Here is a 123,627-nt window from a genome sequence, read left to right as displayed (position 1 = left end):
ATCATGAGTGGTGTGGAGAGGGCCGATAAAGAAAAGTTATTTATTAGTTCCCTAAATAGAAGAACTAGAGGACACCAAATGATATTAATGGGTAGCAGATTTAAAACTAATAAAAGAAAGTTCTTCTTCACACAGCGTGTAGTCAACCTGTGGAACTCCTTGCCAGAGGAGGCTGTGAAGGCTAGGACTATAATAGAGTTTAAAGAGAAGCTAGATAATTTCATGGAGGTTAGGTCCATAAAAGGAGGTTAAGTCCCCCTATTAGCCAGGGGATAAAATGGTGCCTTGGCCTCTGTTTGTCAGAGGCTGGAGAGGGATGGCAGGAGACAAATTGCTTGATCACTGTCTTCGGTCCACCCTCTCTGGGTCACCTGGTGCTGGCCACTGTCAGCAGACAGGATACTGAGCTAGATGGACCTTTGGTCTGACCCAGTACGGCTGTTCTTATGTTCTTATGTAGCTTGAATGCGTGCATGAACCTGAATTTGTCCAGTTATGGTGGAAACTTCAAAGAAATGTACAAAAAGATACAGCAGCAGAACTCCCATTAAAGTCTATGAATATGATGTTTAATTTATGCTATTATTAATCCTTATGTCAATTATTAATAATATTAAGTTGTGTATCTTTAGTCATGCAAATGGGCATTCTTATACTGGCTCTTTGTCGACCACTTGTCCTGAATTTTGATGTAGTTTGGCTCTTAAGACTGCCAGCCTCTCATCTAGAGTCTGTCTTGCTTTTTCTTCTCCTCATCTGCTATGCCTTTCTTTTCTCCAATCCCTGCTTATTCTTTCCCTCAACCTTTCTCCCTTCATTAGCTCTGTTGCTGTTCTATTTCTTCTTGCCCTTTCTTGTTTGTATTTAAGCATGTTGCTTTGTTAGATACAATAGGATTATTCAGAAAGCACTGGTTATGTTAAGTGTTGATTTGCCTTAGGAGGAAGAAGCAGATATTCATCACAAAAAAATGTAAAAAACTAAAGCACTCACATTAATGCCCAGATACTTTTACATATGGGCTGCTTCTAGACTGGCATGATTTTCCGCAAATGCTTTTAACGGAAAAGTTTTTCCGTTAAAAGCATTTGCGGAAAAGAGCATCTAGATTGGCAGAGACGCTTTTCCACAAAAGCACTTTTTGCAGAAAAGCGTCCGTGCCAATCTAGACGCGGTTTTGCGCAAGAAAGCCCTGATCGCCATTTTCGCCATTGGGGCTTTTTTGCGCAAAACAGTTTTCAGCTGTCTACACTGGCCCTTTTGCGCAAAAGCATTTCCAGAAAAGGGCTTTTGCCCGAACGGGAACGTCAAAACATTTGCGCAAGAAGCACTGATTTCGGACAGTAGAACGTCAGTGCTTTTGCGCAAATTCAAGCGGCCAGTGTAGACAGCTGGTAAGTTTTTCCACAAAAGCAATTGCTTTTGCAGAAAAACTTGCCAGTCTAGATTCAGCCATGCTGTATATGAGTAGTTTTCAACCTATGCTCCACAGATGCCTGGGAGTACACAAACTATGTCTAAGATTTCCAAAGACAGCACCTCCATTCAAAATTGCTTAAGGGTTTGTAAATGAAAAAAAGGTCGAAAACCGCTGCTGTATATCATGTCCTTGATTTTAAAGTTTAGACTTTATTATGGAACATTACAGCCTATGCACTGGAGCCTCTAGTTATTTTCTGGGGAGATTGTAGGCTACATATTTTAATTACTTAACAATTTTAAGTTTGATGGAGACTAATGAATGGGCTACAGAATGTTTAGTTTCCGACTGTTCCTTTCATATTTGGATTTTACACAGGCTGCAGATAACAGAACTGGAATCCGTAGATTACATTTTTTAAATACTTTTAACAGCAAGGATATTTCTAAATCATTTGATGTTCTAACTATGCAGGCAAGATGTCTAAACATTTTCTAATTAAAATTGTAATTAAAATATTAAAATGGATTTGAATTTTTACTTCTACCCAGAACACTATTTCTGGGCTGCTTTAATGAGTTTGCTATTGTTTGGTCATGACATAACACACTTCTAGAAATTATAGCTTGTTGCCTTTCAGCGACATCATTAAAATGCATTCCTGCCAGATAGATCTTCAGACATACATATTAATAAGACTTCTTAAGGATAATTTAGCAATGACTAATATATCACTGAACATAACTTTCCTAAAATAGGCAGAGGAAATAGTTTGAGAATAAAAGAATTTGTATATAATATTAAAAGTTAGAAATAACAATCATTTTTGAAGATTGGTTGTTCTAAATTATTACCCCTATGGACTCTATTTTACATGAGAAAGGCATGTAATAGTCTGTGCTATTGTTTTTAATTATTTAACAGAAGAAATGCTTGTGGAATTTTTTTAAACCACACTGGTGGCAATGTGAAGGATCTAGCTACAATCTTATCTAAATATATGAGATTATATCTCCCTCTACTGGCTGGTCCACATAGAATATAAAATCCTTCTACTGCCAGCGAATAGCTCAAAAGATAAAAACCTATGTCTAGGGATGTATGCAGGTAGTCGATTACCCGATAATTACCTTGACTACTTGCTCTGCCCCACCCCCTTTTCTGCCTTGGTATCAGAGGCAGCAAGGGGGGGGCAGTAGGAGCTGGTGCTGGGGGAGCTGGCTTAAAAGCAGCAGCTGGTGGTTGACTCTGGGATTACGTCTACACTGGCCCCTTCTCCGGAAGAGGCATGCTAGTTTACAACTTTGGAATAGGGAAATCCGCGGGGGATTTAAATATCCCCCGCGGGATTTAAATAAACATGGCCGCCGCTTTTTTTCCGGCTTGGGGAAAAGCCGGAAAAGAACGTCTAGACTGGCGCGATCCTCCGGAATAAAGCCCTTTTCCGGAGGATCTCTTATTCCTACTTCAAAGGACCTAAGGAGGGGGATTTTATTCTTATTCAAAGTAGGAATAAGAGATCCTCCGGAAAAGGGCTTTATTCCGGAGGATCGTGCCAGTCTAGACGCTCTTTTCCGGCATTTTCCCAAGCCGGAAAAAAAGCGGCGGCCATGTTTATTTAAATCCCGTGGGGGATATTTAAATCCCCCGCGGATTTCCCTATTCCAAAGTTGTAAATTAGCATGCCTCTTCCGGAGAAGGGGCCAGTGTAGACGTAGCCCCCGCGTGAGACTCTTGCAGGATGTGAGGAGACTTCGTGTGCTCCCTCCACCCCCAGGCCAGTCAGGACTTGGGATGAAGGGAGTGAATGAAGTCTCCTCCCGTCCTGCAAGGAGCGTGCACGCTTCTTCGCCCGCATACTTCTTGCAGAGCAGGAGGAGACTTTCCATGCTTCCCCCCTTTCCTCAGGCCCTGATTGGCCTGGGGTAGGGGAGCGCGAAGTCTCTCACTCCCTGTCCTCTGGCATGTGATGCTTAGTCAATTGCCAGAGTTGACTCTGCTGCGTGTTTCCCCGTCCTTAGGGCCTGATTGGCCTGGGGACGGAGGATCAGCAGAACCTCCATGGGCTGGACCAACCTTTTTGGCGGGCCGGATCAGGCCTCTGGAAGCCCTTTTGCTCACCCATGCTATAGACTTAAGTTCTATAGTACTTTAGTTGGTCCTGATATATTTGTGCATTTGCCTGTACTGATTACTATATCATAATTCACATGCAAAACTCACTTTTCATCCTTCAGTAACTAAGCCTTAGACTTCCTTTCTGAAAGACATGCTATTCCTATCAGTAAAATTCCAACATTGCATTTAAGTGCACTGGTATTGTTCTGTTTGAGGTTGGAGATTGTTGAGATTTAGTTTTGTGTTGTTATACTTTTTAGTATTGCTTTGTGTGAGGGCCTGCCTTATTTTGTAAAAATATATTTTGACCACTAGATGGGGTCAATGATGAAAATACAGTCCATTAATACTGATTACTTTTCTACGTGCCTAAGTTGTTGTTGGACTGGCATTACCCTGCTGAAAACTGAACACTGGCTTCAAGCCAAAGGATAAATAACTATATGTAAAAGATAATGCTACAGAGGCAAAGAGGAAGTGTTTAAGGGAATGTTTGTATGTTCTTGATAAAATTTGGTTATTAATTTACTGTTCCAAAAGGCAACCAGGTGTGAATGGCAACTATTTTAATTAAAAGCAAGTAGATTCTCATTGATTTATGATATTCCTTCAGTTGAAGTCTAGACTTTCTGTCTTTATTGTTGAATTAGCATAGAACATCCTTGCCTTAATGAATACTGAATGGAAGAAAAATATGTAGGAAAGGTGCAAAGTTTTTATTTGTTACCCTAGACCATTTATTTTTAAAATTTCTGTCTTTACTTTGAGTATTAAGAACAAATGGACCGTACTACGTAATTATGTGCAATTAACTGTGTCAGCACTGAGGAAGAAGTTTATACAGTTGCTCACTTTAACATGGATTTGAAATTTGCTTAGAGTTTAAAATGCTCCCAACATTACCATTTAATGAACAGTCAGACTGGTGAGTGGAATTTTTTCTCCATTTTATTTAGAAACTTTCTCATGTGCTTTGGATGCTAGGAGAAACCAGAACACACAGTTGGAATGCCATAACAAAGGAAGGAAAAGCCCCACTCTTAGTTTTGCTGCTTCTTATTTATATTTTGTTGTTAATACTCCCAAAGCCTTTCGTTTACATTCTGACAATAATGGCCTGGAAATTGTTTGTCTATATTAAAGTGGGGTTTTGTTTGTTTACCTAAAAGAGCTAAAAGGTTGATCCAAAACCACAGCATTTTGGGGGGCTTCTGTAATTTGAAATCAGGCTCAACCAATTCCAGACAAAAGTGACAAAAAATATTTGCTTTTGACCACCTAAATCCTGGAAATTCTGAGAAAGGAAGCTAAACTGCCTGAAGGTTTAAGATGTGCCAGGGAGCTGCATGAAGTGACTGCAATTGTTAAGAGATGCTAGAAATATTATTGTTGTAGATTTCAAACGATATGAGAGAACATAGGGAATTCACTGAATTGGCCTGAAGATATGAGAGTAGTTATGGGAAAAATTAAAAACCAGATCCTTAGCTGGTATAATTTGGTATAGTGTGATATTGAAGTCAATTAAGCTGTAGTGGTATATATCGTCAGAATTTGGTACCATATCACGCGTCTTAGCCCAGACTGGCTCTAGATTTTGTGGAGCCCTTTGTGAAATAAGTTGTGGGATATTAGGCCACATAAACAAACATACATATACACAGTCCTCTATGATCTGCATGGGCCATGAATTATTTATTTGTATTCATATTTTTTTACTGAATCTATCCTAGGCTCTAGGGCAGGGTTGCAAAACCTAAAGCTCACGGGCTGGATACAGACCATTGCTTAATTTCATCTGGCTCGCATCAAGTCTTGGCACACCCCTGCTTGGCTGGAGCCACATGTGCTGGCTTGGTCTACAGCAGGTGGGAAGCCCTGAGCCTTACTGCCTCTCCACCCTTCTACCTCCCAGGACTGGAGCTAAGAGTGCTGTGGGCAGGAAACCCTGAGCTTACACGTCCACCCACTTTGCCGTGGGCGGGAGCCATGAGCACCAGCTCACATAAGAATGGCCATGCTGGGCTAGACCAAAGGTGCATCTAACCCAGTATCCTGCCTGCCAACAGTGGCTGTGCCAAATGCCCCAGATGGAGTGAACACAACAGGTAGTCATCATGTGATCCCTCTCCTGTCATCCATTTCCAGACAAACAGAGGCTAGGAACATCATTCCTACTCATCCTGGTTAATAGCCATTAATGGACTTAACCTCCATGAATTTATCTAGCTCTTTTTTGAAGTCTCTTAAAGTCCTAGTCTTCACAACATCCTCTGGCAAGAAGTTCCACAGGTTGACTATGCGCTCTGTAAAGAAAAATTTCCTTTAGTTTGTTTTAAACCTGCTACCTATTAATTTCATTTGATAACCCCTAGTTCTTGTATTATGGGAACAAGTAAATAACTTTTCTTTCTTCTTCAAGTGATGTCCCCATGGGTGCTCCACTCTGGGTGCTGGTGTATCCTTGTGCTGGCAACTGGCAATTTTTCTGGCAGTACCCTGCTGCGCCACACGTGTGCTGTAGCACCTCCTCATGCCATTGGTGTTTGTTGGGCACGCGTGTGGTGCGGCTTCCGTTCTTTCTCTACTGTCCTTAGCAGCAGACGGCGCTCCCCTCAACTCGCCCCTTCCACATCTGAAACCACAAAAATATTTGATAAATCTCCTCAGTTCTTCTTCACTTTCAAGTTTGTGAACCTGTTCCTCAAAAAAAAAAAAAGGCCCGTTTGAAAAAAAAGAAGAAAAAACCATAGTTTTTTTACTGGGTTTGTCAACATGCCTTGTTCCCCAGGTTTTAAGCACTTGTGCAGAGAGGCCATGCTTGCTTCCAATGGTCATTTGTCATGCACAGAGTGCCTCGGTGAGGCACACATGATGCAGAAATGCTCGCGTTGTTTCAACCTGACTGTGAGAACTCGCCAAAACCACACCAACAGGCTAAAGACCTATCTTTATAAGAAGTCTCTCCAACCTGTGCAAGATGACTCACCACCCTGCTCCAAAAATGCAGCCAAACCAAGAGGTATGGACAGGGGTCATCCCTCTACCTCATCCGACAAGGCAAAGGCAAAAACCCAGGTTTCCCCGGTGAGATCACTGCCTCCAGAACCAAACTCATCTAGGGTGAGCATGGGTGACAAGCATGGCATTACCTAAGCACTCAGCGCTGCCCAAGAGAGCTCATTCTGAGTCTAAACAGAAATCATTGGCACCGTTGGCCCCACCTTCCACTTCGCCAACTAAACACCTCAAGTTAGTTCATAAGACAATGTGGGAGATGGCACCAGATACAGCACCAAAGAGATCCCATTCTGAGATGTCTCCACCCCATACACCGATTCCGACGCCACCCTCAGAACCATCTGTAGCACTCCCTGACTTGGCACCATCGTACAACTGCCCATGCTACCACATATCCTCACTTCCCTACTCTGGTGGACACAACCTCACAATATACTGCAAGGCATGTCCTTTCAACAGCCCATGCCCACAGTTACCATAATGACAGATTCATCTCTCATGGGGTAGGGGACCCACCTTGGGGCCCAGTCAGTGCAAGGCAAATGGTCCTACAATGAATAAACACTTTATATTAACTTGCTAGAGCACAGAGCTGTCTGTTATGCATGCTGCTATTTCCTACCATATATAGTGCACAGGATGATCAACATCATGATGGACAACACCATTTGCATGTATTACATCAATCGGCAAGTGGGAGCCTGGTCCAACTCCCTGGGCATAGAAACAGTGAAACCCTGGAATTGGTGCATTACATACCACGGCACCCCCATATCCTCAGACCTGCCAGGTATACTCAACGTGGCAATGGACAGCCTCAGCCGCAATTTCTTCCATCACAACGAGTGGGAACTAGACTCTTGAGCCTAAGAGAGGTATTCCACAAAAGGGGACAACCAGACATAGACCTGTTTGCAACCAGAACCAATTGGAAGTCCCATCTATACTATTTGAAAGCAGTACTTGGCAAAGACACTGTAAGAGATGCCTTTCTTCTAAAATGGGGCGCACCTCTTCTATACACGTTCCCACCACTCCCACTGATCCACAGAGTAATAACAAAGATCAGACTAGATCACGCACGAGTAATATTCATCACACGAGCATGGTCGAGACAAACATGGTTCCCATACTTGTATAGATTATTGGCAGCAGATCCCTACACCTTTCTCTGACAATGTGACCTCCTCACACAACCTCATAGCAAAACTCTCCATCCAGATCAAGAGAGATTTCATCTGAAGGCATAGCTCCTTCATGGATCCAGGATGCTGAAATTACCTGTTCAAAAAGAATGCAACAAATACTCATCAATAGTAGGAGGGAATCCCCCAGGAAAATGTACCTGTTCAAGTGGAGGAGGTTCTCTGAATGGGTGAAGCAGACTCACCAGAGACACCACCCGACGTCATTCCCAACCCCTTGATTCTAGACTACCTCTTAGTAGGCACCATTCATCTATGGCAGAAGCCCCTAGCTCTACCATCCTGCAGAAGGACAAAACCCCAAGCTCACTCCCCAAGTCGCTTAGGTGAGAAGGGGTGGGGGATGTGGAGGGCTCCCTAAGCAGCACTTGAACTGTAAAGGAGCCTCATGAAGCTCACGGAACTGCAGTTTGATCACTGCTGATATATTTCACTTTTCCAGCATACAAACCACTGGGAGGAAACCTTCAGCACATACTTCTCCATCTATAGATGGAACAATTAACAAAGCTTTTTTTCTTATAACAGCCCACTTAGTTATTGATAGTCCTCTTGGACTGGGTTCATAAGTCCAGAGCAAACATTTTTCAAGTTATAAAGTGAAACTTACATATTTCCTTACATCATGGATTACAAACATCACAAGTGAGATTAATGCATGCAGCAAGCATTTCATAGAGTTTAAACATGAATACATTCTTATACCTACTCTTTTGAACAAAACTAACATACATGTGGGCTGATTTGCATTCCAGCTCTGAATTTGTCAGTTCTTAGCTGATGCCTATGGCCTTGCCCAGATCTGTCCCTTGGTTTAACAGCATCATGGTGTTATTGAAAAGTGAGCCACTAGATGTGGGAGAGAATAAAATCTATTCCTTTATGCTTAAACAGTTTGCCATAACTAAGGGAGCAGGTGCAGAAGAGACCAGAATGTTTATCCTCGGCTAGCTAGACCTAGATCAAGAACAGGATTTCAGCAACTGACAGTGTCTGGAATCTTGTAGTTCATCTTTCCTGATGTGTTGTTGACATGATGTCTTAGAAGGCTTAGAAGGATCTGCCGACAAAGGGTTCTGGGGTCGGCAGATCCCCGTCTAGACTGCCGCGCTGTGCCGACAAACAGCTGATCGGCACAGGGTGGCGGCCATTTTTATTTAAATGAAGCAGCGATTATTTAAATCGCCGCTTCATTTCCCTTTGTCATCTTGCCTCATCTACATGGCTCTGTCAACTGAGCCATGTAGTCTAGACACATCTTAGTTGAAATAGAGAACTGAAAAAAGGGCATTCCTAAAAAGTGCTGTGTGACTCATCATGTAGCCAGAGTCTTTTCTGTCAGGAGCCCTGCCTTCCCCCTGGTATATTGTGAGCTACCAGAGCTTTGTTCAGAATTTGTCTACTGGATCTTGTATCTATCTGCTCCTATCACAAACGTCTTACAAAAAGCATGGATAATGAATGTGGGTATGGGGAGGGGAAAGTAATAATGTAAACATGGTGACTTCTGACTCAAAATATTAACTACCTCTGTGTACCTATTGTCACTTCTGCTCACTGAAAAAGAGTGTGTTTTGTAGTTTTTATTCCAGTGAGCCCTGCAGAGCTATGGGAAAGAGTTAGATTCTATTATGGTTCATGCATTGTCAATGGAATTGTTAACTAGGTTCTTTCGCAGAGCCAAATTTGGCACTGTCTACATAGCAGGAAGTCAAGGAAGAACATTCTTCCTTGGACTTCCCTTACTCCTTGTAAAATGAGAGTTACAGGAGTTGGAGTGAGAAGTCCTCCAGCTTGCAATTATTTCAAAATAATGGCTTGCAATGTAGACACGCTTTTTGTTATTCCGGAATAACGTCAGTTATTCCAAAATAACACTGTTGTGTCTTCAAACCCTCAGAGTATAGAATTCTGACGCCCCTGAGAGATGTAGCTGTAGTGAAGTAAATTCTGGACCTAGTGTAGACCTGGCCTGAGGGGGAATAAGTGCGGAGCACCATAATGCCGTTTTTACATAGTGGGTGCGTCTAGACTGGCAAGATTTTGTGCAAAAGCAGAAAAGCAGTTGCTTTTGCGCAAAAACTTGCCAGCTGTCTACACTGGCCGCTTGAATTTGCGCAAGAGCACCGACGTTCTAATGTAAGAATTCAGTGCTTCTTGCGCAAATACTTTGACGCTCCCTCTCTGGGATAAGCCCTCTTGCGCAAGAATACTTGTGCAAGAGGGCCAGTGTAGACGGGTACCTTAATTTTTTGCGCAAGAAAGCACGATGGCTAAAATGGCCATCGGAACTTTCTTGTGCAAAAGTGCATCTGTACTGGGCACGGATGCTTTTGCGCAAAAGCACTTTTTACACAAAAGCATCCGTGCCAATCTAGACGCTCTTTTGCGGAAATACTTTTAACGGAAAAACTTTTCTGTTAAAAGTATTTCCGCGAAATCATTCCAGTCTAGATGCAGCCAGTCAGTTTTCAGACTTGAATTGCATCTGAAAGGATGTTTCACAATTTTGTCACACAGAAGGTGCTCAAATAGCTGTGTCACTTTTTGTTCTAAGGGCCTGAGCCCAATGCCTGTTGAAATCATGACAAGTCTTTTAATAGATGTCATTGGGTGCTAGGTTGAACTCTAAATACATATTTTTCCAATAGTGTTTTATCCAAGGTGAAATGCTGATTTATTCTCTTCTTCTGTCAGTGTTTACTGATGAGTTGTGATTCTATAGTCTCAGACCATGTGGGAATGATTAGAGTCAAATGAACACAACATTGTGAAGTCATTTCCAGCTTGTAATCAGCAACAATGGATGTGGTTAGGCTATTTAAATAAACATATGGAGGAGAGGATGAATCATTAAGTAAATAAATACTTGATGCTTAGGAACTGCCATTTTATGTAATGCTGTTGGGCAGATGTGACAGATACATTTCTTTTACTAAGGGCTTCTCTACACTTAAAATACTAGAGAGGCACAGCTGAGTTGCTGTTGCTGTGCCATTTTAGCACTGAAGAATGGACACTACCTATGCCAATTAGCTGGCTTATCTTTTGTAAATACTTTGTGATGCTAGCTACAAAATTGCCATGCACCTGCCTGTCCTCTCTTTCAGGTGACACTGTAAATAAGAAGTGGGCAGCATTATATCCCGCAAATGTAAACATTCTTTTTTTATTTGCCTTAGCAATAGGCAGAATAAGAAGTAGGACCGAGAGGACTTGCAGGCTCTAAAGCAGGCCTGTTTCTCTCTTGCACCCCAATCCCTTACTCCAAGCTCCTCTCTGCACCTAACCTCCATCCCAGACCCTGCATCTCTTCCATTATTATCAACCACTTTCCAAAATCTTGGAGTGGTCCCCCCATAAAAAATTATTGCCCACCCCTGCTCTAAAGCTTTACATTGTTTTGGTTTTTTCAGTGCAAGTATGTAGCAAAATCTACATTTCCAAATTGCACTTTCATGATCAATTTCACAACAGTACTTGTATGAGGTAAACTGAAAAATGCTATTTCTTATATAATTTTTACAGTGCAAATATACAATTTGCAATTGTATATAAATGTAAGGAGTAGCAAAGCTTGTCTGATGAAAACCATTTAATGCAATCTTGGATCTCTGTATATAGCCTGGTAAAGCAGAAGTGTATTTGAGCCCTGGCATGTTTAGTTTTGACTTAGAGTGCAACATGGTTATTATGTGTCTATATTTAACCACAGTGTTTTTTGCATTGCTGTGGTTCTTCTTTCATATTGCTCACACACAACAGCGGAATACATAAAACAGGCTCATTACTAAAAGAAATTTAGTTTTGCAGCAAGGAAGCTGCTACCACCAGAACTGCCTGGCAGTTTTATAAAGTGGGATGCTCCTCTACCTTTGAATGCAGAGTTATCCAATAAAGGCATACACTGTGGTCCTCTGCAATTTCCCCTCTTTCACTTTCTCAGCTTCTAATCGCTCCCTTTTTGCTTCCCCCAACACAATGGAACTCTTTGGTCCTCTGCCAAAAAACATCCAGCTGGCTACCAGCTTGATGCTGCCAATCACTCCTCTGTGCCATTGATCTTCAGTGTTCATTGGAGATCTCTAAGAGATAGGTTAGTTTCTGGAAATGATAAAGGGGACCTTATCTGGGATCACACTTGTGCTAATAGATGGTGTTTATGAACAGATATGTCAGTGACCTACCCCTTCAGTGATTGAGAATAATCGGTCTCCCCTACAAGAAGTAGGAAGCCATCTTACACAATATCCCTTTGGTTGGGGGAGGAGGCAAGAGGATCCCAGCCTGAAAATCGTTTTTGTGGCATTAAAGTAGCATGAAAGGTATTTTAGACCTCATTCCAGGGTGTTTCCTGGTAGACCCCTGAATATCCTGCACCCGGTACTTATGTTTTTTCCCCCCTCGCTCCTTGATCAATTTGACACTAGTATTTCAGTGCTCTGCAAACAGGAAGGTGTTGGCCTCTGATTCCCAAGGATCCAAACTAACATAAATTGCAAAGAAATAAAAACATGACTCTAATGGAGTTTTCTTGTTCTCATTTCAGGACAAGAGCATCTTTGACCTTATGGCATCTAACTTCAAATCCATTCGTCTATTTGAGCTTTGGTCAGGGAATTATGTGGGTCCTCTCATTCCTTCTTCATTAAAACATGCCTCCCCAAATGTGCTGAAGGATGCGTCTGAGTTACTTATGTCTGTAGCACATTTTGCTGTGCTAATATCTTCCTCAGAAACAAATGACAAATATAGGTGAGAATGTAATGTAGGCATGAGTTTCTGTATATGACTTTGCTAGTGCTTGTAATCTTAATGGTTCACAGTCCACATAATGATTCCATATGTAAAATGTAAATGTGCATAAGGTTCCTTTTAACTAAGGTAGACCCTGGAATATCAAAATACTCAGTTGCTGCTTTTCAAACAATGATTTGAGGACCATATGTGACAGAGAAATTCTGCATAGGCTTCAAATAAGGACTAGGATGAATCTTCCAAAAATGGCAAAGAGGATGGCTGACTGTTGTCACCTGATCAAAATGGCATGTTAATATGTTAGTATCAGTCCAGCTCCCAGGAGTCAGGTCTCTGTGTTACTAAAATAATTCCCATTGCCACAGCTGCTACTAAATGTCACCTTTATGAAATTGGCCAACTCTCAGGTCTAAGGGTGACTAACCAAGAGATCAATGGAGAATCTAACCTTTAGAAGTAGTCCCCTCAGGTCCGATTCAAGTCACATAGTTGGAACAATCTAAATACATTAATGCTGCCAGTGCACTGATTGCATGTATTAGTTTTATAAATGACAAGTGCAGATCAGAATAAACAGTAATCTGAATTCAGCTCAGGTGGAGGTGAATTTTAAGGCTACCCCAGGGTCAAATTCATCCCAGAAAAAGATAGAGAAGCCTAAGAGTTATTGTAACATATGTCCAGCTCCTTATAGACCAAAGAATCTTTTCCAGTGACTGAGCATCACTGTGACACTGTGGCCCTACCCTGTTTTCCTAGGAAATATCTCCTGCACAAATAGTCAGATGGGGGAGAAGGAAAAGTGTATTAGTCATTAAAGCTGTTCTACAATACTTGGAGATTCCCCAGATCTTCCACCAGCTAGTTAAGACATCATTTTAGCTGCTTTTTAGGGGGTCCGAATGCTGCAAAGCAGTTGTAGCAAGACTGAGCAGCTTGTTAAGTGTTTAGTTTTATTTTGAAAATCATGTCCAAAACATAGCACCTGTGCATGTGTAATTTGGTTTTCTTGGCATTTTCTCCATAGACATGAGTTAATTAATCTCTTCCTAGATTCATAATCTGGGAAAAATCCTACCTAGAATTCCTCAGCACACCATTTCTTAGCATATTCAGAAATCTGCTTTCCAAAGCTACTGTCTATTATATAGACCACAGCATAATTATCTGCCTCCTTGTCAATCATCTGTCACTTAATGACAGTTTGAAGTGGCAGTGCTAGTCCCTGTTCATGGGCATGGACAAAATTGCAGAATTAGGGCATCCATGCAGATTTTGCTGTATCTTACAAACTTAATATTCTTTCCTACTTTTTAAAAAGTTTTTCCGTGAGTCTGAAAGCAGCCAAACATTGCCAGAAGAGTGTAATTTGTGGCATTCACCACAATGGGCCATATATTTTTGCAGCATAATTCTCAAACAGGGATCCTTCACATCCATGGAAATGGAGGTAAAATATTTAGTTTGATTTGCTGAAGAGAACTTGAATTTTGTGCCATTTTGAAATCCCTGAGAATTTTTATGTGGCAGAACAAAAGCAGGAAACTTGATCAGAAACCCAGCTCACTACTGCTGCCTTCCTAAAATCCCAGATGTGATCACTTGACCCAGAGTCTTCTGTTTGAACCCTGACTATACTTGATTGGATCCCTGACTCCCTTCACTCTCCAAAGAGCACTTTCCACCTAAGGGTATGTCTACACTACAGCACTAATTCGAACTAACTTAATTTGAATTAGTTAATTCAAACTAAGCTAATTCGAACTAGTGCATCTAGACCTAAAAACTAGTTCGAATTAGCATTTTGCTAATTTGAACTAGCATGTCCACATTGAGTGGACCCTGAACCAAAGTTAAGGCTGGCCAGAAGCAGTGCCAGCAGGGCATCAGGTTAGGACTTAGAGCATGGAGCTGCTGTCTCAGGCTAGCCGAGGGCTGTGCTTAAAGGGACCCGACCCCCACCCCAGACAGACAGTTCTCAGGGTTCCCCGCTTGCTTGTCTACCTCGATGAGGGACAGCAAAGCAGTCCTGGCTTGGAGTGCCCTGAGTGCCCACACTCGGCACATCACAGCACTCGGCCATCAGCCTGGCTGCACTTGCCGCAGGCTGCCATCCAGGGGGGTCAATCGGGGGGCTGCAGGAGAGTTTCCACCCCGAGGAGCCCGCAGAGCTACCCCAGTCCTCCTCATCAGGGGCTCATACCCCATTCCTCCCTCACATCCTTCCACTTACCCGTCCCTAGCCCCCCTTCCTGATGTACAAAATAAAGGACCCGTGTGGTCAAAAATAGAAACTCTATTTAACAAAACTTGGGGAGACTGGGAAAAGGAGGTGGGAGAGGGGAAGAGAGAGGGTGGGAGAGGAGAGGGGGAAACCTAGGAGGAGGGAGCTGGAAGGGGGAAGCCAGGGGAAGAAGGAGGAGGGGAAGTATCAAACTATGGTACGCCATATCTTCAGTCCTGTGTACAGATGTGATCTCCTCACCCCAGAAAAGATAGTTTGGCCTTGGAAAGGGTTCAGAAAAGGGCAACTAAAATGATCAGGGGTTTGGAACAGGTCCCATATGAAGAGAGGCTAAAGAGACTGGGAATTTTCAGCTTACAAAAGAGGAGACTGAGGGGGGATATGATAGAGGTCTATAAAAGCATGAGTGGTGTGGAGAGGGTGCATAAAGAAAAGTTCTTCATTAGTTCCTATAATAGAAGGACTAGAGGACACCAGATGAAATGAATGGGTAGCAGGCTTCAAACTAATAACAGAAAGTTCTTCTTCACAAAGCAAATAGTCAACCTGTGGAACTCCTTGCCGCAGGAGGCTGTGAAGGCTAGAACTATAACAGAGTTTAAAGAGAAGTTAGATAAAATCATGGAGATTAAGTCCATGGAGTGCTATTAGCCAGGGGGTAGAAATGGTGTCCCTGGCCTCTGTTTGTGGAAGGCTGGAGAGGGATGGCACGAGACAAATGGCTTGGTCATTGTCTTTGGTCCATTCCCTCCAGGGTACCTAGTGTGGGCCGCTGTTGGCAGACAGGCTACTGGGCTAGATGGACCTTTGGTCTGACCCAGTATGGCCGTTCTTATGTTCTAAGCTCAGGGCTCAGGGTCGGGGGTCTCACTGGACCACCTTGATTTTCATGCAAACCTGCTCCTGGGTGGCCAGGCTGGCAGCTATCCTGCCCTAGATGGCCACTTTCCTGTGCCTAGTGCGGAGGTCGTGGATGTTGGACGCCTCCCCCCAAACCTGGATGAGGTCCAAGATCTCCGCACTAGACCAGGCGGGCGCCCGCCTCTTGCAGCCCCGGGCAGTCTCCTGGGAGCCGCCAGCCTGATCCCGGGAAGAGGCGGAGGGCTGGGTGGCAGCGGGTGGCTGGCTCATGCCGTGCCAGGTGCAGGGTCTGCTGGCTGGGTGCTGGCAGGCTTGCACCTGGCACGGGCACCGTAGCCAGACCGTGCCCCTTTACGGGCTCCGGGGCCGGGAGGGGGGCAGACAAGTTTCCCTGGTTGTGCCCAGAGTGGCCACCAGGGCAAGCTGGGAAGGGCTAGCCTCCCACTAGTTCGAATTAAGTGGCTACACAGCCCTTAATTCGAATTACTTAATTCAAACTAGGCATTAGTCCTCGTAGAATGAGGTTTACCTAGTTTGAATTAAGCGCTCCGCTAGTTCGAATTAAGTTCGAACTAGCAGTTTGCATGTGTAGTGCCTATTAAAGTTAATTCGAACTAACGGCTGTTAGTTCGAATTAACTTTGTAGTGTAGACATACCCTAAGAATCCTCCTCTTTTTAATGAAATAATGTATGCAAATATATATGATAGTAATTAAATAAAGGTTTCTGGTCCTTAGACCTATAAAGTTTGCTTTGCATAACCAGATGTGTAAAGATGACTCAGGTAGCTAACTGATAACCACCCTTGCCTATGGGAATCCTCCAATGGTATATAGATGATATAGTTGAGCCTTGGTTAAATCATTTAACCTAGCTGCTGCAGTCTCCTCGTGTAAAACTGGGGTGTTATAGATCTAACTCATGTAACTTAAGAATTATTTGAGATTAATAAACTTTGAGATCTTTGAGTGATAGATACAGGGCACAGGAACGGTAGGCTGAGTCTTTGGTGCCTGATGTAGAAGACCAAAGTCAGCAGGCTGCAGTAGTTTGATGGAGGGCAGGTATAGGAGCAGTTGTGTGAGCAGGGTCCTGTTCCCTGAATAGGCTGCCAGAGACTGCTGCCCATCAATTAAGACAGGCAAGCACCTGGGACTCATCAAGAGCCAGCCTGCAGCCAGCTAGGGCCTGCTGGTCCTTTATAAACAGTTTCCTCTCAGGCATAAAGGAGAAGAAAAGGGACAGACTGTAGCGGAGGAGGAAGCACAGAGTGAGGCAAGCTATAAGGTGGCAAGAAGGAGAGGTTTTCTCCAAGATGCCAGGGTGAAGGTACTGTGGGAGTGGTTGGGGAAGAAGCCCAGAGAGAGACTGCTATTCTGTGGGGACAAGGGAGAGAGCCACACTAGTGGTTGCTACTTAGTGTCCTGGTCTGGAACCCAGAGTAAATGGGCAGGACCGGGTTCCCACCAACCCTTCCCATGCCCAGCGGGCTGCCACCAAGGAAAAGGAGACTTTTTGGACCACAAAGGAGTTTTCTCTCCAAGCTAGTGACTGACCTATGATGAAAATGGCTCATTAAGAGGGGAATTCCCTTGGCAGTGGGAGGGTTATTGCAACCCTCTGAAGCATCTTAAAAATCTGCCAGGAAGCACAGGACCCAGGGGGGTCCCCACCAGAGCTCTACCACAATTGGTCTCAGGTGTGGGATTCAGTCACAGCATGGTGGTTAACAAAAACAAAAAAATTGCATTGGGGAGTTGGTTTTGGATTCTCCTTTTCTCTTTCCTTTGGGTGTTTGCAGTTAATACAGAATAGTTTGTGAACACACTGAAGAGAAGGTATGGTAGTCACTCCACTATGCCTGTTATTCACCCTCTCGTTGGCTGGGGATTTGGAGTGCATCACAATGGAGGATTTGGTGAAGGCTTTAGTACAGGCCACAGGAGCCCACTCTGGTACAGGGGCTCGCTATGCAGGAGACCACCCAGCTGCAACAGGAGACAAACCAGCTACTCATGGACCAGGAAGCCTCAGATCCAGCCGTCCTCCGAGAGGTGATGGACCAGCTAACGGCACTCACCATCCATCCACTCTTGGTTGAGGGAACAAGAGCCCAAAGGGCCAAAGTTGCCTCCCTAAGAAGTTGCCGGGGGGATGACGTAGAGGCCCGTCTCCTGGCCTTCAAGCAAACTGCTCAGTGCGAGGCCTGGCTCAGTGTGAGGAACTGCAGGTTGGTATACTTGCCCCATTGCTGTGTGAGTAAGCCCAGAGGGCCTACTACAATTTACCAGCTGAGGACGCAACCAACTACCCCTGGCTTAATGAAGAGATCCTGGCCAGTGTGGGGATTACTACAGCGATCTCGGGCCAGAGGTACCACATGTGGAAGTACCAAGAGGGCAACCCCCCAAGGGCCCAACTGTTCAAGCTGATCTACCTCATTCAGTAAGGCTACAATCTAAAGTACATAGCCGAGAGGAGATCCTCAAGACCCTGATCATAGATCATTTTATGCGGAAGTTGCCCCGGACCTTCAGGCATGAGTAGACCAAAATGACCCGACCTCCTACAAGGAGGCAATCGTGTTAGTAGAGTGGGGGCTATCAGCAAAGGAGCTCACCAACCTCCCCTCTCCCCCCGGCAGTGAGGTAGAAGGATTTCAGGAAGGCTAATCCCTTGTACCCCCCCCCCCCCCTCCGGGCCAAAGGGGTAAATACTGGTGCTACGGATGCAGGGAACTGAGCCGCATAGTGGCCCAGTGCCCCAACCTTGAGGAATTAATGCATTGTAGTCTTGGGGACTGGAGCAACACATGCTCCCTGCTCAGCCTGGTGGGGGTTGTAGTGATCCCTCACAACTACACCAGGCCAGTGAGGGTAGATGGGATGGGGACCATGGCACTCATAGTCTCCAGGAGTGCAGTCATCTGATCTCCAGAAATCTAGTGAAACCCAGCCACCTAACAACAGGGGTATGTACTGGAGTCACCTACATCCATGGAACTGTTAATTATTACCCCAGTGCAATGGTGAAGGTGAAGATTCATGGGACTAGTAATAGGTGCAAGTTGGGGTAGTGCCCCCATCTCCTGTAGCCAGTGCTTATTAAGAGGAACTTTCTGGGAGGGACTTTCTGGGGTTCAGTGGCTTGATCCCCCTAAGGGGCAGGAACCAGGGGAGTCCCCTGAACCGAGGGGAACCAACACCGAAAGGTGCTCTCCCTTGGTGTTTGTAGAAATGGCCCAAGAACTGTTCCTCACCCCTGGGAGGGGTAAGAAAACGAGGAAGCAAAGAAGGGCAGCCACGGAGCACCCAAATTTTGCTGCAGGCCCAGACAGATGCCTGTGTAGACCAGGGCTGGGTAATAATTTTTAGGGGGGGTGTCAGTGCTGTTCCCCACTCTGGTACTCCAAGTGCAGAAGGTGGGAGCCCACAAAGACTTTAACTATACTTTGCCACTACAGGCACTGGTTACAAAAACTTCCTCCAGAATCACAAATACACAGATTGCAGGGTGGGGGGAGATAGCTGCCACCATCAAGTGATTCTTTTTATCCCTAAAACAGGGAGTGATCACTTGAATTTTCCCCTAGGGGTACCCCAAGTTCTTCTGCCATGAGAGAGCTTGAAAAAAGAAAAACAAGCTTCAGTCTCTGGTAGCTGACTCTCAGTCAGCATGCAGACACACACAGCATGCAGCATGCAGACAGACTTCCTGTACCTTCCAGGACACAAGAATCTAATCATCACCTTAAAAAGTGATTTTTATTACAAAACAAAAGATATAATTGATAAAGAATACTTGATTGCTAGATGTTACAGAGCAACTAAGGAAAACAAATTAAAACACAGAGGAAAATCTCTGGAAACAATGCTTAGATGGTAAATGGGGAGGGGAGGCATAGATTCACACAGAGAAGTTCAAACCAAACCACAAAATAAAGAAAATACCCTGATCACGGCTAGATTCGCTTTTCCCCTCTACTTACTCTCAATCTTTTGTTGGTTCAGTCCACTTCCATGCCCAGGATTCCTTGGAGGCATGGTAGTCCTGCCTGGATTTAAATCATTCTTCGTGTCTCAACTCCAGGTTTAACTCTCCCACACAAAAGAAGCAGGCAAGGAATCTTATACAATTCAAATTTTATCCTTCTATCTCGATTGGTTCGGCTGGTCCCCCCTGCCAACACCCTTGCTAGCTACCTGAGTTTAACCCCTTATCACTGGGTCCTGGTCAGTACTCCTATCCATAATGGGGGACCACTCCAAGAATTTGGAAAGTGGTTGAGGAATGCACTCTTCCATGATATTAATGCAGGAGGAGCGGGGTATGGGATGGAGGTTAGGTGCAGAAGGGAGCTTGGGGTAAGAGAGAGTTTGGGTGAAGGAGACATTTGTGGCCTGGGGCACTGGACTGAGGTACAGGGGGTTGGATTGTGACCTAGGACATAGAATTGGGGTACAGGAGGGGTGCTGGGGGTTGGGTTATGAGTTAGGGCAGGAGGGGACTGGGGCAGGGGATTGGGGTGCCAGATCTGGAAGACGTATGGGTGTAGGAGGGGGACAGAGGATTTGGGTATGTGGCCTGGGGGGGTAGGAGTGAAGAGAAGAGAGTTAGGGAAGGGAGGGGCTCAGGTGGCAGATGCAGGCTCTGGCCAGGAGACTTACCAGCCAGCAACCCATACCTGAATCCCCGCACCAGCATCCGCACCCCTTGTGCTTTACGCTGCATGTTATTGAAACCAGCTGGAAGCTGGCCAATGGGACTGTGCTGGGGGCAGGAGCAGCTCCTAAAGCTTTTCCCTTTCTCCCCAGGATCAGTTTTTAAAGTGAAACTGCTACACAGCTGCATTTCTGAGTGGCATGTGGCTGGGGCTCCCCGCAGCATCTGTGGGCTGAATCCAGCCCACAGGCCGTATTTTGGCCAAGCCTGGTGTAGACCAGTGCCCACAGGTTATGCTAGCGGAGGGCTCAGAGACTCAGGAGGGAGAAGACTCTGAGATGCCAGTAGTGGGAGACCTCGAGCCACTGGGGAACCTGGCGTGAGCACTGACCCCGATGTTGCAGAGTCAGCCCAAAGAAGTGGGGAGACCCTGTGGGGTTCAAGTTAACCTGCTCCGGGAGGGCAACCTTTCAGCAAGACCAGGTGGAGAACCCCAGATACACAAATGCCAGACAAGAAGTAGTTGAAATAGACAGGTTAGCAGGAAAGCTCCAGGAACCAGACCCCTACTTTATACAAAAGAAGGACCTCCTGTATCACATTGTATGCATGCAGGGGCAGGAGATACACCAGCTCTTGGCACTGCAAAGACACCAACAGGCCATTTTGGACCTTGCCCATAGTCACCTGTTCAGAGGGCATTTGGGGGTAGAGAAGACCCAAGCGTAAATCCTGTGTCTGTTCTTTTGGCCAGGGATACATGAGGCTGCCTAGCAGTACAGTGCCTCCTGTCCACAGTGTTAATTACATAACCCTCACCCCCACCTGAGGGCTCCCCTCATGCTGCTACTGATCACCATAGACTTAGTGAAGCACTAGAGAGGATGACCTGAGGCCACCAATATGTACTTGTCCTCGACTATGCCACCAGATGTAGCCAAAATGTGGTATTTTGATACTGGTTATAAGAATATAAGTACTACTATGGGGGTATCTCCCCTGCTCACTATGCCTGCCAACCCCCCCTCTTTCTGGGGGTAGACAGCCCTGGCTCTCCCCCCAGCCACCTGGGAGGACCTAGCCCCCCAGGCCAAGGCCCCAACTTTCTCCCCCACAGCTACTGGGAGCTGCAGGGACAAAGCCATGACAGCCCCAGTTCTCCCCCCTTTCCCCTGGCTGTGCCAACCCCGGCTCTCCTCCATGCTCCCTCGGGCACTGAGGAGAGCTAAGGCCGCACCAGGCCTGGCTTACTTCCCCCCAGCTGTTGGCGGGGAGGGAGGCCTTGCCAGGCCCCGAGCCACCAGGGAACAGGGAGGAAGGAAGCCACGATGCAACTGCCCCAGCTCCCCAGCACTGGGGAGGGGGGAAGGGAGGAGGCAGGCGGGATGCAGAGTGGTGTGATGACATCCCACAGGAAAAGTGTTTTGCCCCCAACTGAAACACTTCACTTTCCTGGTGCTCCAGTCCAGAGAGGGTGGTGAGGAGAGGACTGAGGTTCAAGGGCTCAAGCCAAATTAACTCTTCTGGGGTTCCAGGGTTAGTGGATTTTGTGGGCCTCCTTAGGCTCTGGGGTGGGGCCAAAAATGAGGGGTTCAGTGTGTGGGACAGGGTTGCTAGTGAGTAGAATAGGGATGGGAGTGCACAATCTGGCCAGGAGGTAGGGGGCAGGAGCAGTCTAGGGGCAAGGTGTCTGGCTGGGGTAAAGGAGGCAGGAGCGGGTTGGGGGTGGGGTCTTGTCAGGGAATTGACTGAGGGGCTGGGGGTACAGGGTCTGGGCATGAGGGGGTGGGAGTCATTTATTTGTCTTCGGGCCTCCTGCTGCTGCCAATAGGTGGAATCTGGCCAATGGGAGTGCAGGGAAAGGCTCCAGACAGTGCACTCGAAGGCTGCTGTTCCCCCAGCCAAGGAGGGGAGCGCTTCTTCCCCACACAGTGTGGCTCAGGGTTTTCTCTCCACCCCCACTCCCACCCTGAAGTGGGCAGCCAGCGCTAGTGCTCCCATTGTGCTGTGGAGGAGGGAGGATGAGGAGCTGCAGCACCAGGCAAAGGGGGCCCAGGCCATTGAGGTCAATGCTGTCGGGCACCTCCTCACCCGCCTTGCAGAAGCACCACTTGCAGCTGCCGCCCCACGCATGGCTGGGTGGGCGGAAGGGAGGGAGGCAATCTGGGGGTTGGACTTGGGTCTCACTGGAGCAGTAGTGGGACTGGTTAGAAAAGGAAATGTTTGACAGGCTTTACCTGGTCATCACTCCCCCCCCTCCCCCATGCCTGCAACCAGGGGTGTCAATCTGAGTCCATCTCCCAGACTTCAGCTTCCTTTCTCCCTCTGAAAACCGCAAGGGCGAGTCCACACAGATGGAAGAGCGTTTACACGCTGTCTGGTGAAGCAAGCACCCAGTACTGCCCCAGGCAAGAGCATATGGAGCAAGAGATAGGGACCGGCAACAAATACCTCTGGTGCAGTTACCGCCAACACGACTTGCAGGTGAAACATGGTACCAATAGTCACATGACATCAGTAAAAAGAAAAATCACACCCCCTCCAGACGCAGCAGCCCGGGGAGCTCCCACCTGGCCCAGGGTACACGTGATCCCAGGTAAGAAACCAGCTGCTATGGGATGCACCACTGGAGAGTGATGCTTTCCCTTGGCACTAAGGCTTTCTCCAGCTCCAGCGCATGGAGCTGGCAGTGGCAGGGCTGAGGTGGGAAGCTCAGATCATGGCAGCGATGCCTTCCCGGCTGTGTGCGGTGTTTAGGGATCGTGGCTGCAGGAACTTTCCCCTTGCCTTGAAGCAAGGCCGAGTATCACGGGCTGGGGGAGGAGTCTCCCCACTCCATCACCTGAGCCTCTCCTGCATCTGGCCCCCTCTGGGGTTGGAGATGCACTGGGGGTGCTCTGGGCTGGGGGGGAGGAGGGGCTGTGGCTGCCTCCCACTGGCAGCCAGTGGCCAGGCCCAGCTCTCTCCCCCCTGACTGGCTCTCTCCCCCCCAGATCCCACACACATGGCTTGCAGCTCCCCGGAGCACATGGGAGGGGGAAGGCCATGCGGCTGAGGGCAGAGTGAGGGGCTGTGGGACACAGAGTGATGCATGATATCACTCTGTCATCCCACAGGAAAAGTTTTTTTATGTATATAGAGATGTATAATTTGATGGCACCACATGCTTCTGTAATCACTTTCAGCAACTGAACAAAATAACCCAGTTCGATGCGTACCCCATTCTGTGCATATACGAACTAGTAGACCACCTTGGCAGTGCCCCACACTTGACCACTCTGGACCTGGCGAAGGACTATTGACAGACCCCCTAGCTGAAGACACCAAGGAGAAGATGGCGTTCTCCATCCCAGAGGGCCTATTTCAATATACAGTCCTGCCATTTGGCCTCCATGGGGCCCCAGTGATGTTCTAGTGCCTCATGGAGCTTCCCACCCAGCCATGCGTGGGGCTGCCGCTGCCCACATGTTAGGCATGCGACTGCCTACCTAGATGACATAATCATTCATACCCCAGACTGGGAGATCCACATCAAGAGGGTAAAGAGAGTCCTATAAACCTTTAGGCAAGCCGGCTTCACTGTGAACCCTGCCAAGTGCACCATGGGTTTTATGGAAGCCAAGTAACTTGGGTACATGGTGGAAAAAGAACAGGCACAAGCATTCCTAGGATTCATGAGATATTACAGACGATTCCTTCCCCACTTTGCTACACGAGACAGCCCACTAACAGACTTGGTAAAAGCTTGGAACCCTCCCCATGAGCTGCCACCAGGGAAAAGGGGGCTTTTTGGACTGCAGAGGGAAGGTCACAGTGAGCCTCTGAGGCATCTTAAAAATCCGCCAGGAAGCACAGGACCCAAGGGGGCCCCACCAGAGCTCTGCCCCATTGCCTACAGAGTTCTGAGAAGTCTGCAATGATTCTATATAGTTTTGTTCACACAATCCATTAGGAGTAGAAAATCACAATCTTTAAACAGAAAGTGCCTGCATATTAAAATCATTTTCATTTCTACTGACAAAGCCTCCCAAGGTAAATGTTTACAACTAAATGGAAACATAATGGAAAATTAATATACAGGTCACCAAGGTCCTTTTAACTGATGATATTTTTTGAAAGTTCTTGTAACAAATTTTACTGTCAGTTTAGACTGGAATAAGTAGCTTCACACTTGAATTGAATGTGTACTTGCAGTGTTGTGGCCATATTGATATTAGGGACAAAGTGGGTGATCTCTCTCTATATTACTATATATAAAACAACTTTTCCTGCAGGATGACAGAGTGACGTCACCCTACCCCCTAGCCTGAGCAGAGTCCCCAGAAAGTGAACCAGTGGCCATGGCTCAGGGTCCCCCAGGCCCATCCTTAGAGGTGCCCTGGACTCCCTGCTGGTCCTGACTCTCCTGCAGGGGGGCAGGAAGCAGTTGTAACAGCTTCTCACTGTGCTCCAGGGCCCTGACGCTGTGGGACCCAGCAGGGAACCTCCACCTGCCTCGGGCCAGGCGCTTGGGCCCCCACCTGCCTGGCATCCAGCCTTGTACCCTCCTCCTCCCCGCCGCAAGATTACAGTGCCAACGGCAGCTTCCTGCATGGGAGGAGAAAGCCTGGGGCTGGCTGCGGCCGGGAGGTGGGGTGGTGTGAGAGTCCGGTGGCCAGGGAGAGAGCCGGGCCTAGCGGGACCTGGACCTGGCTCCTTTCCTCAGTGGCTGGAGGGGGCCCAAGAGCTTGGGAAACAAGGGCCAGGGCAGCCTTTGGGGTGTGGGGAGAGCCAGACCTGCCCTGAGCCATTCCTGGCTTCCGGAGAGAGAGAGACAGGCCTGCCTCAGCCTGGCTCAACCTCTGCTCCGGCAACTGGAGGGAGAGCCAGGCCAGATATGGCCTCGACTTGGCCCAACCCAACCCTCTTTCCCCCTACCCCCTGGGTGGCCAGGGGAAGGGAGCTAGGCCTGCCTCTGCCCAACCTCCAGCAGCTAGCGGGGGGAGCTGGGGCTGGCCTGGCTTTGGGGAGGGGGCAGCTAGGGGAGAGAGCCGGGGCAGGCCAGAGCTTCCACGTCTCAGTCTCATCCTCCCCCGAACTGGGTGGGAGAGCCAGGGCTGCCTACCCCCAGATAGAGGGGCTTGGTGAGCATAGCAAACAGGGAGCACAGCCCTTTAGTTTTCTTTTATTGTACCAACATCTATCTGTTGGTGAAAAAGACAGGCTTTTGCAAAGAGCTCTTCTTCAAGTCTAGGCACTGGCGTACAGCTGGTTAACTCTTAAAGCTTTATCTGTTAATATGTGTAACACAATATTGGTGCAATATAAATTACAAATAAAAAGCTCTATGCAACTGGAGATACTGAGAAACTAATTTTATATCACACAGGCAAAAAATAAAATGCACAGGAGCTAAAAAAAACCCCACAGAATGCATTTTAAAAGATTTGAGGGAGATTGATTCTGAACAGATCCACCCTCTGTGGGTTATTTTTGATGTAAAGGTTTGCTGAATACTTGGATCATCTTCCTCTGATATAATGGTGGTGTAATGTAAGAAACTTTTATTCAAGGATTGCAAGCACCAGCTCTGCAGGGGACCTGTTCAATTGAATTGGAATGTGAAAAGTAGGAATCAAGGGACTGTTCAAAACAGCCGTTGAAACAGTGAAGGATAAAGCTCTCTCTTGAAGACACCAGGTAAGACATATGATAGATGTGTCAATTCGAAATCTCTTTTAACAAAGGTCACTTTTGGTTCCTATGAAGTTCTCACACATTTCTGTGTGTAAAGGAGTTCTCAGATATCACCCAATTTATCTGCTAAGGATAAGCTTCTTTCTTCAGTGTCTGACCTTCAGGACCATGATTTAATCACTCAAGACGTTAAGAGCAACTAGCACCAAGGGATCCAAACACCTTCTGGCTTTCAGGTGCCACCACAAGACAAATAATAATAAGAATGCAAACATTTATGCTGTAAGTTACTTGGAACTCAATGAGACGGTATCCTGGACTACTGATCAAGTGGCATTAAAGAGAAAGAAGGAAATTATCTTCATCATATAAGTTTTGTCCTTGTAATATCCAGAAATTAATTCAATCTTTTTAGAAATAGTAATAATTAAGGAGAGATAATTAATACCAAGAATTAGGCTGGGTGTGGTATATTGGTACGAGCATGGGAATGTAAGCTAGGAACTTGTGGATTCCAGTTCTGGCTCTGACACTGACCTACACTGAGGCTTGGATAAATCATTTAACCAGTAAACCTGGGGTGCTATAGTTTTAGCTCATGCATCTCAAGAATTATTTGAGATTAATTAACTTTGATATCTTTGGATGACAAGCACCACAGAAGTGCAAGGAATTATAATTAAGGTATGTATAAGCACAATTAATTTCTTTACATACCCAAACAACTTTTCCAATTTTAGTATTTATTGTTTTCAAAATATTCCTCAGCTGTCCTATTCTCCTATTCATTTGTATTGTTCTTTTTAAATTGCTTTTTCTTCTGTGACTGTCACTCTCTTGGTCTCAGACTACAAGAATTACATAATTTACATCTTCATTGTGTATAATGCTGAAACTCTCTCCTAATTCACACTCGGAATTTTTATACTAGAACCATGATTGCACTATAATACATCAAATATCAAGGAAGACAAATTATTTTTCTGAGCTGTAACTTATACTAAAGTACAGAATTAGTGACACTGTTGCTATGACCTAAACTTAATATATATTGTAGAGTTTGTGTATCTGTCTACCTGTCCATGAGTCCAACCATCTGTGAATCTATTTGTTCAAGAACTCCTCCTGAACTATAAGAGCTAGGACCACCAAATTCGGTATGCAGCTTCCTCTGATCCTAACTTGAAGCAAGGTCAGGGTTTGGTTGTTCCAGGAAAATGGGATGTGTTTAGAATTTGATTGTTTTCCATAACATGGAAAGGGAGGGGTCTGATAGGAAGGATAGTTATGCTCCACAATGACCATAGGGGGCAGTGAGCAGAGGAGACAGTTATATTGCACGGTGACCATGGAGGGGTCAGCATACCAGGAAGAGAGTGACCAGCTGGAGCTGGGGCTTTCCATATTGCTGGCCACTGGCCCAGGTAAATGGCTCCCCTATTCCCATTCCCCTTTCCCCTGTCCCTTGGCCACAGGGCAGGAGGGGGAGGGGGTGCCCTGTCCCCAAGCATTCCCTGACCTCCCAAAGCCACTGGCTGGCTGTGGGGACCGGGCAGCATAGACCTAGACCCTCTCCCCTCCCATAGGAGGAGCCACTGGGCAGCCCAGCCCCAACCCATCCCATTCCCCCCACAAGGAGCTGCCAGGGGGCCTGGGCAGCCTTGTTCCACCTATGCCGCTGCAAGGAGCTGCCCCACACCTCTCATCTCCCTGCCGTGATCCTGCCCCAGCCCCCTGCAAGGAGTTCCATACATACCTGCCAGCTCTTTTCCCGGACTCCTGCACCCCTCACCTCCACAGCCCCCTGTTCTGTGGGACCCAAGTAATGCTGGGTAAATCTTATAGTATCCATATATTTAAAAAAAACCCACAAAACACTGAGCTCAATTGTGAACTGCTTATTCAGACTGCTGAGCAGCTTCTTACACAACAAATGCCACTGACATCAATGGGATTACTCATGTATGTAACAACTCACCAGTGTGAATAAAAGGTTCAAATCTGGCCCATTTGCAGAAAAGGACCAAGACAAAGAGGCAAGCTGCCAGTAGGTCTGAGCAAATAAACCACAGTGAATGATACATCATCCAGTTATTTTAGTCTCTCTTTCTGTTTGCAGTGTATCTATGAGCAGATTGTGATTTTTCCAATTGAATGTATTGTTAGAAATTTATTCAGCACATTTTTTTTCTCTCTAAGATTTGATCACAGACAGTTTTCTGTTAAGTTTTTGTATTCCATATGCAAAATGCCAGCTGTGCTGCATAGTTGTGATTGGCCACATAAATCATAGTCTAGTTTGTGTTCTGCTGTTGGGTGAGCACACAAACTCTTCCGACACAAGTGCTTCTGTCCATGAATTTAAAGTTCAGTTTCTGTGAATATTTTATTGTGACTTTGATATTGGCTTTCTCCCAATATCTATTCCAGTAAAACTCGGTTGCTTGAATGTTCTTAGAAAATGTTCATAAATAGGGCATGAACATGGCATAAGTAAAGGCATTTCAAAATCAGAGTGAAAATTCTCAAAAAACATCTTTCAATATTCATCTCTCTCTAGCTAAGAGATTTCTGGCTTTGATGTTTTCTCCCATAAATTTCAGATAGGGGATTAGCTTCTGAAGCCATCTGCTGGTCTTCCACCCCCTTGTTTCTGGGAAAGCAAATTAGAGCAGCTTCAGGATCCCAGAACAAGACCTTTGTGGAGGAACTGGCCTGGAGGAATTCAGTGGTAGATGCTAAGATTTGTCAGCATCTACAGCCAGCTCTGTTAATCTATCTTTATTAAGAGCATGTGCAATCTTACTTTTTTTGGAGGATTGTAGGAATATGGGTAATCTTATTTTATATTCAATTTTTCTGTAAAAGCAGGGCTTGAATAAAGTATTAGAACTGTAAACAATGCAAATGTAATAAAAGAGATGCAGCATGAAATGTGTTTGCCTGTATCTTGCAGTTGGTTTGTGCTTTATGTTGTGTTCAGGCTTATACTCATTCATGCAGTCCCTAAATATTTTCTTTGTTCTGTTACTAAGTTCTCTTTTGGGCTCAGTTCTAGGAATATTAGAACTTGTTCTTGGTTTCCAAACCAGAACAGGGTTCCTCAAGGATTTCTCTCTTGCTTATTTTATTATTGTGTATATTTAAAATGACATTTAAGATGTGTTGTCACTTGACAACTACTTAAGTAATATTTTGCCACTGAAAGAGAGACATTTAATCATTCTTGGCTCAATTCTAAATTCCCCATTATTATTTTCTTACCATTTTTGTTCAGAGGTGAAGTGGAAACAGTGATGGCACAAAATCTTGGTATCTTCTAAAGGTTTGCGACAACCCAGAATGTCACATCCACAACCAAGAGGACAATTTTAGTTCTTCTGCTAGAATAATATAGACTCCTCCCACTTGGATTAAACAGATAATTTCAAATCTATGGCTAGAGAAATTCTAACTTTTCAGTAGAGGGCAGTGGTGATACCCTGTCCAGTATTTTACATGTTTCTGCTTAACTTGTTATTTCTTTCCAAATTCATTATGTTTAAACATTTTCAGGTGGCAACCATGTGGTCTTTGTAGTGTTCTTTGGCCCTTAAAACATGTTTTTTTCTTAAACTAAGATTGTGTTGCCTAAGCCATGTTTAAACTCCATTTGGCTCTTTCAACTTCAAACATAGCTTTAAACTTGGTTATAAATAATAAATGGGGCAGTGGATTTCTGCCTCCACATACCCAATTACTGCGGTTTTCAGAGGCAAGGACAGTGAATGGTGAGATTGCAGAGGTAAGGGTTCTGCATACCCTGTTCATTGCATCACAGTCAGTACTGCAGGCTAAGGTTATTTGCTCTCTATATCACTTCTCTTCAGGGGTTCAAAGAAATCAGCAGATCTCCCCATAAGAGCTAGGAATACCTAGCACAATGCATTCACGCACAGCAGGAAAGCTAGGGATTAATCAGAGGGGGAATGTTGTGAATTCCAGAGAGTTCTTTCTTTCTGTTGCACAGCTGGTGGCAGGGCATATTGCTACATGAAAGAAGCCCTGTCAGTATCAATCTTCATTACTAGTGCTGCTACATTCCAGAGAATGAATTGGCCTCATTTGATAACTTCAGTGCTGCTATTCCCCTCTGTTGGATTATACTCACAAAGAATCCAAATTCAAACACACTGAATTAGCAAATTATCAGTCAGGTTCTGGGAATTACCACATCCCAAACTCAGAAATATATCAGTTCCATATGAATCACAGCTTCATGGAAAGTAAAAATGATACAGAAAATTAGAGCATAAAGACAGCCCATCTTCGTGCCATTGCTGGGTTGTTTAAATTTTAAATTTACATCTTCCAAATGATGGGACTGCCAGCACTTCCCTTGGGACGCTTTTCCATAAGTGCGTCTTTCTATATTTTAAAATCAGACTTTTATTTAGACAATAAGATATAAGACAAAGCCATTAGGTGTGGCTTTTTAATATAATATATAGAGGCAACTTGGGAAATCAAGTAGTTTCCACAGGCTCATTTCTTAAAAATAGAGCAAGAGTCCAGTGCAGAGCCGGCCCAAGGTACAGGCCAATTGAGCTAACACTTGGGGTGCCCCATTGTAGGGGGCGCCGCGTGGGGCTTCTGGGCCGGGCAGGGGCGGCACTGTGCATGCTCTGCGCGCCCAGGGTGGCACCACGCATGTGCAGGCACCTGGGGGCAGGTCCACACATGCGCCGCGTGCCTGGAGGTGTGGGGACGCCGTGCACCTAGGGCTCGGGGTGCACGAATGGCTTGGGCCAGCCCTGGTCCAGTGGCACCTTAAGGACTAACAATTTTATTATGTTTATAAGCTTTTGTGAGTTGCAACTCAAGGTGCCATAGAACTCCTTGTTGTTTTTGCTGAAACAGACTAACATGACTGCCTTTGAAAATGGTAGGGGTTAATTTTTGCAATTCTTGTTGGAAAGCTCTGAAATAATCTAGGTCTTCCATTTTTCCTCACAGATTTTTTGCTATCTGTAGTGAGCCAGTTCTGCTGTCTGCATATATTGTGTGGTAATCATGTTTAGGAGCCCCTGGCACTACCTCATTGTGCCAGGTACTGCATGTATAATTTTCCACATAATGCTCAACAACTACACCAACAAAAAATAATGCTTATCATTATCGCTGCTGTTTCAGAAATATTGTTAGCAATGGAAATTAGACTGCGAGAAGCAATACCGCAGCAGACTCTCTTAATACCAATCATAGGCTCATGTTGGCACTATAACATAACTTCACTGAAGCTAATTTCTTCCAGGTTTTTCTGTCCTTTAGGACAAAAAGTTCAAGGACTAACCATTGCCTATCAATGACAGTGTAAAGGATACCCACAAATATAGTTGCTGTTGATTTATTTTTCACTGATGAAAAGCAGGTTAGCTTTCATGATAAAAAAGAATGAAGGCGTTTGTAAGGTTATCTCTTGATATGTATTGAAACCTTTTTTATAATTTTTTAAGCCCATACATAATTTTTCTTTTAAATATCAGTGAATTACAACTGTATTAAACATATATATCTAGATAATTTAGACTCAGATATTTACCTAGACTAGACAATCTAGATATATAAATATTTAACATGCCTATAAGTCTACGGCAAGTAAAGGCCAAATTCTGTAGCAGGGATATGTTAGTTGTATTTCAGATTTTTAAAACTGCTACACACTTTGCTGCTGATAATTATATAGCTAAGGCTTTGTCTACACGATGCAGCTTTTTAGCACATTACTAAAAAAAGGCACATTATTCATCAAGGAAGAGCAGGGGGCAGATCTTCCATGAGAATGTCAGGTAAAAAGAGGTCTGAGGCTATGTCTAGACTGCAGGCTTCTTTCAGAAGATTTTCTGGAAGTGATCTTCCAAAAAAACTTCTTCTGAAAGAGAGTGTCCATACTGTGAAAGCACATTGAAAAAGCAATCTGCTTTTTTGAAAGATAGCGTCCACACTGAATGGAGGTTATCTCTCATGTAAGCTATGATTATTACTATGGATGGAGTGGCCACCGGGGCACCTGTGCTTTTTCCTCTTTCCTCTTCTTTTGAAAGAACTCCCTCTTCCCTGTCCACACACGCCTTTTTCTGAAAAAGCACTTTTGGAAAAAGGCTTCTTCCTCGTAGAAAGAGGTTTACCAAAGTTGGAAAAACACCTCAGTTCTTTCGATTTTTTTCGAAAGCACGTGATTGCAGTGTGGACGTAAGTTAAATTTTTTTGGAAAAATGGCATTTTTCCAAAAAAACTCTGCAGTGTAGACATACCCTAAATTACCTCCTCACTCTTGTTTGAAGGAGAATCCATGGCGCAATATGGGTACCACTGGATCTCTTGCAAAATGCAGGACAATGTAGCACTTTAAAGACTAAGAAGATGGTTTATTAGATGATGAGCTTTCGTGGGCCAGACCCACTTCCTCAGATCAAATAGTGGAAGAAAATAGTCACAACCATATATACCAAAGGATACAATTAAAAAAATGAACACATATGAAAAGGACAAATTAATTGTATCCTTTGGTATATATGGTTGTGACTATTTTCTTCCACTATTTGATCTGAGGAAGTGGGTCTGGCCCACGAAAGCTCATCATCTAATAAACCATCTTCTTAGTCTTTAAAGTGCTACATTGTCCTGCATTTTGCTTCAGCTACCCCAGACTAACACGGCTACATTTCTATCACTGGATCTCTTGAGAGAGCAAGGTAGTAGGGCCTCAAAAATGGAAATCAGCTTACTCTGGTACTGAGACCAAGGCATCATGGATTACCTTAACACGAAGTGGTTCAGTGCTAGTCATTATGGTAAGAACCTCATAAATACCACTGTCTTCAGTGCTGATCACTTTCACTAAAGACAGCTCCTTGGAAGAAGCATAATTGATGGGTTTTTTGGCAGAGCTGTATGCAGTCTTTTTCTAAGTAGATTCCAAGCACCAACTGCTTTCACATCCAGTCACTGTTTGTGAGTCACCTTGTGTGCAATACATATAGATAAGCACTTGATGAAGGGTAAGTTGCTTATATTGCAGTAACTAGATTTCTGTAAGTTGTGTTATCTATATGTTTTCCATAATCTGATCTCCTTCCTTGCTGTTAGAGTGTTTTAACATCTGGATTCTGCAATGGCAAAGGAACTGATTTGTAGTTGGACCCGCACTGCACTTTCTACCCTTGGTAGAAACACCAAGATGCGTAGGGCACATGCACGACCCTAACAGTCACTGTTGGCCAAAGATTCCAATCTCAGGTGCACAAAGCACATGCTCACAAAGTGTACGTCTACACTACAGAGGAAGAACGAAGCTGCCACTATTGATCTTCCAGGGTTCGAATTAGCACTTTAGGGTATCGAATTAATTCGAATAAGACCAATTTGAAGTGAGAGGGGCACTCCAGTCGATGGCGGTAAGCCTGCTTTCATGAGAAGTAAGGGAAGTTGAAGGAAGAATGTTCTTCCTTCAACTTCCGGCAGTATAGAAAGTGCCAAAAGCTGAGTTAAACTACTTCGATTTCAGCTACACAATTAACATAGCTGAAATTGTGTATCTCAATTTGACTTTGTCCTGTAGTGTAGACATACCATAAGTGTATGGAAACATGTCTTGAAGAACTCCATTTACGGTAAGATAAGTAACTTTTCTCTTTAAAGTAATGACTACCAACCACAAACTTGTACAGGAACCCCTTTTTTCCTGCCATTTGTATTTTGCCCATTTGTATGTCACAAAATTAATCTTGGTTTAATTTGCTTTCTTTTCCTTTCAAAGATTATCTTTGCATTCCTGAAAGCCTTCGATAAGGTCAAGACCGGGACTAGGTAGATACAAGATCTGCCAATGTATTTCCATTTTCTTTTGTAAAACAGAATTGTTCTTCCATTATTGGGGTTTTTCAGAGTAGTTGTCTTACAGTACAGGTGATGTGTATAGCAGAACTGTGATATAAATGCCCACTATGACTTGATTTACACCATTTAATAGAGATGCATAGATCAAACTTTTAGAGGTGACTCGCTGAATCATTTAACTTACAGTGGCATTGGGGTGGGCAATTATTTTTGATGGGGGGCCACTCCAAGAATTTAGAATGTGCTTGAGGGACGGATTCTTCCATGATATTAATGGAGAAAATGAGGGTATGGGATGGAGGTTAGGTGCAGAAGGGAGCTTGGGGGAAGAGAGGAAGTTTGGTTGAAGGAGACAGTTGTTACCTGGGGCACTGGACTGAAGAGCAGGGGGTTGGATTGTGACCTAGGGCAGGGAATTGCGTGTACAGGAGTAAGTAAGCTACTCACCTTATTTCTTTCCAGGAACCATTGAGCTGGGGTAATAATTTGCTGCTGATCCAGGCCAGCAGTAAATGACTAACCCCCAAGAGCCAAAAGGACACAGGAGAAGAATTGTGATTCAGAAACATATCTCTGAGTCACACAATCTCCTGAGATCACTCCTTGCGTGGGGCATCTTATGTACCAGCTCTCAGCTGTATCTAAAACACAATCTAGTTTTTTATCATTGTGGAAAAATGAAGCTTAACCACCACCTACTATACCTGGAGTTAGTACAGTTTTTTTAGGAATAAAAGAAAAAAATATTGTTTTCCAAATTATTTACCATTGCCATTACTTCAAAGCTCAGCTGAACAGTTGGCCGTAACAATTGTTCACCACTTGGTTTGTTCCTATGTGGCTACAAGGGCTTGATAGGCCAAGAGTCCAGCATCAAAACAAATTTAATTCACTCATCTACCATTGCCACTGGTCATGCTTTTATAGATACATTTTCTCACAGTCTCAGAGGGGTAGCTGTGTTAGTTTATAACTTTAAAAACGAGAAGCCCTGTGGTTTCTAAACTACACCCCTTTGTCGGCAGAGGTATGTAAATTAGACATTTTGAAAGTGCAAATGCAGCAGGGATTTAAATATCCCACACTTCATTTGCATAATGGCAGCCACTGCTTTTTTTTTTAAAATGGGGCTTTTCGAAAAAACCCGGCAGTTTAGATGGGGCATTTTCAATAGAAATGCCCTGTCTAAACTGCAGGGTTTTTTTGTTTTTTTTTCGAAAAGCCCCGTTTCGAAAATAAAGCGGCGGCTGCCATTATGCAAATGAAGCATGGGATATTTAAATTGCCACTGCGTTTGCACTTTCAAAATGTCTAATTTACATCCCTCTGCCAACATACTTGCACAAGAAGGCCAGTGTAGACAGGCACCTTAATTTTTTGCTCAAGAAAGCCCGATGGCTAAAATGGCCATCGGAGCTTTCTTGCGCAAAAGCGCGTCTATACTGGGCACGGATGCTTTTGTGCAAAAGTATCCGTGCCAATCTAGACACTCTTTTGCAGAAATACTTTTAATGGAAAAACTTTTCCCTTAAATGTATTTCCGCAAAATCATTCTAGTCCAGACGCAGCCAAGTGTTAGAGAAAAGAAACTGCCCCCCCAGTAAAAAAGTTTGGCCAGGCCGCTCTTGCTATAGTGGGCTGCAGTACTCCTTGGGACAAACTGGCCGCACCCTTCCTGCATACCATTGCCTTTAGAAAAAGGGAAGGTGTGAAAAAGGGAAAATAGCCTCAGACTCTCCCACCCATCACCTTGGCCTGAGAACTGTGGGGTTTACCTGGTCTCATGAAACCTGCACAGTTTCGGCCCAACCCCTGGGACACAGACCCCCCCACTTGGTGACCATTGGGCCATATATGGTAACATGCAAGCACGGGAAAGAGATATGCAGATTTGGGGATAAATACCCATCGCACAGTTCGCTCTAGGAAGTCTTTGCAATACACGTACCACCGTGCGTGTGCCTTCTCGTATACTTCAAAGCGCTGCCGGCCTGATCAACCGACCAGCCACCTCCCCCGACTCTCGGGCGTAACCAAGGCCTTCGCAACCGAACCGATATCTGTGAAATGTTCCGTGTGCTGTGTAAGTCGGTATGTATGATTTGATTTTTTCCTGTTGTATAAGCTTAGTGTTATAGTTGTTTTGGGTAGTACATAGAGTTTGTAGTTATCACTGTTATTTAATTAGTGTAGCTGGATATTTTTAGACTAGAGACTATTCCCCTTGCCATTCCCATCCTTATATCTCTGACACGTTTAACTAGAAATCGTAGAATAAATATAATAAATACTGTAAATTCATTATTAACACGGTCTATTAAAAATCTTAGAATAAATACTATAAATTCATCACTGTCATAAATAAATATTTTTTATTTGATAAAACGGTCCACCTGGTTCTATCCTTCCCCCCTTGGGTATGTATCATCGGACCTGTGATTTTCACGACACCAAGGAGCATTAGTATAGGAGAGAGACTGAATTAGCAACAACCCAAATTCCTCCTTTCTTTATAGGCAATGATTTTCTTTGTATCCCTCAAAACACGTGGGACATTATTGTCCACTGCCCAGTATCTTTTAAGTGTAAAATGGTACCAGCTCAGAATGATAGTGTTTTACACCCATTTTGCACTGTTATAAACATCTATACAAGGTGCAGGATAATGGAGACTCAGCCCTTCATAACTGACAATAGTTCACACATCTCATCATCTTTCAAAACCAGACCAGAAATGTAAAACCTGCTGCTTGAATTGTTTGTGGGTAACTCGTTTTTTTAATGTTCCCGGTGGTGATAAAAGTAACTAACTATTGGCAAAATGCTCCTTGAGCCATAAGCTAAAATGCTGTCTTCTAGTTTGTGCTAAGCAATGTTTCTTCTCTTGCCCAAAACACATGAATATTTCAGCAACTGTCTCTTTAAGTACCCATTTCCAATACTGAATGCATAGCCATTACTCCTTTGTTCACTAGAATGACCCTCCTTTAACATGTCTAATTCACGTTTGGATAGATTCCTTACTTCCTTACTTCCGAGATCTGAAGTTTATAGACAAATACTATGAAAAATAAAGGACAAGATGTTCAGAATACAAAGTTACACATACAAATGACAGGTAGGTATTACACTACCTGATGAATATTTGCATATCAGCAGACAGTGTTCACTTTTTAAATCCTAGTTTATAATGAGGATTTTAAAGGTTTTAAGATCATGCCTATGGCTCAATTCTCTGACTAAAACTCAGGAGCAGCTTCTGAAAAGTGGTAAAGAATATCCAAGCTAAAAAAAATTACCATAATGAGGCTATTTCAAAAGCTAAACTGGTATTTTAAAATCTGAGTTCAGTGTTCTCTCTGTAATAATTATGTACATTTTTATAATACCTTTTAATTGAAGGTTACAAACAACTTATTAATGAAACCTAACAACTCTTGCTTGTGAGTTAAGAAAATATTGTCCCCATTTTAAGGATGGGTAAATTGTGGAACATAGAGGTCAAGTGACTTGGCAAACATTACCCATTGAGAAATCTAAGGCAAACTCCTGTTTCAAGGACTATTGCTAAAAGTTCACCATATATCTCAGGACAATAATTTCAGGGATCTACTGTTGTACAAAAAAAATCTATTTTTAAAAAAATGATTATTCCTGAGGACAGTGTTCATTACTATGACAGAATCAGATGCATGGCCTGAGAATTTGTCATTGTTTTTAAGATAGTATTGGGGAAGGGATGACCTTCTCTTCCCTCTTTTCCTTTGTCCTTGATCTCCCTCTTTTTAACTAAGGAGGACTGGATGCTGTACAGTAGTTATACATTTTAAGCCTGTCAAAATGTATTCTTCCTCATCTCTACAAGTATCAAATGTATACATATTTCTAGGGACCCAAAAGACTCCTCTGGTCTTGCAATTGGATCCACATAGGCAGCCCATACTACCAAGGTGACTCTGCATGGGTACAGGGGGCTGCTTGCATAGATCTGAATCCAGCCAGAGCCCTCAGTCATTAGTTCCAATTCAGCACCGGTTTGTACACTGAAAACTGTTACTGTTGGTCACCTATTTGATGGTATCCATTCCTGCCAGACAAGTATCCTCATCACAATTATTTACAGTGTAGAGAATGGCCAAAAACTGAATGAGATTTATCAGTAATCTTTAGGTTGCTGGAACAGAGTAGATACATACCTCCAGCCAATGCTGGGCATCAGTGGAATATGTTCTATAGAGCTTTCATGTGCATTAAAGCTAATTTTGCTGTGTTAGAAAAATGGCTGCATCAGGGAGATCCAAGCAAACTTCCTCACAGCTCATACAAGAAAGCACGTACAATACGACACATATGAAATGTATTAAAATCCATGTTAGAGCTGAAGGAAGTCATGTACCTGTAATAGACTGCTCTTACTGAACAAAATAAAAGCTCCTTGGAAGGCTTAGGAAATATAAATTGAGTTAAAAAATTTATGGTGGTTACCATGAATTTTAGAGGTTGTCATCATCATCCAACACACATGGTCTACTGAGGACTGTTGCACCAGCCAGAGCGACCAAGTCACACCAGGTATCATGTAATGGCATTCCTACTGCCCAGATTTAACATAAATCCACAAATCTCTGGGATGGCCCCATAGACAGTGACAGGACAAATAAGAGTATGGATCCATTGGTGTGATAGTGGAGATTTTAAGAGCATGGTGTGTTGTGGTGTTTTTGTCCCACCTTGGGGACATGATCAAAGAGTGAGCAACACTGCTTTTGAATATAATGAGCAATTGAAGGAAGGTCAGATCTCTGCAAGATGATATTTCTCATAACATTGAACCAGTTTTAAAGAAAAGATAAATATATTTTAAATGTCTGTCTTGGAGTTCGAGCAGAGGACTATATGCTTGGCAACTTGCCATTTAGCTGATGTATGTTTCACTTAACTACTTTATCTTCAATAAAATGAGGATAGTAACAATCAATTTTATGAAGTATGATGCGCTTTTTAGACAAGTTGTGTGAAGTATTTATTATTATTGAATTAAATGAAACCAGCATAAAGTCAGCAAAACAAGACAGATGGTCAATCAGAGTTAGTGCACTTTGTAGAAGGAGTTTGACTGCATAGGCACATAGTTGGGGCTCAAAGGGGAAACATTTACTACCTTTTTTCTTTCTATGTTCTTCCTATGTATTGCACAGTGTTTTATTTTAAAAGGAAAACAGAGCTTTTGAGTTCCCTGTCAAATAAATCGCTAGGATTAGAATACTAGGTACTCAGTGCAGCCCTTTTTTGTTTCATCTCTGCCAAACATGAAAATATAGTCATTACTGGCAAGAGGACGGTATGTCTAAAGAGAAATGTCCAAAGTACAGCTCATAATTATTACATCATCATAGGCTTGGCAGTAGCCCACTTTGGTTACTCCAACAGAGGTATCTCTTTTTAGGTATCTCTTTTTTATTCTTTCTATTCTAAGAATAAAAAAGCCTGTGGTTTGGGGTTTTTTTCAGATGATATTTTCAGAGCAATCTTAGAGAAGTTATATACATTTTCAATTAAAATGAATGGAAGCTGTGTCTAAATGCCCTTAAGTTGCTTTGACAATCTCAACCTTCTTCTTTTAAGCAATATCAAGGGTTATTGCCCCCCCAGTAATCTGTTAATCTCCCAGGGTCTCAAAACCTTAACATTCTATTGACTGATATATTTGTACATACAATCCTGGGTGCTCCCCAGTTACCATAAGCAGAATGGCCAAGCTGTATAACTTTACCTTGTAAAGCTTCAGAGGAGTATGAAGTGCCAAAACTGAAGCATACTTGTTGTTCGTTTTATCATCTAATGCTACAATACTATTCATGCTGGAACTCCTTGATGAAATCTATCTCTTTTGGCAAGCTGCCTCAGTCGTCTCACTTAACTAATGTACGTCATCGGCCTTTTCTGAAATTAGATTAAAGCTGCATCTTTGATGCAATAACTCTGAAGCATGCACCAGAATTCCGAGTGCATTTTCACTCACCTCTGGTGGGCTTTGAAAAACTATAGTTTGGTATAATTGTAGTGGCATCTACAAATTGAACTTTCAGTGCTACTCTGAAAAGGGGTTAGAACCATGGGAACAAATGTAATCTTGGTGTCCCAAAACAGCATCCTGTATATTATTTTAATACTAACATTACCCACAGCTACTAATAAAGACAATTTCCCTAGTTTGTTTTTGAAGGGGGAGTGCCGTGGTGGTGGGAGACCCATAAGGTTGTTAGCTGTGATGGATGTGTTAATTAGTTGCATGGAAGGAATGAAGCAGTGCTAAATTGAAGATTGATATTCATGTTGTGGGAGAAGATTGGACAAAAGTGCTTGGTTATTGGTGGTGGGTTTTGGTTCAAATGGACTTTGTGATCTGCCCGGGTGGTTCTGCATAGTCAGTAGGAGTTCTCTCCTCTTTATTATTTGTATTTCCTCACTTTCCCTATGTTGAGTTGCCCTTCTCCTATAGGTTAGTATATTAATGCTTGCAACTTATCACATATGTCCATTCATTGCCATGGCACTTGTCCAGTTCGATATTCTTTTCAAAACTTTCTAATATCTGGTGTTAGTTCATGTTTCTGTGATTGGCCAATGTCATTACAGACAAAATTGCATCTTACACTCTATTTCCATTTCCTCAAAACTTAGGGGATACCTTTGGACTGTTTATCTGTGCCAGAGTTCAGAGGCTCCATGCCTTATACTTACAGGTTATGAAGCCTATAGTCAGCCTTACTGAATATAATAAAGGCAAAATATAATGAAGGCAAAGCAGTGGTTATAATAAAGGCAAGTTACATGCATACCCTGCTGCAGCAACCCTGGCCCTTGATGACCATTTTATAGTGTCAAAGAAAGTTAAACAACGCTGAAACATGCTGGGGATATGGAGTATCCAGACAGCAGGGTTTCTAAGGGCTTGGGGCCCTGGATCTTGTGGTGAGAGAGAAGGCGGAAAGATAAAGAAAATAATATTAAATAAAGTACAAGGTCATTTCTTGCAGGGAATCACAGGAACCTATATTCTCACTGTGAAAGAACAGCATGTTTTCATCAGATTATGACCTCCATTTTGTTGTACAAGTATCTAAATTTGCCTGAGGGCAGCCTATTGTAATGCATTCCAGAGGACTGTCCTACCTGGGAAAGGTGTTTGACACTTCTTTGAAGGACTGTCATGCAGAATGTCATTCTTCTGGGAACAGCAAGAAGTTTTACAGTTGGGAATCCATACAAACAAATATAAAAGGATTTGTTTATAAAGCAAGAATTTTCCCAACTTCTGTGCACTAGGGATAGCAAGAACCACCCATTTCCTGTACTATGAGATAACTTCCCATGATATCAGTATTCAAGTATCAGCAACAAAAGTATGCTGAAGCTAATTACAACAGTATTTGGTACCATCCCTAACAATAGATTTAAACACCTGAACCTGTATATCACTTTTCACCCTTAGCACATATTTAATGCTGCAGTATGGAAACATAACTTATTGACTGGAGAGAGTAACTGTGTTTTTCTTAGTATCCACCATGTGTGAGGAGTATTCCAAATATAAAAGAACTCACATGAAAGCGCTAAAAAAATAGTGGATACACTATATGGCTGGAACATTCAAAAGAGCTTACAGCAGTCAGGTGGCTAATTTGTATAGAATTTCTGGAAATGGATACGTAACTCTCATAGTTTTCTTTGAACCACTCCCTCCCCCAGTTCAAGACTAATTCCAGACACAGTGACAGTCTCAGATAAGTGTTTAGAAGTAAACATTTGGTTATAGTTAGAGCTTTGTTTGGTCAACCTTTTGTATGCTCAGATTTTATATTATTTATACTCAAGACCAAGCCTGCCATTGGGAATGGGGAAAAGGGGGCAACTGCCCTGGGACCCGGTGCTGTAGGAGGCACTGAAGGACTGCTGGGGGGAGGCTGGAAACTCCACTTCCCCACCCCACATGTTCCTCTGCACTGCACTACTCTTTGTTGACAAAAGTGGGCATTTACCCCTTTGCTCTTGCCAAGAGTTGGGATAGCCAGAACAGGGTTTAAAAAAGAGACTGCCCCAACCAAAATGGCACGTATGGTCACCCTAACCAAAAAACTGCCATTGTTTTTTGTGTCTGCCATCAGTTTTTTAACTCTTCAGATCTATCTATTGCTAAGCTGTTTCTGGGTGATGTCTTCATTTGATCTCCATGTGTTTGTGTGAAAATAATGTGCCCCCCAGTACAAAGACTGCACAGGTCCTAGAGTTCAACACAATGCTCTCCGTTGTCAGCCTGTCCTGAGATGCCATGTCTGCTCATAATGCTTTCATAACCAGTATTATCCTCACCAACCTGAGCACTTACATCTCCCACAAGGAAACAATGTCACATTTATTGATCTTCCAAGGATGCCATCTTTCATAGAAATAGTCTGTTCATTGCTATTGTCTGTTGGTGGATACAAGACTGAACAACTGTGAGCTGTGGTGTTCATCACAAAGCAAGCAGTCAATATTCCTGACTATAGGTTCTCATTCCTTCAGAGCTTTAGCAGATTCCTTGCAAAATAACAAAGCTCGGACTTCCCAGAATTTATTATCCTATCTTCCAGAATATAAAACCTTCACACCCTTTGACAATAATTTGCCTTATCCATTCTACATCATTTCAATCAACCCAAGTATACTTAGGCCAAAGATTTTCATTTCTCATATATCTTGTGTCATTCTAGCTGTGCTTCAAAGCGATCTAACATTCCAACAACCAATTCTTGTCTTAATCTTAGCTGTGAAACTGTTTTGTTTCAGATGAAGAACTTCTTTGTGGCTTTGATTCTCCATCATCATAGCATCAGCTGGAATTGCTGTTACACCAGTACTATGTCCAGCAGATCATGGTTCTCCATAGTTGATGACTGTATTTGCAAATCTGTGACAGACATGGCTTGTTTCCATAACACAAAGCATTTTTTGCATGGACAGGTTGTTAACCTGGCACTCACCAAGACACTACAGAAGGCAATCCAATGCTAAGTGAATCTGAAGTTCCTTACTAAATTATTGGCTGATTTCCAGAATCACCCTTCTATTTTTTTCCATGTACCCTTGCTACCATAATGCTGTCTGAATAATCTGCATCAATACCATCTTGCCTAGTTCCAAGTTAATTATGAGCAATTTGCCAGTGCTGCGTCCTTAATGAGTGAATATGTTGGTTAGAAAACAGATTACTTTATTAAAGAAAACAGTACAAAGATGAGATTTAGCCATGATCCTGCAACTACATCTGAATGGGAGGACACATTCTTACATGAGGATGGAATATTTCTGTTAAGGAAAATAAAAGTATATGAAAAAATACCTCCGGTTAGACCAGCCAAAACAATAGTTCCTCCTACCTTGATTTTTACACCTATTTGTGAACATTCGTGGGCACAGCTCACTTTTTCAGATGAATGGAGTAAAGGGGGTTGTGCCCATGAAAGCTCATGATACTATCTACATTTTTGTTAGATTCTAAGGTGCTGCAGGACTATTGTTTTTAAAGATTTTTCAGTTATAGACTAACATGGCTACGCCTCTGAAACTTTGGGTCAAGAATTAATTAACCTAAACTGGCCACGCTCTATGTAGTTTACTGCAATCATTCCCCACAAGTCAGTCCTTCTGGACCCTTTTTTAGTCTGTTTCATTGTCTTTCTCAGAATTCTTTCTGACTTCTTGTGTTTCTGGTTTTGAGGTGTTTATTATGTGTATCATTGAATGACCAAAGGTCTCACTGTTCACACTCAGGCCTGGTCTACGCTACATGGGAAGGTCGATGTAAGATACACAACTCTAGCTACGTAAATTACATAGCTATAGTCGACATATCTTACATTGTGTTTTCGTGTCATCCACATGACGGCAGGTCAACAGGAGCAAACCAGTGTTCCTTTTGTTTTTTTCTGTCCATGTGTAGAATAACTATTGTTACATTCACTGAGGCATGTGCAGATGTGCACCACCAGTAGAAACTCATGCTACCAGCTGCTGCCCCTGTGGGTGCTCTGCTAATCAGCTAGGAGGCATAGGAATTTCTCCTGGGTGGCCACCCAAGCACTGAGCTTAGAGGGAATGGTGGACGAAGTGGTCTTTTCAGCTTCCCTTACTCCTCATGAGGAGTGGTAGTACTGACACGGATGGGGGTGCCTTTTGAGTTTGAGCTAGCAGGACTACACTATACACATTAATTCAAACCCAGGAAGATCGACCGTAGCAGCGTCAATCTTCTGTGCAGTGTGGATGTGCCCTCACATAGATATGATCCTTGTTCCAAAGAAAAGTGAATACAGGTGTTTGGGTTTTTTCCTGCCATATTGCGGTGCAAACACTTACCTAATTTTCCTATCATCTCTATTGTTCTCTTGTGCTATTGCTGCTTCCCAGCTATCTCCATTTCATGTATTTTCAGGATATTATTCTTATGGGTTGTTTGCATGTTTGCTCAGCTGGCTCCCATTGTGATATGTCTTGCCCGTATTCCTAGCTTTTCTGTTCCTTTTGTATTGTTTATGCTGTTATAGATGTTTTCAACACCTCCCAAACTAGTTTAATATGTGAATGGTAATGTTCTGTTTATTAATCTCAGAAATATCAAGATGTTAAAAAATCAGCGTTAAGCAGTGGTCCCAGTAGTACTCCATAAATAACTGTAAAGCAGAAATGCTGAAAACTACTGATGAGGGCAGGGGTGAAGAGAGTGAATTAATTCTAGATTGTGATGTGGCAACATGTGAGCAAACAAACTGTCACAGACCAGCTAGTAATAAGCCCTTTCTGTGGCACTGGTGAGACTGCAGCTAGACTGCTTCATTCAGTTCTGGGCACCTCCAAACTTTGTAATTTGGAGGCAATTCAAAGGACAGCAACAAAAATAATTAAGTGGCTGGAGGAATTGAACTAAGCCAAGGGAAAGTACTTTGGTTGAAGTAGCACTAATTGGAGTAAGAGACATGCATAGACTTGTAGCATGTGGAGTATCTCAACACCAAAGAGGGAGAGCCTTTATTGAATGGGGGTATTATTGGGAAGAAACTGAGTATCATGCAAAACGTCCTGCTATCTTCATCTTGCCCAGCAACTGTTTTGACTACTTTTGGACATTAAAGAACTTGTTTTGTGTACGTGTATGATCTTTGGTGCCCTGGCTAAATTTCAGCTTAATTCACATTATGACTCATCTAAAGTCTTCCTGCTGTATCAGATGGATCTAAAAGTCATTTGTGGTGTCAACGTTTGCTCTTAAAGGAAGTCTGCATTTCGCCCCAGGTGACTGTTTCAGCCATATATATTAAGTCCTTTACTTGCATTTCAGTGATGTGTTAAAAGCCCTGATCCACTGGGGCATCCTTTATTTACACTACATTGTGTTTTGAAACCCGCTTTGAAAGGTCCCAAGAGAGAACATAACATTATTAAAATAATGAATAATGCTTAGCACTGAAAGCACTTTTGTGTTTGTAATGCAAGATGAAAAAAGCCTGCGAGGCTAGTACACACCTCACCCTTAAATCTGCGCTGGGCAAGGACCTGGAGAACACGCTCCAAAGGACAATCCTTGTGTGGACTAACCCTTCCATCTCCAACTCCGATGTGTGTGTTACTGAAAACAAATACAACCAGCAACCCCTGAACGGGCAGCTCTGGCTCTTCGCACAGCTGAAGCGGCAAGCCGCTGCTGTATGAGACTGACACCAATATCTGCTGCTGCCGAATGGATCAGGCAGGGAGGGAAGGGGGAAGAGGAGGAGGTAGGTATCATGTGATTCGCTTTCCTGCTTCTTTAAAGCAGCCACATGCAGCCGAGCACCGGCCACAATCACAGCTCTGAGCAGAGGGGGAGCCAGATCCGGGCTTGCCTGGACAATCAGTGCTGAGTGGAGTCTGCCTCCTTCCCATCCTTGCAGCACTTTCAGAGCCTTAAGTTTTGCAGAGAGAGAGAGAAGGGGGACGGAAATCTGCAAAAATGGCTGGGGCAATTATAGAAAACATGAGCACCAAAAAGCTGTGCATTGTAGGAGGGATCTTGCTGATTTTCCAAGTCATCGCCTTTCTAGTGGGAGGTCTGATTGGTAAGTGTTAAAGGTGCAAACTTTCTCCTTCGCTTTGTCGTCTTGTTTAGCTACTTGTTACTGTATCACTGACTTGCTTCTATGATCTAATTAGTCCTGCTATTGTAGTTAAGAAAACACAGCTCCACGGGTCTCTTTGTGCACATTTCACTCTAGTGGCTACAAGAAAAGAAGGGGCAGAGAAAAGTTTTTTTTTTTTTTTTTTTTTTTTTTTTTTTTTTGGCCTACTTTCAGTGTCTGCTTAAAGAACGAGGAAGGGGGAGAAAATCTTAAGCATGGCGACTGATCGTGCATGGAAGTGTTGGGTTACAAAGTTTTGTTTTGTCCTCCTCCCCCCTTTACCTTCTGCCCATTTCTCTCTGTGAATCGACTGCAGGAGGAAATCTAATCTCCTCCAATAAAAAAAAAAATCAATGGGAGCTGCTCCAGCAGAGGAAAGGAACGTTTTTATTGTCTCTGATTTGCGGTGTTTTGTATTTGGATCAATGTCTACTTTATTCTTCAGCGATCTCTTCTTTTAGGCTGTATTTCAGACCGGGGAGGCGGGGGGAAGAGTTTGGAGGGAGGCGTTCCTAACATAATAGGGGAGTTGGAATGAGAGCTGGAACGAGACTTTTGGGTGGGCATGAATAATTCTGCTCCTGGCTTTGTGTTTTTAATGGTTTTCCCTCACCCATTCCCTTCGTCTCGCCCAGAAAGTGGGGAGAACCTCCTCTCTGATGCTTGAGACTGTTGTGGCTTATGGAAAGTTCTTCGGTTTATTGCTTATGGGCTTTTGAAACACTCCTTTCCCCAAATGTGTAATATTGTGATCACTGCCTTCACTTTACCTCCTCGATAATACCCTGCGGATCAGAGATGCTATCTTCGACAGTGCCTCCTCATTTTCAAATACTAGACTCGGGGAAGCTGCTGTGATAGGAACCCACCAGAAGTCCCATTAACTGATCTTGCACCCTTTGTTAGTGAAGCGTTGTAGCTGCAGCTTCCCAGAGCCTAGCCACTTTGCAACCAACATTTGCTTTCTGGTGGGAGCCAGCTGGTCCACGCTTTTCAGCAGCACCAAGCTTTCTCCCTGTGCAAACTCTCCTGGGTAAAACTTCAGAGCCACGGATTTGTTCTTATTTATTTTGCCTCGAGTGGGATAAGTGTATTGTTCTATTACAAAATCTTCATGGAAGAGCTAACATAACTTGTAATCTTCTCCCCAACTACTATATTTTATTCCCTGCCTATTGCCTACCTTATCTTGCCTATGATGCCTGATTTATTTTTTTTGGTGGGGGGGGGAAGGGGGAGGCAAGAGAGGAGAGGGAGGAGACCTGAGGGAGATCCAAGAGCTAGGGCAGTCCTGAAGATATGAATTACAAAGAAAGCAGTTTTGTTAGTGGCTTTACTGCCTCAAGTGTCAGTTCCTTGTACATCCCCTAGCATCCAGATACATATTATCTCTGGATGGTGGTGACAGCATCTGCTGATCAGACTTTGCCCCAAACAAGGTGAACCACTAAATCCCCTAAAATTCTTTCCACTTTGTCCCTTTCCATGAGGTGAAAATTATCCCACTAACTAGACAAGTATTTGTTCACAACAGATCTCTATGTAGGGCTATTCAGGACTCAGATAATCTTAAGTACCATCATTCTCACATCAAACAGACACAATTTGCTGATGGGTGATTGCTGTTGGATTTGTGACCAGCCATAATTAAAACCTAAAGTAAAAGATGGGATCATTTTAAGGGTGGCTATTACCCTACCCTGACTTTTACCACACCTTCTGAGTTGCTTTTATAGCCCATGAACCATGTACATCCCTATGAGCTGATCCATGTGTCCTGCTATGTAATAACGGCTTACGTTTCTAGGACAGTTGCATTTGAGAATTCTCAAGTGTCTTACGAACTTTACTTGCAGCTCTCCAAAAGGATTTTCTACAGCTTATGCAGAAGTGAGGCATAGAAGCTAATGGATTTGGACAAGGTCAATCACACAGGAAGTCCTGGAAAGGTGTGGGTATTACTTCAACGCTGTGTGCTTGAATCACAAAAGGGTAGCTTAGGGAAAGGGCTAAAGATCCACACTCACCTTTCAAATGCTCTGCCTTGGCTTAAGCACAAGTCACTGGGTTAAATGCCTCCACCATTAGGTGAAATTCTATGGCCCGCATCATGCAAGAAAGTCAGACTTGATGCTCCTAATGTTCTTGGATTTATTTATTTATTTTGGGTCTTAAAATATGTGAATATATGAATCCAATAGCATTCTTTTTTCAAGTTTATTCTAGTCGATTTGCTCAACTTTTATTAGAAAATATGATGACTGTACAGCAGCATTCCTCATTTGAGTTGTAAAGCAGGTTTGAGAAACAGAAGAGTGCTTTAAAGCTGAAATTACTTAGAATAGTGAAAAGTGAACTTGTTAGAATCCATGTACCATGATACTTGCAAGTCGTGGACACAGTTATTTCTTTGGAAAAAAAAATCCTGCTGAGATGAGATGGAGAAGAGGTGGTATTCAAAGATGGCAAACAAATCCTGCACAGTAGCCTTCTCATAAATGAGGATGCAGTGTACCAGGGACTGCTCTAAAAACAAAGCAACACCAATTCAAACTACCTCAGTGCAACAATATCTTCTGTGTATGGGTAAAAAACCCTAAGTATTTGTTAGTGAACTTTATAAAGGAAGCTACAAACATAATTGAAGTTGGACCACCTAAAACAATTTCTTATCTTTGTGGTGTTCTTTGGATATATACAAAGAGTTAAAAGGGTTCTCCTTCCTATTCTTCCAGTTCGGTCATTGACTGGGTAGCTTATGTTGATGAACTCAGTTTCTAATAGACTGTCAACAATTGCAAGTATGAGCAAATATTGTGTGTACTATTTTTTTTCTTTTAAGTATATTTGTATGTGTAAACAGGGCGTGGCCCTACAGATCTGGTATGTTGCTAATGTACTCATGATGCAAATTTATGATGGGCCACCTGAATTAAAATGTTACTTTAGTGTTCAGCAAAAATCTTCTCAGCTTTTCTTCCCCTCTCAGGCCACACTACTTTTCTTAGCAACAAATATGCTAATGAGACTCATTTGCATGTCACAATCTCATTTGCATATGTTCTGCCGATCCATTCTCGCACTGGGGTTTTTGCACAAAAACAAGCTATGTGGGCATTTTTGTGCAAAAACCCCTTTTTCTGCCCCCAAAAAGGAGGTATACCCATCTTGCAGAAAAAGAGGTTATACCTCCTTTTTTGGGGCAGAAAAAGGGGGATTTGCACAAAAACCACAGTACAAAAACGGATCGCCAGAAGATATGCAAATGAGATTGACTCATGCAAATGAGTCCCTTATTAGCATATTTTTTTGCCAAGAAAACTCATAGTGTAGATGTAGCCTCAGTGGCCCAATGTCTCTCAAGTTATGGTCTCTGGAGTGTCAGTGATTCACACAATCCTTCCACTTGGTTCAGAGAATGGAAATTCTCCCAGTGGAGTTTGGGCAAAAAATGGGTCCACAGCAGGATCTTTCTTACAAAATAGCTTGAGACTTAAAAAGAGGATCCACTGCCATAGATTAGTCAAACTACTCATGGCTGTGACAGGACTGGTAAATTCACACTGCAGAACCTTGGTCTTTCACATGAAATTACTGCAGTACTGGCAGGGATGGTAGCTGTAGATGCACCTGAAATGGTGACTTTGGTGTGCTTTGATTAAGCCTAGCATAGGAAAAAACTTTTATTTTTAGTCTGTCCGGGCCTCAGTATTCATAGTCCATTTTGGTCAATTTCACAGTTCTAGAATTTTAAAAATCATAAGGGTAATGACTTCAGCTACTTTAAATTTGAAATTTCACAGTGGTGTAAGTATATCTGTCCTGACTGAAAAGGGAGGGGTATGTGTGTGTTGGGGGGCAGGGGAGACTGCATACTTATTGTAGGGGGAATTGTAGAACTGCTACCCTTTGGCACTGCTGCTGGCATCCTTGCTGCCTTCAGAGTGGGGCAGTGACTGGTAGCAGCTGTTGGCCAGGAGCCCAGTTCTGAAGGCTGCCACCAACAACAGCCAAGAAATAAGGATGATGTGGCATGGTATTGCCACCCTTTCTTTTTCCTGCCAGCAGCAGCACAGCTGCTTTCAGAGCTGGGTGCTTGGCCACCAGCTGCAGGTCTCCGGTTGCCCAGCTCTGAAGTTGGTTTAGCAACTACAATGAAGTTGTATGTTCTGAGACTGTGTGGATCTTCTCAGTCTAGTTTTGGACACTAAATGGTATTGATACCTAAAATGTAAAAGGCATTCTGTTTAGGAAGCAGGTCTTGTATGGGTACTCACATGGAATCATATGTATGACTGAAGTAAGGAGTAACATCTCTATCAAGGCTTAATTCTTGCTGAAGTCAATGGGACCTTCTCCGGATCAGGGAAGAATAAATAGCCTGGAGAAGGGAGATTTTTAATTCTGTCATACCTATGGTATGAAATGTTGACTCCTGGCAATTTGAATCATTTGAAAACTGTACAAGCTGGTCTTCAGACTGGCAACATCTCCCATGGAGTTCTGCTAAGCTTTGTGCTAACAGTTGATTGATTTAGGTGTAGCTCTTTCTTCTAGTTATTGTGCACATAATTATAACTGATTGAAGAGCATGAAGACACCCTCCTGTAAATACGAAGACAGCTGTTTTACACGGTAGAAGTGCAGGTCAGGTGTGTAGTATGGCCAGTCAGTGTTAACAAACGGATATTTTGTGAAGACAATCAGCCACTAAGGTCAACAACGATGACCGAGTCTGAGGCTATGTCTAGACTATGGGGTTATTCTGGGATCCCAGAGGGATCCTGGAAAAACTCCGTCGTGTCCAGGGAACGCATCTACTCTTCTGCCAAAAAAAAAGAGCAGGCGTGCTCTTTCAGAAGCCCTGTCTTCTGAAGGGCACCTGTGAAAGAGGGTTTTTTTTCTGAAATTTGGTCCAATGTAGACAGGCCAAATTTCAGAAAAACCTCTTCCGAAAAAACTATTGGAAAAAGATACGCAAATTGCGGAGCACAATTTGTCTACTGTTTTCCAATAAAGCCCCATAGTGTAGACGTAGCCTGAGAAACTACTGTATGGAGGCTAGATTCCATAGTGTAGGAAGCTCTCCTAGTCTTTGGCCCCTTCCAGCCTTATTCTGACCAGCTTGTCCTACCTCCTGCATGGCGCAGGCGGCAAAACCTCACTCACCCGTTCCTGTAATGGACTCCTAACCTCTGGCTGAGTTATTGAAATCTTCAGACCACGATTTAAAAATTTCAAGTTAGAGAATCCATAATTTACACTAGTTTAAACCGGCAAGTGACCTGTGTCCCATGATGCAGAGGAAGGTCCTCCTCCCGGGTCTCTAACCCCTGCCTGCTGACACTGAGCTTACGCTGTCTGTTGGCACAGGTGCTGTTCACCGTTTGGGAGGGATGTGAGCAAGGTGATGGGGGCTAAACTGGCTGTAGGCAGTTCCAGGGTCTATATAAGCTACCACTTCCTCTTCCCATCTTTGCTCTGGTTTCTGCACAAGTGTAAGTCTGATCATATGTATTCTAGAAGGCGTTGAGCATTTTGAATGTTGTTGCTTCACAGAAGCTTTGCCCACCTCCCTTCGCCTTTTCAGATAGTCTGTGTCTACATTGGCATCCCTTTTCCGGAAAGGGGTGCCAATGAGACACTTCGGAATTGCAAATCCGCGGGGGATTTAAATATCCCCTGCGGCATTTGCATTTACATGGCTGCCGCTTTTCTCCGGCTCGGGGTTATGCCGGAGAAAAGCGCCAGTCTAGACGCGATTTTCTGGAAAATAAAGCCTTTTCCGGAAGATCCCTTATTCCTACTTTCAAGTAGGAATCCCCCGCGGATTTGCAATTCCGAAGTGTCTCATTAGCATCCCTTTTCCGGAAAGGGGTGCCAATGTAGACACAGCCATAAGGTGTTGTATCACCACTTTGTTGGTTACCTTCCCTTCCCATCCCAGCAGGTCGAGCAGACACTGGGTCTTTGAATAGTTACTAAAATTGGTCTCCTGAGAGTACTGTGTGCTCTACTGAACAGCCAATGCAGGATTGAAGAGTTTTGAAAAAATAACACAAACAACCAGTTTCCAAGCTCAAGCAATCTTCACCATAGTCAATTGGGAGAATTATTGACTGTCTCATGTGCACCTGGAGTGGAGGGGAAATTATATATGCAGTAAACTTCTTTTAACAACAACAAAAAATTACAATTTTTTCTGTTTTATGGAATCTGAGTGAATATTTTACAGGAAGTTGTATTTGTATGAGGTCTTAGATAACAAGGTGCTACAAAATATTTTATAAAGGTGCCTATCTTTTATGTACAGATAGAACATAGTTGCATCCCTAGAGAGTTCCGTTTGCATGGCAAGTGCAGTGGCAGCATATTATGCAGGCAGGCTCTAGAGCAGTGGTCCCTAACCATTGGAGGTTGCCGGGCGCCAGGGGGCGGGGCCCCCCAATGGCTGTGTGCCTGGGGGCGGGGCCGGCTCTGGCACCATGCATGCACCATGTGTCCAGGGCCAGGCCAGCCCCAAGCACTTGGCACACCGTTTTGGGGACCACTGCTCTAGAGCATATCTGTACATTGCCATATGATTGTGATAATTTGTGTTGATATGTAATAGGGATGTGAATGACTAGACGATTGTCCGATAAGCAAATGCTGATTGGATAGTCGAGTCGCCTAGTCACGTCTCCCCCTTGTTGCCTCTTAGAGGCAGCAAAGACAGGACAGGCAGGGAGAGAATGGGATACTTCAAAGTGGCAGTGCCACTTGCAGCCTGGGGCCAGCTGGGTGTCCCCAGGCTGCACACGGTATTTCAAAGCAGCGGCAATGCTACATGGAGCCCGGGAGCAATTGGGATTCCCCTGGTGACCCTGGGCTCTGTGCAGCGCTGCTGCATGGAGCTTGATTTGATTAGTCAATTACTTGAAATTTAACATCCCTAATATGTAATTTTTAACTCAGTACTCCTGCTTCATTGAGTCTGGATTGCTCTATTTTAAATATTTGTGTGAGGGAAATCTTCCTATTGGCCTGGCTCCTACGGTGACCATATTTTCTGCCATAACAAGCAGTGTATGTTACCCTGAGCCCCTTTAGCTATGTCCACCTGCATCCCTGGGGTAGTACTTCCAAGGTGGAGATGGGCACATGGCTGGAAGTAAAGGGTGCAGCTCAGAACAGAGAAAATATCATTTAATTGGTCACTTGTCTCACCTGGCAGGACTTCAAGTTCAAGAATTTTCACATTAGCTCCAGTACTTTCATGAAAATATCTTACTAAGATGATAGGAACAAACTTTTGATCTTTGTAGTTTGATGAATCAACCATAACAGTGAGACGTGAAGTTTTGCCTAATACCTGTTCCTTTTGAGTTTCTGGAACAAGCATGTTTTTCACAATTGGTTCACTTCTTGTTTGTGCTGCTGAAAATTTAGGTTCAAACAATGTAGAAATTAGCATAGTGGTACAATCTAAAGATCTGAAACTGTTACAGTATGATATGCAATTACTATTTCCTTTGCCACAAGCTCCATTTTAATAATAATCTTTTATAATAAAATTCTTCATTGAAGCACTGGAAGCTACAGAGCAGACAGCTAACTGATGTTTCTCTGGTTGAATATGTGCAGTGATATCAACTTCCCGCCATGAGCAACATTTATCTCACTACTACATTGGGTGCAAAATGTTGTATGGATTGTCATGTTTCTTTCAAAAAGGACATTCCTTTTGCAAAGCCTCAGTAAAAGCACACATTCTCTTCCTGCTCTTTGCATTAATTTTGACACTAAAATCAAATTTTACAATTACATTAGTGGGCTATGCCCCCTGCTCACTAAGTTCACTAGCCCCTCCGCCCTCCCACTGCTACACTTGCCATTTCCCCCCCCCCCCCCCTCCCCAATCCCCTGCCAAAACCCACCCTTCTCTTATGTTGTCCCCAGCTGAAACACTTCACTCCTCTGGTGCTCCAGCCCCATGGTGGGGGGGAGGACCGAGGTTCAAGGCATCAGGCCAGATTAACTTGTCTGGGGTTTCAGAGTTAGTGGATTTTGTGAGTCCCCCTAGTCTCTGGGGTGGGTCCAAAAATTAGGGGTTCAGTGTGCGGAACAGGGCTGCCAGCGAGTGGGATAGGGATAGTGGTGCAGAATCTGGGTGGAAAGTAGGGTACAGGAGCAAGCTGGGGGTAGGTGTCTGGCTAGGAGGGAGGGGGCAGGGGCAAAACTTGAGTTCAAAATATGTCTGTCTTGTTTTAAAAACAGGAGGTTAATGAGTGGGAGTAATGCTGTGGCTTGAAAGCTGGCCTATAACCTCTGATTTTGCAGGTGACTATTTTTATACAACAGAAATTGGGGCTTTCATTCCAGTATGCAAGAGAGAGTCTCCTGTGAAAACACCAGCTATCTAACTGCTTGCTTTCACTTAGTTGAGGAACAGCAAATTCTGAAAAGTCCGTGTGCTCCCGTCAAAACAGTTACTTGCAGACTTAACCAGTTAGATAATGTCATTGATATAAATCAGTGGTTCCCAAACTTTTTGGTATCATGCCCCCTTTTTGATTTTTGAGAAACTCTCATGCCCCCCCCCCCCTCCAATAGCAGCAAAACTTGGGGTGGGATTGACCGGGGGATTGACCGGGGGATTGACCGGGCTGGGTCACCTCGTCCCCCCCCCCCGTCCTCCCCAGAATTTCTTCACGGGCACGTCCCCCAGTTTGGGAACCCATGATATAAATAGTTGAGCAGTAATCAACAATTCCAGTTCATTAGCTAAGTGTCTCCTCCTTCTGTTACTTACTGGTGAGTTTCTAAGATTTCCTTTTCTTTTTACTCTGAACGTATTACATTTTTAGGACTAAACTGTTACTCCCTGGAGAACACTGTGCTTGTTTGTGTGGGTATGTGGCCAGACCCCAAAGTAAAATGGTTCTGAATTTCAGTACAAAACATTTTTATATTCCTAACTTTCTTCCGTTGTTGGACAGTCCAAAACGATGGACAAGTTGTGATGAATTGGCCCATGGTGTACTGTGGACACAAATACTGATAGACTCTTTTGTGTATTGAAAGATTCCTTCAGACTGCAATCTTGGCAGGGATTTTGGGAGCTGATGAGAAAACCGAAACGAAAGGTCTTGTCTATTTAGTTTAGGCCTACTCAATTATTCTTTTAAGAACTGTTACTGTAGTTGAATGGGCAAACATGCCAGAAATTGACAGTTCCCAGACACAAACTTCTGTGTTTGGGGGCAGGGATCGAGGAGTAGGCAGTAAGTTCTACAAGATAATATTTCATATCCTCTCCTAACTGTATCTTGAAAGATACAGTTAACCTGAAAGGGCTAGGTGACACATTCTGTGCTTCATAGCTTATGTAAAGTCAAAACAACTTGCATCGTTTCTCCTGGTTTAGTTGTCTGGTTTTAAGTGTAACAAACTCTAGTGAAGACAAAGCCAATAGACAGTTTTTAGAAGTTTGGCAGTAATGCTGTTTGTCTGCACTTTTGTGGAAAATACTTCTATCCCCTGCAAGTATGGTTTGTGTTGTGGACAGGAACAAAATCCTGCCAAAAATGAGTCTTTTACACTGTCACTTGCTCTGGCAAAACTTTTCTTTCAGAATATGTGTTTTTTTTTTTTTTTTTTTTTCTTTAGCACTAGTGAACAATAAAACGTTGCCATTCAGTTAGCAGTGTAGACAAAGTGGTAGTGATCTGCCTTTTTAAGTCTCTCTGTCTCTCTGTCTCTCTGTCTCTCTGTCTCTCTGTCTCTCTGTCTCTCTCTCTCTCTCTCTCTCTCTCTCTCACCGGATGTCTTTCCCTGACAAACAGCACTTGTCTTCTTGCAAGTCTCTCCTGTTAACCCAGGAATGCCTCTGAAGAGCGAAAGGCCTCCATGCATGCATTCCACTGTTGCCTGAACCAATGATAAGGAATGAGTAAAATACTCATGCTACTATGTGCAGGTCTGGGAGTACAGGCAGTACCCGGGTTACGTGGATCCGACTTGCATCTGATCCCTACTTACAAACGGGGTGAGGCAACCCCGCACTAGCTGCTTCCCCCCAGCAGACCAGGGAGATGCGGAGCGGCTTTTCTCAGCAGACACCTCAGCTTGAGAATAAAGGACTGAGGGAAGTGAGGTGTGGGAGAATAAAACTGAGCTCTGGAGAAATGTTTGGCTAGAGTTTCTCCTACAATATGTACCAGTTCCGACTTACATACAAATTCAACTTAAGAACAAACCTACAGACCCTATCTTGTACGTAACCCGCGGACTGCCTGTATCTGAAACCAGGTCTACACTACCCCTGGAAGGTCAGCTTAAGGTATGCAACTCCAGCTATATTAAATAGCTGGAGTCGATGTACCTTTAGGCAAGCTTGGTGCCATTTCCACAGTGGGAGACTGACAGGGAAAAACACTCCCATCAACTTCCATTACTCCTTGCAATAGCAAAGTGTACCGTAGGAATGTAATAGTGTAGTCGATTAACTGATGAGCAAAAGCTTATTGGTTAATGCTATAGTCTACACGCATTTTCGGTAAATTTTTTTAGCAGGCTGGCCAACAGCCCAGTTCAGTCCTGGCTCACGTCACGTCTGGAAACTCAGACCCTCCTTCCCCAGACGGGGGCTGCTGCCACAATGCATTGCTGCCCCTTTATCACAGGCAGGAGCACAGGGCAACAGGCAGCTGGTCCACAAGGGGAGCTGGCTTTTAAACTGGCTCCCCTTACAGACCAGATCCCGCCTGGCACCCCGCGTTGCTGCCTCTGATACAATGGCTGCTGGCTCTGCCCCCCGAGACGATAGAATAGTCGACTAACCAATAAGAATTCACGAGGATACTCGACTATTCAACTAACCAATATTTAACATCCCTAGTGTACTGGTGCCGACTGGAGTGTCCTCAGCATTCAATTTAGTAAGTCCTTACTAGACCTGCTAAATCAACCCCTGAAAGATGGACTGCCAGAGCACTGATCCTCCAGTAAGTGGAGAAGTGGCCTAAGCTATGCAGAGTTAATGTCTATATCCTTGTATTGGACCTTTCGAGGTATCCTGTAACATATGAGTGACTTTTCTAGAAATACAAATTGCCACTGAGAATCCTAGGAAACATTTATTGTCAAAACATCAATACTTATACTATAGCATGAGAAATATGGGTCACTGCTACTGTTACAGATCTCCATTTCCAGGGATGTAGATGTAGAAGGAAACACTTTGATTTGATCTGAAAACTGGCAAATGAGTGCTTGGCTGAAGATTCAGCTTGCTTTGTAGTACAGGAAACTTCTGATAATCCGGCACCTTTAGGACCCAGGGAGTGCCGGATTATCAGATATGCCGGACTATCGGAAGGGGAGGCTATGAGGGGCCTGGGGTGGGGTGGCGGGGATGCCATCCCAGACCCCTCATAGCCCCCCCTTCCGATAGTCCGGCTCTGCCCCCAGACGTCCCTGATTCAGCCGCTGCTGGTCAGTTTCAGCAGCGGCTGAATCTGGGATGTCTGCAGCAGAGCAGCTGGAGTGTTGCCGGGTTGGTCCGGTAGCGCCGACCCTTGGCGCTGCGAGACCAACCCGGCAGCCCCCCAGCTGCTCTGCCCCAGGTGTCCCCAAGTCAGCCGCTGCTGAAGCTGATCAGGGGCTGACTCCAGGAAACCCGAGGCAGAGCAGCTCTACCTCGGGCTTCCTGAAGTCAGCCGCTGGTCAGTTTTAGCAGCGGCTGAATCATGGAAGCCGGGGGCAGAGCAGCTCCAATGGTTCCGCTGCGTAGGAAAGATAGAAAGTATGGCAAGAGACCACCTTCGCTTAACAAGATCTTACATCCGTGGTCACCAACCCGTCGATCGCGATCAATGGGTCAATCGGGAAGCCCTGATCAGTCGATCGCAAGGCGTTTTGGACCCTCTCCCCACCCCAAGAAGCCCCACTACCTACCTCCAGCAACAAGGGAGGTAGTGCTAGCTTCCTCCAGGGTGGACCGAAGTCCAGCAGCTGCGTGCCACTTCCAGGGTTTGAGGAGGGGCACAGGCTGCTCCCTCTCCCCCAAACAGCCGGCGTCGTACCACAAAGCAGGTCTGTGGCACGCCGGGGACTCTCTGCACAGGATGAGGGGGAGGTAGGAGTCCCCAGAGGAGGCGCATGCTGGGGCTTCCCTCCTCCGCATTGGTGGGGGGGGGGGGTTAGGTCCTGAGAAGAGGCGCGCAACCAGACTTCCCTTCTCTAGGGGGAAGGAGTCCCCAGAGGAGGCACATGCTGGGGACTCCCTGTCCCCTGCAGCAGAACCCACTGGCACCTTGTCCCCTGACCCTTGTCCCCACTGTCACACTGTCCCCTGCCCCCCACTGGCACAGTGTCCTCTGCCTCAGCACCCACTAGCACTCTTCCCCAGTACCATGTCCTCTGCTCCCACCACCACAGTTGGGATGACATTAGTGAGGTTGGGGGAGAGGGGTTGGAGGAGTTATTTTTTGGCATCTCACTTGTGTGGCCCCAACTGACTTTTCTGTGGGTCAGTGACCCCTGACTCAAAACAGGTCTCTCACCCTTCTCATAAATAAAGACAATGCTGAAACTTGTGTTTCACATAGTATTTTATTTAAAAATGAAGCCTGGCCAACAAACCTCCAATTGGGGCCAAGCCCCCATCAGGCTGCAGCATCATAACACACCTGCACTCCCCTTTCCCCCAGACCTACATCTGAGCCTATCATACACTGGAACCCCCTATCTTGAGCCTCTCACATCCCCAAACTCCTGCAGCTCCACATCCTCAGTCTCCTGCCACAACGCTCCTGCACCATCACACACCTGTAAATCTGCACCATCACACACTGCCCATCTTACTCCCAACCTCACTGCCCAGAGCCCCTCACATACTCCAACCTAAACTCCTGCACCCTCACATCCACAAGAATGTGGCTTGCTCAGCACCCCAACCCCATCCTGGAGCCCTCTCCCCGAGCCAGCATCCCCTTCTCCACCTCCTCCTGCATCCAAATTCCCTCCAAGACCTTGCACTTCTCACCCCTTCCCACACCCAAATCCCTCATTCCCACCCCAAAGCCCACACATCCTGTCTCAACCCAGTGAGGGTACGGCTAGACTGCAGGAGTTTTTCCGGGATTCCAGAGGTATCCCAGAAAAACTCTTTTGTGTCCAGGGATGAGTTTGTTCTTCCACTTTTTTTTAGTGGAACAGCAAACATGATCTTTCTGTACCCTCTGTATTCCTTATTCCTCATGGAACAAGGGGGCTTCTGAAAGAACGGGTTTTTCTGACATTTGGCCCAGTCTAGACAGAATGGGGGGGGGGGGGGGGGAAGGGCCGTGTAGCCATACCCTGAGAGTGTATAAGGGCTGGGGATAGCAATTGATGGAGAGGAGGAGAACAGAGGGCGGGACTTCAAGGAGGGGGTTGGGTTTTGGGGGAAGGATGGGGTGGTAGATCTTGGCTTGTTCTGACATTTTAAAAGTGATCTTGGACATAAAAAGGTTGGAGACCACTGGCTTACATGATCTAAATAGCAAAAAGGAGTCATGTAAAAAGTAGAAACTAGGTCAAATTACAAAAGGATGAATATAAGCAAACACCACAAGAATGCAGGGGCAACATTAGAAAGGCAGAGGCACAAAATAAGCTCAATCTAGCTAGAGACAAAGGATAACAAGAAAACATCTGTGAATATTAGAAGCAAGAGGAAGACCAAGGACAGGGTAGGCCCATTGTTCAGTGAAGAGGGAGAAACAATAACAGAAAACTTGGAAATGGCAGAGGTGCTTAATGACTTATTTGTTTCAGTTTTTGCCTCTCTCCTCTGCCCTCTGGTGCCTGTCCCTCCCCCCCCCCACCCCCATGTATCTGCCCTTCTGCTTCACCCCCAGAATCCCTTGGCACCTGCACCTTCCCGTACCCCTGTACCTTCCTGGTGCCTCCCGCTTATCATTAGCAATTGCGATACGTCTAATTTACATCCCTTTTACAAAAAAGGGATGTAGTCTAGACGTAGCCTCTGACATGGAGAGCAGTTTGCGGGGTCTGGAGCTGGGGCTGCAGTGTTATTTTTATTACCAAGGTCTGGCCTCAGAAGTCCCCGCAGGCCCAGCCCCAGCTGCTGCACATGGCCCATTCTGGTTAGGTTACCCTGTCTAGAACATGCCTTGTGTGGCTGCTGCTTAACTCTAGCTGGAGCCAGGGCCACATGCAGGGACCTGGACCACAGTACTAAAAATAACACTGTGGGTGGCCTCTGCTCCAGTCCCAGCACCTGCTGAGCCTGAGTGCAGTTTGCCTCATAGCACCCCAGTTGGGCTCCACGTGGCTCCTGCCGCGGCTCCAAGGCAGCCCAGAGGAGGAGGAGGTGGTGCTGCTGGACCAGGACCCTGCACAGTAGAGGTGGTTCCGTGGTGAGGGGGAGAGGGAGGGGCTGGATGTCACTGGAAGCCGGCCTGGCTGCTTGCTGGCAAAGCTCCAGTGGAGCTGCCTACGTGCCCTGCTGGAGGAAGGAAGAGGAGGTTGCTATGCTGCATGGGGAGCAATGGTATTTCTGCAGCACCATTTCTTGGTTGCTTCTTCCTGCAAGCCAGTGTCCCCATCAAGTAATGAAATATCTGTCAGGGCTTTCCAGGACATTTTACTACTTGATGGGGCACCAGGACAGAGTATTTAAATTCAGGGCTGTCCTGGAAAAATCAGGACGTGTGGCCAGTGTACTGTTGGAAGAGGAGGAGAGGAGTTTCCTAGGCCCTACCACAATGTAAAAATAAGCAATGCCTTTCATACACATACAGGACATGGGGGGGGGGGGGGGTGGTCTCTTTTATACAGTAACTTTTGAATTATAGAAACTTTCCAGATAAGGTCTACTGTTTGGTAATTGAAAGGGAATTTTCACATAGTTTTGGGAAATGTTAACTGAATGAAAAAATTGCCCCCCTCTCCCACGGTTGTAGATGGCTTGTGAGCTTTAGACCCCCTGATTTTACACACACTCTGTCTCCTGCCTCCACCTCCCCACCCCCAGCTCCAGAAGTCTGGTCAATATAATAGGCATGTTTATGCCAATACCTTGGCTTTTTGAAGTGAGGTAAAAATGGTAAGTTTGATACTGCTGCAAATAACTGAAAAAACCACCAACAAATTTTTCAGAATACGAAAAGCTAGCGTGGTCCTGATAAATTAGCTTGTTTATTCCAATCCTGCTGCGGGTTAGTGTAATGATGCGGAAGTCTATTGTACATGCTCATTGGGTAGTGGTGGCTCTGCACAGAAGGGGGTAATTGAGTAGAAAAGCAGAATGTTGTTGGTGCTTGGGAGAATACCATGTGAGGTCACTAGGCTTCCAGCTTTAATCAGGATAGATACAATGCAATTGAGATTTTCTAAAGAGCTTGTTGATCGTGTGAGATCAAGGGTTAATAGTTAATTTGAAATGCAGTAGGTGCTTCAGAAAAGGTGAGGCTATTTATGATTATATATCCAGTGTCTCAACTCACAATCTGGGGCCATCAACAGCTGGAGCATTTTCTCAATGCAGTATGGGAGTCCTGGCAGCCAGGGGCATGCATGTCCATCCTGGCCCCCAAATCCAGTCCCTTCCCGCCACAGCCTTGCCCTCCCCCCCCCCCCTCCCATTGCACCCTATCCCCGCAAGGGTCACAGCCTCGGGGCTTACCCTTCATTCCACTTCCCCATAGCTCCCACTACTGTGGGGAGTGCAGGTGGGTTCCTGAACCCTGCTGCTGTCCCATGCTAGCCCCCATGGTAATCCTCGAGACTGCATCCCTTGGAAAGGAGTGCAAAGGGGGAAGGTAAAACCCTTCCCCTCCCCCCATTATGTCAAGGCTCCTGGGGCTGGGTGTTCTGGTTGTAAATGGCCTTGGGCCTGTGAGTTTTAGACCCCCTGATTTTATACCCTCACACGCTCTCTCTTGGTCTCTCGCTCTGACTCTCTCTCTGTCATTTCCCCCCTCCCTCTGCCCCTTGGTAGGATGGGAATAGACGTGACTGTTAAATTTTGGATTGAAATTAGGGGTGGTAAATTTAGATTAATTGGCTAATTGACTAGTCGACACAATTTGCATCGACTATTCGATTAGTCGATAAGGGCACCTCCGCGTTTTGAAGAGTCTCAAGCAGTCCCTGCTGACCCTGTGCTCCCCACAGCATTTCAAAATGGCAGCGCCACATGGAGCCTGGGATCAGCTGGAGACTGAGAGTCCTCAGCTGGGGACTCTGAGTCCTCATCTGACCCTGGGCTCCATGGGGCACTGCTGCTTTGAAATGCCACAGGAGCCTGACATCAGGCTTCACACGGTGTTCCAACCCCTCCTCTTTTTCCCCTTCCCATTGCTTCATCAGTGATTTAGATGATGGCATAGAGAGAACGCTTCGCAGATGACGCCAAGCTGGGAGGGGTTGCAACTGCTTTAGAGGATAGGGTCATAATTCAAAATGATCTGGACAAACTGTAGAACTGGTCTGAGGTAAATAGGATAAAGTTTAATAAGGACAAATGCAAATTGCTCCACTTAGGAAGGAAAAATTATTTTCACACATACAGAATGGGAAGCGACTGTCTAGGAAGGAGTATGGCTGAAAGGGATCTAGGGGTCATAGTGGACTGCAAGCTAAATATGAATCAGTGCGACACTGTTGCAAAAAAAGCAAACATGATTCTGAGATGCATTAACAGGAGTGTTGTGAGCAAGACATGAGAAGTCATTCTTCCGCTCTATTCTGCACTGAGTAGGCCTCAACTGGAGTATTGTGTCCAGTTCTGGGTACCACATTTCAAGAAAGATGCAAAGAAATTGGAGAGGGTCCAGAGAAGAGAAACAAGAATGATTAAAGGTCTAGAAAACATGAGCTATGAATGAAGACTGAAAGAACTGGGCTTGTTTACTTTGGAAAGGAGAAGACGGAGGGGATATGATAGCGGTTTTCGAGTCTCTAAAAGGGTGTTAAAAGAAAGAGGGAGAACAATTGTTCTCCTTGCCCTCTGATAATAGGAAAAGAAGTAATGGGCTTAAATTGCAGTAAGGGAGGTTTAGGAAAACTTCCTGTCAGGGTGATTAAACACTGGAGTAAATTGCCTAGGGAGGTTGTGGAATCTCTATCTCTGGAGATATTTAAGAGCAGGTTAGATAGACGACATCAGGCATGGTCTAGACCGTGCTTCGTCCTGCTATGAGGGCAGCAGACTGTACTCGATGACGTCTCAAGGTCTCTTCTAGTTCTAGTGTTCTATGATTTTATATCATGTCTGTAAACCACATAGTTCCTGTGAGTAAAACCAAAGTGGGTTTATTTGAGAGAGTAAAGATTTGAACAAGAAACGAGAGAGTAGTGGAAAAGCAAGTGATTGCGATACAATCCAAAATAAAACATTCTGAACCTGGGTCCATGCTTATCAATAATTCCCTTTCCTATCTATTAGATATCCTTACTCCAGAAGTTGGCAACCTTTCAGAAGTGGCGTGCCAAGATGTAACTTACTCATGGATCTGTGCGCCGAGGGGGTGGGGGCAAGGGCAGGTGCGGGCTGGGTATGGTAACCATATTTTCTGAACTAGCTCCCCCCTTGCATTCCTTTCCAAGGGATGCAGTCTTGAGGATTACCATGGGGGCTAGCATGGGACAGCAGCTAGAACAGTTTAAATTATTTAAAAGATTAAGCATTTAAAATGTCTCATGTTAGTTGATCAAACTTCATTTTAAATGAAGTAAAATAGTATGTCCAACACACAAGGTTTCAATGTTTTCTTTATGGCAGTTGTGGGGAACCTTTTTGGGGTCGGGTGTCACTGACAAAGAAAAATCAGTTGGGGACCACACAAGCGAGATGCAAAAAATCTCCTCCCCAAACCCCCAACCCTCACTGATATGGCCTCCAACTGAGACACCTGACTCCTCTGGTGCTTGGGCCTTATGAATGTTAGTGTTCCCACATAGCTAAACTTTATCCAGACTGTTATGCAGTTGAGGTGAAAGCTATTTGCAAAGAACAGTGGAACCCTTTGCCAAGGGATCTTTTACCTCCTCACAAAGGAGGACACATTTTTGCATAAACTTTGTAAGTAAGGAGACTTGATGATGACTGTTAGTTACTGTCAATGTACCGCAAATATTGCATGTACACTCAAGCTTGGGAGATACAGCCTCACTGCCATGACATTAAAAAACGAGTGGTCCTGTAACACCTTAGACTAACAAAATATATAGTCTTGTGAGCTTTCATGGGCACAATCCATTTCTGTCATCTGAAGAAGTGGGTTGTGCCCACGAAAGCTCATGAGACTATCTATTTTTTGTTAGTCTCTAATGTGCGACAGGATCACTTTGTTTTACTTTTTTTTAAGTTACAAACTAACACCGCTACCCCCTGAGACTTTTGTCCAAGAGGTGATTGCTAGGAGTTGCTATCTCGACTTGCCTACAGAAAGGATCCAGTTCAGGTCAACCAGCATTAGTGACAGTGGGGACTCTAATGTGGCTGGCTTTCTGGTGCCAGCAGCTGTTTTCAGTACCATGTTAATTAGATGGCTTAGAACAAGTGTGTTCAGCACAATGTCTGCTTTCATGTGACGATGCCTGGTAGCCTTTCCCATTTGGGCTTCCAGTGTATCTAGCCCTGGAGGTGAGCAAGTGCTGATGTTAAAGCAGTGGACCCCAAATTGTGGGGCATGCCCCTCTGGGGGTTATGGAGGAAAGTTGGGGGGGGCTAGATCAGTCCATAAGGGGACCTCTGTGGTACTCATACCCTGGTTGAGAACTACTGGCCTACATTAAAGAATTGATTAAAACAGTGTTTCCCAAATGGTGTTCTGAAGAACCCCGGGGTTCCGCGAAGTAAAAATAAGGGTTCTGTGAGAATTCCATTATGATAACATTTTATGATTTAAAAAAAATAATTAATATTTGTTGTTGTTGTTTTTTTTAAAATATGTGCAATTAAACTAAATGTTAATCTCAGGACCTTGTTGAGCATTTGGTTATTATTACCCTTACTTATTTGTGGTCTACTTTTTCAGCTCCATATATTAGACTGTTGTTAGGAGTTCCACAAAATTCTTTTGAGTTTAAAAGGGTTCCATGGCCAAATAAAATTGGGAAACACTGGATTAAAAGATCCCTGGTCTGTGACACACTTACTGATTAAAAGCCCTTGTTCTTGGTTACCTCTAGTAAATGATCTAAACAGTAATTACTGCATTTGTTTTTCATTACAACAGCAATTGTAGAACTCCGGCTAAGAATACCCCACCATGCTCAGAAATGTCACTTTAATTACCTTCGCACTGAAATATACTAAGGCACATGTACAACTGCACCAAATACAAGCACATAAACTGGTTACAAACAGCATTTTTGGCACCAATATTTAACTGAAATCTCTTGATGCTAGCAGTGTTTTGTATAGCACTTTGTACTACTGTGAGGTGACTTGGCTGCAGTTTCACAAAGCGTATTTTTTCCACTTGGTTCAACACTTTTTCCAATTAATGGAATCGGAGCCAAACAAATAATGTAAGCCAAGTGGCAAAGCTTGTTTGGTGTACAATTCCTGAGAAGAAATATATAGGGATTGTCTTTTCTTTTTCAAAGATATAACTTTGTCATGGGAGATACGAGTTTTCAGGACAAATGTCTAAAATCATAATCAGTCAGCAATGGAATTGGAAATCTATTTAGTCATAAGTTGAATCAAAGCAAGAAACATTAAAAGTAGAAATCAGGATCCCCCTTAATTCAGAAATGTCCACTTTAAATCAGGCACAAAGACCTCAGTACTCTGTTTTTTAAAAAAAAAAAAAGAGAGAGCGCGCGCACTGCAGGAGAGCTTGTGTGAAACATCTGGTGTGTTGTTTGAATTCTATTTTTTTTTTTAAAACAACAAGTGCTGTTTTTTGTTAGTCAGTGAGATTACTGTCTTGTCCTGGGGCTAAAGGAATTTGACACTTCATTGCTAAGGTGTGTCTTTAATGGAGCGGGGGGACGACAAAACCAAAAAGGCATAAATCTGTTACATAATCCTGGACACATAGTTGCCTCTTATACACATTAATTTATTTCTTTTTAACCATAGAATTATCAGTACATTTGTTTTTGTTGGGACAGTGTTAACTTAAGCTTTGCGTCTCTTGGCTTCCTGTGGGAGGAGGGAGTTCTGGAAGCAGTGAATAGAAGGAATGGAGTTCAGGGAGAAGGGCAAAATGTATCTGAGTAGAAGAGGAGCCACTGCCTGGCTGGTGCTGGAATGGCAGAAAGGGGCTTCAGGGACACAAGATAGTCGGCTTTGTGTTTTTTATAGTGGAGGGCAAAGACAAAGAAAGGGATCTTTGTAACACAAAGATGACAAAGTTTGTATGTTCTGATTTTGTAGGCAACTGCCTTGTAATAAACTTCCCAAACCAAACACTTATTCAGGTCTGTAACTAGATATTTTAGCACCCATGGAAAGCACACATTTGCTCCCCTGCAAGGCTTTCACGGCCCTAGAATTTTTCCACCTGTGACTTTGTGCCCTATGTGGCTGCCCCACTTACAGGGGCTGTACAAGGTTTCCCGTCTCCTGCAGCCCCGTACTGGCACAGACAGACTCTACCAGCCAGTAGAATATCGGGAGTTGATTGCTTCTCCAGGATACGGCACAGCACAGATGTAATCTGATTACAGGGCAGGCCTAGGATGTCTCAGCCCCCCTTGAGATGGGGGAGCCTGGGCCCCTAAATCCCAGCCCGTTGCCTAGGCTGCTTCCTCCATGATACCAGCCAGAAACCTCACTCCCTCACTTCCAGCCCTGCCCCCAGCCAGGGCTCCACTCCCCTTCTTCCCATTGTTCCACTCCCTCAGAGATAACTCGTCAGACAGGTTTGAAGCCCCCTTGCATAATGACTCATCCCCTGCCCTGCTGGGCCATGCTGCAGCCAGCAGCCAGTGGAGGTAACTCACAACCCACTGCCCAGCATTGCAACCATCAAGGTACCCCCCACTGTCACACCATTTCACCAGCATTAATGTTGGGTAGTCAGGAAAGATACATGATGCATCTTTAGGAACTCCAGTCTCTTCAGAAAGCTGCAAGATGGAACTTTCTTCTCAGACCAGAAAATTACCATCTGAGGCATTGAACAGTGATCTGTGGAGACCCAGCCTACCCCTTGCTCCCATGGCTCATGAAGTCATACACAGGCAGCTTGGAGCGGTTCAAATACCGGCTGACAAGTGCAGAATGCTGGTAGAATGTGCTTTTGGATGTTTAAAAGGAACATTTTGCAGTGAAAGCATCAGAGGGGTAGCCGTGTTAGTCTGAATCTGCAAAAGCGATGAGGAGCCCTGTGGCACCTTGTAGACTAACAGATTTATTGGAGCATAAGCTTTTGTGGGCAAAGACCCACTTTGTCAAACATGCATCTGATAAAGTGGGTCTTTACTCACGAAAGCTTATGCTCCAATAAATCTGTTAGTCTACAAGGTGCCACAGGACTCCTTGTCGCTTTTTCTCAAGGAAAGCAACATTCCCCTTGTTGTGGCAGCCTGCTGCGTGCTCCATAATAACTATGAAAGCAAAAGAGAAAACGTATGCTAGCCTGAGGGGAAGTGGGGAGTGAGGTACAACACCTACCCTCTAATTATGAGCATCCAGACAGCAGGAAAATAAGGTGAGCATATTGAAGGTCGCTGAAAATCAGAAGGTCTTTGGGAAAATAGTTTTTTGTGAATGGCCAGAAGGAGATATCACCAGACAGAGATATGACAGTCATGTATGTTGCTCTTAGTGAGGTGCCCCACAAGCCTCAAGATGTCCTCCAGTGTCTTGAGTTTGCGTTCCCTGCATGCTCTCCTTTCCTTATCCTCCATTCGCATCTCCTACAGCATCATTCTTCATCGTGCAATTAAATGCACTATGTCCATGCAGGAAGATTGCATTTGATCATTGAGCATGTATATTTTCTCCTTTTGGATTTGTGCTAGTTGAACAGGTGGAGGAGCTGCGGGGAGTGGGCAACAGGATCTTCTGTATGCTCAATGCTGGAACTCATTTGTGACCCTGTGCATTCATGGTGAACTGAGCTGCCTGCTATGAGCTGTGCTCCAAACAGGAAGTGAAATTCAAACTTTCCAAGGTCTCTTCCTGTCAACTCTGCTGCTCTCCAGGTGCAAAGTGCTGGCCCAAGCAGTAACATTAGGGTACTTTGGGGTACCTCCCAGAGGCTGAAAACATCGACTTTTACAGCACTGTGTCTGCACATACTGTAAAGATGTCCATGCAAGGTTGAATTTACTCCCCATGAAAAGCAAGTGTACCAAAATCAACTTTCACAGCCCTTAAAGTTGGAGGAACGGGCTTGGTGGTGTGGATTCATTATTTAGAAAATCAATCTAATACAGCTAAGTAGTGTAGATCCAGCCTTGGAATTTAGAATTATTCCAGTTCCACTTAGCTCCAGGGTTTGTGAGTTGTCTTATGTATGTGTGTAGCTTTTAAATTATTTATATCCCAGGTGACACTAGAAACATGGCAGAACTACTTTCAGATGAGAAATATTTGCTCATAACAGATACTATGTTGGAAATACAGGTTTTGTTTTAAAAAATGGAAAAGTTTTTAAAAACCTCAAACACCACCACATCCTTTGATTCCTATATCCAAATGGAGGATTTGGTTGAAGCTAAGGCTGTAATAGTATAGTCGATAAGCAAAAGCTTGTAAGTTAATGCTATTGACCATAAGCATTTCCCTCCAGTCCCAAATTTTTTAGCAGGTTGGCCAGTAGTCCGGCTCAGTCCTGGCTTGAAATGGATCCAGGACCTACCCCTGCTACTGCTCTGCATTTCAAGTGTATTAGGAACCAGGTGGGCAGGCAGCCCTGCTCGGTTCTGGCTCACACCGGGTTTGGGAGCTCAGACCCACCCTAGACAGGAGCTGCTGCCACCCCATGCTGCTGCCTCTTTATTAGAGGCAGCAGCACATGGCGACAGGCAGCCAGTCTGAGGAAGGAGCTGGTTTTTTAAACTGGCTCCCCTTGTGGATCAGCTCCTGCCTGGCACCCTGTACTGCTGCCTCATGATACAGAGGCAGCAGTGCGGAGTGGCAGGGGGATCCTCAGGAGTGAGGCCAGAGCACACTAGCTGCTGGCCACACCCCGGGAACTATAAGGTTCAATAAGGTTACTTGACTATTCAATTAACTGATATTTAACATCCCTAGTTGAGGAGTCATCTGTTTTATTTACCATTAAGACAAATGGGCTGAGTCTTCTCACGTTGATGTAAATCAGGAGTCTACTAAAATCAGTGAAGGTACACTTGTGCAAAACCAGTTTGAGGGGAGAAATAGGACCTCAGATGCTTGCTTTCACAGTCGTCTCTCTAACCTACTATAGCAGGCAGCAGTCTAGATACTCAGTCATCCCACTGGGGATAAAACACCAACACTATTTCAAGATAACTAGCGCCATTCTGAAATAACTTAGTCTGTGTCTACACAGCAGGCAGTTATTTTGAAATAGTGTCAAAATATTGACAACTTGGATGACTTCTTACTCCATACAATTACAGGAGTAAGGTTACAGGAGTCCAGGGGTAAGGGAAGCCGGAAGAAGAGTGCTCTGTTTCAAAATAGGAAGCGTCTAACCCAGCACTTCTTTCAAAATAAGCTATTTTGAAATAAGATTTGCAATTGACTTAGCTCAATTTGCATAACTTATTTTGAGTTAAGCCCTGCAGTGTAGCTGCACCCTTTGTGTCATGGAGTAGAACTTGCTGCCAGACAGCTTCAGAATTCATACTTTTCTTAAATTTCTCTTTACTTCCCCTCATGCTGCTCCTATTTTGAGGGCTCGGACACAGAATAGCATAATCTAGAAGCATTCAAAGAGAGCTTCTAAAACTACTATGAATCCCAAGCATCCTGGTGAGGTTCTGACTGACCAAAATAAAATAGCTGTCTCCATCCAAAATATTTCTCCTCAACCATTACCAATCAACTGGAAGAGCACAGAACTTTAGAGAACATTATTGCACCGTGGCCCATCCTAGCCAGATCAGTTGTGCAAACTGGTCTGGGAGTCCGCAGGGTGGAGGCTATCCTTTCCTGTGCTCCAAATCCACCTCTGCCCTCTTCGCGCCCCCCCCCATGACCTCCCATTCCTGAGAGATGCAGCCTTAGCAATTACCAGGGATGGGGGCTGGTGTGTGGCAACAGTGGTCAGGCCCCCCCTGCACTCCATGTGGCAGTGGGAGCTGAGGGGAAGCGGACTGCACTGGGAGACAGGGTACCATGGGGCAGTGGTAGGAAGGGGCAGGACTTGAGGGAGAGTCATTCCCTGCCCTGGGGGTCACCAGCCTGAATCACAGAAGTGCTCCAGTCAGGGGTGGCCTGGAGGCTATGAGTTTGAGACCTCTGTAGTCACTGTTACCTAAATTTTCCTCTGTACAAATTTTAGACCACACAGTGGCTGAAAAGCTGTTGTCCTGTGTACAGTAGTGTTCTTCACCATTATGACTACTAAGCTGATAGTAATGGTGGGAAATTTTTCATGGAAAAGCAGCATGATGTATCAAGGCCATTGGGAATTCAATGATAATCCAACATAATTGGGTTTCTTTGCTTTGCCCAAAAACCTTATCTATGCTAGTAACCGAAGAGAATCTGAATGTAACCCATCTAAATCTTGTGTAGAAAGAAAATAGCTCTGCCTGTATAACATGGTTAGTTCTCATCTAAACCAGAGTTCTTTAATAAAGTTGTTTATCGTGTCCCCTCTGTAGGGATGTAGTTGACTGCATGATAAGCTTAGGCTTACTGGGTAGTTGAGTCACTACTTGATTACTCCCATTCTCCCCCTCCTTTCCCCCAGCTGCCTCTGTATCAGAGGCAGCAAGCGGCAGGGGAAGCAGGAGCCAGTGCTGGCGGAGGCAGCTTAAAAGCCAGTTCCCCCAGCACCGTCTCCACAGTGCATGGAGGAAAGGGGGGAGGACAAGGGAGGCAGAGCCACAGTGGGGAACCTTGCGGAGGTGGGATTCAGGAGTCCCGACTCAGCTGGGTCCCAGCCCGCTGCGGCTCTATTTAAATGCAGTTAGAGCCCCCACTGTAGTTCAGCCTTTTTAATGTAGCCTGGCAGCTCTTACTACATTTAAAAAGCAGAGCTGCAGTGGTCTGGGACCCAGCGCAAGCTGGAACTGCTGAGTCATGGACCTACCCAGTCTGTGCCTCTGTAGCTTGACTAATTATGTACTCGGTACAAATTGTATCAAGTAAACAATTAGTCAGTTACCCGCTTTTTAACATCCTTAGCTATAAGCAGTTCAGAGAACTATGTAATGTAATTGGGTCAAAGTGTGTGTGTGCACGCGCATAGGTATATCAGATCAGTTATGCAGTTTAGTGTGAAAGTGGGGGGACAATGAATGCAGCAGCACAGTGCTAGAAACTTAAGTTCATTCTACTGTCCAACATGTTTTTAAGAATCTCTTGATGCTGGATCATGATGTATACTTTCACTTTGGCAGCGTGCTTTGGTTCAGTTGATCAGAGCAGGTCATTATCTTAACTGCATGATGAGATTAATGACCATCTTTTTTTTTTTTTTTTTTTTTTTTTTTTTTTTTCCTTCAGAGGGGTATGAGTGCATGCTTTACACACATTCAAGCAGGTCCCTGTGTAAAGTAAATGATCTTTACCAATAATATTCAGCTGAAAGTATCTGGAGTTGAATCAACTCATTCCCCTTCCACCAGCTAATCTTATTTTGATCCCTCTACAAGTCACACTCTAACTGCCTGGCTGCTCACCTAATAAATGATGTACTTTTTACTCTGCTGCAAGATTAAGCAGAAACTGGACCCTGAAGGATAAATCTTTGTTTGAAATATAAACCCTTGGGTAATTATTAGTATGGTAATTGACCATGGGGATTTTAAATTTTGAGAAACTTCTCCTAATAGAAGTCTTTAAAAGAAGCAATATTTTTACTGGCAATATGCTACTCTTCATATCAACTGAACTTGAAGAGGCAGTATCTATGCATTCTTTGCTCCATTCAACTTATCTGCCTCTGTATCTCTTCATAAAGATGAGAGGATATGTTTTTTACATCCCTCCACCCCCACATTCTTGGGCATAAACAAAATAAGGAAATACAAACTAGATGGATTTTACAAAGTGGGTGCGTAAGTGGTTAGATAATTGTTCTCTGAGAGTAACAATTATTTACACTGGGCTTAATAAAAACTTTTATTTATTATCAAATATAAAAAGTGAAAACAGACAGATTATAGTAAGTTACAAAGCCAAAATAAACAAACTAAACCTAATACACTGCAGACCTAATGTGGTGCTGCCACCTTGGGTTGGGCAGGGAGTTCATGCCTTCGTAACTCTCTGGGAAGAGAACTCCTTCTTCCACACCCACGTCCTCCAAGTGATGTGGTTGGGAGGAGCAGAGCAGGATGGGACCGGGTTGCTTAATTTCCTGCTGTCAAGTGCAGGGGTGGGTCAGGCTCTCGGCTAGTCCTCTGGGCCCTGCAGATCCTGTGATCATTGCTTCAAACTGTCTTGTCATATGGATGGGAAGGCTCTGCTCCTCAGATAAGTACCTAGACGTACAAGGGACATAACATTGACTGAACCCAGAAATTAGATATTAGACATCAATACGATCAGGTTTTTTGTCTCTGATGATTACAAGAAAAGAAACTAGGTTCTGAAAATCTGTAATTGCCTCTTTCTGTTAAAGCAGTTGGAAATGCATGGGTTGTACATTAATATCTGTAAATTCTTCTCCTATGCCATATACTAACTGATCTTGTAAGGTCGGTGCACAGTTTATAGAATGCCTTTTCAGTTCACATTTTCTTAAGTCCTTCTGAAGGGCCATAACTTGGACAGGTCATTGTTGTCCAAGTGGTAGATGTGCTATGTTCTGCCACTCACTTCTAGTTTGCCTTCTTTAAAAGTAGACCTCATGGTGACAGCAGATACTCCACCATGTGATGCAAAGTGTCACTGGCATATATAGTCAGTAGAACAAGGCTAACACTTTCTCACTTAAGCTATGTCTATACAGCTTCCCTCTTTCGGCAAAAGCCTATGCAAATGAAGCGTGGGTTAGCATATTGGTGCGCATCATTTGCATAATTAATTAGCCATTTTTGTGCAAACCCCCCTTCTTGCACAAGAGCCATTCTTCCTCATTTTTTCAGGAAGAATGGCTCTTGCGCAAGAGGGGGATTTTGCGCAAAAAGGCGCTGTGTAGATGGTGCCTCTTTGCACAAAAACCTCTTGCACAAAATGGCTCCTGATTATGCAAATGAAGCATAGCAATATGCTAATCTACGCTTCATTTGCATAGGCTTTTGTGGAAGAAGGAAGCCGTGTAGATGTAGCCTCTGAGATGTCTTCACTTTTTCGTTTCTTGCATATGTTGAAAGACTCCCAAAACAATTTTTCAAGGGCTACTCTGAAGTATCTGGTCTCCTGTACTTCTGTGTGTGGTTCAGAGGATAATCTGGTTTAATAATCTGTTAATTGTGTAACATGTTAATGTGGCTTGTTTCATTTTCAGCTCCAAGTCCCACTACGGCTGTGCCCTACGTGTCAGTAAAATGCATAGATGTACGGAAAAACCACCACAAAACTAAATGGTTAATACCCTGGGGGCCCAACCAGTGTGAGAAGATCCGAGATCTTGATGAGGCAATGAGCAGACAAATAGAAGCCAACGACATTGTGTTTGCTGTTCATATCCCCCTCCCCACCAAGGAGATGAGCCCCTGGTTCCAGTTTATACTTGTTATCCTGCAACTGGACATTGCGTTCAAGAAAAATAACGAGATAAGTAAGTCACTCACTGTATCCCCCAAATGTTTAATCAAAGCAAGAAAATATTGATCATAGAGTGTTTGTTAAATGTCTCTTAAAATAGTGGGTTGCTGTAAATTAAATGTATGTTCATTGTCCGTATAGACAAAGTTGCGCTACATGGGAACCTACTAAAAGTGCAAATGCATAAAAGGTTCCTTTTTGAAACCATCCTCTTAAGGATAATGTTAATGTTTTGAGTTTGTGTCAATTTATGAATTATTTACTATGTGAAAAATTACTTAATCATGGAAAAAATCAAAATATCCTCCCTAACCATACAAAAGGGAGTGGCTTTTCCAGAGCCAGCTTTGCCAGATCCTACCACATAACAAACTGTTTTGTGCCTTTGTACTGCTCCCACTGAAGTCCAATGGCAACAGTCCATTGACATAGTGAAACTACCATTTGAAAAAAAGTCAGTAGTTGGGATCCATGACCTCCTCTGCAAGGGAGAAAGTTTTTGTTTGTTTTTAAATTCCAGAAACTTTGCTAGAGTAGTGATGCTAACAAGAAGGCTCTATTTTTAATATGACATACAGCATTTTACTAGATGGACTATTAAGCAGCCTATTAAGCAGCTAGTGCTGGAATGGTCAGTGGCAAGAATAGACATTTATGAAAATTTCTGAGAGAGCTAGCGAGGCCTCTTCTCATTGAAAGAAATTGTGGGGCGGGGACAGTTCCAACAGGTTAAAGCAGTGGTCTCCAACCTTTTTACACCCAAGATCACTTTTTAAGTCTCAGAACAGGCAAAGATCTACTGCCCCGCCCCTTCCTTGAAGCCCCGCCTACATTACATGAGGAAATCTAATGTAAACGTACTGCGCAGATGCACAGTTCAGAGAGGGCTCAAGAGCTACTCTTAGAGCCCCTGAGATCTACCGGTAGCTCACGATCTACTGGTTGGTGACCACGGGGTTAAAGGAAGGAAAGCTAGCAGAAGAATTGTCGTCTTTCTCTCCTTCCCAGCAAAGAATGCTGACATGTAATTCTGATCTGGTCTGAGACTATAAATGGCTTTTTCTTTACTCTGTCCCTTCCAAATCTCAGTTTTGAGGGCACAAAAATGGAGTGGACTCTTTCATAAGATCGAAGGGTCACCTTGAGATCATTCCTGTTTTAGTCCTCCTGTTGTTGATTGAACCTTTCGTCTCCTTGCTGTTACTTGATGTAGTAGTTTTACACTTGATACCATAGGCTGAACACACCTGCAAGCTGCATTCAGAAAGACTGAGTAAAATGCATGGTTAATCTCCATTATCACAGTTTGGAAGTCATTCCCCTAAGATTCATGTCCCAAGTTATTATGTAGTGTTTTAAAATATTAATCAGCAGTACTTTTAACCAAGCTAAAATTGAATGCAGTCTCTCTACAAGTCTTCTAGCGATTTTATGTATATCCCTTACATTTATAAATTGGAAATCTGAATAGATATTGTCAGAAAACTAGAGAAAGATAAAGGGGGATGTTAGTCTGTACTTGGACAGTGACTCTGTAGCTTTCTCATGCTTAATTGAATTGGGTTTCAGTTGGCATTTCAAAAGCCAGGACCTCTGATCACTAGTGGTCTGGAAGCTGTTTGAGCTGAACAAAAGTGTATTTGCAATAATTCCCTGTTCTTGAATTTTCTGAGTCGGATTATTTTGAGGAATCTGATACTGGGGTTCTAGGAGGGGGTATGTATATAATATTTCCTTGGGTGGAGGGGAGGGGTGGTTCAAGTGACAAGGTTGCAGTGACTCATGTTTTTGTTTTTGATGTAAGCTTTTCCTGTGACCAGTTTAACTTCTAAATTTTGCCATTTGAGCCACAGGGCAAGGATAATGGGAGACTGTCATAGTTCTACCACAGTTTAATTAGTATTGCTCTGCGTGCTCACTGTGCATCACTGACTGTTTAGAATACCAAGTCAGGCATGCCTGTCCAGCAACTTAAGAACATAACTTGGTCATTGACTGAACAAGGGCTTTCCTGTGGTAGAATGAAATGCTAATCATGGCACTGTGGCCCCAAGTAAAATTCTGTAAGATGGTTTATTTTTCTCAAAGCAGCACCAGCTGGGTAGCCCTAAAACCGTGGTCCCCAACATGGCGCCCGCGGGGGCATTCGTGTGCACCCGCCACGTGCTCGGGGCTGGCCTGGCCCCGGGCGCGCGGCGCCGGCCCCGGCCCCGGGCGCTTGGAGGGGGGGGCGCCGGCCCCGGGCGCTTGGGGGGGGGGGGGCGCGGCTATGGGGGGCCCCGCCCCTGCCCCCTGGCGCCTGGCGGGCGAACGGCCACACCCCCTTGCGCCTGGCCACCTCCACAGGTTGGGGACCACTGCCCTAAAATGTACCTACAGGAATGCTGAATGGAAGACAGGAGATATTCCAGAAGATTGGAAAAGGGAAATTATGGTGCCCATCTATAAAAAGGGAAATAAAAACAACCCAGGAAACTACAGACCTGTTAGTTTAATTTCTATGCCAGGAAAGATAATGATAGAAATGTAGCCGTGTTAGTCTGGGGTAGCTGAAGCAAAGTGCAGGACAATGTAGCACTTTAAAGACTAACAAGATGGTTTATTAGATGATGAGCTTTCGTGGGCCAGACCCACTTCCTCAGATCAAATAGTGGAAGAAAATAGTCACAACCATATATACCAAAGGATACAATTTAAAAAAATGAACAAATATGAAAAGGACAAATCACATTTCAGAACAGGAGGGGGATGCGGGGGGGAGGAAGGAAGGTAAGTGTCTGTGAATTGATGATATTAGAGGTGGGGAGAGTGGGATGTCTGTGAGCTAATGGTATTAGCTTCCCCAATTATCACCTCTATCTTGGTAATGGGTAAGATAGTTTGAGTGTTTGTTCATTCCTTCCCGGAGAGTGTCGAATTTTAACATGAATGACAGTTCAGAGGATTCCCTTTCAAGTGCAGATGTAAAAGGTCTTTGTAGCAGAATGCAGGTGGTTAAGTCATTGAGAGAGTGTCCTTTCTGGTTAAAATGGCAAGAAACTGGTTTTTCTTTGTGATCTTGTCTACCTGTTTTGTGGGCATTAATCCTTTGGCGAAGTGTCTGAGATGTTTGTCCAATGTACATAACTGGCTGGATAACTGTTCCCAGAGAGTAGTTATTAATGGTTCACAATCCTGCTGGAAAGGAGTAACAAGTGGGGTTCCGCAGAGGTCTGTTTTGGAACTGGTTCTGTTCAGTATCTTCATCAACTATTTAGATATCGGCATACAGAATATGCTTATTAAGTGTGCAGATGATACCAAGCGTTGAGAGGTTGCAACTGCTTTGGAGGATAGGGTCATAATTCAAAATGATCTGGACAAATTGGAGAAATGGTCTAAGGTAATCAGGGCAAATGCAAAGTGCTCCACTGAGGAAGGAACAATCAGTTTCACACATACCAAATGGGAAGCGACTGTCTAGGAAGGAGTACGGCAGAAAGGGATCTAGGGGTTATAGTGGACCACAAGCTAAATATGAATCAACAGCGTGACACTGTTGCAAAAAAAGCCAACATGATTCTAGGATGCATGAACAGCTGTGTTGTGAGCAAGACACGAGAAGTCATTCTTCTGCTCTACTCTTCGCTGATTAGGCCTCAGTTGGAGTATTGTATTGTGTCCAGTTCTGGGCGCCACATTTCAAGAAAGATGTGGAGAAAATGGAGAAGGTCCAGAGAAGAGAAACAAGAATGATTAAAGGTCTAGATTACATGACCTATGAAGGAAGACTGAAAGAATTGGAAAAGAGAAGATTGAGTTTTCATGTATCTAAAAGGATGTTACAAGGAGGAGGGAGAAAACTTATTCTTCCTGGCCTCTGAGGATAGAACAAGAAGCAATGGGTTTAAAATGCAGCAAGGGAGGTTTAGGTTGGACATTAGGAAAAAGTTCCTAACTGTCAGGGTGGTTGTGGAATCTCCATCTCTGAAGATATTTAAGAGGAGGTTAGATAAATGTCTATCGGGGATGGTCTAGAGCAGTGGTCCCCAACGTGGTGCCCGCGGGTGCCATGGTGCCTGCCGGGGCATTTGTGTGCGCCCGCCGACAACGTGGGCCGGCCCCGGTGCGCTGGAGGCGCCGGCCCCAGGCGCGCGACACGCACCGGTGCCTGGTGCGTGGCGCTCGGGCAGCCCCAGCCCTGGGGCACATGCGGGCACGCAGCGCTGGTGCCGGCCCCAGGTGTGCGGCTCAGGCGGTGGCGCTGGCCCCAGGCCCACAGCACAAAGCACTCGGGCGGCCCCGGCCCTGGTGAACGTGCCGGCGCCAGGTGCAAGGGCATCCTTGCCCCTGGTGTGCCCCAGCACGTGCGGCCCCGCCCCTCGGGCGCCCGGTGAGTGAGTGGCCCTGCCCCCAGGTGCCCAGGAGCCTGTAAAGGTTGGGGACCACTGGTCTAGAGTAGTACTGGGTCCTGCCATGAGGGCAGAGGACTGGACTCGACCTATCCAGGTCCCTTCCAGTCCTAGTATTCTATGATTCTGTGATTGTATACACCCTTCAGAAGAAAGGAAGGCTGCCTTCACCGACATCTTTAGAAACACATTTAGGCTTTTTATAAGTATCCGGATACTTAAGAGCAAACTGCTTTTTCTATGTCTGGGTATGTCTACACTACCCTGCTAGTTCGAACTAGCAGGGTAATGTAGGCATACCGCAATTGCAAATGAAGCCCGGGATTTGAATTTCCCGGGCTTCATTTGCATAAGCCAGGCGCCGCCATTTTTAAATCCCGGCTGGTTCGAACCCCGTGCCGCGCGGCTACACGCGGCACGAACTAGGTAGTTCGAACTAGGCTTCCTAGTTCGAACTACCATTACTCCTCATTCCACGAGGAGTAACGGTAGTTCGAACTAGGAAGCCTAGTTCAAACTACCTAATTTGTGCCCCGTGTAGCCGCGCTGCACGGGGTTCGAACGAGCGGGGATTTAAAAATGGCGGCGCCCCGCTTATGCAAATGAAGCCCGGGAAATTCAAATCCCGGGCTTCATTTGCAATTGCGGTATGCCTACATTACCCTGCTAGTTCGAACTAGCGGGGTAGTGTAGACGTACCCTCTGTCAGTCCATGTGGAAAGCTGCCTTGGCTTGGCTTTTTCTCTGAGGTAGGCTAATTTCTGGGTCTAAACAAACTATCTCTGTTTAATGCAATGTTTATTCAAATACTAGAAACAACAGATGCTCTTGCTCAGTTTGACTGTTCTGAAAAAGATGCGGAGCAGGGAGAAATCTGCCAAAAGTCTGAATTGCTGAAGTGGTTAAAAAGGTCTTTGTTGGGCTATTGAAATGTGCCACGCATATTTCATTTAATCGGTCAAGCAGGTAACCGCTGCAAATAGAATTCCAGTCTTAGTGCAAGAAGTCTCATTCACATAAGCTATATGAAACAAATGCTCTGTGTGAATAACATTGGCCAGTTTCCATCAATAACACAGCTGTTGAAAGAGCTTAGTTACCAGGGCAATGGATGGCGCTCTGAGGGAATGTTTGTATGCAGTAATCTGACATTTAGCTGGCTGGCAGCAACCTTGAAAGTGAAGTAGAATTAGGGAGGGAGCAGTGGTGATAATCTGGTTTCTGACCAAGAAATCCCTTGTTTAGAGACAGCACAAAAGGTTTCTTTTGAAACCTGAAGTGTTACTATATTATTATGCAATTAGATCTCATTCCTGTCATTGAGTTAAAGGAATGCAGGAAACTTTTTGGGAATGGGTAAATTGCCATTTAGCTCATCAATGCTCATTCTACCATACAATACCTGGTTTCAAACCAACTGTTTCTTGAACTGACCCACACTACACATCTCCTCTTAGCCCAGCAAGTCATGCATACACCAATACTTTCTAAACTTTCATGCATTCTGGCCTTTAATCCTTCCGCAATAACTGCCTTTAGCAGGTAACATTCCAGATTGTATACACTTCCCATAATGATTGAGATCTTCTTTCACTTACTTAATAGGTTTCCATTAGATTCTGTCAGTTTGTTGTTCTCATAAGGGAAGCCCTTCAATTTAAGTCCCAATCCTCAATATTCTCTAATCTTCTTTAAGAAATAACAGTCTGCACATCTTGCCACCACACTGGTAACAGCTGCCTCTCTTCTATGAAGCATTCAATGTTCTGTATAACTCGACAGTACTTTTTAACCTGCTGTACCTCCATAGACCCAGGACCTTCCTGATTATCATGCTTTACCTGTTGTACATAATCAGCGTACAATGGTCCAGTCATCTAGATCTGTAATAACTAACATGAGCACCTCTCAGATTATTTTATATTTAACTTCTTTCATGTAGAGAACTGATTTATTTCTATTCACACTTAGTGAACTTGGACTCAGGTTTTATTCCGTGCATGGACTTGCTATAAACTTGGCCCAGTCACTTGACATTGCTCCCTCAGGCTAGGTCTACACGATATTGTTTTATCGGAAAAAGCTACACAAAATGTGCTCTTTTTTTTTTTTTTTTTTTTTTTTCCAATTCTTGCATAGTTTTTTCCAATTCTTTTGTCGGAAGAGTCTTTTCTGACATTTGGCCTGTCTAGACGGGGCCAATTGTCAGAAAAGCCCCCTCTTTTGGAAGCCCCCTTATTCCTCCTAGAAGGAGGCGTATAGGGGCTTCTGAAAGCACGTTTGCCCTTCCACTTTTTTTGGTGGAAGTGCAAACGTGTTCCCTGGACATGGTGAGGTTTTTTCTGGCATACTTCTGGTATGCCGGGAAAACCCCTCAGTCTAGCCATAGCCTCAGTTTCACCATATGTAAAATGAGGACAATATTTGACAGCAATATATGAAGTGGGTCTGGCCCACGAAAGCTCATCACCTAATAAACCATCTTGTTAGTCTTTAAAGTGCTACATAGTCCTGTCTTTTGTTTCAGCTACACCAGACTAACACGGCTGCTTCTCTATCACTATTCTTAAAGAACAGGAGATGTGGCAGCATTTTATTACACTGTAAATCAATGGTGTGACTTTGCCTATTACATTTCAAACTGTCTTGCAAAGGACTTAATTCTTTCAATCTAATTTTTAAAAAGAGGTGGAAGGAGACTCACTTAAGTGAATTTTAAAAATTATAATTTATGTGATTGACTCAGTTTCCTCAGCATGGAGTAAAAAAAATTCCTTTCGGGGGGAAGGGAAGGGAATGGTGATGGTATTCCTGCCATAGCCAGTCTACCCCTGTGTGTTCCTACTCAGATTTATGAGCTAGCTTTTGTCTCTCGGTTAGTTGGTTTGTACATCCATCCCTTTGCTGTCTGCTAATGCAAAAACTGAAAAATGTTTGTAGTTACAAATGTCTTTCCTGTTTGCTCTATTAGTATGCGGCTGGCACAGTCCCGTCATTCTGTGAAATTACTTCTCTATTTTTAGACTGTGACTGAAGATATCTACACTAATAACAGTTTAAAGGGAATTAGGTGAAAACTCTTAGCTGCTGAATCTCTATCCTCAAAAATCCCAAAGGTATATTGAGATGTGACATGGGAATTGTGAGGAGAACTATATCTTCGAGATGAGTGTCCCTATTGGTGCTTCACAGCATGTCTGTGCATCCCATTGTTGCAGACTGGATACTTCATAGCAGTGCCTGGGGGGGGCTGCACATGCACAGTGAGCAGGGCACGTGGCATCATGCAGTGCAACTATACATACGCAGCCCCGTTCCCTGAGTTCCTTCTTACCGCCCCTGACTTAAGACTGAGCTCGGCCGTGCTCTTCACTCAGCATTCTGTCTTGTAGATAAGCAGTTCATTTTCACTTGTTTTTCTGTCCTTACCCTTCGTCTTCTCCAAATTCATTCCCCCCCCCCCAAAAAAACCCCCCACAAAACCAAAAAAATTTATCTCAAAGTTGTTTTTCCCTAGTTGCTATTGTTTGCCTCCCTTTTTGGCAACAATACCTGGATCAATAAGATTCAAATGGCTCTGCCAGTAATCATGTGACGCTCATCTCTGACTGACACTAAGGGTGTGTCTAGACTACATGCCAACGTCGACGGAGGCATGTAGATTAGACAGATCGGCAGAGGGAAATGAAGCCATGATTTAAATAATCGCGGCTTCATTTAAATTTAAATGGCTGCCCCGCTCTGCCGCTCAGCTGTTTGTCGGCAGATTGGGGCAGTCTGGACGTGCCGCGGTCGACAAAGAAGCCTTTGTCGATTGGCGCAGGTATGCCTCGTGAAACCAGGCTTACCTGCACCAATCGACAAAGGCTTCTTTGTCGACCGCGGCGCGTCCAGACTGCCCCGATCTGCCGACAAACAGCTGATCGGCAGAGCGGGGCAGCCATTTAAATTTAAACGAAGCCGCGATTATTTAAATCGCGGCTTCATTTCCCTCTGCCAATCTGTCTAATCTACATGCCTCCATCGACGGAGGCATGTAGTCTAGACACACCCTAAAAGTGCATCAGATGTCTAAGCAAAAATCACATACAGCAGGACTGCCATCATTGTGCCAAGCTTAAGGCGTGTACGTGCAGGGACTGAGATCTCCATATTAAGATGTTTATGCTTGAAAAAGCACAGCATCCATCCTCAGACCCAGGCACTCAATGGTACAATATACCTAAACCTGACAAAGGGGGAAAAATCCCCTAGGAAACGCACCTCCTCTCTACGTCACAAATCTCCATCGCCTGAGCAGCACCTGAGCAAGAAATCGGCACTGAGAGTTGAGGCTACACCACGTCTTAGTACATAAGGCGTGCCAGGCCTCTTGCACCTATTGTGGCATCTTTTAAACAGAGCACGCACAAAGCTCAGGGCCCAGCTTGGCACCGAGTAACCAGACAGCAGAATCATTGGTGCTGATACAACACCGTAGACTAGGATGGCAACGGACACTGGTACCATCCCTACAGCCAACAGTGCCACAACCATCTCGGTACTGCAGCATACATCGGTGTCGACCACTCCTCAAGCAATTTGGCACCATCCACCCTGGCACCGATGTATCTCCATCAGAAGGATCTCGCTATTTCTTCTGCTTTTAACTTCCCGTTCCTCAGCACCGATACATCACCGACCTCAGCAGCACCAAGGCATGTCTTTTCTCCCACAGGCCTATCCAGTGATGAAGAGGGGAGAGGCGAAGTAGCTTTTTTTCCACCCCAGCTGTCGCCTGGCACCAAAGTATCTGTCCTGTCCACTCATCCCAGTTTCAGACATTCGCTGGGTACCAGCATCCACCCCCCGCTTGAGGACCACACCCCTCACTGCCACTGCTGAGAGGCAATACTGGAGCCAATGGGCATACAATTATAGGAGAAAGCACACCAAAAAAGGGGGTCAATCAACCTGCACCCTCTCCACCACCACAGTGTCCATCACCCCACAGGTTTCAGGAGGGGGCATCAGATCTGCAATCTCTCGAATCAGGCCCAGGCACATCAACCTCTCTCCTCAAGTCTCCATCTGAGCCCATGGCAACTTGCTTGCTTCTCCGTCTATCAATGAAAACTGCATTCTTAGTGGCAATTACATCAGCCAGGTGTGTGGGAGAGATACCTTGATGGCAGGTCCGCCATCTGTCTTTTTTCAAAGATAGTCAGACTATGTACCCATCTGAAGTTCCTTCCCAAAATATGCTTCATCATTCCATGTAAATCAGACCATTCTCTTACATGTATGTTTTCCCAAGCCTCATGCCAATGCTTTCAAGGCAAAAATAAATACCCTTGATGTCCAAAGGGCACTCTTCTTTTACATCCACAGAGCAAGGCTTTTTAGATCATCACCCAGGGTAAATCTACATTAGCCACCCTAGTTCGAACTAGGGAGGCTAATGTAGTCATTTGAACTTGCAAATGAAGCCCAGGATTTAAATATTCCGGGCTTTATTTGCATGTTCCCGGGCGCCGCCATTTTTAAATGCCCCATAGGAGGAGTAACAGTAGTTCGAATTAGGAACTTTAATTCGAACTACCTAGTCTGTGCCGCGAGTAGCCGCAGGCAGGTAGTTCAAACTACGGGGCATTTAAAAATGGCGTTGCCCAGGAACATGCAAATAAAGCCCAGGATATTTAAATCCCGGGCTTCTTTTGGAAGTTCGAATGATTACATTAGCCACCCTAGTTCGAACTAGGGTGGCAATGTAGACATACCCCCAGGCTGTTTATATCTATAGCAGAATGCAATGAAGGACAATGGATATCCTCTCAAAGATCATCACACTGTTGACTATAGAGTGTTAGTTAAAGGTCTCTTAAAAGAGTAGATTGCTGTAAATTAAATGTATGTTAATTGTCTGTATAGACAAAGTTGTACTACGTGGGGTACCGACCAACAGCACAATCACCTAAGGCCACTACCTCGATACGGACCCATTCCACCAGAGCCATGGACATATCTGTGGTTTATCCCCACAAGATTCCCCTCACGGACATATGCACTGTGGTCATGTGGGCTTCTGACCAAACATTTGCCAAACACTATGCATTTTCTCATGGACCTCTGTCCTCAACTAAGGTTTCCAAGGCTTTGCTAGCTACAGCTAGCTCACCTGTCATCGGAAATCCCTACCTCCTTACAACATATTGCTTTGCGGCCACCTGCTGTGGAGCGCCCACAGGGATGTGTCTCAAAGAAGAGGAACTGACGTTCTTCGAGATGAGCTCCACTACCATCCCTTTCTTCTTCTCTACTTTGGAGACCTGGATCAGGCTGAGCTTCCAGGTAGAAAAGGAAGTGAGAGGAGGGGGGGCTATGCACCTCACTTGAACCCTCCCCGGCACTGCTGTGAAGAATGCGGCGCTGGGACACACCAACACCTGCTGTGGAACACGCACAGGGACACTCATCTCGAAGGACGTCAGTCACTGCTAAAGGTGAGTCGCCTCCTTAGCTCTTACTTTAGGGGTCTTGTTGTGGTGGCCTGAGTTATCTTATGAATGTCCATAAAACTGTCATGGAGAAGTCTGACTGGGAGAACCCTTAGAAGTAAGTGGGTACCGGAGACAACCATCCTTGGCACATTCCCTACTGTGTATAAATATGTGTATTTCCTCTTCTAGAGAGTGTTTCTGAATGAGATTATTATTCACCACCTCTTTGGTACTGACCACTGAGGTGTGCTATATGAGGGTATGAAATCTGGAATTGATTCTCTAGGCATGGCTCCATTATCTATACAGCAGTGGTTCTCAAGCTACAGTTAGTGTTCCATGGCTGCCTTCCAGGTGGTTCGTATCTGAAGCTTAGCCCCCCACCCCTTCTACCTTCTCTCCTTACAGCACAAGGACCCTGTACTAGCGCTCCAGCCTTGCGCCTCCACCCCTGCCCATGAGATTGGAGTGCCAGTGCTGGCTTCCCTCAGGGGGTGGGAGGGAGGGAGCCTCAAGCCTCCCTACCCACATCCAGCTCACGGGGAAGAAGCGGAGCCAGAAGCAGCTCTGTGCGCTGCCACTCCCCTTTTCCCATCCCTGGCTGGGGAAACAGCAGCGAATGGATGTGCAGCCTAGAGGCTTTCCCTGCTGTTCCTGTTGGCCAGAGTTGCGGCCAATGGGATCGGTGGGAGGCTGTGTCTGGGACATGATGCCTGGGAATGGCATCGGGCAGGAAAGCAAGTAAGTGCCTCCCTGTCACCCCTTCATGCCCTGACCCTGCACCCCAGACTACTTCTATACCCTCCCTCCTGGTCAGACACCCTTCCTCCAGCCTGTTCCTGCATCCGACCTTCCACCCAGACTTGCAGCCTCACCCCCTCCTGTACCTCACCTTCCACACAGATCCTGAACCCCCAGCCTTATCCCACTCACTTGCTGCCCTGTCCCACACACTGACCCCTCATTTCTGTTCCCGGGGGGGGGGGGGGGGTCCACAAAATCCACTAACCCTAAAATTTTGGAGGGTTTTTTGTTTGGTTTGGTTTGGTTTGGTTTGGTTTGGTTTGGTTTGTTTGCTTCCTACTTGTGTGGACCTCAATTGATTTTTTTTTTTTTTTTTTTCCCCCCTGTGAAATCAGTAGCACCTGACCCAAAAAATGTTCCCTACCCCTGCCATAAATAAAGGCAATGTTGAAACCTTTTGTGTTGGACGTAAACTAATATTGTACTTAGTTTGATTAAACTTAATTTAAAATAACGTGACAGTTAATGTGCTTAGTCTGTTTAATATTTCCTTTCCTTTCCTTTCCTTTCCTTTCCTTTCCTTTCCTTTCCTTTCCTTTCCTTTCCTTTCCTTTCCTTTCCTTTCCTTTCCTTTCCTTTCCTTTCCTTTCCTTTCCTTTCCTTTCCTTTCCTTTCCTTTCCTTTCCTTTCTTATTGCTTAAACTAAACCATTCTCCCTAGCTGCAGCACTAGCAAAATGGCTTTGGCATAATTATGTAATTAATGGCAAGTTTCCATTAGCAACTGGTGGTCTGTGGAAAGGTTTGCATTGAGCCAGGTGGGCCACGGGCCAAAATGTTTGAGGACCACTGCTATACAGCATCCTCCTTATACTTACAATGGAATGTCATCATCACTTTTTCTTTGCCAAAGTGTCCTGGGCATCTATGGAAGGTTTGCTTTAGACTGAACATGCAATGGGAGACATAGCCGGGAAACCCTCACAACTATAATAGGCTTAGTCTGAATCCTAACTATATGCTGTAGCCAAGTGTTTCTTGAAGTGGTCTGTGGGCCTGCCTAGGGAAAGCCTAGTCAGACTTGACCCCAAAAGCCAGCTCCTTGTCTGGAAATGGCAAACTGCAGCTGATGGGACCCATGAGGCTGTGTGGCTATAGAGCCTTTAGGTCAGTGGTCCCCAACCTTTAGAGGCTCCCGGGCGCCCGGGGGGCGGGGCCACTCACGCACCGGGTGCCCAGGGGTGGGGCTGCGTGTCCTGGGGCACGCCAGGGGCGGGGATGCCCTTGCACCCGGTGTCAGCATGTGCCCCGGGGCTGGGGCCGCCCGAGCACCTTGTGCTGTGGGCCCGCCCGAGCACCTTGTGCTGTGGGCCCGGAGCTGGCGCCGCCGCCCGAGCTGCGCGCCTGGGGCCGTCACTGGCGCCGCGCGCCCGCATGTACTCCAGGGCTGGGGCCGCCCCAGCGCCGCGCACCAGGCGCCGGTGCGTGTCACATGTCTGGGGCTGGCGCCTCCAGTGCGCCGTGCACCGGTGGCGGGGCCAGCCCAGGTTGTCGGCGGGCGCACACAAATGCCCCGGCGGGCGCTATGGCACCTGCGGGCACCGCGTTGGGGACCACTGCTTTAGGTAAACAAAGCAGTGTGGGCCTGCTAGCGGCTTTCCCAAAGAGGGCCCCTGTCCCACTTTGAGAAACACTGCTGTAGCCTATTATAAGTGTCTGACCAATCTCCTGTTTTGACACTAAAGGAGGTGGCAGATGCCACGTCTGTGTATAGCCCAACGCACTTCAGGTTTTTGGAGCCATAGTAGGGTTGCCAGGTGTCCAGTATTCACCCGGACAGTCTGGTATTTTCAGCTCCTGTCTGGGGAAAAAAAATTCAGAGAAGAACAGACACCTAAAATATCCGATATTTTCTGATTTCTCTCACTCACCCTCCCCAGCCAGGAGGCGAAAATGCCAGGCACCTGGCAACCCTACAAACACTCAGCACCCGGCCTTCTCCTGAGCCGTCCCTCCTGGCTCCCAATACCCCCAGCCCCCATGCTTACCTGGCTGTGCAAGGCTGCTGGCACAAAATGGCTGCCGACCAAGGGTCTTAGTGCTCAACCGCTTGCCTGTTCCTGCACTCACTGTTAAAGGGGACATGCTGTTTTATTTTCTCCCTTTCTCTCTCTTTTTTTTTCCCTCAACAACTGTGGTCTCCTCCTTTTTTTTTTTTTTTTTTTTTTTTTTTTTTTTTAAATTCCTTCAACAGAATTTTTCCCCGGTGTCTTTTTTGGGGGGGAAGGGGGGGGGGGGGTTCGGTATTTTTGTTTCAACCATTTGGCAACTCTATATGCAACACATGGAGGAACTGAATAACTAATTCCCTGAACATTGTTGTTTGGCATGCTGACTATATGAATAGGTACTCGGCAGCACCTGACCTGTCTCCCTTCCACCCCTACTTTTTCTCCCTATATAAGAAAATCTCTCCTTATACCTAAACTATGGAGAAATCTCTCCTTATACCTAAACTATGGAGAAAATAGTACCCCCCTCTGCACTCCAGTCTGCCTTTTTCTGCCCACACGTGACTCTTTCTTTTTATAGGAAGGATGTATGGCTGCCTCTCCAAAGCCTTGAAGGCATTGCCTATTGTATATAACCTGGTTCTGATTATATTTTTTGATGAGGAGATCCTTACTCTCACCCCCAAAAGTACCTGGAGTTATCTTAAATGGGCTGTATCCCCATCCTGCAACTGTCTGAGCCCAAAGAGCATTCTATATGGATCTGCAGTAGGGATCTCCAAAAGAAGATAAAAGATCAATATAAAGATGAGCCCTTCATGGTATATGAGGGAGTCAGTTGGGTGAGACTCTTTGTTTAGGGGCCTTTGTATTTCTTGTAACTTTGCTTATGAAACCCTTACTCTCTATTTGAATCCCTCTTCAATACCCAATTTTCTGCCATCCTACATTCCTTACGGGTAGCTAACTTTATACCAACTAGCCCAAGAAGCACAACTTTGACTACTTTATTTGTATGTTGTATTTTTTCCCCATGCTCCTTTTTCAGTTTTTCCCTAACTTAAAACATGAGCTTCTCAGGACAAATATTGTGCCTTGCTTCTGTTTGGAAAGCAGACTGTGTATTGGGCGCTACAAGAATTGAATAATAAGTTGATGGTGAGTCTGTCTTTCTTCATTCCTCCAATGACTTTTCTTGTGACTCTTGACACTTGTGGCTGGCATCCAGTTCAAAAAACACTCCCTTGTCTTGCAGCCAAATATAATGGGGTGATCACTTTTGCTCCTATTTCTACAGTATGTTAAGTGTATACTGTATGTCAACTATACATCTGTTTTTTTTTCTTTTTAAATCCGCAAGAGCATCAGCAGTGTTTATCCAGCTGAACAAAAAAGTGAAATAACAGTTAACTATCTGAGGGTATGTCTACACTACTACCCTAGTTTGAACTAGGGTGGTAATGTAGGCAACCGGAGTTGCAAATGAAGCCCGGGATTTGAATTTCGTGGGCTTCATTTGCATATTGCCGGGCGCTGCCATTTTTAAATGTCCGCTAGTGCGGACTCCGTACCGCGCGGCTACACGCGGCACGGACTAGATAGTTCGGACTAGGCTTCCTATTCTGACGAGGAGTAACGGTAGTTCGGAATAGGAAGCGGACATTTAAAAATGGCAGCGCCCGGCAATAGGCAAATGAAGCCCAGGAAATTCAAATCCCGGGCTTCATTTGCAACTCCGGTTGCCTACATTACCACCCTAGTTCGAACTAGGGTCGTAGTGTAGACATACCCTAAGGGAGTAAGAATAACCAATACAAGTAGGATTTACAAATCTTTTGTGGTTAAAGTAGTTAACAGATTTTTTTTTTCTCCAAAAAGACAGAGCTGATTTAAGTATAAAGGTGTCCTTAATACAGCCAGATGGGGTTTACACTGTATTCAAGAACCTCTTCATTTTAATTTGAAGGAACACTTTGGCCAAGTTGCATCTCTGATGGGTGAGGCAATCCCATAATATATCTTAATAAAACTCTGAAAACTTGAAAATAAAATTATTCTGGGTTTTGACTTTCTCCCCCCCCCCCCCCCCCTTTCTCTTGGCTTGGACAAAAATACATTAATTTTGCATTCTGGTTTTCACCCCCAGTAATAGTGCAGCAATGTCTTAGATTGCAAAAATGAAGTGTTGAGTTTTGTTCCAGTTGGAACAGTGTTTTTTTTTTTTTTTTTTTTTTTTTTTAAAGTCCTAAATATTCTTTTTTTTTTTTTTTTTTTAAGGGTTTGTAAAATGGGGGAGGGGAGGTTGGGTAGGCTTTTGGGTCCAGGTTTGACTGGGCTATTTATCCGTTATTTGCTAGTGAGCTAAAACAGTAGACCTGAACTTTATGTATTCGTATTTCAAGGAATCCTAACCAATGCAAAAATGGCTCTAGAGTATCAGAACTCGTGATCCATCTGGAAGACACAGAACACACATAAGACAAATGGCTCAGAAAAACCATGTTGCCGACCACATGAAAGCTTGAGCACCACCTCCAAGCATGCTATAAATAGCAAGGCTAAACCACAAACCCATCCACACCCCTTCCCAGCATTCTCTATGAGTGTACAGTTACATAATCCCAACAAAAATATAACTTGAAAAGAAGACATGCGTAGGCCAAGCCAGGGCTTCAAGAATCTGTTGTTCTATCGTCGATTTGAAATATCATCCCTTGTAAACTGTAAAGGAGCACAATATCCAGGGTTGGGCCCAGAGATTCAAAAGCCTATGTTGGGTGCAGAGTTCTTTGTCCGACTGCTTCCCTGTGAACTGTATTTGGGATGTGATTAGATGGATTTTGTTAGTGCAAAAGGGATCTCCTAATATCTCTTCATGGTTTGTATATAAATGGCCTTTCCAAACCACTTCAGACTCAATGGAAGGCATATATGGTGAGATTCCTGATCTGGTGCTGGCAACCATGCCACCTTCCACCTCTCAGGAATTTCAAAGCAGATGCAGTTTATGGTAACCTGTACTTTGAACAACCACTGCTCCACCCTGTCCATCGTTTTGTGCATCTGCTTCTAAAGTCTGAGGCAGACATTTAGAAATGGTGAAAATGGGCATGAAAGGAATAAAATTGGGAGAAAAACAGAAGGAAAAATGACCACACAAGGGATTTTTTTAACATGCTCGATCTCTCTAAAAATAAGCTCCTCCGTGCACCTAAGGTGAGGGAGGGCCAGTTTGAGTGATAATTCTGCTTTCATTTATAGCTATAATTAAATACAAACTCAATTGCAGTCATGGTGAAGTGGGTGACCAAAGGATCATGAGACGACAGAGCCTTGATATAGGGTTTTGGATGATGCGCATGTATCCTGGAACTTGTAGCCTTATGCAACAGGACACTAGGTAGCAAGCACAGAAAAGACTATCCAACATGGATGACAATAAAGCTCTGTCACTTTGACTTAGTTGACTCCTAATGGAGAGTAGATAAACATCCTACAGAGGGTAAATGGGATTGAGTTGGTCCAGAGAGATTTCATTCACCATGTGTAAAATCAGAGCTTGTCCTCATATATGTTCTGAAATGTTTACTTCTTTGTTACATACTGTTCCTTTCATAACAAGTTTTACTCTTGCAGAAGAGAATGCAGAAATTACGCTTGATGTGTCCTTGGCCTATCGAGATGACCTGTTCAGTGAATGGAAAGAAATGGCACATGCAGTGGAGACCCGAAAGCTAAAATGTACTTTTGCTTCTCCAAAAGTAGGTATTGCTGGCTTCTGTGCACTCGTTAGAATTGTGTCCAGTTTCAGCTTTCAGCATTACCAGATTTCTGTTGGGTGTATCGTAAGCGGGGAGAGAGGAATTCTGTCAACAAAACCTCACTTTTAAACTCCAAGGCAAAAGTGTACATGTGTTCTCTCTAAAGAAATGAATTTGGGATCCTAAATAATCATTAGAGGGGTAGCCGTGTTAGTCTGAATCTGCAAAAGCGACGAGGAGTCCTTTTGGAGGAGACTAAGGTGCCACAGGACTCCTCGTCCCTTAAATAATCATTAATTTTGAAAGTCTACATATTTTTTAAAAGCATTAGAGGTCTACTTTTAATAAATAATTAAAAAAAAATCACTACATATTCAGGAAGGAAAAAGTGTCATGAACAAAAGTTTTTAAAATATCCCTACTACAATAAAGTGTCCAGGAGTTGAGCCACTCACCACTTCTAGGTTAATGATTGTGATTTGGTGGTTTGTTGAGTGAAAGTTGTAGTAGGGGTGGATGGAATGATAAGGACAGGTAACTTTTTTGTTTTGCTTTGTAATTCTGGTATTTGAGGAAAGATAACTGACTCCAGTTCTTGTGCTCCTGGTGAGAAATCTGAAATGGCATCTCCTGCAGCATATTGCATATAAGGTGATTGTGTTTGTATTAATGCAAGAGTCCTGTAGGGGACCAGGACCCCACTGTGATGGGTGCTGTATAAACACAGGGGAAAAAAAGATTATATCTGCCTCAGAGTTGACAAGCAGGTAAGAGAAGAAACCATTGGCAGGTGTACAGGGAACCCCAGGAAATAATGAGCTGGTGTTAGTCTGCATGCTGAGCCATGGTGTCAGCTTCCCAGCTAATTGTCCATTGCCAAGTTGGGTAGTGTTGCTGGAGTGGGGAGAGGATATATAATTAGGGTTGTTGGCAAATGAGAGCTTTAAGAAAGGATTTTAAGATCAATGAAGTGGACTCTAGAGATTCAGCACATCTAGAACTTGGAGTTAAAAGCTGCTTTTCTATATGAAGAAGGATATTTTCCCCTCTTTTGTCTAATTTGTGAGATCAGGCTTTATAAATATTGCACAAACAGTCCATGTACTATGTGAAAGGCTTTTGTGGGAGCGGGGGAGACCTGTGCTACTTAGTGCAAGAGATGGGCAAAATCACTGCGTATGTTGGAACCTGGCCTCTGAAGCTACTAGACGCTAACATATCCTCTCGTCAGGATCATTCCCTGACCTGATGATAGGATACATGATAGTGTCTCTTAGTGTCAGTGGCTAAGTACTAACTAATTTTTTGTTGTGCTGTCGCAAACTGAACAAATATTCAAGGGTGGCACTTTATCACAGTCAATGCTGCAAGTGTAGCTAAGATGAGAAAACATTTTAGAAGCGAACGAAGGCAACCTGAAACTTTGACATCCTATTGTGAGGTGTCTTTTCAGTCAAAAGCTTATGTACATCTCTAGGAATAAAGAAAAATGCTGAAATTACAAGATACTTCTATACCAACCACTTTGCCTCTGCTTCAGTGAATAGAGCAGGAAGATTCAAACTAAATCTTCTTCAAATGCATGATGTAAGGAATTCAATGGGGAGCTGTTCTGAGTTGTGGTGTTACTTGTTGGCTGTGGGTGTTCTCTCTGCATGCTGTGCAGGCTCTGGCTAGATAGCCCCCACAGCAGACTTCAGTTGAATTATCCAAGAAGACCGCAGACTCTGTTCAGTGCTGAAGGTGCTCAGCCAGGTGCATTGCTGACAAAGCATGTTATGGGAGGCATGGATCATATTCACGTTGCACTCCGCGTCAGTGTCCAGCTCAGGCCAGGGAAGCTAATGATTCAGCCAGCAGGCCAAATTCAGTGATGAATGAGGTACATTGTACATATGCTAAGAAGTGCCCTATATGGGCTGCAGTATGTATATGTGTGCCTGTGATGGTGGACCAGCTCAGTGAGTGGTAAAACTTTCTGCTCTTCCCTTGGTCAGGCAAAGGGTTAAGGAGAGACATCCTGACATTTCTAGACTGAGACAATGAAAGTATCTTACATATTCCCTTACGTGTTCCGTGACCTGTTTGTTACCTCCCCTTTTAACTTTCCCCTTGTGCTTCAGACAAAACATCCCTGCTTTGTCACTTCTGTCAAACCATATTGTCATGCACTAGGTTGGGGTGTTCTTGTCCTGCCTAGCCTGCGAAAATGTAATCTACATATTCAGTATTGGATTTTAGCAGTGCTGGTACTGAGTTTACATACTGGACACTAACTTGAAGGCAAGCATCTGCTTTTGACGGGGCCTGACTTTTTTTGCTCATGGCATAACTTTCACTGGATTTGATTCAGGCCTTGTATCAGGCTGTGTTCTCCAAACACTCCTCCAGCTACAAGCAGTTTTGTTAAGAACTGACCCATTCTGGTGACAGTTTGTGAAGAAAATCATGACAAAACAGAACTCTCATGGTTGAAGTAGGCAACATTGAACTAAAAGGAAAATTCAGGAGGTGGCTTTCAGTGTACTCAGTTTATTCCCATAGCCTTGCACAAACTGCAGAAAGAGACAGTGCCACTGTATTGCTCAGACTGAGGAAATTCTGAAAGAATTTCAAGACATTGAAGAAAGAGATGCCCAACAACAAAGCTACACTGTAGGCTGTAAAAAGTGGACAGATCAAGTGGTTATTCCACGTCATTTTCTTGCCGATATTTTCAACCCAAAGTACTAGACTAGATGCTGGACATGGGCATCTAAACACCCATCAGTCATGCCAACAATAATACACTGCACAGCTGGAGGTGAACCCTGCAAGCAGCAGGTGCTCATCTTTTAAAAATAGCCACACCAGTTAACTGATTTAAATTCCTAGCTAAGCACCTGAAGTAAGAACTTGTTGAAGTTCTGAACCAGCTTTTAATAGCACCAGCCTCTTGCAAGCACAGAGGTGTTTTTTTTTTTTTGTTTTTTTTAACGTATTTTGTGCAAGGTTGAAAAATCAACTGAGATTTGAAACAGGAACACTTGTCTGTCTCTTTCAGTGTATGAATTAAAAACAAAGAGAGGGAAATCAGAAATGAGGAAAAAGTTTCTTAGGCTGTTCTTCAAAAATGGAAAATTAAATGACCTCTCGAGGTCCCTTCCAGTTCTAGGATTCTATGATCTAAGACCCAATAAACAGGCACTGCAGAAACTATTATAACAGAAGGGTGGTTCTGTTGAAGTAAATCCACCTCTCTCTGAGACAAAAACTAGATTCTCTGAAATTCTTCCATCTATTAAGTGCTGTCTACACTGGGGTTTAAATCAGCTTACTATATGTCAGGTGTGAAATTTTTACTACCAGTGTATCTGGGTAGACCTAACTTCTTCATGTAGTGCAGCTCTCAGGTAAGTGGGAAGTCAAGCTCCAGTCAATTTCACTTAAGTATATTTGAAAAATTTCCCAGGCTGACCTGAAATATAATTTTTCACTTACTGCAGTTAATCCCTCTGTTTTTTAAAATAAATCACATAGTTGCAAATGTGACACATTTTATGATGAGATTATTCAAAACCATGTAAGGTTATTTTGTGTTAATGCAGCTCTGTTCTAATGAAACTCTGCCATCCTTATCCATCTCAACACATATGATCAGCAAAACTTTAATTGTCTAGTAACATTCTGAAAATATTAAGCTATATGGTTATTTGAACAAATACATATAAGCTATCATTCTAGATAGCAAAAAAGTACCAATCTAATGTAAAAGCTCTCTCTAATTGTAAACAAACATGTTTTAATAGTTATATCAACCAATGAAAATGTACCTTTCTTCAGCTAATTTTCTCAAGTACAAATGGAGAAGTTGATTAAAATGAACTATTTAATAATGACCCAGTGAAAAGCATCAATTTTTTTTAAAAATCCATTTATCCTGAAATATTAAGCAGCAATTGATCTACTAATAGGATTTTGCTGGCAATTTGACAAACAATGCTGGCTAATGATTTCAGATCTGTTATCCCTGCTTAGCATTTGATATTAGATGCTGCATGACTGCTTACATTTTTTTGTCTAAAATGTTTAATGTAATCTGTATCAATTACAGGCTCTAGGTCTAAATAAAATTTCTATTAAATGCAAAATAATTACTATATTCACTACCTGTAAGTCCTTCTGTGTGAAAATTGAACATGTAAAATGAAAATCATGCTTTTTATCTTTTACACAACAAAATAACTTTTTTGAAATTAACATGCCTTGGTATACTTGATTGGATTGTACTGATCTGTGCTGTGAAACAATCTGAATAATTTAACAGTGCTGATAATTGCAGCATTAGTCAGTAGTAAGTGGCTAGTTTAATGTGCACCACAAAGCTCTACTGGAACTGGGACTACTGTGCCATGTGTCAGGCTATGTTCTGTTAGGGTATGTCTACACTACCACCCTAGTTCGAACTAGGGTGGTAATGTAGGCATACCGCACTTGCAAATGAAGCCTGGGATTTGAATTTCCCGGGCTTCATTTGCATAAGCCGGCCGGCGCCATTTTTAAATGCCGGCTTGTTCGAACCCCGTGCCGCGCGGCTACACGCAGCACGGGCTAGATAGTTCGAACTAGCAAGCCATTCCGAACTATCTAGCCCGTGCCGCATGTAGCCGCGCGGCACGGGGTTCGAACAAGCCGGCATTTAAAAATGGCGCCGGCCGGCTTATGCAAATGAAGCCCGGGAAATTCAAATCCCGGGCTTCATTTGCAAGTGCGGTATGCCTACATTACCCCGCTAGTTCGAACTAGCGGGGTAGTGTACACATACCCTTACCTAAGAATCTCTCAATTCTGTGAGGAAAGGCCAGACCAACAGTGTTTGTAACCTACCCTGAATTCCACACGAAGGCCTGCCTGAGTAACCATAGAATCATGACACACGTTATTTTTTTACATAGCCACGGATTAAAACCAGCAATCATGATTAGTATTCAGACAAATTGTTCAGGAAGTAAAGGGTTCAAATATGCTCTCACTAGTTTATTTTTTCACAGAAAACTAGTTGATACACAGTGAACTGCTTCTCCCTGTGAAATTGGAGACTATACCCTGAGGTGGATTTGGCTTTCTCTTTATATTTATCATACTTCCTGGTTTCCTAAAAGCGGACAAGTTGAAATGTGGTGAAACAAGAAGTCTGTGCTATACATCTCCAAATTAGAACCCAGGAAGGACTAGTTACTGCTTTAGAACTATTGATTGTATCACTTTTGAAGTCCATATAAAAGTGAACAAAGCTAACCCCTTTGCATTTTCCTTCTCGCTACTGTGCCACTAGACCAAAGAGCATGAAGGGCGACACTACGACTGTGATGTGCTCCCTTTCATGGAAATTGGAACTGTGGCGCATAAATTCTACCTCATCAACATTCGACTCCCTGTGAATGAAAGAAAACTAATTAATGTGGGAATTGGCGAAATAAGGGATGTTCGCCTGGTGGTAAGTGTGCCTGTCTCATTGCTATCTTTACTCTGGTCTCCCTCTTCACTAGAGTAGGATTGTGTTTTAATGTAGACTCACTGCTGTGTCAACAGTGAAAAGATTAATAGAATCCAACCTTTATTGAGCTCATGATTTGCTATCAGTCATAAGTTTACCACAGGAAAAAATCCTGTTTCTTGGTTCTGCACAAAAGCACAATTGCTTGATTCCAGGATTAGTCGATTAATTTTTTTTGTCAAGATCCAGATTTCAGAGAAAATAATTCATGATGGTAATCAGTAAATTAAAAGATTTTAAGGTCCTTTCAAAAGCATCTGGTGGTCTGAATTTGGCCCATCAGCTGCTTTTTGACTAATCCTGCTCTATTGACTATTAAGAGTTTTAGGGCTCATCTAGACTACACGGAAGATTCGAAAGAGGATATGCAAATTCCATGTGAAAGTAATCAAGATGCATTTTTCGCGCCCCCCCTTTTTTCGCCCCCCCCCCTCAAAAAATGAGGTTTACGCGGCTTTTTTAAAAGGGGGAGGAGGGTTGCTGAAAGCATCTTAATTACTCCTCCCACGGAATTTACATATCCTCTTTTGAATTTTCTGCGTAGTCTAGATGAGCCCTTAGTGAATATTTTCTTTACAGTCAGTAAACGTGTACAACTTCCACCACCAATGCAGACACTCTTTTCTTACTGGATCTCTACTTTGACTATTCTCTAGTTTTATCATCCCTCTCCCACCAGACTAACTTTTCCTTTGTGGGATAATTCATTGCTGTTCTGCTCTGCTGGTAATTGCTTCTTTGACTGATTCCAGAAGCAGGCAATTTTATTAAGCCTCACTAACATTTTTCTATTATATGCAGTCTGGTTTTGGAGCAGAGTTTAACTTACTGGAAAAATATGCCTCCAATTACATGATCACTTGAGGCAAAGAGCTAAAATAATGGATGAGGGGAAATAGGAAAAATGGAATAATAGCACTTGAAGAGAAAACTCTCTTAATCATGTCAACTTTGATTTCAACAAATGTGTTTTTAAATGTTGTCTCTGCCTCATTTCAGTCTTAAATAATGTTGTCCATCAAAGCGTAGAGAACCTAAATGGTCCCCCCTCTCCCACCACTTAATGTCGTAGAGCTTGTCTGTCTTTCTTACTGTTTTGGCTTTCGATCTGAGCTGTTTCTGGTGCTAGGGATATTAAATTTTGACTAATCAGCTAATCGAATAGTTGATGGATTTTTTTCCATTGACTATTCCATTAGTCGATAAAGGGAGAGGTGGGCACTCACGATCATGACTGCGCCTCTGCCTTTTAAATGTACAGGCCTCTTGCTGTATTTTATAAGGATGAGGCACAACAGTTGGATCTGGCACGAGTGGGACTGCTTGAGTTCCTGCTTGTGTCCTTTCCCCTGCTACGCCTCTGCCACCTCTGTCTCCCTCCCCCCATCCCACCTCACCCCATTCCCTATGGAGATGGTCCTGGGGGGAACTGGCTTTTAAACTGGCTCCCCTCAGCACTGGCTCCTACTCCCCTCTTCCCCAAGTGGGGAGTAAGTGACTAGTCAAATAGTGACGCAACTACCCGATAAGCCTAGGGCTAGGCTTAGAGAGTAGTCAACTAGTTGCTTACATCCGTATGTGGTGCAACAATCAATTTGCCTGGAGGCTCTTTCTGTAATTAGCAAGGTAATCATCATGTATATCCTCATCCCTCCCCATTTAATATTAAGCTGACCAATTTTCATGTTTGAATAATTTTTTTTAAATGAGTGGAAACTTTTATTAATTAAATTGTATGCAAAAATATTAAACGTATTAAACACCAGTACTAAAAGAATCTGTTTTCTATAAATGTCTGGGTATTTGGAAATTGAAATGTTGCAATATTTACCCAAGTTATCCGGAATCTTAAACATTCTACTTGGACTGAATGGTCAGAGGACTCATGAAACAGCTGTTTCCAGCTTTTTCCATTTTGACACTGTTCAGCTGTGCATGTCACAAGCAATAATCTTTGATGTTAAGTGACTATAGTTTAGACTATTGCAACTTCTACCAGGCTCTGATTAGGGACATAAAAAATATATAAAAATATTAAACATGTAACCAATCAAAATTTAGTTAGTTTCACAATTAACTGCAAGCTGCTGGCTCCCAGCCCCACAGGGCTGCGGGCAGGGGACTGCTCTGGCCGGGCTGGGTGCCAGTTACCAGTAAGCCTTGCTTCCTCATTACCCGTTTGCATCCCTGCCTGTGACTATAACAGGAGAATGAAAATCTGATCTTGTCTATAAGTAAGGAAAGAAATATTGTACAGCTCCCATGTTTAAACTTATGTTCTCAGGGTATCCATCAAAACGGTGGTTTTACAAAGGTGTGGTTTGCAATGAAAACCTTCCTGACACCCAGCATCTTCATTATAATGGTTTGGTATTGGAGACGGATCACCATGATGACACGTGCTCCTGTCCTGCTGGAAAAGTGAGTAGAGGAGTAACTCACTGTGATCCAGACAACACACAAGATTTAAGTCCAAATGTATGCCTTGGGCAAGGCCCCAGTACACTGGCCAGGTGCTAGTTTGCCAGCCCCTACCCTGTGGATTGATGTGGGATTTTTTTCCTCTTGCTTCCCACTCTTGGCCAAGCCAGTGTAGCAGCAGAGCTGCTCTACTGCAGCTCAATGCAGAACAAAGTCTGCATTCCGGATACATTCCTCCTATTTATGTGACTTGCCCCTTCCCGCACAGCAATCCGGGATCCACAGAACTTGCCTCTCAAAACCTTTTGGTGGAGCACAGGAAGCCTCTGTAGGTCTGTGTAGCAGACCTATTTATCTCTACCCTGTGTGTCAGCTCTGCAGGTTCTGATCCGGGTCTCCTAGTGTGGCAGAAATACACTAGACTTCTGCATCAGGGCCCTATGTGCTTTTGGATGCATGTGTAGAATTAGCTCCGTAAGAATTTGACTGCCCAACCAATACTCTGAAAATAGCATCTGTTGTAATTCCTTAGCAGGGTCTTTGGATACATTTCTTGCCAAGTCACCCTTCAGTAATGGTGACTCTGGAGAGGCAAGATAGTAGTACTGCTGTGTGGGTGGATCAATGGGAACATGTCTTGGCAAAAGGGGGGCAATGTCCCTCACTTCTCCATGAATCACAAAGGCATTTTGTAGTCCTCACCAGTAACCTCTACTTCTTCTTGAAACTTCTTTGGCACAGTCCTCTTGGTCCTTCCTTTGAAATGAAAAACAATTTTGTTTTCTCCAGGGTCATCTTTGCTCTTGGTATCTCCATGACATTCATAAACATCCCAGTAGAATGGTTTTCTATTGGATTTGATTGGACTTGGATGTTGCTCTTTGGAGATATTCGACAAGGAATCTTCTATGCCATGCTTCTGTCATTTTGGATCATCTTTTGTGGAGAGCATATGATGGTAGGTGTGATGATGGAAACAAGAGCCTCTTTACTCTTAGAAGTGTCTTAAATTGTTAGTAGCATTTGGATAGAAATGCCAGGGAGAACCTGTTACAAACCAGACACTGGTGTTAGTATCTCCTGGTTTAAAGACCCTCCTCCCAGGAGCAATTCCAGCATCAGTAGCTTGCCTTAGACAAGCTTCCCTGGTGTATACTGGATATTTGCAAAGCAACTATTTGGATTGTTGTGCACAGTTCCACTGGACTCCATTCCTTGGAAATAGCATGGTGCTGCAGTGCCCAGACTGGCAGAACACATTGCTACAGTCTATGGGCTTTGTGGCGCTCTAGTGCACATCAGAGCTTGTGTGGGCCCTGCTGGTGTGCACTTAGTTCCCTAGTGCCCAGGGAACTCTATGGCATAGACAAGCCCTATATTTAAATAGAACTCATCTAATTTCCTCTGTATGGACAAGCTGCTTGCTAATCTCCCTGAAATAGAAACCATTAACTCTTCTTCAGGAGTCTCCTCTCTGCATTCCCACTACCTGCCCATCTTCCCCTCTATTCAGAATTGTGTATGACCATAGGGAATGTGTGATTTGGGAGAAGGAACACAGGCAGCTGGGTGAAGGGGAGGTCAAGAGGGACTGCATTTCCATACATAGGATAGGACAATAATGCCACCCTTGTACAAGCTCTTTTGTGTATCCCTGTGATGGGGAGAACCAGCTTTGCACTGACCAAATGGTGTTTAGCCAGGTTACCCTGGCTCAAGGGGTGCTGCCCCCACAGTCCTGCCGGGTATGCTCAGACAGTAGCCCAGGTATAAAAGCCTGGGGAGAGGCTGTCTGGGTTGGCTGCTGGAGGAGAAGGACCTCAGGTTGGATGCCTTGGGTAGATGAGTACTAGAATGGTTAGGCCGCGCCAGGGTCATATCCACCATGGACCTAACCAAAGGCTACTGGCAGATCCCCTTGACACCAGCCTTGAAGGAGAAGATGGCGTTCTCGACCCCCTTTGGGCTGTTCCAGTTCACCACAATGCATTTCGGTTCGTACAGGGCAGCAGCTATCTTCCAGCGGCTTATGAATAAAGTGCTAGGCCCACACAATGCCTATGCAGCTGCCTACATCGATGACATCGTGGTCTACAGCCACAGTTGGGCCAAGCACTGCTAGCTCCTGACCCGCGTTTTGCAAGCCTTAGCAGAGGCAGGCCTTACGGTCAACCCAGCCAAATGCCACTGGGGCCAGCAAGAGGTGAGCTACCTGGATTATATCATTGAGAGGACAGCTCCGGCCTCTGGTGGACAAGGTACAAGCGCTACAAGACTACCCTACTCCCACCACAAAGAAGCAAGTGCAGAAATTCTTAGGGCTAGTGGGATACTACCGACGTTTTAGCCCAAACTTCGCTACAATAGTGGTCCCACTTACGGACCTCACAAAGAACCCCCGATCTTGCCACGTCGAATGGTCCCCGGACTGTGAAATTGCCTTCCAGAGCTTGCAGGAGCGACTGACCCAAGAACCAGTGCTTATCCAGCCAGACTTCGACAGCCTGTGTATTTTACAAACTGACTCTTCCAGGGTGAGGTTGGGAGCCATTTTATCACAGGACAAGGAAGGTGAGGAACACCCCATTTTATACCTTGTCCGAAAGCTGTTCCCGCGAGAGACACGATACTCCACGATAGAGAAGGAGGCTCTCGCTGTGAAACGAGCAGTAGAGGCACTCAGGTATTACCTTTTAGGGAGCTGATTCTCGCTGGTCACAGACCGTGCGCCGCTGAAGTGGCTCCACTCCATGAAGGACTCCAATGCACGAGTCATGCGATGGTACTTATCTCTCCAATCTTATGTTTTCCAGGTAGTGCACTGCCCAAGGAAGACCCAAGCCAATGAGGACTTTTTTAAGGGTCAGAGAGGATGGTGCAGCAACGCCACCCCCACCATCCCTCTTAAGGGGGAGGGTGTGTAACGTGGTGTACCAGCCCCACACTGAACTAACAGGGGTTAGACAGGGTACCCTGGCTGAAGGAGCCCTGCCCCTGAAACCCTACTGGGCATGCTCAGATTGTAGCCCAGATATAAAAGCCTGGGGAGAAGCTCACTCTGGGTTGGCTGCTGGAGGAGTAGGACCTCAGGTTGGAGCTCCTGACCAGCAACAGTCAGCCACCCGAGGGGAAAAGAGCGGTGGCTCCAACGCTGGTTGGGACATAACCACTGCAGACCACCAGGGAAGTCAGGCCCCTAGGAGTCAGGAGTCAGAAGACCTAGCTACCACATGGGAAGTTGGTCCATTGGATCATGTAGGAAGTGGTCCAGGGAGGGTGCAGGAGAGATCTCTCCCATCCAGAGATCCTCAGCGTGTTTCAGTTGGATTCCCTGCCAAGGGAGTGGTGGACCGTTCTTCCACTCACAGAGCCCTGGCCCGGGACCCGGTGGAGTAAGGTGGGCCCGGGTCCCCCTACTGGGGCATAGCCCCCACCCCTGTGACTTGGCTCATTGGGCTGTCCAGCCCTGCCTTAGAGAGCCAGCGAGCAATTTTGTTTTACCACCTCTGGCAATTAGGCCATCCAGCCCTGAGGGGAGGGGCCAAATTACAGGTGGTTTACCAGTTGCACGGGGCGTGCCATAGGCTCAGATAGTCCAAGAACACGGGACCCTAAACACACACCCCTCTCCTGGGTGGGGGGGAAGGAAGGACCACCCCATGACAATCCCCAATTTACTTGGCTTCCCAAGGAAGTTATGTAGCTCAAAACCTGGGAGGCCATATCCCACCAGTGGAAATGCACAGAGGTGACTCCAAACAGCAACTAGTAAGCAACCTCTTTCTTGATTTAGGAATATCTTTTGCTGTCATCTCACTAGTTTCATAGTTCAGGCACTCTTTTTTTTTTTTTTTTTTTTTTTTTTCCCCCTTCCCCACAAATTAACTTTATCCTTTTCCATGGCTTGATTCACTAGGATCAAAATGAACGAAATCGTCTCTCTGGGTACTGGAAACAGGTTGGGCCCATAGCGGTTGGTGCCTTCTGCCTTTTCATCTTTGACATGTGTGAGAGGTAACACACACTTTTTTTCCTCTTCATCTCTATAGTGCTATTGTGATTGTGCTCTGATGTGAGGTGGTGTCCTTGTCTTATGCCGCAGTTATTTGGATACAATCGATCTTTATACTGAGTCCATGTTAGTCTGCCTTTTTCTAATAGCTTTGAGACAAGGTTTGAAAAGTTGGTATGAAATTGTAGCCAATCGTTTGGGTCTTATACCAACACTGGCATTTTATCAACCCTTTTATCTGTGCCCTTTCGGTAAGGGAATGAATGGCAAGACCCTGTTCCTCAGATTAGGCAGTAAAGTCATTAGTCCCCCTGTAAAACTGTTTCCTCCAAGCACTCTGCTCAATTTTAGACACCTGAGTAGCAATTTCCCCAATTTCAGTTTTCCCGTTGAGATCCAATTGCATTATTTAAAAGTAAACTTCTTACTGGAAAATGACTGAAAAGTGTGTCTGAGAGAGGAAAAATAAAAGGTAGCATTTTGCATGCCTACATATACGTTCTGTAGCAATATTAGCTCTCACGGGGCAAAGATTTTTGACTGGCAGTTCAAAGACTAAATTATTGAGCATTCTCAGAAAACTGCTTTGGAATGGTAAGTGACATTCAGGATGAAAATACAGTAGATATAGTCTTCCTGTCTTTTTTCTTTTTTTTTTAAAATGAGGCTTTTTACCCTATTCTGCACTCATTGTAGGCTAAAATATAATTCCTTATTTTATCTCTTCATTGATATGTGTATCAAGACCTAAAAGTTAAGAGGTTGGATTATGATGGAGTGGAAAGTTTTCATCCCAGTTTCCTGTGTTAATATTTATGAGGAAGATTTTTTTTTTTTTTTTAATGCATATCCCTACCCATTTGCAATAAATGCTTTTTGAAGCAGTGTGGAGCCATTAATTCTGCATCATGGAAGAGGGGGAGGGGGCTTTAGTACTGTGTAAGTGACAAAAATCCCCTCTCAGCTAGTAAGCTTGATACATTTTTTAAAATGCCATGGTTTTGCATAGCTTGACACAAGCTATTTTGGACAAACAAGGTACAGTCTGTCCCAATTATGACCACAATTGTGCAAGCATGTGTATCACCATTTTCTTACAAAGAGACAAGAAGGCTTTTCCTTTGGCTTTCATAGTATTATGAAGTTAAACCATTAGACTGTTTTTTTGTAAGATTACATATCCACTGGAATGTAAACTGAAGTCTTTCCCCACCTTCAAATACATTCCCAAATTGCAACATGGTATTTTAGAAAAATGAGTAATGTGGTGTTAGAGGTGTAAGAATGTATTTTACAGGATCTTTGACATTTTTTTTTACATGAATTCTGATTGCCCTAAGTTCTCTCCTATTTTTAGAGGGGTACAACTGAAAAACCCATTCTACAGTATTTGGACCACAGATGTTGGCACGGAGCTGGCTGTATCCTTCTATCTGTTATTGTGCAATAATACTTATTTTGGTTTTGGGGGGGTTTTGAATGAGAAATACATTTTAGTAACTAAACATTTCACTTTCTCAAAGTACTTATTGAATCTGATGGAAAAACCTGCTCACTCTGATATGATTGGACTGGGACATTTTGTTTCTGATTTTAAAATATTGGAGGATCCAGACTACCGTTTGAATAACCTATCAAACATTAGGTTTGATCAAATATTAACGCAGCATGTAGATTTTGCTGCAAGGATGAATTCTGAGATTAGTATTGAGATAAGGGAAGTGAATAGGAAAAATTAGCATCTGCCTCAGCTGCAGAAAGTCGAGGAAATGGCACATCTGGAGTTAGGGTGGGGGTGATGAGCAAATCCTGTCTAATTTGTACCCCCTATCTTGTTCCCTCTACTGGTCTGAACTATAACCATTTTTTCTCTGGGGCAGTTCATATTCATTGCTGACACTTTGGAAGTGAGGTTCTACTGCATTTCTACAAATTGGTTTTTAAATTTGTCTGCTCACACTGGAAGTGTTTTCAGCTGCATTTAATTTTTATTACTAGGCTAAGATAAGGTAATGTGATTAGTTTCACTTCCCCAGCATCCCAGTCCTCTTGCAGGAGTCGTCAAAGATTGCATGTTGGCTGGTGATTACTTCTCATCATCTCTGCTAAACCCTGTCTCTCCATGCTAGCAGACAGAAGTGACAATTCCAGCTTAGCCCTTTTAACACGGTGTTAACGAGGGATAAAATATTTTAAACTCCTGCAGGCTAAGTGCTTGGGAACAAAAGAGTGTGTGCTCCGGGACTGAGCTGTGGAAGGGACAGAGAAGTGTACACATTTGCTCACAGGGAAGTTTTAGAGTGCAGCTTCTATTTCATACACACTAGATAGAAACCTGAATTAGGATCATTGTAACAGAATTTTACAAAAGTAAACAAATTATCTGGATAATATTTTTTTTTTCAATGTCCTGCTTTGTCAAGGAGCTGTTCCCTTTAACTTTACTGCTCAGATGGCATTTATCATAGTTGCAGGAATCTGCCTTTGCCTCTACTTCCTGTTTTTGTGTTTCATGGTGTTTCAAGTTTTCAGAAACATTAGTGGGAAACAATCCAGCCTCCCAGCAATGAGCAAGGCTCGCAGACTTCATTATGAGGTTAGAAAACCTTTGTTGGATTAAATGTGTGCATGCGATCATTGCTTTAGTATTCCAAAAAGATTGCTGCTGATCTACCAACAAAATGTATCCACTCTCATTAGCTTCCTCCCCACTCATAATTTAGAAAACTTTATCTTTTACTAGTTTTCTCATGCTGCAAAAACTCTCCTAACTGCTTTTTTGTGAGCTGATCTCATCTTTTTTTCCTTCTGATGTTTAGCCCCCACCTAATAGCTTCCATCTTCAAAGTACTTTACAAACACTAACTCTCTCTCATTTCACATGTGCTTGTAGGCATTTACTCCCAATCTACTCTTGGTTTCTTTTCCGAGCAGTGTGGCTTAGCGAATAGAGCACTGGGCTGGGTCTGGCGAGACTGTGGGCCATTCAGTTCACCTCTCTGTGCATTAGTTTTCCCATTTATAAAACCGGGATAATGATACGGACCTCCTTGGCGAAGCAATCTGGGATCTACTGATAGAAAGCACTTCTTATTATTATTACTATTATTATTACAGATAAGGGAAATGATGCAGGGTGATCATGTGACTTGCCAAAACCATTCAAGGGAGTCTGCATTGGAACAGCCTCAAAACCAGAATTTCTGGCTTGCCATCCTCTCCTGAGAGCACATTTGCCTCTGGTTGGAGCTGTACTCATCCTGCTTAATTGCTGTTGCAGAGCAGAAAGAGGAACCCACATAGAGTTTGTCAAGTCATGAATGTGTTCCCCCCACCCCCTCTTTGTGATTAAGGTTTAAGGGACTATAAAGCTTTAGTAGAAAATGTTCTAATGAGTCCAATTCTGTGTCTACACAGATCATTTGTGACTCATTTACTGGAACAAGTAATGTACCTTTTAAAAAAGACTGCATTTTGCAGACACTTCCTCTAAGTCATAGCTCTTCTTTAGGCCTTTTTCCTTGAGAGGAAGCACAGCACAGGGCTTGTGAATTTTTGTATTGCAGTAGAGCCTAGGACACTGTGCAAACACCTAACAGAAAGATAGTCCTTGCCCTGAGGACTTCAGCAGTCATGTTGCCCTCAGCCCCCCTGCTGCACAATGGCAGCTGTGCACAAACTTGTAAAATGTCCTCACGCACTCCTCTCCAAGATGCCTGAGTCAGTGTGATTCAAAACTAACATAACTAAAATATCCATCTTCATTAAGTTAAAAACAGATGTTTTAAAAAAAGCAAATGAAGTCTGTGATAAGCACCCCGAACCGTGTACATTTTGTCCTTAATCTATAGTTCAACCTATATGCAATCTTCTTAAATTTCCCTACCAAATTTTCTTGGGCTATGGAAATTGCATCCCTTTTAGGTAAACCCAAATTCTAGAAACAGAAAATATTTGTAAAATAGATCAGTCTTGATCAGTGTTCCCTGGAAGTGGTGCACTCTGTCACTGCTCAGGAGATTAGTAGAGCATCTACAGCTAGATTTTGTTTCTACTGGTAGTGCACATGCTGCTTTGCATAAAATCAAGAGTCTCCTTCACATTAGCTCTTAGTAAATCAGCTTAATTTCAGAGGAGCAAATGTAATGGAAAGCCTTAGCAGTCAAGACATCTACACTCCACTCATTGTAACTGAGAGAAATTCAGACGTGGGGGAACAGGATATTGGCTGTCACCAGGGTAGGATGAAGGAGCCAGTGCGTGATGTTGATTGTGGGTGTTGTGGTTTTGAGCTCTTTCCCCTCACCCACTCCCATCTTTTCTTGGAAGCTAAAAATTGAAATGGGATTTTTGTCTGCTCTGTTACGATGCCTGGTGTCATCATCTCTTTCTCTCTCTGTCAAAATAGGGGCTGATTTTTAGGTTCAAGTTCTTGATGCTCATCACTCTAGCTTGTGCGGCAATGACTATTATCTTCTTCATTGTCAGTCAGGTGAGTGTGCTGAAACTAAAGTTGGTAGATAGAGTGCAGTACCCAGATTCCTGGGGAGCCAACATATTGGTTATATCCTAGTTCAGAGGACACAGAATTCATTGTAGGCAGAGTTGGTTGCATTTGTTTGTTGTTAAGGCTGCCTGATTATTTCCCATTATAAGACCCAGTTTTCAGTTGCTTATTGTTTATAACTTTGGCAAACTTAATTGCTGGGCTCAAATTTTTCATGCAGGCTGTATGCCCCATCATGGCATTTCCTCCCCTAAACTTTACCCAAATTATTTGCAAGATGAAGCTGAGGGGAAGGGATATTTTGTTGCCCATGTTAAAGAAATTCTGGTGACCTTTTCCCTTTGAAAATCTATCTGTGTGAGAATATAATTACAGGCTGTATCGTAATGTTTGTTCACAAGGCAATCAAATTGAGATTGCACAGGCAATCTTAATACTAAGAATATCAAACTGGGTCAGACCAAAGGTCTGTCTAGCTCTGTGTCCTGTCTTCTGACAGTGGCCAATACCAGATGCCCCAGAGGGAATGAACAGAACAATTAATCACCAAGGGTTTGTCTACACTACAGCACTAATTCGAACTAACTTAGTTCGAATTAGTTAATTCGAACTAAGCTAATTCGAACCGCATCTCGACTTAAAAACTTGTTCGAATAAGCATTTTGCTCATTCGAACTAGCGTGTCCACACTGATTGGACGCAGGGGCGCATTTAAGGGCGGCTGAAACTGGTTCTGGCAGGGCATCAGGTCAGTAGTTGCTTTGTGTGGCTGCTATCTGAGGCTCGTGCTTAAAGGGACCCCCCTTGGACAGCCAGTTCTCAGCTTTTCCGCTTGCTTGCCTACCTCACCGAGGGACAGCAAAGCGTTTTTCTCTGCGCCCGTCTGTGTCGGTGCTTCCCTTTGGGGACACCGCCGCAGGTGGCAACATGGAGCCAGAGCTCGCCCTGCACTTTCTGGTGCAGTTTATGGACTTGCTGCTGCAAGCCTGCCAGCAATGGCTCGAGGCTGCCTGGCACCACCTGGTGCACGTCAGCCCCCTGCCTCTCCACCTGGCCACCCTGGGGGTCATGGCGCAGTTGCGGTGGCACCCGGGCGCCAGCGTGCCCCGCCGCATCTGGCGTCTGGACACCAGCAGCGACTGGTGGGACCACATCGTCCTGGAGCGCTGGGGAGCAGCGACTGGTGGGTCCCAACAGTGGACCCAGAACTTCAGGATAAAGAGGGACACCGTCCTGGAGCTCTGCGAGTGGCTCGCCCCTGATCTGCGCAGAAGGGACACTCGCTTGAGGCCCACCACCCCCGTCCAGAAGCGTGTGGCCATCGCCCTCTGGAAGCTCTTCACGCCGGACAGCTACCGATCCATCGGGAACCAGTTCGGCGTGGGGAGATCCACCGTCGGAGCAGTGCTCATGCAGGTACGGCACTCGCCGGCCACTGGGCCGGGGGCGAGGGGGGCTGCAAGGAGGGGATGGGCCGCCCCAGGGAAAACGGGTGACGGGGGCGGGGGGAGGAGGCAAAAGTGCCCCGCACCGGAGGGGACGGTCTTTCCCAGCCATACTACACACTGCCCGGGGGGGTTGCTCCCGGGAGTGGGGCGTGGGGCACTGCCAGGGCACGAGCACTCCCAGCCACCCGGGCGCCCCACTGATTCGTGCTTTGCTGTGTCTCTCCGCAGGTGGTCAAGGCCATCAACCGGGTGCTGCTCCACAGGGTGGTCCGCCTCGCTGACCCGGACGCCGTCATCCGGGGGTTCGGTGCCCTCGGCTTCCCCAACTGCGGGGGGGGCCATCGACGGGACGCACATCCCCATCCCTGCCCCGGAACACCAGGCCTCCCAGTACGTGAACCGCAAGGGGTATTTCTGCGTCCTCCTGCAGGCCATGTGTGACCACCGGGGACAGTTCACGGACATTAATGTGGGCTGGTCCAGCAAGGCACATGATGCTAGGGTGTACCGGAACTCCTCCGTGTGCCAGAGGCTGCATGCTGGGACCTTCTTCCCAGACCACCACATTAGGGTCGGGGACGTGGACATGCCCATCTGCCTGGTGGGGGATGCAGCCTATCCCCTACAGCCCTGGCTCATGAAGCCCTACACGGGGCACCTCAACCCCTCCCGCCAGGCCTTCAATGCGAGGCTGACCAGGGCCCGCATCATCATTGAGGGGGCCTTTGGGTAACTGAAAGCCCGATTTAGGTGCCTCCTCACCCGCCTCGACCTCGCCGAGCCCAACATCCCTCCCGTGGTGGCAGCATGTTGTGTGCTGCACAATTTGTGCGAGAGGAAGGGGGAGGCTTTCCTGCCAGCCTGGATGGCTGAGGCTGACCGCATGGCTGGCCAGTATGCTCAGCCCCGCACCGCCGCTGTCCAGGAAGCCCAGCAGGGGGCCGTCTGGATCTGGGAAGCCCTGCGGGAGAGCTTCCAGGTGGAGGAGGAGGACTAAACTCTCCCTGCATGTCCCACTGGGGCCTTCTTCCACCCTTTCCCCTTTCCCCTCCCTAACCTCCCTTCCTAATGTCAAATAAAGACACCTGTTTTGGAAGAAAAACCTCTTTATTTTACATAACTGGGGTGGGTGGAGGGAGGAGTGAGGAGGGGAGGGGGGAAACCTGGGAGGAGGGAGCTAGAAGGGGGTGGAAGGGAAGGGAAAGCTCAGGCTTGGGGGTCCGGCTGGCTCTCCTGTCTCGCAACACTGCGGGTGCGGGGGCCTCTGGGGGGGAGCGGAAGTGGAGGGTGTGGTAGGAGGGACGGGGGGTGTGGAGGAAGTGGCAGAGGGAGCAGGGGCAGCAGAGGGAGCAGGGGTGGGAGGAGGAGCAAGAGCTGGGGCAGCCGCAGGAGCAGGAGGCAGCAGGAACCAGTCCACCAGTGTCTGGAGGTGGCCTCTGAGGCCACGGCCCTGCTCCTCCAGTGCATCCACACTCCGCTGGTGCAGCCGAAGGTCCTCCCGGACCCAGTGCTCCTGGTTGCGGAGCAGCTGCTCCATGAACCGGAGGTGCCGCCGCTGGTAGTCCTCCTCATTCCTGGCACGCCTGCTCGCCCGGGCGCGGGTGGCTGTTGCAGGTGGGGTGGTGCGCCCTGCAGTCCCAGGTGCTGCGGCTGTGGTGAAACAAGAGCAGCGGTCAGTTCTCCCTGGGGACAAGGTGGGTGAAACTCAGCCCCCCTCTGCAAGGCCAAGGCCCCTGCATGACACCTAGCTGCTGCTCCATGGTGGGCAAGGCCCAGGCACACGGTCCCTGGGCTCCCTCTTCCCCCCCACCCACCCGTACACATAAGGGGAGCATGATGGTACTCACATGTGGAGGCCTCCCCGGCCTCGGACGACACAGGTGATGTTGTCTGTGGTGTTTCTCGGGGGTCCTGGGTCCTGGGCAGGCTCCTGGCTCACGGCGTCCTCCGGCTCCTCCTCGGTGTCCAGGACGGGTCCCTCTGCCCCGGGGTCGATGACCACCCGGGGGGCATGGACGGCATGAGCCCCCAGGATGCGGTCCAGGGCGTGAAAGTGGGGGCAGGCCTCCAGGTCGGCCCCTGGCAGGCAGGCCCGGGAGTAGGACTGCCGCAGGTCCTTTATTTTACAGCGGACCTGCTCCCGGGTCCGCTGGTGGCCTCTGGCGGCCAGGCTGTCAGCCATGCGGCCGTAGACAGCTGTGTTCCTGTGGCTAGTGCGGAGATCGTGGACATTGGAGGCTTCCCCCCAAACCTCGATGAAGTCCACGATCTCTGCACTAGACCAAGTGGGCGCCCGCCTCTTGCGGCCCCGGGCAGGCTCCTGGGAGCCGCCAGGCTAGTCCCGGGAAGAGGGGGAGGGCTGGGCGGCATCGGGTGGCTGGCTCATGGCGTGCCAGGTGCAGGGTCTGCTGGCTGGGTGCTGGAGGCTTTCAACTGGCACAAACTGTGTAGCTAGCTCGTGGCCCTTTAAGGGCTCCGGGGCCGGGAGGGGGGCAATAGAGTTTGCCTGGTGTTGGCCAGAGTGGCCACCAGGGCAAGCTGGGAAGGGTTAGCCTCCCACTAGTTCGAATTAAGTGGCTACACAGCCCTTAATTCAAACTAGCTAATTCGAACTAGGCGTTAGTCCTCGTAGAATGAGGTTTACCTAGTTCGAATTAAGTTTGAACTAGCGGAGCGCTAGTGTAGCGCCTATCAAAGTTAATTTGAACTAACATCTGTTAGTTCGAATTAACTTTGTAGTGTAGACATACCCCAAGTGATGCACCCTCTCTTTCATTCCCAGCTTCTGGAAAACAGAGACAAGGATCACTATCCCTGCCTATTCTTGCTAATAGCCAATGATTGACCTATCTTCCATGATTTATCTAGTTCTTTATTTAGGGTTGTTGGTTTTTTTTTGTTTTTGTTTTTTAATTCTGGTAAGATGAGTCCTATTTAAAACTACTATTCAGTTGAAGCAATTGGCTTGAAGTTCTACCCAAATTTGGCAATTCGTTTTGTCTGGCTACTCTTGTGAAGTTTGGTATTTTTGTTTGTTTAAAGACTATGTTCTGCCACTGATCCTTTTTTTGGGTGGGGGAAGCAGAACTTGTTGTTTGTGGAATTTTGCTTCCAAGCCGATGGTGTGCTATGGCCCCAAATGACTTGCTAATTTGGCTTTTAAAATGGAAGACCTTTTATTTTGTTTTCAAAAGGTTAATATTAAATTACAGACTGTTTCTTAATTCTCCATAGAGTCTTGTGTCTGATTCTTCATATCAGGATCTAATACTATGAGCTCTAGGTCTCTGCCATAAGACTGAAGCAGTGAGATGTGCTGGATGCCATTAGTTCTTTGCATTATTCATGCTGCTTTCTTCTATAAAAGGTTTATTTATAGGCCTTCTAAAGTGTTCAGACTTAGCTAGTTTCCCAGGTACTGCTTGAAATACTTAGCCTCACTAAAATCTTGTATGACTGGAATGGTCTAACTTGAATCTTGTGCATGTGCCAATCCTTATAAATTGGTAGCAGGGGAAAATACTTTTTTGTATAGGCTTTACTTCCATGTGTTGTTTGGACACGAATTGTCCGTGAATTTTCTTCTGTCTTAATTTCAGATTTCTCTGTAGCGGCTTTTAGAAACGTATTTGCTTTCCAGATTCTTGCTCGTCATATGAGAATTCTCCTTTCTTATCTGTCCCTATTGAATCTCTGCTTTCTTATGGACAGGTGACTGAAGGCCACTGGAAATGGGGGGACTTCGAAGTACAAGTGAACAGTGCCTTCTTCACAGGCATCTATGGGATGTGGAACCTCTATGTCTTTGCTCTTATGTTCCTATATGCTCCATCACACAAGAATTATGGTGAAGATCAGTCCAATGGTAAACTTGGTTTTTGATGTGGCTTTAAATTAATTGCATATAAATACGAGGTTGAAAGGGCTTGGGGACAGCATTGCATAGCTGGGGAGGAAGAATGAGGAAAAGATAGAAGACTGAGGAACGGAACTAAATGCAGGTTGAACCTCTCTAGTCTGGCACCCTTGACCTCATCGGTGCCAAACAAGAGAATTTACCAGACCATGGGAGGTCAATATTGCCTAGCAGCATTGCCAACACTTCCACTGCTTGCTGGCTTCTGAAAAGACATTAAGGGGTAAACTAGTGCTAAATAACTGAACTGAACACAGAGAGCCAGGGCTGATGCCTATAAACAAATTTTATGGGTCTGTGGGAAATTTGGCCACACCCATGATAAGTGGACATTTGGCTAACTAAAATCATGCCAGACCCTGGATGTTGCCAGACCAGACTGTTCCAGGTTAGAGAGGTTTCGTTTGTAGTTTGTTTCCTGAATTTAGGGTTGGTTTCCCTTTTCATGTGCTTTAGTAGCACAGTGGCGCTCCAGTATTAGCTCCTATAATTGCGTGTCTGGACTGAAAACTAGGCGAGGCAACATTCTCCTCTTCAAATCAATCTGAATTCAAGGAATCCTGGAAATACTTCTTAGTCCTCAGTTTTGGAAAAACTTATCACTTCCAAAACGTTAGGGGAATTTTAACCTGAAGGTCACGCTCTAGTTCCCACTCCTTGTTGTAGTATCAGGCTAAAACCTGACTTTCTATTTCAGGTGACCTGGGCGTAAGTAGCGGGGAGGCACTTCAGCTGACCACCACAATCACCCACGTGGATGGGCCAACTGAGGTTTACAAGCTGTCTCGCAAGGAGGCTCAGGAGTAACTCCTGGAACACCTCGCTTGGGACAAATGCAGTGAAGTACAGTACACAGAATGAGACAACGTGCTCCCTGGGGAGACGTCCGATGTAGCTCACTCTACAAATGCCCAGTATTTATAGTGTGTGTTCACTAAGGAGTGACTCTAAAATAGAACCTTTGTAAACTCTCTTTAATATGATGTAGTTCTGTTTGGGGGAGGGCAGGTGCTATGTATGCTATATCGTACACAGACATGCAGAAAGAACACTAAAGGTACAAAGTGAAACGTTCAAGAGTTAAAAGCCAGGATTTATGTTGCCTGCAGAACTTTAGTTTGGCTCCTTGTGTGTATGCAGGGTGATAGTCTTTAATTACTGGGGGTTTACACTCGTTCAATGCACAAAATGGACAGTGCTCAATTAAGCGCAGATTTTCACTATTTGGTTTTGTGTGTAATTTCCTAAAGCCAGTGAAAATACAATATTGTATTATGCATCTAACCATGTTGACATCCTTCACTTCCCATTTGGGTCTTTGGTAGGTTTCAGGCCTTTAGACCCAAAGCACAGATCTCTGCAAATTAGGTTAACAGAGCAACTGGTAACAGTAGTGGAGGAAGGGAATAGACTAGGATATGTGTGTTCTGGGCGAGCAGAACAGAGGGGAGGGACTATGACTGGATGGAAGGAGATTAATAAGATGAGCTAGAGCTGTGGTGAGCAAGACAAAGACAGTTCAAATCATAGAGGGTTTTTGCTGTGAATCTAAGGATTCCAAATCTGCCGATGATTCATGCACAGTCATTTTTCAGTTTGCTTTTTTTAAAGCCTAGGAAATCACGAACAGTAAACTCCATTACACTAGTGTGAGGGTTGCAAAGTGAAGCACTCTGAAATTAGGAAACGCCAGTATTAAGCTTGCCTGTGGAATTTTAATATGACCACCTTGTTCATATACATCATGACCCAGATTTTAATTGCATGATCTCACATTATTTCCTGCCCCCAAAGACACTTTATGCCTTATCCAGGGAAACAGGCTGGACTTGTTGCAGGAATAAATCAGGGATGTGTAGTGAAGGACACTGCTGTCTATAGCATCCATATCACTAAATGTGTGTGTGCTTCAGTTTCTAGCTGCACACCTGGGCTATGTCTACACTGGCGGCTTCTTGCGCAAGAACATCTTGAACAAGGGTTCTTGTGCAAGAAGTCTTGCGCAAGAAAAAGTCCACACTGCCATGTGTGAGCTGTGCTTTTTGCGCAAGAGCGCCCATGGCAGTGTGGATGCTCTCTTGCGCAAGAAAGCTCTGATGGCCATTTTAGCCAGAGGGTTTTCTTGAGCAAGAAATCCCTGCCGAGCATCCACACTGCCCTCTTGGCAAGAGCTCCTGCGCAAGAGGGCTTTCACCTGTTAAAAAAGAGCGTAGTTCTCAAGCAAGAAACCCTCTCTTACCATGCCGTCCTGTAAATTTCCTTGTGCAAGAGGAAAGGAAGGAAGGTACAGTGTGGACCCTCTGCGGGTTTCCCGTGCAAGAATGGCCATACTTGTGCAAGAAGCCATGAGTGTAGACATAACCCTGGAGGTATTGGGGATCAAACTTGCAGAATTGCGAAGTGCTCCAGTTTAAGTCAAGTGGCACTGTGCTGCAAACATAAAGTGCTGTGAAAATTACCAGCACTCTTAAAAACAAGGCCTTAGCCTTCTCAAGTGAGGCCCCAGAAATTTAATGGGGACACTGAAAATTTTGGCCCTAATTTCTGTAAATGAATTAATTCTGCCTCTATTCAAGGGTGCATATGAAGATCAATATATTTGTGTGTGAAGCACTGTGAGAGCACGAGGAGGAAATAAATAATTTTCTTTCTAATGCACAGTTTTTGGATGGATTTGTCAAAGTCTGGATTCATAATGAGGAGAATAGAGATACTGAATAAATATGTGCTCATATAATGAGGCAGGGGTCCTCTGGAGACAAATACAGGCAAGCATATAATTAAAGACTGTAACATAAAACATGCTCAAGGGGCAGAGTAATTGTGGCATTTCACGACTTTTGAGAGTTTGACTCTGCAACCTTAATATTACTTTAACATTAGGTTTTTATGCAATACCTATGTACTTTGAATAAATTCATCCCCCATTTTCTTTTATAACGTAGTGTAACATTGCATGTTGTAAAGATTAATTTTTATTATTCATTTCAGCTTTAAAACCAAATCTTGTGTGTTAAACACTAACAAGTCTGTTATGGTGTAGATGTCTTTTTTTATATCTGAAACTATTAAGTACCACTTGCATACCAGAAACTGTTTTTGGATCGTATTAACTTTTTTTGGTGTTTTTTGTGTTTTGTGTTTTGTTTTTATGTTCTCTTTTTACAAAATGCTGTAAGCAGTCTGGGAAAGTGTAGATTTGTTAATTTAAATAAAATATACATTATTGTGGTTTGGGGTTTGTCCTGGTTCATTGACTGAAGAAATTGTAGCTCCCCCTTTTTTTTTTTTTTTATTGTTTGTCTGCAGAACTACAGTGGACAGACCAGTAGCAGAACTATGCCTTACTAATCTCTATTTTGGCCTTAACAAAACAAATAAATGAAACCAAAAAATACCATATTGGTTTTTTTTTATTATTATTATCATTATCTTTTGGAAGCTGGAATTCTTTTGTATAACTCTTATGGGACAAGATGACTAATGTAAACAACTTGTCACTTGAAATGTGATGAGATGCTGGAAAACAGTACCTCGGTGCCTGAACTCCTTCTCTCCAATTCCTCACTTTGTTAATTAAGTGCTTCTAAAGTGATTCAGGTCTTGCTTTCACAGGGCCAGATCCCATGCCTTCTCAAGTCAATGGGAACTGAAGTGGGGCTGGTCTCAATATCACAGGTATTTGACATTGGACCCAGCGGCTGACTAGAACCCCCGTTCTGTTGTCTTGCACTTCAAACCAACTTTCCTAGCTAGTTTGGCCTGTACATCTACTACCAAGAAGTGTACTGTAAAGGAAAAGGTAATGTATTAATTACAGTAATTTGAACTGACAAACTTATGGGAGATCGTTACCTGATGTTTGAGCTATAAAGTATTATTTTGCATGATATTATATTGTTCATGAGAACTAGGAAACTGTCAGGAATCATTAGTTACCTTGGTCAGAAAGAGTATGTCTACACATCAAAGTTATTTTGGGATAGCTACCCCGTGTCTTCAAGTCACCTGTTAATGTTTTGAAATATTTTTTGAAATAACGGGCGTGCTTTTTTGGCATCCTGGTAACCTTCATTCCACTAGGGTTTAGGGATGTCTCATAATAGCACTTCATTTTGAAATAAACTCGAAATAAGCTATGCAATTTGCGTAGCACAAATTGCATATCTTGTTTAGAGTGCAGTATAGACATAGCCAAAGTGTTTAAAGTTAAAACCAAAACCCACGTCTCCAATTAGGCTTTCTTGCTATAGTGCCCTCCCTTCCATACTAATGTCCCCAATCATTCCCATGCCTACTCCTTGGCAGCAGGAAATGAAGCATGAGGTGCTTTGGCAGTTGTACTTGCAGGAGGCACTTGGCTGTTCCAATGATTGTGTTGGAAAATGCCTTTTCCCCTCCCAGCACAGAGAGGCACTGTGCTCATGATATGATTTCAGTCTCACATATGCAAGGTGAATTAATTTAAATCAACAAAAATCATTGATTTTAAATCAAGTTACCAAAAAAGCTAGGATTGATTGATTACTCTTGGAGTAAGTCCCATTGAACTCACTGGCACTTCTGCTTTTGAGAAAACAGGTATAGAATGTTGAAGTAAAATAGGGAATAGACTTATAACATCATCATTATGGTTTGTGACCATGATGCCTGAAATAAGGGGGCATGTGTTATGCAATATAAAATAAGAAAATGACACTCAGTGGCAACTGAAAACCCTAGATTTCTCTTACTGCAGCTTTCTGTACTGTATACTTGGGTAATAGATTCTAAACCTAGTTAACTAATGAAACAAGCCATAGGGATTAGATTAAACTTTCTTCCTAGCAACATCCAACACAGCAAACATTTTGGGAATTTTCTTGTCAAATCACATTTATACAGTACTAAAAGGCAGAGGGAGAGTCTTGAATAATAATACATTGCAAAGTGAATTATTTAAATTACTAATTAGTTGACCCACTCAGCCATATTCATGTCTTCATCCACATGATTTTCTCCCAATAAGCAGTTTCCCCTTATGTTTCATTATTGAAACTAGGCCCTGAATCTTCTTGCACTGCTTACACTTGGCATGTTTTCTTTCCTCTTTTACCCGGAGAATGAATTTCTTCAAAACATTCCCAGCTAGGGTCTCTGTTACGACTAGAAGCCTTGACATTTTTCGCTGTGGCAAAACGAGCTGTGCGTGTGCTGAATAATGTCTTCCCTTTTTCTTTCTGGTACACTCCATTGTTCCTTTCTTTGCTGCTTCGGATTCGTCTACACTGCACCTGTAGCTTGAAATAAGCTACGCAATTTGAGCTACATAAATTGCGCAGCTTATTTTGCATGTATTTCAAAATAGAACACTCTTCCAAAATGTCCCTTAATCCTCGTGGAACGACATTTAAAGGGGACGTCGGAATATTTTTAAATAACGGGCGTGCTGTCAAGACGTGGAATTTCGGGATACTGGAAGTATCCCAAAATAGTGCTGCTGTCTAGATGTACCCCTTCTGTCCTTTCCTACATATTGTGTCTCTGTCTTAAGACAATGTCTTGCTAACTCCTTTGCTTAGCTTGGCCAAGGTCCACCACCACATAAGCACAGAATAAAACAATCCTATCCAGCCTGTGTATCTCTGCACATGTGACTTTACTCTGCTGCGAGACAGAAATTGAAAGCCCAGAACTTGCAAAAAGGAAGAGCTGGTAGTTAGGCTGGACAGACTGGAACCATTAATTCATATTTATGAGACTGTAAGTGTAGGTGTAGCATGTTTGTGATGAGATTTACTTGTAACTGTTTTTAAATGAGAAATTTTGTATTGATTTTAAAAAATTAAAAAAAAGTTGGTTTTATTGATTTTTATCCACTCTGCACCTATACTGTTCTGAATCCTTCCTATGCCATCAAACTTCACAGAACATGAACAAGAGCACTGCCCTGTGACCACTTCTTCAAAAGGCAAACAAATCTGCAGAGCTTTCTAAGAGTACACCTCCACTTGCACTTGATCAGCAAAACTTTTGTTGTTCATGGGTGCCTTGGGGAAAAAAAGCCCAACCCATGAACAACGTTTTGCCATAGTAAGTGAAAGTGTGAACATTGCTTTGTCAGAAGGAGCACTCTCCTGCCAACAAAGCAAGAAAAACCCCTCATAGTGGGTGGAAGTATTGTCAGCAATAGTGCTGACAAACAACATTCACATAAGCTGACGTTTTTAGTGGCAAAGCTGTGTCAACACAGCCTTGCCACTAAAAGCAGTGTAGTGTAGACAAAGCAAAAGCACATGCTACCAACTTTATTCAGCAAGATAACATAGCTTTAACACCAGCCTAATTAACAGGCAATATAGTGTATGTCTACACTGCAGTATTTTTCTGGAATAATGGCCATTATTCACTGCAACAGTGTTATTTCAACAAAAAGTCAAAAGAACAGACGGCTTTTTCCAATGGTGGTAAACCTCATTCGATCAGGAATAAAGCTTTTTTGGGAAAAGGTAGGTGTGGATGTGGAAAAAGGAGTTCTGTCAAAAAAGAGGCCTCCAGGACATAACACAAGTGCCCTGCTGGCCTCTCTGTCCACACTCCTCAGAACTCTATAGTTCCTCTCTCCCGGTAGCTCTTAAAGTGGCAGACACCTGGGACAAGGCTTTTGTGAAGAAGCTGGCCCTGGGAGCTTCCAGATGCCACACATCTGAGCACTATGTCCCAGCCTGAAGCCGCCTCACCCCCAAGAGCCCACTGGCCCTCACAGGGAGCATGCCCAGGGCTCCCAGGAGCCTGCCAGGGGCCACAAGAGATGTGCACCATCCTGGTCTGGGGCAGAGATTCTGGCCCTCTTCTAGGAGGAGACCCTCCAGGCTCTCCACTCTAGATGGCGCAATGCTGATATACATGGCCGGCTGGCCGAGACCCTGGCCTCGAGGGGCTACCAGCACAGTCTGGAGCAAGTGAGGACAAAGGTCAAAGAGCTCCAGCAGGGCTGGGCCAGGGCACGCAGCCACCACATGCCACTCCCAGCCCCAGTTCTGAGCCTCTCCTACCTGTCAGTCCCCGTAATACACGAGGTTCGAAGGGATGCTGGAAAGGATGAGACCACAACTGGGGGCTTTAAAAAGCACAAACTGATTTTATTTTGATGGCGCCAGACAATCATCAACAAAAATTAAACAGATTGCCAGACAACACAAAACAATTCCCCGAGGCTTTTTTAAATCACAGTAATTCCCAATAACTGCCCAGGGGTTAGGAACAGTTGAATTAACACTGGTATTGTCCATAGGGCTGATTATTTACACAACTTTATACAAGGAAACAGTAAAAAACCTAAACCATAACTATTTATAAACTAACTTAGTAACTTTTTAACCACTGTCACTTGATAAGCAATAAGGACAACTAAGAAATCAATTAGGATAGGGATGATGGCGGGGGGGGGGGGGGGCGGAGGTTATACCAGTTCTGGAGACAGCAGGAACACAAGTACCGGTCACATGCTCATAAACTGTCTCCACTCGGGTCGACCAACTCGGAGTACGCTCAGTAAGACTCAAGAGCGGGGGGTGCAAGGCGTCTGGGTGATCAGGCCAGGAGTTCACTCAATGCGAATCCCTAGTGAGAGAGGGGCTGCCTGCCTGTTTTATTGCCTGTGAACTTATCACCCCATAGGTTGGTTTTTGCTGCAGTGGGTGGAGTAGCAGGCCTGAGCACAAGTCAGCCCATTGGCTGATCTTTCACTGCAATGGGTGGAGCGAGCAGGGGAAGATTATTAATTTACATGCCCTTATATGGAAAACACTCCACCTCACAGACAGAGCCCCCTATACCAGCCTCAGAGGTATTACAGGCTATGGCTCCCTGCGACGGGCAGCCATTTCTGATGTTCTGTCTCGGACACTACCCAGGTTTTCAGCCCCACCCTTCCTTCCCCAGTTACTTTTACTGAGGAAAAAACATACACAATTGTTTTTAAAACACAAAACTGGTCTTTTTATTGAGACTACTGGAAAGGGGGGAAGGGAGGGGTTTTTCTGGGGAAGGTATAGAGGGGCAAGTCACAGGCCTCGGGGGGGAGGCCCTGGGGAGAGTTAGTAGGGTCTGTCAGAGAAACTCTCCCTCAGAGCCTCCCGGATGTGCACCCCCACCTGATAGGTTGTATGTGGCTGCTCAAAGGCCCGTCCTTCCTGGCCGGCCTCTGCCTCCCATCCTAGTAGGAAGGCCTCTTCCTTGCTCTGCACAATGTTGTGAAGAACACAACAGGCTGACACCACCTGGGGGATGTTGTGCTCTCCCACCTTGAGGCGGGTCAGGAAGCACCTGAACCTCATCTTTAAGCAGCCGAAGGTACATTCCGCCTGGATGCAGGCCCTGCCCAGGCAGGCATTGAAACGGTCCCTGCGTGGGTGCAGGTGGCTGGTGTACGGCTTCATCAACCATGGCATGAGGGGGTAGGCCGCGTCCCCCCATGATACATAGTGGTATTTCCTCATCCCTGACCCTTAAGTCTCTTTGGGGGAAGAATGTGCCATTCTCCAGCTTCTGGTAGAGTCTGGAGTTGCTGAACAAATGCGTGTTGTGCACCCTCCCAAACCACCCAACGAAAATGTCTGTGAACTGTCTGTGGTGGTTGACCAGGAACTGCAGGACCATCGAAAAGTATCCCTTCCTGTTAATGTACTGGGCAGTTTGATGTTCTGGGGCCCAGATGGGGATGTGGGTTCCATCTATGCCTTCCACCCCATAATTAGGGAAGCCCAGGGCAGCAAATCCAGCAACAATAGGGTCTAGATCTCCCAGGCAGATAACCCTGTGCAGCAAGATGGAGTTTATGGCCCTCACTACCTGCAGAAGGAGACAAAAGACACAAAACAGAATCAAAGGGGGTGCCTGAGCCCTTGGTAGGTACCCAAACACCCCTATGAAGCCTGCCCCCTTGCAGGGCTGTATGAGGGAGGGACTGCAGAACCCCCCAGGGTGGGGCTTCCCCCAGCCCCCCTCCCTTTACCTAGGGTGTCCCTTTCCAGTCCTCTCCCCGCCTCCAGGCACTGCAGCCTGAGAGTGTCTTACCTCCATGAGGAGGGCCCTGACGATGGACTTTCCCACGCCAAACTGGTTGCCCACAGATTGGTAACTGTCTGTCTGGCATGGAGAGCTAGACGGCAATGGCGACCTGCTTCTTTAGGGGGATGGCAGGTCGCATCTGGGTGTCCTGTTGATGGAGGGCAGGGGCGAGCTATGCACACAGCTCCATGAAGGTCTCCTTCCTCATGCTGAAGTTATGGAGCCACTGCTGGTCGTCACACTGCTCCATCACCAGCCAGTCCTACCAGTCGGAACTGGTGTCCAGCCTCCGAAACCATCTCTCCACTGTCAGATGCGGTTTCAGGGGCTTTACTCCTGAACCCAGGAAGTGGGTCTCAATGATGAGCTCGGAGTCGAACTCATGTAGGACCATGAAGGCAGCCTGCTGCAGAAACTGCAGCATGGCTGTGTGGGGCCATCGCGTGCCCAGAGGTAGCTCCGGCTCCATGGCAGGGCGTATGCTGTGGCATCCAAAGGCAGAGCAACCAAAGCAACCACTGCAAATGCTCTGCTATCCCTCAGAGAGGTAGGTAAGCAAGCCGAAGAAGCTGAGAAATGGCTTATCCAGGGAGGTCCCTTTAAGCACGTGTCTCAGATAGCCTTAGGCAACAGCACCCAGAAGCAACTGCTGACCTAATGCCCTGCCTGAAGTGGATCCGGGTGGCCTTAAATGTGAGATTGCGTCCAATCCGCATGGATGCTCTCTTTCGAAATAGCACATCGCTATTTCATTGCGCTTTCTCTGTATGGGCGCGTCCTTTAGAAATAAGCTTTTCTGGAAGATGTCTTCCGGAAAAGCTTATTTTGAAAGAAGCTTGCAGTCTAGACATAGCTGAAATGACTAGCACCAAGGTACAAACTGATGCGCTTTCTTAGTTTTCTTCAGGGAATGGTATCAAGACTGATTTATGCTGGCAGTTTAGGTCTGCATAGTCATGTCTATCGGGAGTGTGAAAAAATGTACATGCCTGAGACTAGGTAAGCCAACCTAACTCCAGTGTAGACAGTGCTGGGCAGACAGAAGATTTCTTCTATCAGCCTCATTATTGCTCGCTGGGAGGTGGATTAACTACTCCTCCCATTGCTATAGAAAGGGTCTCTTCTGAAGTGTAGCAAAGGCACATCTGCAGCACTGTGATTGTGCCATGGTAGCCTTCGACATGAGCCAATAGTTTGTTCAATCCTGGTAAGATGGCAGGAGGCACAAACTGTGATGTGAGACGTGCTTCTGGAAGCACTTGGAAAGGAGTCTTGTTTGCACTTATGCCTTGAGTGGTAGTTGTCATGTTTCCAAGCAGGCTTTGAACATTTCACTTGACTGTCTAGAGCCTGTGGACTTTGAGTTTTGTCACAATTTTAGGTGCAGTTCACCACAACTGTAATGTGACTTAATTTACAAAACTAGCTATACATGCACCACTGCAATGAGTTGCAAGCATCTGAGGTACCCTATAT

The 123,627-nt window shown here is 44.7% G+C and overlaps 1 protein-coding gene across 1 annotated transcript; it reads left to right on the top strand.

Annotated features, from left to right (window-relative positions):
• The first annotated feature begins 45,691 nt into the window (after nucleotides 1-45,691).
• WLS (Wnt ligand secretion mediator) lies at nucleotides 45,692-116,331 on the top strand. The gene is made up of 12 exons (XM_006125001.4): nucleotides 45,692-45,982; nucleotides 73,615-73,887; nucleotides 91,136-91,260; nucleotides 96,575-96,736; nucleotides 99,081-99,217; nucleotides 100,007-100,175; nucleotides 103,134-103,231; nucleotides 104,587-104,650; nucleotides 105,682-105,825; nucleotides 107,638-107,721; nucleotides 112,896-113,049; nucleotides 113,798-116,331. Exons 1-12 carry the CDS (start codon nucleotides 45,877-45,879, stop codon nucleotides 113,905-113,907), a joined length of 1,626 nt encoding a protein of 541 aa, XP_006125063.2. The 5' UTR covers nucleotides 45,692-45,876; the 3' UTR covers nucleotides 113,908-116,331.
• Nucleotides 116,332-123,627: the final 7,296 nt, after the last annotated feature.

This window comes from Pelodiscus sinensis, chromosome 9 (genome assembly GCF_049634645.1).
Source record: "Pelodiscus sinensis isolate JC-2024 chromosome 9, ASM4963464v1, whole genome shotgun sequence".
Lineage (NCBI taxonomy): Eukaryota > Metazoa > Chordata > Testudines > Trionychidae > Pelodiscus > Pelodiscus sinensis.
This window is presented reverse-complemented; position numbering and strand designations above follow the sequence as displayed.

Coding starts and splice junctions, on each gene's coding strand:
- WLS (XM_006125001.4), top strand. CDS start 45,877: ATGGCTGGGGCAATTATAGAAAACATGAGCACCAAAAAGCTGTGCATT. Junction 100,176..103,133: donor TTTGTGGAGAGCATATGATG/GTAGGTGTGATG, acceptor TTGATTCACTAG/GATCAAAATGAACGAAATCG. Junction 103,232..104,586: donor ATCTTTGACATGTGTGAGAG/GTAACACACACT, acceptor TCCTATTTTTAG/AGGGGTACAACTGAAAAACC.